General features: G+C 44.9%; 1 protein-coding gene and 1 pseudogene across 1 annotated transcript; one reads left to right on the forward strand and one right to left on the reverse strand.

Annotated features, from left to right (window-relative positions):
* The first annotated feature begins 3,013 nt into the window (after nucleotides 1-3,013).
* On the forward strand, nucleotides 3,014-3,131 carry LOC124607823 (annotated as a pseudogene).
* A 3,368-nt stretch (nucleotides 3,132-6,499) lies between these two features.
* LOC124605180 (carboxypeptidase N subunit 2-like) lies at nucleotides 6,500-116,531 on the reverse strand. The gene is made up of 5 exons (XM_047136694.1): nucleotides 116,226-116,531; nucleotides 57,579-57,941; nucleotides 38,901-39,314; nucleotides 16,101-16,487; nucleotides 6,500-9,784 (listed from the first exon to the last, which is right to left on the reverse strand). Exons 2-5 carry the CDS (start codon nucleotides 57,888-57,890, stop codon nucleotides 9,425-9,427), a joined length of 1,473 nt encoding a protein of 490 aa, XP_046992650.1. The 5' UTR covers nucleotides 57,891-57,941; nucleotides 116,226-116,531; the 3' UTR covers nucleotides 6,500-9,424.
* Nucleotides 116,532-144,179: the final 27,648 nt, after the last annotated feature.

Below are 144,179 nucleotides of genomic sequence, written 5' to 3' on the forward strand. Positions count from 1 at the left end.
AATATGGGAGGAATGTTGTGTGGTTGCTGCAGCACTTACCCGTAGCACCACTACGATTGTAATTAAATACACAAGCAATAAAATATAATACGCCGCAACTCTCCAAATCGTTAACTTGCCGCCAGCCGAAGTGGCCGTGCGGTTAAAGGCGCAGCAGTCTGTAACCGCAAGACCGCTACGGTCGCAGGTTCGATTCCTGCCTCGGACATGGATGTTTGTGATGTCCTTAGGTTAGTTAGGTTTAACTAGTTCTAAGTTCTAGGGGACTAATGACCTCAGCAGTTGAGTCCCATAGTGCTCAGAGCCGAGCCGTTAACTTGCCGACATTCACGGCAGTCTATCATGCGTCTGAAAATCACACGTGGGATTAGTTACTAAACACGTAGAGTTAGTTCCCGTATTACGAGGGGACTGATGACCTCAGATGTTAAGTCCCATAGTGCTCAGAGCCATTTTTTCTTCCACATTGGCAAACGACTCATCAGAGATGCAGATGCCCGTAACAGGAAAACGTGATGCCGAAGCCATAAAGCCTGGGCTTTTGAGAATGGAAGTAAGTAATTTGATCGGAAGAATCTTTCTTCACACTTTTTTCAACTTCTGGACGAATTTACGTTCCAGGGGTGAATCATAGCTTGGAATCGCTGATGATACGGACAGTCATATCATCGCATTCCATGGCACCCGTGATTACTCTCCGAGGTCCATTACTGCGAAGGATTGTGTGCCGATTTTGGCTAATCATGTCATTCCCATGATATAATGTTTTTTTCTGTATGGTGATGCTGTGTTCCAAGACGGCAGGACTCCTGTTCACACGGTCCCCATCGCCCAGAGGTGGTTTTCTGAGAACGCGTATGAACTGTCGCATCTCCCCTGGACACCACTTTCACCAGATTTTAACATTATTAAGCCTTTGTTGTCTACTTTGGAGAGAAGAGTAGGTGATAGATATCCACCACCATCGTTACCAGGACTTGCCACTATCTTGCAAAGAAAATGGCATAAAATCCCCTTGGAAAGGATACAGAACTCGTATTTATCCATTCCGAGGCGACTGTTTCAAAAATGGCTCAAATGGCTCTGTGCACTATTGGACTTAACATCTGAGGTCATCAGTCCCCTGGAACTTAGAACTACTTAAACCTAACTGACCTAAGGACATCACACACATCCATGCCCGACGCAAGATTCGAACCTGTGACCGTAGGGGTCGCGCCGGTCCAGACTGAAGCGCCTAGAACCGCTCGGCCACACCGGCCGGCGGAGCAACTGGAAGTTGTTTTGAATTCTGATGGGTTTCCTTCACCGCATTAAGCATGTTTCTATATTTTTGTCAAACTCCTGTATAAGACAGCGATTCATCGGTTTCTCCTGGTGTATCAATTGATCGAACACTCCACGGGTGTACTGCTCGTTGGACACTGAACTGGCAGTACACCGGTGGACTGTTCGAGTATATATTTAGGTAAAGAAGTTCGCAAGAGTTTACCATGTATGGGCAAAGAATTCTCAGTATCTAGACGAGCGTTTCTGTTTAGTGATTGCATACATGCTCGGTTATTTGTGGAGTCCGTTGCTAGCAGGAGGTGGTGTTGAGGAAAAGTAGCGGATTTGGTGAGGTATAATTGAAGACAACAAATCACATTTGTTTCCATGGAAACTCGAAGAGTGATGTTTTTGAGTAATTTTTTACTTGGTGCTGAAAGCTTCTGAGTCGTCTGACAGCGTCGTATTTTTCATCAGACTCCTTCACTGCTCGAGGTTCCGATACCTCTGCTGGGATCTTCTTTGGGATTCTACTGGAGTCCCTGGATGGCTGAACGCTGTCGAAAGACAGTGCCTTGTTTACTTATAAAAGCCTGTTTCCCGCACTTTTTCGGAGAAGTAGAGTTACTGAGTGAAAACCTTATGGCCGCTGTTGGTGGGCTGGTGTCGTTGGTAAAAACTGAAATTAGACATGGACTGACGGAGGCATTCCAAAATATTATTGGTGTTATTCTAGGAACATAAACAGTACCAGCAAACAACCCGTTCAGTTGCTGGATATTGGAATCCCTCTGGATGTACTTGTAGTTAGATTTCTGCAGGGCATATATTAGTAACTTAGGAGTTGTGTTGAATGTAGCCTTATACAACGCCGGTCAAACTGAGGTTGGCGATCATTACTATAAAGACGGGATCTCCAATAAAATTTCAGAGCAAGTTTGGAGAGCAACATGTAGCGTTCGGGCCATGAGAGTGAGTGGATTCTTAAATGAAATTGTATGGTTCCAGGCACCTTTTCAAGTTTCAAACATCTGTGACGTTTATATACAGACGGTAGCGACGAATGAAAATTTGCACGGAGGCTGGGATTCGAACCTGGATTTCCTGCTCAGTATGCTTATGCGCTAACCACTATGCCACCCTGGCACAGGGACTTTGTACAACTGCACGGACTACCCTAGCACGCCTCCCTTCTCAATTCAAATTCCCATTCACGCCTCAGCCTACTTGGTTCTACTCCTAATTTCGAGCAGCAATGCAGAGACTCTCCAACTGGTATTGGAATAGCACCTCGGCAGGATCCTGCCTGAAACCCAGGCACAGATATCTTAATTAAATGAAACTATATGCTTTCAGAGGCCTTTTTAATTCTGAAACATCTACGATGTGTATATGCAGACTGAAGCACCGAACGAAAATTTGTGGATTCTGGCCACGCCTACGAGTGGCTCGACGCCACGGAAGCTTTGCATGAAGGAAGATCAGGGTTTAACGCTCCATCGACATATAGGTAATTAGAGACGGAGCACAATCTCTGTATGATTCAAATTCCTTTCTAGGAACCATTCCCACATTTGCCTGTAGCGAGTTAGGGAAATGACGGAAAACCTAAATCTGGATGGCTGGAGACGGATTTGAACCGTAGTCCTCGCGAATCCAGTGTGCTAACCACTGTGTTGCCTCGCTCGGTACTGAATCTCAAAGGACGTGACGAAAGAAACGTTTCAAGTGTACTTTCCACAAAGCCAACGGTCTTGCCGCAGTGGTAACACCGGTTCCCGTCAGATCACCGAAGTTAAGCGCTGTCGGGCTGGGCTAGCACTTGGATGGGTGACCATCCGGTCTGCCGAGCGCTGTTGGCGAGCGGGGTGCACTCAGCCCTTGCGAGGCAAACTGAGGAGCTACTTGACTGAGAAGTAGCGGCTCCGGTCTCGAAAACTGACATATGGTAGGGAGAGCGGAGTGCTTCTCCATCTCCGCATCCAGTGACGCTTATGGTCTGAGGATGAGGCGGCGGCTGGTCGGTACTGTTGGGCCTTCATGGTCTGTTCGGGAGGAGTTCAGTTCAGTTCACTTTCCACTAACGAATTCTACTCGTACATTAAAAATTATGGATGTTAGAGAAAAATATCTCCGGATGTTTGTTCTCTTAGAAGAACGAGATACATGTGATGTAGGATTTAGTAGTGAAAACTTAGACAACAGACATAAAGGGTTAAAGAAATTGTCAGTCAGTAGAATCTTGATCTGTTTCTTGCTTCTCCAGCAGCCATCGGCGCTGAAGCAAATCCGAATCGTTTCTGACGTATTCTTTTGAAGTTGCAGAAATGTGTTCGGTTGGTGCGCAAGTTTGTAGCATTTTTCCATAAGTTTAATACGTGCAACTGTCATAACAGAGACTTAATTCATCAATAATATATTCTCCTTCACCATTTACAATAGTCTGCCAACGCTGTGGTAACTTTTCCATTCCGCGACTGTAGAAATTGTGGGCTTTTGAGGAGAATTCGCCGAGCCATGTTCGTAGCACATTTTCATCCAGAAAGGAAGCTTGTTAAAGGCTGTTCGACAGAGAGCGGAAATGGAGAAAAATCTGAGTGCACAAGACCAGGTGAATAAGGTGTGTGCAGAATGACTTCCCAACTCAGCCGCTATAATAGTGTTTGTTGTCAGTCTAGCAGAGTATGAGCGGGCTTTATCGTGGAGTAGCATCACTTCACGCCGTCTTGCTGGTCGTTGTTCTTGGATTGCGTCTTCGAAACGTCTCCGTTGTTGGTTGGCTGATTCAGGGGAGGAGACCAAATAGTGAGGTCATCGGTCCCATCGGGTTAGGAAAGGACTGGGGAGGAAGTCGGCCATACCGTATCAGAGGAACAATCACGGCATTTGCCTGAAGCGATTTAGAGAAATCACGGAAAACCTAAATCAGGATGGTCGGACGTGGGTTTGAACCGTCGTCCTTCCGAACGCGAGTCCAGTGTGCTAACTGCTGCGCCACCTCGTTCGGGTCTCAGTTGTTGACAGCAAATGTCAGCAATGACGGGTACATCTCGGGGAAGCAATTCGTCGTACAAGACACCGTCGCTGTTCCACCAGAGCTATAACATGATATTTTGCGTATGCAGGCAGGTCTTTGCACGGGGAGTTGCTGCTTTGTTTGGGCTCAACCATTTCTTTCTTTTCATTATGTTAGCATAAAGACACCATTTCTCGTCATCAGTAGCGATACAGGATAGGAATGGTCGGTGTAGCTCACGAGCCAGTTGACGTGCAAGCAGAGATGCACATACGGCCACCCTCTGGTTTTTGTGATTTTGGCATAGAGCATGAGGTACTCATACACCCGATTTTCTATCCTTCCCCACTGCATGCAAGTGTCGGATGATGATGGAATGATCACAGTTCTACATCCACATCCACACTCCGCAAGCCACCTGACGGTGTGTGGCGGTGGGTACCTTGAGTACCTCTATCGGTTCTCCCTTCTATTCCAGTCTCGTATTGTTCGTGGAAAGAAAGATTGTATGTATGCCTCTGTGTGGGCTCTAATCTCTCCGATTTTATCCTCATGGCCTCTTCGCGAGATATACTTAGGAGGGAGCAATATGCTGCGTGACTCCTCGGTGAAGGTATGTTCTCGAAACTTCAACAAAAGCCCGTACTGAGGTACTGAGCGTCTCTCTTGCAGAGTCTTCCACTGGAGTTTATCTATCATCTCCGTAACGCTTTCGCGATTACTAAATGATCCTGTAACGAAGCGCGCTGCTCTCCGTTGGATCTTCTCTATCTCTTCTATCAACGCTATCTGATACGGATCCCACACCGGTGAGCAGTATTCAAGCAGTGGGCGAACAAGTGTACTGTAACCTACTTCCTTTGTTTTCGGGCTGCATTTCCTTAGGATTCTTCCAATGAACCTCAGTCTGGCATTTGCTTTACGGACGATTAATTTTATGGTCATTCCATTTTAAATCACTCCTAATGCCTACTCCCAGATAATTTATGGAATTAAGTGCTTCCAGTTACTGACCTGCTATATTGTAGCTAAATGATAAAGGATCTTTCTACGTATTTGCAGCGCATTACACTTGTCTACATTGAGATTGAATTGCCATTCCCTGCACCATGCATCAATTCGTTCCAGATCCTCCTGCATTTCAGTACAATTTTCTATTGTTACAACCTCTCGATATACTACAGCACCACCCGCAAAAAGCCTCAGTGAGCTTCCGATGTTATCCACAAGGTCATTTATGTGTATTGTGAATAGCAACGGTCCTACGACACTCCCCTGCGGCACACCTGAAATCAGTCTTACTTCGGAAGACTTCTCTCCATTGAGAATGACATTTGTCAGTTCTCGAGTACACTGACGCCGGCCAGGGTGGCCGAGCGGTTCTAGGCGCTCAGTCCGGAGCCGCGCGACTGCTACGGTCGCAGGTTCGAATCGTGCCTTGGGCATGGACGTGTGTGATGTCCTTAGGTTAGTTAGGTTTAAGTAGTTCTAAGTTCTAGGGGACTGATGACCACAGATGTTAAGTCCCATAGTGCTCAGAGCCATTTGAACCAGTACACTGACGTGAATAATTGTGAAGTAATGCGTTCAAACGACCTTCATCCCGAGGGCCTTTCTGATCGTGGAGAGTCAATAATGTCAAAACGATGGTCCTTAAAACAGGAAGACCATTTTCTTGCCTTGTTCTGTCCAATGGCATTATCCCCACACACGGCGAAGTTGTTCCTGGCTGCTTCCGCTGCTGTTACCCCGCTACTCAACTCAAACAGAAGAATGTTTTGGAAATGCTACGATTTCTCCACCTGGCACTCCATTTTTAGCTTCCACATCTCCACTCACTGTCTCCAAACGACAAAATGACAATACGCATACTCAAATTGCAACAGTGATCTACAAATAAAAAGTGACAGTCGATAAAGAAACGTATAGCAACCGGGATACCAATATGCAAAACAAAACCGTTACGAACTTATGTACCAAGCTATAAATAGCACAAGATATGCACTCACTGTTTTTGCCCTTTTTCCAAGAAGCATAACACTCTGCTTTGTACAAATACTACAATTTCATATTTTCTGGAAAGTTTACACTGTTAACTACTGATTCTGGATACCTGTCCTTAGAACAGCAATTTCCCTTAATTAAACCCCAGCTGCAAGAGAGTTGTGAATGTTAGTTGAAGAGGGGTTTCAAGTGAATAAAAAATGCAACCAATGGAAACGAATAACAGTTTATTTTGTATTATTTACTGCAAATAAATAAATGTTGAACTGTAAGAATAATGTACAGGCCCATGAATACCTGAAAATAATTTGGGCAATTAGGTGCTTGTGAATCAAGTGAAGAGACATTTTTTTTTCAGGAATGATTAAATGTAATTTCGATAGAGATACATTGGACGTAATTAAAGAAAAATTGATAGGAACATATTTATATAGCAATATTCAGTGGAGCACTTCATTAATGAAAACCTGCGGATGTAACTGCCAATTATTATAATACTTTTCTAATGAATGCAACATTGTATGAGCTCTTGAACAGATGTCAGAAGAAAATGAGATTTTCAATTGTTAAGACACTTCTATTCTGTGACTCTTTCTCTTTAAGATGGGTAGCGTTGACTCAATGTAGCTATATTTAATTTTCCTTGTTGCTTGTGCATAGTTAACAAGAAAGTATAAGGAAAATATTTTGCAGGAAAATTATGTCTTTGCATGGATAAGATGTTGGATTATTAAACAATCAATCTGTTTCTATAATTAAGTGTTTAACAATAATATTTTAATTTAAATCGAGTGAAAAATAAAACTGTACCTTGTTTCATTTTAAGCAGTTTTAACTTAGTATTTGAATAAGTATTACATATAACAAAATACATGCGCTTTATAAATCTTTTTTACAAGAACGTAGTCAACAAAGCTGAACACTGCCAACTGGAATGTAATGGAAAATAATAATAACTAGGAATGAATCCGGTCGAAGAACTCGAACGTATAGGAACTCAGTTTAATTGTCTTCGGTTATTTCGTCATTTGATTCCTTGTACGAGTATTTAGCATCACTGGGAATTATAAGGGACGCTGAAGGTTGAATCGAGTATCGTGCTTCACTTTTTACCCTGAACTTCTTCACAAATCCCTTTTCGGCTCTTCCGTTCAATATTCAGTATGCAGAATCGCCGACAAATGACTGGGAATCAGGATACACACACAACGTCATAGTAAGTAACACTAGGGTGGTAGAGTATTGTAGTCTTTCATGCACTAACGTGAACCAAAATGCTGGATTACAAACTTTTTGCAATGGCTGTTTTACACATTAACCCTGCTACGCTTACATTTTTTCTCAGCTTCATTGACCCAAGAACAGTTGATAGACATTTGTCGCATCTGGTACAGTGAAGCGTGGGAAGCGCTCCCATCCCAAGTACGTAATGCTATCACTGTTTTTTCTTTCTTTTCTTTTTTTTTACACTGAACTTATGATATGTGCTTCTTATAACAGTTCGTGGCCGGCGAATATTCCGTAGGTTTTGGCGAAGACGTCCTTGTTTATCAGCAACAATATCACCACTTCATACACAAAGAGTCGTGAAAATTAAGCTCGCATTTATCACTGGCGACTTGCGTAAAATATTCCGTCTTACATGTTGACAGTAGAAACAGAGGTCAAAGTGAAACGCCCATTTATAAATGGTGACTTCTGTAAAATATTTAGTCCTTCATGTTGACAGCATTCCAGATCGCATGGATCACTGTTCGAGTCGTTCTGTCTATACAGGTTCCTGAATCATTAAGCTGCAATGACCATTAAAAATTCGGGAACTGTGCGATATTAGCGTTGTCAGTGTTTATCAAGACAATCCAAACGCCTTAGGGTTCGAGATTTAACGATGGAGAGTTTACACCACTGAATATGATGATGTTATCCAGTTGAGTGCGAATCTAGAACTGTAAATCCTCCTGCATTTAGACCCACTTCTTTGCAGTTTTGGCTCCTCAAACAGTCGGAAACGTTTACACAATTATTTACGAAACCGAGTAGGTGCGGTATCGGCCGTTATCTGGTCGACCGCACTTTCAAATAAACGCGCCGCCAGTTACGCCGCCGCAGTTCCTACAGGCGCCACCGCGGCACGAGGGCGCTGGCCACGAACGATTACGTCATTGCCAATGAGATGCAAGCATCCCTTCTCCGCAGCTCCAGCGACGTGTGTACTTAAGTTCGAACATTCATGCACTGAGTCCATTTTGCGTGTGCACCAGTTGATTACAGTTACAAACTTTCATAGTGGCCAGGGCGCGACATCTTCTGAATAGACGTTGTACTGAAGAGTAACAGTTTTATAAATCTTTTGTATCTGTATATATTTCTGTATTCAGATCTACTGTTAGCGACTGACGCTGCAAATACAGCAACGAAGTTATGTATTATTTTTACTATTTGATATTAGTTGTAGAATAAATTAATGTCGGAGTTCTCCGTTCATGAACGTCATCTGATCCTTTCTCCTGTACCCACTAAAGAACCACGCAGCGTGCAAAGGAAGCCATAACGCAGGATGTGATAACCTCGCTTCAGTAGCAACAGTTCTGAAACGTTTCCAACGCAATGCGCAATCTATTGGTATAGGAAAACTACGACATTAAGGCGATATTTTGTTCGTCTCTGTATGCCTGCACTACTACACCTCCCAAATGACGGATGAGGCAATGTTCCATTTGACATAGTGCAGAAAGAGTTTGATGGGTAAATCATCACACGTGTTCAATGATTCTTGAATGGCACAGAGGATTCTCGGATCACTTTGGTGTCGTCCCTTCCGTTCTGACCGTGTAGCTCTTAGAACTCACGGAGCGGCGTTGGGGATTTTAAGGATGGTGACACGCACGAGTACTGTCTTTTGTCGCTGTGCATGTATCCAGAGAGCGCGAGACAGCGACTGAGGGGAAGGAAACAGACGAGCTCACTGAAGGCGGTACGTGGTTCGATTAAGTCACTGGAAACATGTGCCGCCGGAGGTAATGTTGCCCCATCTCAGTCAGTGGCACTGTCGCCGTCAGGAACTGGCATCTGGGGTGGCGTCTACCGAGAAGTCACCCCCGAATCAGGATCCCGTCAACAGAGGCGCAGCGCAGGTCACTGTCGGAGCCAGGGGGCGACGCCGCCTTCGTGGGGCTGGCCGATGTCCGGCAGTCCGATGGGGACGTCGTCTGTGGCGTTGGTGTGGTTGCGCTCGAGGGGTAGGACGTCGTTGCCCCCGGAGGCAGCGGCGCGCGCCTCCGGGCTGAAGTAGCGCGCCAGCACTTCGTGCCGGTAGACGAAAAGTAGCGCGCCGCCCACCGCGGCCAGCACCGCCAGCAGAGACAGCGACGCCCACAGCGCCGCCGCCCCCGCCTCGCTGCCGCCCGTGCTGGCGCCGGCAGTGGCGCCACTACTGGTGCCAATAGTAGTGGCACCAGTGACGCTCGACACCGTACTCGCCGTCTGCCCTGGCGTCTGTGAGCAGAATAATGGAAGATTAGTACCTACGCTTAACATTGTACTGCTAACTTCCTTACTTTTCTTTTACCATTAATGCTAATCTCCATTTAACATTGTAACATTTAACATTAAATGATGAGCCAAAACATTATGACCACAGGTCACCGCGAGGTTGTATGCTTCCTGGAGGCGCTGAGGCACATGGTGCGATAAGACAACAATATAAGCGGAGCGGAGACAAATGGGCTACGATAAGTGGGGCAATTGCGGAATCCTCCGGCTAAAGCAAAAAGATGGGAATTTAAGGAGATGGGACATGGATAAACTGACTAAACCAGAGGTTGTACAGCGTTTCAGGGAGAGAATAAGGGAACAATTTACAGGAATGGGGGAAAGAAACACAGTAGTAGAATAATGGGTAGCTCTGAGGGATGAAGTAGTGAAGGCAGCAGAGCATCAAGTAGGTAAAAAGACGAGGGCTAGTAGAAATCCTTGGGTGACAGAAGAAATACTGAATTTAATTGATGAAAGAAGAAAATATAAAAATGCAGTAAATGAAGCAGGCAAAAAGGAATACAAACGTCTCAAAAATGAGATCGACAGGAAGTGCAAAATGGCTAACCAGTCATGGCTAGAGGAGAAATGTAAGGATGTAGAGGGTTATCTCACTAGGGGTAAGACAGATACTGCCTACAGGAAAATTAAAGAGATCGTTGGAGAAAAGAGAACCACTTGTAAGAATATCAAGAGCTCAGATGGAAACCCAGTTCTAAGCAAAGAAGGGAAAGCAGAAAGGTGGAAGGAGTATATAGAGGGTCTGTACAAGGGCGATGATCTTGAGGACAATATTATAGAAATGGAAGAGAATGTAGATGAACATGAAATGGGAGATATGATACTGCGTGAAGAGTTTCACAGAGCACTGAAAGATATAAGTCGAAACAAGGCCCCGTAAGTAGACAACATTCCATTAGAACTACTGATAGCCATCTGGTGAGCAAAATGTATGAGACAGACTTCAAGAAGAATATAATAATTCCAATCCCAAAGAAAGCAGGCGTTGACAGATGTGAAAATTAAAGAACTATTAGTTTAATAAGTCACGGCTGCCAAATACTAACGCGAATTCTTTACAGACGAATGGGAAAACTAGTAGAAGCCGACCTCGGGGCAGATCAGTTTGTGTTACGTAGATGTGTTGGAACACGTGAGGCAATACTGACCCTACGACTTATCTTAGAAGGTAGATTAAGGAAAGGCAAACCTACGTTTCTAGCATTTGTAGACTTAGAGTAAGCTTTTGACAATGTTGACTGGAACACTCTGTTTCAAATTCTGAAGGTGGCAGCGATAAAATACTGGGGACGAAAGGCTATTTACAATTTGTGCAGAAACCAGATGGCAGTTATAAGAGTCGAGGGGCACGAAAGGGAAGCAGTGGCTGGGAAGGGAATGAGACAGGGTTGTAGCCTATCCCCGATGTTATTCAATCTGTATATTGAGCAAGCAGTAAAGGAAACAAAAGAAAAATTCGGAGTAGGAATTAAAATCCATGGAGAAGAAATAAAAACTTTGAGGGTCGCCGATGACATTGTAATTCTGTCAGAGACAGCAAAGAACCTGGAAGAGCAGCTGAACGGAATGGACAGTGTCTTGAAAGGAGGATAAAAGATGAACATCAACAAAAGCAAAACAAGGATAATGGAATGTAGTCGAATTAAGTCGGGTGATGCTGAGGGAATTAGATTAGGAAATGAGACACTTAAAGTAGTAAAGGAGTTTTGCTATTTGGGGAGCAAAATAACTGATGATGGTCGAAGCAGAGAGGATATAAAATGTAGACTGGTAATGGCAAGGAAATCGTTTCTGAAGAAGAGAAATTTGTTAAAATCGAGTATAGATTTAAGTGTCAGGAAGTCGTTTCTGAAAGTATTTGTATGGAGTGTAGCCATGTATGTAAGTGAAACGTGGACGATAAACAGTTTATACAAAAAGAGAGTATAAGCTTTCAAAATGTGGTGCTACAGAAGAATGCTGAAGGTTAGATGGGTAGATCACATAACTAATGAGGAGGTATTGAATAGAATTGGGGAGAGGAGAAATTTGTGGCACAACGTGACTAGAAGAAGAGATCGGTTGGTAGGACATATTCTGAGGCATCAAGGGATCACCAGTTTAGTACTGGAGGGCAGCGCGGAGGGTAAAAATCGTACAGGGAGACCAAGAGATGAATACACTAAACAGATTCAGGAGGATGTAAGTTGCAGTAGGTACTGGGAGGTGAAGAAGCTTGCACAGGATAGAGCAGGATAGGGTAGCATGGAGAGCTGCATCAAACCAGTCTCTGGACTGAAGACCACAACAACAACAACACACTACCGCAGTACGATGGTCAACACTGCTGCACGAACTACCTAAGCTGAGTGCACTCCTCAACATAAACTTCAATTCATTTTTACCTTACATATTGCCACTACTGCCAGGGCCCTACGATATTGGCAAGCACCCCAGCATTGGTCGTAATGCGACGTCCTTCTACCATTGGTGATCTTGCCAATGTCGGAGAGCTCTAGCTGTAGTGACAATATGCAAGGGAAAAATGAAGTTTATGTTGTGGAGGGCGCTCAGCTTACGTAATCTGTGCAGCAATGTTTACCGTTATACTGCGGAGGTGTAAGGGGTAGCAATCTTGCTAGCAAGCAAGAAGACCCGTGTTCGAGTCCCGGCCGCAGTAAAAATTTTAATTAATGTCGTCTGCTTCCATCATTACCGTAGATAATAAAATGAGACTTAAATGACTCACGGAACCAATTAATTATAAAAATGAGGAATCATTCTAGCTACGGTAAGTGGGGCAATTGCGGAAATCCGCCGGCTTAAGCGACTTTCACAAAAGCCAGATTGTTGTGGCCCAGTGTCTGGGAGCTGGTCGGTTGTTCGTGTGCTACTGTCGTGAGTATCTGTGGAAAGGGGCTGAAGAATGATCAACATACCTAGGGAATGGAGGCTAGCAGGATAGGTGGCGATCTGGCGCTGGCTGACACAAGTGTTTTAAAACACACCATACAGCGCATGATGTTGAGCATGGTGTTCCGTAGGAGAGGACTCCTGCGTGTTCCCATGTTGAGCCAAAAATATCATCAATTATGATTGCAGTGGGCACCGGATCATCGAGACTGGAACGCGAGTCAATGGAATCGCGACACCTGGTCGGATGAATCCCTTTTATTGTTAAACCAGGTTGATGGTCGTGTCCAGATACGGCTGCTCGAAACATGCAGCTCTCCACGGACGCAGGCCGTTGGGAGCAGTTTTATGCTACGGGGGACATTCTCCTGTGCTTCCATGGGACCGGCGGTAGTAATCTAAGACATCGTGACAGCTGCGGACTACGTGAGCACTACTAGGGACCAGTTGTAACCCCTTGTGCTTGATGTCTTTCTCAACAGCGATGGCATCTTCAGTAGGGTAACTGTCCGTGTCACAAGGCCAGAATCGTGCTGCAATGGTCTGAGGGGTATGATAGTATACTCACGTTGACATCTTGGATGCCAGATTCGGCTTATCTGTATCCGATGAAACCCTGCTGGGAGGCTATCGGGCAACAGTTCTGCGCCCAACAAACCACCCGTCCGTAAATTACGGGAAGTATGTGACGTGTGCGGAAGGATGTGGTGTCACAAACCTCTGGAACCTATGAAGTGCTTATCGAATCCATGGCACGCAGAATCACTGCCGAATTGCGTTCCAGAAATGGACCAACACGCTTTTAAGTAGCTGGTCATAACGGTTTGGCTTATCAGTGTACTTTTTTCGCTACTGTAAATAATTAATCTTTATTGTACTTGTATGAAGATGAATGAGATCACTGTGTCAGTATTGAATGAGATCCTTGACTTTGTTTTCAGTTTTATGTGTTGACTTCTTAGTCAGGTAGTTATGCAGCGGTGGAGTACTCTTATCTGAGGCATAGTAGCGAGCAGTGATTTACCACCAGAAGGAGGCTCCTGCTCATACAGCATTTTGGTCTGAAGGTGGCGTGGTCGAAACCGGTTACCAGAATAAATAAATTTGTGATCAAGTCTGATTTTAATAGTAACTAATAGCAGCGAGCATTTCAGTTTTTCAGAGAAAGAAATCTGTTATTTGTGAATCTGGGAAAAGCTGTCTGGAATACTTTATTACGAAGATGAAAACTCATTTATAATACTTTCTGGTTCTTTATACTGATGGAGAAAATTTTGGAGGAATTTTAAATGTATGTTTATAGTTTGATAGTAATGAGAGAATTTTGTAATTTTTAGAGTCTTATTATGTTCTGCAGTCTTCTTGTCAATAATCATAGTACGATTTCTCAAAAACGATTTTCTTTACAGTAAAACCTACCTGCATGATTTATAGTTAAGTTATGAATACTTTGTCGTGTGTGCATTGTACCTCACGCCATACAAGATCATAGATTGCTTCTGACAAGCAGAAGGAAATAAATTTGTAGTGAGTACTTTATTTTTCTTTAGTTTCTGCATCTGCTGATTTGTATTTGCTTTCGAAAACGCCTGTACATCATACAAAAAACGGCATGCTGAGTAAGAGGTAAGTCAAATGGTTCAAATGGCTCTGAGCACTATGGGACTCAACTTCCGAGGTCATTAGTCCCCTAGAACTTAGAACTAGTTAAACCTAACTAACCTAAGGACATTACACACATCCATGCCCGTGGCAGGATTCGAACCTGCGACCGTAGCGGTCTCGCGGTTCCAGACTGCAGCACCTAGAACCGCACGGCCACTTCGGCCGGCTGAGGTAAGTCACCTTACATTCTTGTGCAAACAGGGTGTAGTAGGGACTGTTCAGGCGTCGTGCTAGCAAGCAGACTGATTTTCATTGAACAGTATTGATGATGTCAAATGGTTATTTTCTTACGAGCAGAGCAGCTATTTATTTTTGTGAATATTCCAAGTGAAACACTGCACTTCATATCACGCAGCCTTCCTAATATACTTCTGTACTGAGTTTAGGTCATATAGTTTTCATTGAGGACACAATTGACTTCTTTTGGTATTTAATTCGATTCATTTTCTTTATTTCCAACTTCAAAACTTTAAAGTTTTATTTCACGACACTGTTCACATGCGAAACACAGGGTCATCCAACCGTCAGTTTTGTTCACCAAATAAATAACGTACTTGAAATACATGTTACACGAGGAGAAAGTTTTTCTCATATACAGATAATTTCTTTTATAAAAAGCTTACAACATTACGTTTTTAACCAAAAAGAAAATAGTATTTCTCAGACGCATAGTTCTCGGGGGAGGGGATACAGTGTGTTACTGTTCCCAACTGCTCCCCCAATATTAATTAAAATAACAATATATAAAATAATTTAATGTAATAATTATACTTTTTATGTAAGACGTTTAGCATAACATCCAAGAAACTGCAGTTCAGATAAATATGCCGTTTTAAAGGGATTGGGACCATCCGACCACCGCGTCATCCTCAGCTGAGGATGCGGGTAGGAGGGGCGTGGGGTTAGCGCTCCGCTCTCCCGGTCATTATGATGGTTTTCATTGACCGGGCCGGCCGCAGTGGCCGTGCGGTTCTAGGAGCTACAGTCTGGAGCCGAGCGACCGCTACGGTCGCAGGTTCGAATCCTGCCTTGGGCATGGATGTTTGTGGTGTCCTTAGGTTAGTTAGGTTTAATTAGTTCTAAGTTCTAGGCGACTGATGACCTCAGAAGTTAAGTCGCATAGTGCTCAGAGCCATTTGAACCATTTCTTTGACCGGAGCCGCTACTATTCGGTCGAGTAGCTTCTCAATTGGCATCAAGGCGCAGAGTGCAGCCCGAAAAATGGCAACAGCGCATGGCAGCCGGGATGGTCACCCATCCAAGTGCCGGCAACACCCGACAGCGCTTAACTTTGGTGATCTAACTGGTGTATCCACTGCGGCAAGGCCGTTGCCTTTCCAACATGCAGCCACTTTCTTATTAAGTGCCAGATCTCTGCACAAATTCTGGTAGCGCCTATGAATATTTGGGATGCTCTGGTTTTCTGCCAGAAGAAACTCAATGACAGCTCCCTGCTTGGAACATATTTCCATTACACACGCACATTTTGAAGGCGATCTACAGCTCGGCCACCTATCGGAACGCGATTAAACTACAGGGGCTGAAGCAGGAGTATTGCACGATGTGCCACAACAAACTCCGCATTTTTTTCGACCAAAATCGCCCAAGAGTAAAATGTGTTACATTACTTATCGAACGCCTCTGGTACGAACGCTTCTACTGAAATGTGTCTCGAGAGGGGAGTCACGAGCGCCGTTACCTTGTCACAGTCGAGCTTGTGGAGCTGCACGTCCTGCCAGGGCCGCGGCGGCTCCCCGCAGTAGACGTTGGACTCGTCCACGTGCTCCTCGGCCCAGTTCCAGGTGTCGCGCAGCGCGCAGTCGCACTCCAGTGGGTTGCGCTCCACGTCGAGCAGCACGAGGTGCGCCTCGGCCGACTCGTTGGCCAGCCAGAGCGTGCGCAGACGGTTGGCCTGCAGGTCCAGGTAGCGCAGCTCCGGCGCCGCCGCCAGCAGGTTGGGCTGCACCGACTGCAGCGCGCAGTCCGCCGCCGACAGCCGCTGCAGCTTGGGCGCCTGCAGCGGGCCCAGGGGGCCCTGCATCAGTCTGTTCCCGTCCAGCCGCAGCTCCAGCAGCTGAGGCAGGTTCTGTAACGAGGTAGCACCGCATTCAGTCGAAATACGTGCTTTCACAGTGCTGGAACAAGTGACCCACTGAGCTGCACCATTCTGCCAAACAGTTAAACACTACTAGACATTAAAATTGCTACACCAAGAAGAAATACAGATGATAAACGGGAATTCATTGGACAAATATATTATACCTGAACTGACATGTAATTACATTTTCACGCAATTTGGATGCGTAGATCCTGAGAAATCAGTACCCAGAACAACCACCTCTGGCCGTAAAACGGCCTTGATACTCCTGGGCACTAACTCAGAGCTTGGATGGCGTGTACAGGTACAGCTGACCACGCAGCTTCAACACAATACCACAGTTCATCAAGAGTAGTGACTGGCGTAATATGACGAGCCAGTTGCTCGGCCACCATTGACCAGACGTTTTCATTTGGTGAGAGATCTGGAGAATGTACTGGCCAGGGCAGCAGTCGAACATTTTCTGTATCCAGAAAGGCCCATGCAGGACCTGGAACTTGCGGTCGTGCATTATCCTGCTGAAATGTAGGGTTTCGGAGTGATCGAATGAAGGGTGGAGCCACGGGTCGTAACACATCTGAAATGTAACGTCCACTGTTCAAAGTGCAGTCAGTGCGAACAAGAGGTGACCGAGACGTGTAACCAAAGGCACCCCATACCATCACGCCGGGTGATACGCCAGTATGGCGATGACGAATAAGCGCTTCCAATGCGAGTTCACCGCGATGTCGCCAAACACGGATGCGACCATCATGATGCTGTAAACAGAACCTGTATTCATCCGAAAAAATGACGTTTTGCCACTCGTGCACCCAGGTTCGTCGTTCAGTACACCATCGCCGGCGCACCTGTCTGTGATGCAGCGTCAAGGGTAACCGCAGCCATAGTCTCCGAGCTGATAGTCCATGCTGCTGCAAACGTCGTCGAACTGTTCGTGCACATGTTTGTTGTCTTGCAAACGTCCCCATCTGTTGATTCAGGGATCGAGACGTGGGTGCACGACCCGCTACAGCCATGACGATATGATGCCTGTCATCTCGACTGCTAGTGATACGAGGCCGTTGGAATCCAGCAAGGCGTTCCGTATTACCCTCCTGAACCCACCGATTCCATATTCTGCCAACAGTCATTGGATCTCGACCAACGCGAGCAGCAATGTCGCGATACGATAAACCGCAATCGCGGTGATCTAACGCAACGTCCTATCCTGTGGCCTGGACGTGGCCCTGGTGCTCAGTAGCCTCCTTAGATGGAGTGAAGGTAACACGGGATGGGCCGGCCATGCATGACATTAAAAGGCTAGCCCTTAACTGAGTCCAATCCTGACTGGTCCGCACTGGCCCACCGTGAACTGTCAAAAGCGGTGGGTGAGACATGATTGGTCATGATCCCCCAGTACGTTGGAGATCCTCTGGGGAACGTACCACGGGTTTGAGTGCCGCACCGTCTTGTTGATGTCAAACTCCACAACATTAGATGCGGGCTAATATCCTACATCTCTGGGCTGCGTTGAACGGTGAGGGTTGTCATATCAAGGAAGGCCGTGAAACGCCCCCATCCCGAGGCGAAAGCAAAGGGCGTGTGCCGCAGGGGAAGCTGCGCTACGACAGACACACCATCTGTCTCTCCTGAATTGAGCCACGGCGGCTGGGCGAGGAGGTGAGGGCAAGTCTGACGACGAGCCTGGGCTCCTGCTGTCTGGGCGCTGCCGCTCCTCACATCCTGGACAAGTCTCCCAATCCAAGGCGAAAGCAAAGGGTGCGTGGCGCAGGGGAAGCTGCGCCATAACAGACACACCATCTGTCTCTCCTGAATTGAGCCGCGGCAGCTGGGCGAGGAGGTGAGGGCAAGTCTGACGACGAGCCTGGGCTCCTGCTGTCTGGGCGCCGCCGCTCCTCACATCCTGGACAAGTCTCCCAATCCAAGGCGAAAGCAAAGGGCGCGTGGCGCAGGGGAAGCTGCGCTATGACTGACACACCATCTGTCTCTCCTGAATTGAGCCGCGGCGGCTGGGCGAGGAGGTGAGGGCAAGTCTGACGACGAGCCTGGGCTCCTGCTGTCTGGGCGCTGCCGCTCCTCACATCCTGGACAAGTCTCCCAATCCAAGGCGAAAGCAAAGGGCGCGTGGCGCAGGGGAAGCTGCGCTACGACAGACACACCATCTGTCTCTCCTGAATTGAGCCGCAGCGGCTGGGCGAGGAGGTGAGGGCAAGTCTGACGACGAGCCTGGGCTCCTGCTGTCTGGGCGCTGCCGCTCCTCACATCCTGGACAAGTCTCCCAATCCAAGCAAAAGCAAAGGGCGCGTGGCACAGGGGAGCTGCGCTACGACAGACACACCATCTGTCTCTCCTGAATTGAACTGCAGCGGCTGGGCGAGGAGGTGAGGGCAAGTCTGACGACGAGCCTGGGCTCCTGCTGTCTGGGCGCTGCCGCTCCTCACATCCTGGACAAGTCTCCCAATCCAAGGCGAAAGCAAAGGGCGCTTGGCGCAGGGGAAGCTGCGCTACGACAGACACACCATCTGTCTCTCCTGAATTGAGCCGCAGCGGCTGGGCGAGGAGGTGAGGGCAAGTCTGACGACGAGCCTGGGCTCCTGCTGTCTGGGCGCTGCCGCTCCTCACATCCTGGACAAGTCTCCCAATCCAAGGCGAAAGCAAAGGGCGCATGGCGCAGGGGAAGCTGCGCTACGACAGACACACCATCTGTCTCTCCTGAATTGAGCCGCGGCGGCTGGGCGAGGAGGTGAGGGCAAGTCTGACGACGAGCCTGGGCTCCTGCTGTCTGGGCGCTGCCGCTCCTCACATCCTGGACAAGTCTCCCAATCCAAGGCGAAAGCAAAGGGCGCGTGGCACAGGGGAAGCTGCGCTACGACAGACACACCATCTGTCTCTCCTGAATTGAGCCACGGCGGCTGGGCGAGGAGGTGAGGGCAAGTCTGACGACGAGCCTGGGCTCCTGCTGTCTGGGCGCTGCCGCTCCTCACATCCTGGACAAGTCTCCCAATCCAAGGCGAAAGCAAAGGGCGCGTGGCGCAGGGGAAGCTGCACTACGACTGACACACCATCTGTCTCTCCTGAATTGAGCCGCGGCGACTGGGCGAGGAGGTGAGGGTAAGTCTGACGACGAGCCTGGGCTCCTGCTGTCTGGGCGCTGCCGCTCCTCACATCCTGGACAAGTCTCCCAATCCAAGCGAAAGCAAAGGGCGCGTGGCGTAGGGGAAGCTGCGCTACGACAGACACACCATCTGTCTCTGCTGAATTGAGCCGCGGCAGCTGAGCGAGGAGGTGAGGGCAAGTCTGACGACGAGCCTGGGCTCCTGCTGTCTGGGCGCCGCCGCTCCTCACATCCTGGACAAGTCTCCCAATCCAAGGCGAAAGCAAAGGGCGCGTGGCACAGGGGAAGCTGCGCTACGACAGACACACCATCTGTCTCTCCTGAATTTAGCCGCAGCGGCTGGGTGAGGAGGTGAGGGCAAGTCTGACGACGAGCCTGGGCTCCTGCTGTCTGGGCGCTGCCGCTCCTCACACCCTGGACAAGTCTCCCAATCCAAGCGAAAGCAAAGGGCGCGTGGCGCAGGGGAAGCTGCGCTACGACAGACACACCATCTGTCGCTCCTGGATTGAGCCGCGGCGGCTGGGCGAGAAGGTGAGGGAAAGGTCTGACGACGAGCCTGGGCTCCAGCTGTCTGGGCGCTGCCGCTCCTCACATCCTGGACAAGCCTTCCAATCGAAGGCGAAAGAAAAGGGCGCGTGGCGCAGGGGAAGCTGCGCTACGACAGACACACCATCTGTCTCTCCTGAATTGAGCCGCGGCGGGCTGGGCGAGAAGGTGAGGGCAAGTCTGACGACGAGCCTGGGCTCCTGCTGTCTGGGCGCCGCCGCTCCTCACATCCTGGACAAGTCTCCCAATCGAAGGCGAAAGCAAAGGGCGCGTGGCGCAGGTGAAGCTGCGCTACGACAGACACACCATCTGTCTCTCCTGAATTGAGCCGCGGCGGCTGGGCGAGGAGGTGAGGGCAAGTCTGACGACGAGCCTGGGCTCCTGCTGTCTGGGCGCTGCCGAACCTCACATCCTGGACAAGTCTCCCAATCCAAGGCGAAAGCAAAGGGCGCGTGGCGCAGGGGAAGCTGCGCTACGACAGACACACCATCTGTCTCTCCTGAATTGAGCCGCGGCGGCTGGGCGAGAAGGTGAGGGCAAGTCTGACGATGAGCCTGGGCTCCTGCTGTCTGGGCGCTGCCCCTCTTCACATCCTGGACAAGTCTCCCAATCGAAGGCGAAAGCAAAGGGCGCGTGGCGCAGGGGAAGCTGCGCTACGACAGACACACCATCTGTCTCTCCTGAATTGAGCCGCAGCGGCTGGGCGAGGAGGTGAGGGCAAGTCTGACGACGAGCCTGGGCTCCTGCTGTCTGGGCGCTGCCGCTCCTCACATCCTGGACAAGTCTCCCAATCGAAGGCGAAAGCAAAGGGCGCGTGGCGCAGGGGAAGCTGCGCTACGACAGACACACCATCTGTCTCTCCTGAATTGAGCCGCGGCGGCTGGGCGAGAAGGTGAGGGCAAGTCTGACGACGAGCCTGGGCTCCTGCTGTCTGGGCGCTGCCGCTCCTCACATCCTGGACAAGTCTCCCAATCGAACGCGAAAGCAAAGGGCGCGTGGCGCAGGGGAAGCTGCGCTACGACAGACACACCATCTGTCTCTCCTGAATTGAGCCGCGGAGGCTGGGCGAGGAGGTGAGGGCAAGTCTGACGACGAGCCTGGGCTCCTGCTGTCTGGGCGCTGCCGCTCCTCACATCCTGGACAAGTCTCCCAATCCAAGGCGAAAGCAAAGGGCGCGTGGCACAGGGGAAGCTGCGCTACGACAGACACACCATCTGTCTCTCCTGAATTGAGCCGCGGCGGCTGGGCGAGAAGGTGAGGGCAAGTCTGACGACGAGCCTGGGCTCCTGCTGTCTGGGCGCTGCCGCTCCTCACATCCTGGACAAGTCTCCCAATCCAAGGCGAAAGCAAAGGGCGCGTGGCGCAGGGGAAGCTGCGCTACGACAGACACACCATCTGTCTCTCCTGAATTGAGCCGCGGCGGCTGGGCGAGAAGGTGAGGGCAAGTCGGACGATGAGCCTGGGCTCCTGCTGTCTGGGCGCTGCCCCTCCTCACATCCTGGACAAGTCTCCCAATCGAAGGCGAAAGCAAAGGGCGCGTGGCGCAGGGGAAGCTGCGCTACGACAGACACACCATCTGTCTCTGCTGAATTGAGCCGCAGCGGCTGGGCGAGGAGGTGAGGGCAAGTCTGACGACGAGCCTGGGCTCCTGCTGTCTGGGCGCTGCCGCTCCTCACATCCTGGACAAGTCTCCCAATCCAAGGCGAAAGCAAAGGGCGCGTGGCGCAGGGGAAGCTGCGCTACGACAGACACACCACCTGTCTCTCCTGAATTGAGCCGCGGCGGCTGGGCGAGAAGGTGAGGGCAAGTCTGACGACGAGCCTGGGCTCCTGCTGTCTGGGCGCTGCCGCTCCTCACATCCTGGACAAGTCTCCCAATCGAACGCGAAAGCAAAGGGCGCGTGGCGCAGGGGAAGCTGCGCTACGACAGACACACCATCTGTCTCTCCTGAATTGAGCCGCGGAGGCTGGGCGAGGAGGTGAGGGCAAGTCTGACGACGAGCCTGGGCTCCTGCTGTCTGGGCGCCGCCGCTCCTCACACCCTGGACAAGTCTCCCAATCCAAGGCGAAAGCAAAGGGCGCGTGGCGCAGGGGAAGCTGCGCTACGACAGACACACCATCTGTCTCTCCTGAATTGAGCCGCGGCGGCTGGGCGAGGAGGTGAGGGCAAGTCTGACGACGAGCCTGGGCTCCTGCTGTCTGGGCGCTGCCGCTCCTCACATCCTGGACAAGTCTCCCAATCCAAGGCGAAAGCAAAGGGTGCGTGGCGCAGGGGAAGCTGTGCTATAACAGACACACCATCTGTCTCTCCTGAATTGAGCCGCGGCAGCTGGGCGAGGAGGTGAGGGCAAGTCTGACGACGAGCCTGGGCTCCTGCTGTCTGGGCGCCGCCGCTCCTCACATCCTGGACAAGTCTCCCAATCCAAGGCGAAAGCAAAGGGCGCGTGGCGCAGGGGAAGCTGCGCTACGACTGACACACCATCTGTCTCTCCTGAATTGAGCCGCGGCGGCTGGGCGAGGAGGTGAGGGCAAGTCTGACGACGAGCCTGGGCTCCTGCTGTCTGGGCGCTGCCGCTCCTCACATCCTGGACAAGTCTCCCAATCCAAGGCGAAAGCAAAGGGCGCGTGGCGCAGGGGAAGCTGCGCTACGACAGACACACCATCTGTCTCTCCTGAATTGAGCCGCAGCGGCTGGGCGAGGAGGTGAGGGCAAGTCTGACGACGAGCCTGGGCTCCTGCTGTCTGGGCGCTGCCGCTCCTCACATCCTGGACAAGTCTCCCAATCCAAGCAAAAGCAAAGGGCGCGTGGCACAGGGGAGCTGCGCTACGACAGACACACCATCTGTCTCTCCTGAATTGAACTGCAGCGGCTGGGCGAGGAGGTGAGGGCAAGTCTGACGACGAGCCTGGGCTCCTGCTGTCTGGGCGCTGCCGCTCCTCACATCCTGGACAAGTCTCCCAATCCAAGGCGAAAGCAAAGGGCGCGTGGCACAGGGGAAGCTGCGCTACGACAGACACACCATCTGTCTCTCCTGAATTGAGCCCCGGCGGCTGGGCGAGGAGGTGAGGGCAAGTCTGACGACGAGCCTGGGCTCCTGCTGTCTGGGCGCTGCCGCTCCTCACATCCTGGACAAGTCTCCCAATCCAAGGCGAAAGCAAAGGGCGCGTGGCGCAGGGGAAGCTGCACTACGACTGACACACCATCTGTCTCTCCTGAATTGAGCCGCGGCGGCTGGGCGAGGAGGTGAGGGTAAGTCTGACGACGAGCCTGGGCTCCTGCTGTCTGGGCGCTGCCGCTCCTCACATCCTGGACAAGTCTCCCAATCCAAGCGAAAGCAAAGGGCGCGTGGCGTAGGGGAAGCTGCGCTACGACAGACACACCATCTGTCTCTGCTGAATTGAGCCGCGGCAGCTGAGCGAGGAGGTGAGGGCAAGTCTGACGACGAGCCTGGGCTCCTGCTGTCTGGGCGCCGCCGCTCCTCACATCCTGGACAAGTCTCCCAATCCAAGGCGAAAGCAAAGGGCACGTGGCGCAGGGGAAGCTGCGCTACGACAGACACACCATCTGTCTCTCCTGAATTGAGCCGCGGCGGCTGGGGGAGAAGGTGAGGGCAAGTCTGACGACGAGCCTGGGCTCCTGCTGTCTGGGCGCTGCTGCTCCTCACATCCTGGACAAGTCTCCCAATCCAAGGCGAAAGCAAAGGGCGCGTGGCACAGGGGAAGCTGCGCTACGACAGACACACCATCTGTCTCTCCTGAATTGAGCCGCAGCGGCTGGGTGAGGAGGTGAGGGCAAGTCTGACGACGAGCCTGGGCTCCTGCTGTCTGGGCGCTGCCGCTCCTCACACCCTGGACAAGTCTCCCAATCCAAGCGAAAGCAAAGGGCGCGTGGCGCAGGGGAAGCTGCGCTACGACAGACACACCATCTGTCGCTCCTGGATTGAGCCGCGGCGGCTGGGCGAGAAGGTGAGGGAAAGGTCTGACGACGAGCCTGGGCTCCAGCTGTCTGGGCGCTGCCGCTCCTCACATCCTGGACAAGCCTTCCAATCCAAGGCGAAAGAAAAGGGCGCGTGGCGCAGGGGAAGCTGCGCTACGACAGACACACCATCTGTCTCTCCTGAATTGAGCCGCGGCGGGCTGGGCGAGAAGGTGAGGGCAAGTCTGACGACGAGCCTGGGCTCCTGCTGTCTGGGCGCTGCCGCTCCTCACATCCTGGACAAGTCTCCCAATCGAAGGCGAAAGCAAAGGGCGCGTGGCGCAGGTGAAGCTGCGCTACGACAGACACACCATCTGTCTCTCCTGAATTGAGCCGCGGCGGCTGGGCGAGGAGGTGAGGGCAAGTCTGACGACGAGCCTGGGCTCCTGCTGTCTGGGCGCTGCCGAACCTCACATCCTGGACAAGTCTCCCAATCCAAGGCGAAAGCAAAGGGCGCGTGGCGCAGGGGAAGCTGCGCTACGACAGACACACCATCTGTCTCTCCTGAATTGAGCCGCGGCGGCTGGGCGAGAAGGTGAGGGCAAGTCTGACGATGAGCCTGGGCTCCTGCTGTCTGGGCGCTGCCCCTCCTCACATCCTGGACAAGTCTCCCAATCGAAGGCGAAAGCAAAGGGCGCGTGGCGCAGGGGAAGCTGCGCTACGACAGACACACCATCTGTCTCTCCTGAATTGAGCCGCAGCGGCTGGGCGAGGAGGTGAGGGCAAGTCTGACGACGAGCCTGGGCTCCTGCTGTCTGGGCGCTGCCGCTCCTCACATCCTGGACAAGTCTCCCAATCCAAGGCGAAAGCAAAGGGCGCGTGGCGCAGGGGAAGCTGCGCTACGACAGACACACCACCTGTCTCTCCTGAATTGAGCCGCGGCGGCTGGGCGAGAAGGTGAGGGCAAGTCTGACGACGAGCCAGGGCTCCTGCTGTCTGGGCGCTGCCGCTCCTCACATCCTGGACAAGTCTCCCAATCGAACGCGAAAGCAAAGGGCGCGTGGCGCAGGGGAAGCTGCGCTACGACAGACACACCATCTGTCTCTCCTGAATTGAGCCGCGGAGGCTGGGCGAGGAGGTGAGGGCAAGTCTGACGACGAGCCTGGGCTCCTGCTGTCTGGGCGCTGCCGCTCCTCACATCCTGGACAAGTCTCCCAATCCAAGGCGAAAGCAAAGGGCGCGTGGCACAGGGGAAGCTGCGCTACGACAGACACACCATCTGTCTCTCCTGAATTGAGCCGCGGCGGCTGGGCGAGAAGGTGAGGGCAAGTCTGACGACGAGCCTGGGCTCCTGCTGTCTGGGCGCTGCCGCTCCTCACATCCTGGACAAGTCTCCCAATCCAAGGCGAAAGCAAAGGGCGCGTGGCGCAGGGGAAGCTGCGCTACGACAGACACACCATCTGTCTCTCCTGAATTGAGCCGCGGCGGCTGGGCGAGAAGGTGAGGGCAAGTCTGACGATGAGCCTGGGCTCCTGCTGTCTGGGCGCTGCCCCTCCTCACATCCTGGACAAGTCTCCCAATCGAAGGCGAAAGCAAAGGGCGCGTGGCGCAGGGGAAGCTGCGCTACGACAGACACACCATCTGTCTCTCCTGAATTGAGCCGCAGCGGCTGGGCGAGGAGGTGAGGGCAAGTCTGACGACGAGCCTGGGCTCCTGCTGTCTGGGCGCTGCCGCTCCTCACATCCTGGACAAGTCTCCCAATCCAAGGCGAAAGCAAAGGGCGCGTGGCGCAGGGGAAGCTGCGCTACGACAGACACACCACCTGTCTCTCCTGAATTGAGCCGCGGCGGCTGGGCGAGAAGGTGAGGGCAAGTCTGACGACGAGCCTGGGCTCCTGCTGTCTGGGCGCTGCCGCTCCTCACATCCTGGACAAGTCTCCCAATCGAACGCGAAAGCAAAGGGCGCGTGGCGCAGGGGAAGCTGCGCTACGACAGACACACCATCTGTCTCTCCTGAATTGAGCCGCGGAGGCTGGGCGAGGAGGTGAGGGCAAGTCTGACGACGAGCCTGGGCTCCTGCTGTCTGGGCGCCGCCGCTCCTCACACCCTGGACAAGTCTCCCAATCCAAGGCGAAAGCAAAGGGCGCGTGGCGCAGGGGAAGCTGCGCTACGACAGACACACCATCTGTCTCTCCTGAATTGTGCTGTGGCGGCTGGGCGAGGAGGTGAGGGCAAGTCTGACGACTAACCTGGGCTCCTGCTGTCTGGGCGCTGCCGCACCTCACATCCTGGACAAGTCTCCCAATCCAAGGCGAAAGCAAAGGGCGCGTGGCGCAGGGGAAGCTGCGCTACGACAGACACACCATCTGTCTCTCCTGAATTGAGCTACGGCGGCTGGGCGAGGAGGTGAGGGCAAGTCTGACGACGAGCCTGGGCTCCTGCTGTCTGGGCGCTGCCGATCCTCACATCCTGGACAAGTCTCCCAATCCAAGGCGAAAGCAAAGGGCGCGTGGCGCAGGGGAAGCTGCGCTACGACAGACACACCATCTGTCTCTCCTGAATTGTGCTGTGGCGGCTGGGCGAGGAGGTGAGGGCAAGTCTGACGACTAGCCTGGGCTCCTGCTGTCTGGGCGCTGCCGCTCCTCACATCCTGGACAAGTCTCCCAATCCAAGGCGAAAGCAAAGGGCGCGTGGCCCAGGGGAAGCTGCGCTACGACAGACACACCCGCTGTCTCTCCTGAATTGTGCTGTGGCGGCTGGGCGAGGAGGTGAGGGCAAGTCTGACGACTAGCCTGGGCTCCTGCTGTCTGGGCGCTGCCGCTCCTCACATCCTGGAAAAGTCTCCCAATCCAAGGCGAAAGCAAAGGGTGCGTGGCGCAGGGGAAGCCGCGCTACGACAGACACACCATCTGTCTCTCCTGAATTGTGCTGTGGCGGCTGGGCGAGGAGGTGAGGGCAAGTCTGACGACTAGCCTGGGCTCCTGCCGTCTGGGCGCTGCCGCACCTCACATCCTGGAAAAGTCTCCCAATCCAAGGCGAAAGCAAAGGGTGCGTGGCGCAGGGGAAGCTGCGCTACGACAGACACACCATCTGTCTCTCCTGAATTGAGCTGTGGCGGCTGGGCGAGGAGGTGAGGGCAAGTCTGACGACTAGCCTGGGCTCCTGCCGTCTGGGCGCTGCCGCTCCTCACATCCTGGACAAGTCTCCCAATCCAAGGCGAAAGCAAAGGGCGCGTGGCGCAGGGGAAGCTGCGCTACGACAGACACACCATCTGTCTCTCCTGAATTGTGCTGCGGCGGCTGGGCGAGGAGGTGAGGGCAAGTCTGACGACGAGCCTGGGCTCCTGCTGTCTGGGCGCCGCCGCTCCTCACATCCTGGACAAGTCTCCCAATCCAAGGCGAAAGCAAAGGGCGCGTGGCGCAGGGGAAGCTGCGCTACGACAGACACACCATCTGTCTCTCCTGAATTGAGCCACGGCGGCTGGGCGAGGAGGTGAGGGCAAGTCTGACGACGAGCCTGGGCTCCTGCTGTCTGGGCGCCGCCGCTCCTCACATCCTGGAAAAGTCTCCCAATCCAAGGCGAAAGCAAAGGGTGCGTGGCGCAGGGGAAGCTGCGCTACGACAGACACACCATCTGTCTCTCCTGAATTGAGCTGCGGCGGCTGCGCGAGGAGGTGAGGGCAAGTCTGACGACGAGCCTGGGCTCCTGCTGTCTGGGCGCCGCCGCTCCTCACATCCTGGACAAGTCTCCCAATCCAAGGCGAAAGCAAAGGGCGCGTGGCGCAGGGGAAGCTGCGCTACGACAGACACACCATCTGTCTCTCCTGAATTGAGCCACGGCGGCTGGGCGAGGAGGTGAGGGCAAGTCTGACGACGAGCCTGGGCTCCTGCTGTCTGGGCGCCGCCGCTCCTCACATCCTGGAAAAGTCTCCCAATCCAAGGCGAAAGCAAAGGGCGCGTGGCGCAGGGGAAGCTGCGCTACGACAGACACACCATCTGTCTCTCCTGAATTGAGCCACGGCGGCTGGGCGAGGAGGTGAGGGCAAGTCTGACGACGAGCCTGGGCTCCTGCTGTCTGGGCGCCGCCGCTCCTCACATCCTGGACAAGTCTCCCAATCCAAGGCGAAAGCAAAGGGCGCGTGGCGCAGGGGAAGCTGCGCTACGACAGACACACCATCTGTCTCTCCTGAATTGAGCCACGGCGGCTGGGCGAGGAGGTGAGGGCAAGTCTGACGACGAGCCTGGGCTCGTGCTGTCTGGGCGCCGCCGCTCCTCACATCCTGGACAAGTCTCCCAATCCAAGGCGAAAGCAAAGGGTGCGTGGCGCAGGGGAAGCTGCGCTACGACAGACACACCATCTGTCTCTCCTGAATTGAGCCACGGCGGCTGGGCGAGGAGGTGAGGGCAAGTCTGACGACGAGCCTGGGCTCCTGCTGTCTGGGCGCCGCCGCTCCTCACATCCTGGAAAAGTCTCCCAATCCAAGGCGAAAGCAAAGGGCGCGTGGCGCAGGGGAAGCTGCGCTACGACAGACACACCATCTGTCTCTCCTGAATTGAGCCACGGCGGCTGGGCGAGGAGGTGAGGGCAAGTCTGACGACGAGCCTGGGCTCCTGCTGTCTGGGCGCCGCCGCTCCTCACATCCTGGACAAGTCTCCCAATCCAAGGCGAAAGCAAAGGGCGCGTGGCGCAGGGGAAGCTGCGCTACGACAGACACACCATCTGTCTCTCCTGAATTGAGCCACGGCGGCTGGGCGAGGAGGTGAGGGCAAGTCTGACGACGAGCCTGGGCTCCTGCTGTCTGGGCGCCGCCGCTCCTCACATCCTGGACAAGTCTCCCAATCCAAGGCGAAAGCAAAGGGTGCGTGGCGCAGGGGAAGCTGCGCTACGACAGACACACCATCTGTCTCTCCTGAATTGAGCTGCGGCGGCTGGGCGAGGAGGTGAGGGCAAGTCTGACGACGAGCCTGGGCTCCTGCTGTCTGGGCGCCGCCGCTCCTCACATCCTGGACAAGTCTCCCAATCCAAGGCGAAAGCAAAGGGCGCGTGGCGCAGGGGAAGCTGCGCTACGACAGACACACCATCTGTCTCTCCTGAATTGAGCCACGGCGGCTGGGCGAGGAGGTGAGGGCAAGTCTGACGACGAGCCTGGGCTCCTGCTGTCTGGGCGCCGCCGCTCCTCACATCCTGGAAAAGTCTCCCAATCCAAGGCGAAAGCAAAGGGCGCGTGGCGCAGGGGAAGCTGCGCTACGACAGACACACCATCTGTCTCTCCTGAATTGAGCTGCGGCGGCTGGGCGAGGAGGTGAGGGCAAGTCTGACGACGAGCCTGGGCTCCTGCTGTCTGGGCGCCGCCGCTCCTCACATCCTGGACAAGTCTCCCAATCCAAGGCGAAAGCAAAGGGCGCGTGGCGCAGGGGAAGCTGCGCTACGACAGACACACCATCTGTCTCTCCTGAATTGAGCCACGGCGGCTGGGCGAGGAGGTGAGGGCAAGTCTGACGACTAGCCTGGGCTCCTGCCGTCTGGGCGCTGCCGCTCCTCACATCCTGGAAAAGTCTCCCAATCCAAGGCGAAAGCAAAGGGTGCGTGGCGCAGGGGAAGCTGCGCTACGACAGACACACCATCTGTCTCTCCTGAATTGTGCTGTGGCGGCTGGGCGAGCAGGTGAGGGGAAGTCTGACGACTAGCCTGGGCTCCTGCCGTCTGGGCGCTGCCGCTCCTCACATCCTGGACAAGTCTCCCAATGCAAGGCGAAAGCAAAGGGCGCATGGCGCAGGGGAAGCTGCGCTACGACAGACACACCATCTGTCTCTCCTGAATTGAGCTGCGGCGGCTGGGCGAGGAGGTGAGGGCAAGTCTGACGACGAGCCTGGGCTCCTGCTGTCTGGGCGCCGCCGCTCCTCACATCCTGGACAAGTCTCCCAATCCAAGGCGAAAGCAAAGGGCGCGTGGCGCAGGGGAAGCTGCGCTACGACAGACACACCATCTGTCTCTCCTGAATTGAGCCACGGCGGCTGGGCGAGGAGGTGAGGGCAAGTCTGACGACGAGCCTGGGCTCCTGCTGTCTGGGCGCCGCCGCTCCTCACATCCTGGACAAGTCTCCCAATCCAAGGCGAAAGCAAAGGGTTCATGGCGCAGGGGGAGCTGCGCGAAATGGACGTAACATCAGTCCCTCCTGGTCGGAGCGGCGAACGTAGGGCGGGTGCGGCGTGTTGCTGGCCACAGCTGCTTTGTGCTGCGCTTGCCTGGCGCTGCTGCTCCCCAGAATGCAGGGGCACGGCTCAATCTGTGTCTCTGCTGCCGGTGGCCTGCTTACTAGGCGGGTGCTCTGACCACGAAGCTATCGAAACACAGTGGCCATTGCAAGTCCACGGACTACCCTAGCACGCCTCCTGTCAGACCCAAATTGTCAACTTATTCACACACTTCTGATGTAATGCTACTTCCCCATTGTCTTCACTATTCGTGGCATTTGGTCGATTGTCATCGCCTTAATTACATATATATGGTGTCTTAATTCATATTGGCTATTGGACCAAAATTGTGTATGTTCTTTTGGACTTATACATGTAATAAACGCGAAGACGTCCACCGATCTCTTAGTGAGGACTCACACCAGGCTCCAACTCTTACAGGAATCGGCGAAATGTCGCGAGTAATGAGGATAATGGACAAGGGGCACTACATTAGTAGTGTGTGGGTAAGTTGAAGATTTAGGTCTGAAGAGAGGCATGCTTGGGTAGTGCGTGCAGTTGTTTTGACAACTGTGTTTGGATGAGTTAGTAGTCAGAGCATTTGCCTAGTAAGCAGGACATCCGTGTTCGAATCCCGATCTGGGACAAATTTCAAACTTTCCCTACTTATTTCAATAAATGTATGTCTACTCGCAGCCACTGTCAATAATTCCTTTGAGTTTTTTTCCCCTAACAGTTTCCAATAGAAATGGAAGAAGGTTTACAAATATTCCTCGCAGACGCGACTGTTTGCTCTGCACAGCACCCCCCCCCCCCCCCCCCCCCTCCACACACACACACAGTAGTTACTAGTCTTTCGTTGCAGTACACTTCTCAAAGCTCAGCACATTCTCCAGATCTCTCACCAACTGAAAACGTCTGGTCAATGGTGGCCGAGCAACTGGCTCGTCACAATACGCCAGTCACTACTCTTGATGAACTGTGGTGTCGTGTTGGAGCTGCATGGGCAGCTGTACCTGTACACACCATCCAAGCTCTGTTTCACTCAATGCCCAGGCGTATCAAGGCCATTATTAGGGCCAGAGGTTGTTGTTCTGGGTAGTGATTTCTCAGGATCTATGCACCCAAATTTCGTGAAAATGTAATCACATGTCAGTTCTATTATAATATATTTGTCCAATGAATACCCGTTTATCATCTGCATTTCTTCTTGGTGTGGCAATTTTTAAGGCCAGTAGTGTACAAGATGACGGGATAAACGTTCTGTTACATAATCGAGGTAACTCGTGGTCACTTTGAAAAGCAAGATTAAAAACACTGTTTCAAATGGCTCTGAGTACTATGCGACTTAACTTCTGAGGTCATCAGTCCCCTAGAACTTAGAACTACTTAAACCTAACTAACCTAAGGACACCACACACATCCATGCCCGAGGCAGGATTCGAACCTGCGACCGTAACGGTCGCGCGGCTCCGGACTGTAGCGCCTAGAACCGCTCGGCCACTCCGGCCGGCAACACTGTTTCGCTGTTTTTATTTAAATTTCTGCAGAAATACGTCAGTGAGCCTTCATTGACTGTCATTCACTGTAAGCGTGAAAGACATGCGTGAAGCTTAGCATAAGATATTCTGGACACCTAAAGCATTGAGGAGTGGAAGTGCACACCGTACACTACATTTGCAAACCACTTCACGTAACAGGTTCACCACCCTACTGGCATAAAAACGCCAGTAAACAGTATTAATAATTTGTAAACAGCTAATGTTAAACTACCACAACGCAAAAAAGATCCAGTACAGGAACTATGGGCATAAAATACGCCACCCGTCTAACACGAATAAATTATTTTTTGAAATTACAATCGCATGGCGTTAGGTCTGGTGAATGTGGAGGCCATGCAAACTAAGCCCTGTCATTGGGCCCCTTGCAGCCTATCCAGCGCTTGGGTACAGTGAAGTTCAACCAATAGCATACTTTGCTATGCCAGTGAGGTGGCGCACCATCTTGCTGGTTAATGAAGTTCTCTGGCTCATCTTGTTCCAACTGAGGGAAGAGCGATTGCTCTAGTGTATCAAGGTAAGAAGTGCCAGTTACAGTAGGTTCACCAAAAAAGAAAGACCCATAAACTTTCCGCCGGGATACGGCACAAAGCCGACCTAACACCATGCGATTTTTTCCTTTGGGGCTTCATCAAGGATCGTGTGTACGTGCCTCCGCTACCAGCAGACCTCCCTGAATTAAGAAACCGGATTGAAACAGCTGTTGCTACAATCAACGGTTGGGAAGAACTCGGCTATAGACTTGATGTGTACTGTGTGACAAATACAGGGTTATTACAAATGATTGAGGCGATTTCACAGCTCTTCAATAACTTAATTATTTGAGATATTTTCACAATGCTTTGCACACACATTCAAAAACTCAAAAAGTTTTTTTAGGCATTCACAAATGTTCGATATGTGCCCCTTTAGTGATTCGGAAGACATCAAGCCGATAATCAAGTTCCTCCCACACTCGGCGCAGCATGTCCCCATCAATGAGTTCGAAAGCATCGTTGATGCGAGCTCGCAGTTCTGGCACGTTTCTTGGTAGAGGAGGTTTAAACACTGAATCTTTCACATAACCCCACAGAAAGAAATCGCATGGGGTTAAGTCGGGAGAGCGTGGAGGCCATGACATGAATTGCTGATCATGATCTCCACCACGACCGATCCATCGGTTTTCCAATCTCCTGTTTAAGAAATGCCGAACATCATGATGGAAGTGCGGTGGAGCACCATCCTGTTGAAAGATGAAGTCGGCGCTGTCGGTCACCAGTTGTGGCATGAGCCAATTTTCCAGCATGTCCAGATACACGTATCCTGTAACATTTTTTTCGCAGAAGAAAAAGGGGCCGTAAACTTTAAACCGTGAGATTGTACAAAACACGTTAACTTTTGGTGAATTGCGAATTTGCTGCACGAATGTGTGATGATTCTCTACCGCCCAGATTCGCACAATGTGTCTGTTCACTTCACTATTAAGAAAAAATGTTGCTTCATCACTGAAAACAAGTTTCGCACTGAACGCATCCTCTTCCATGAGCTGTTGCAACCGCGCCGAAAATTCAAAGCGTTTGACTTTGTCATCGGGTGTCAGGGCTTGTAGCAATTGTAAACGGTAAGGCTTCTGCTTTAGCCTTTTCCGTAAGATTTTCCAAACCGTCGGCTGTGGTACGTTTAGCTCCCTGCTTGCTTTATTCGTCGACTTCCGCGGGCTACGCGTGAAACTTGCCCGCACGCGTTCAACCGTTTCTTCGCTCACTGCAGGCCGACCCGTTTATTTCCCCTTACAGAGGCATCCAGAAGCTTTAAACAGCTCATACCATCGCCGAATGGAGTTAGCAGTTGGTGGATCTTTGTTGAACTTCGTCCTGAAGTGTCGCTTCAATCATTTGTAATAAGCCAATATTTACATTATAAGGTTCTTGGTAAACTGTTTGCGTTGCTCTTTCATTTGACATACTATTTATAACTGTAAGTTTAATATAATAAATACTACAAAGCGTTAAAACCCCGATATTCATTTATAAACACGCTGTACATTTATTTACTATTAGTTTTGATCATGGACCATCTTCACAGTGGAAAAATATCTGTTGCGACAACTTCACGACTTACATGCTGCTTAACTAGGAAACTATACGCCGTTGCTGCCTTGAAAAAGTAAGAAAATTAATATTTAACGCCATAATACAGGCTTAACGAGGCGGAAAATAACCTTAAAAACAACCTGCCTTACCGAATAGTACACCACGTGCAACGCAACCTTACTACTGGTCTGGAGGCGTCTGCATTTTCACAAGGCTCTCCCCCTTACGGTTTACTTCATGTAACAGTACATCTGTCTTAGTTTCGTCTGCCTCAGCATCGTCTCTGCTTCCGCGCCTTGGAGCGCCTGTCCTGCTTTCTCACAGGAATAATCAATATATTACACTGTACCGGGATTTATTGAAAAAATATGAAATGTGACTGTAAGATCTGTTTCAGTGTCAGAGCTTCATCATGCAAGCTAACTTTCACCACTCCCTGACAGTCCAGTGCGCCACCTTGCCTACTTACGGTGAACTTCACTCCGTGTGGGATGGGCTTTAGAATTCTCAAAAATTGCCAGCCTGGTGCTAACATCATTGGACAGCAATCATGCTTCTGACGCACTGTATGAATCTGTATGCACACCAGGCAAACATACCAAAAATACGGACTCAACTAAACATGCTCTGTGCGGTGGACAGATGTTATCGTAGGAGTGGCCAGGAGACCTGAGGAACTCATTCGGTAATATGGCAAATCTCTGCATGGGAAATATTCTTCTGGAGGAGCTCATATTCCTAGCGACAACAGGATGCCTTAAGTGATGTCCCGGAGGCAATCTGAGTTGTTGGTGTGCCGCAAAAGAAACGCCATAGGTTGCCGGTCATTATAATCTATGGCTCCTCGCTTTACGTTGCTCATATCTGGTCCTATTGCTTGGTACTCTCCACAGTCGTCGTTCCCTCATTAGAAGCAGTACTCGAAAACGTCCATTTCTAATGCCGAGGCTCTCATCATGAAACATAACTTTGCACCAGTCAAATCTAGAGTAGCGTCTTTCTCTCCTGATGTAATTTACAACAATGAATACCCTCTTTTACAGTTACGGTATTTACTAACCATCAAATATTAATACAACTACATAGTAATACAAATGTAATGTATTGCGAATACATAGAAAGAAGGATCCTTTATTGTATGATTATATGATAGCGGAACAAACACTGGTAGCAGTTACTTCTGTAAAATATCTGGGAGTATGCGTGCGGAACGATTTGAAGTGGAATGATCATATAAAATTAATTGTTGGTAAGGCGGGTACCAGGTTGACATTCATTGGGAGAGTGCTTAGAATATGTAGTCCATCAACAAAGGAGGTGGCTTACAAAACTCTCGTTCGACCTATACTTGAGTATTGCTCATCAGTGTGGGATCCGTACCAGATCGGTTTGACGGAGGAGATAGAGAAGATCCAAAGAAGAGTGGCGCGTTTCGTCACAGGGTTATTTGGTAACCGTGATAGCGTTACGGAGATGTTTAATAAACTCAAGTGGCAGACTCTGCAAGAGAGGCGCTCTGCATCGCGGTGTAGATTGCTCGCCAGGTTTCGAGAGGGTGCGTTTCTGGATGAGGTATCGAATATATTGCTTCCCCCTACTTATACCTCCCGAGGAGATCACGAATGTAAAATTAGAGAGATTAGAGCGCGCACGGAGGCTTTCAGACAGTCGTTCTTCCCGCGAACCGTACGCGACTGGAACAGGAAAGGGAGGTAATGACAGTGGCACGTAAAATGCCCTCCGCCACATACCTTTGGGTGGCTTGCGGAGTATAAATGTAGATGTAGATGTAGCTGGAACCTCGCATATGAGAAAATTTAAAGCCCACAAATCAAGCAGTCATTTGAAATTCCAGAAGTTCAGCGTCTATATCAGGATGCAGTCAGTGACCCTTGATAATGTGAGCAAGTAGAGAGTGTTACACAAACATAGACCAAGGTAACAATGATACCTAGAGGAACCTGTTGTCAAGCTGACGAAGTTCCGCAGTAGTACAGCACGGCGTCCGCCCCAGGTAGCTGAGTGGTCAGCGCGACAGAATGTCAATTCTAAGGATCCGGGCTCGATTCCCGGCTGGGTTGGGGATTTTCTCCACTCAGGGACTGAGTGTTGTGTTGTCCTAATCATCATCATTTCATCCCCATCGACACGCAAGTCGCCGAAGTGGCGTCAAATCGAAAGACTTGCACCCGGCGAACGGGCTACCCGACGGGAGGCCGTAGTCACACGACATTTACAATTTCTGATTCCAGCAGGTTGGAATTATCGTCCAGCGGCAATGACAGGAAAATGATGGTGCACTCAGCGTAGCTGGTGACGACCTGCTTGCGGTGGCTGCCCAAAGAGAACACTAACCTCCCCGCTCTGAAGCCGGCTATTTGGCCATTTTCCTAGTTCCCATGGCCTCAGACTTGCGGCCGGCAGTAATGTGGCATTAACTACCGTAGCTTGGAGCTGAGCTGTTAAAGCTGCTAAGATATTCATGGTCGCTGCCATAAGTATCTCTCCGTCCAACGAAGGCAAAGATATAAAGGCTACACGATCCAATGGTGGGCTTCATGGTAACAAACTTTCAGAGAAAACCTGAGAAGTGGCACTCTCATTTTAGAATAATTTTGTTTTTTTTTCTTTAACTTTATTGATACAGTACAATACAATGAGAACTATACAAAATAACACACGACCTAAACTAATTAGCGGGCCTTTAATTATTACAATGACAAATGCAGCTTATACTTTAGTTGGTGGCTAACACTATTGCTATGGACAAGGTTGCAAATCTGTTCATCTACTACAAATACTAGTCTATTCTGCAGCGTTAGAAGTGTGCCAGTAGTACTACAGACCTACTATTCATGACCTGCCCACCGAGCTAATCCCAGTGAGCGTGCCCCTGGCACTGGTCTGGCCCAAATTGCTTTGAGTCATTTTCCTTCTCCAACTCCTCAATTCGACCTTCTAGCTTGGCATTGGCAGCTGGCCATGCCACCAGCACATTTTTGATGATGGCCTGGACTGCGACCTGACTAAGTTTCCCATTTTTTATGCTTTGATCAAGGATCTGAGTGATCCTTGTATGCCTGCTCATAATGTTATCCTCCATTGCCTGATCCAGGCCACCTTGTGGCGAGGGATCAGTTAGCATCGAAGCCCTTATGGGAGGACCGGAATCGCTTGTCTCTTCTGTAGCCATCAAGTATTTTACAAGCGAAACAAGATTGGGAGCCACGTTTCTCACCCCAGACCGGTTCCTCTGGCATGGGGGAGGGACTGACTGCAGTTCGCCCACCCCTAGACCAAGGACCCCGCAGAGCTGCCCGGTTCGACACACCGATCCAGCGCATTTTTCCTCTTCAGTATCTGGTCACAGCCGATTTCACTCGTCCCGCATCGGCAAGTGCACCCTGCACTCCGGAGAAGCAGATGCACGTCTCGCCCTTGGCCCTCTACTAGCCCGAGCTTCCACCTAGCGGCCAAGGACCCACTCCTACTCAGGTGGCGGGCCGGTCACCCAGTCGTTCGGGGGTCTGGGCCCATCTAACCTAACCTGGGCTACGTTACTACCTCCCAGGCTTAGCGGAACACGCCTAGGAAGACCAGAGGCGCGGCGAGGCACACATGCACCTGCAACATGCGGTCGTGCATTATCCTGCTGAAATGTAGAGTTTCACAGGGATCGAATGAAGGATAGAGCCACGGGTCGTAACACATCTGAAATGTAACGTCCACTGTTCAAAGTGCCGTCAATGCGAACAAGAGATGACCGAGACGTGTAACCAATGGCACCCCATACCATCACGCCGGGTGATACGCCAATATGGCGATGACGAATACACGCTTCTAATGTGCGTTCACCGCGATGTCGCCAAACACAGATGCGACCATCACGATGCTGTAAACAGAACCTGGATTCATCCGAAAAAATGACGTTTTGCCATTCGTGCTCCCAGGTTCATCGTTGAGTACACCATCGCAGGCGCTCCTGTCTGTGATGCAGCGTCAAGGGTAACCACAGCCACGGTCTCCGAGCTGATAGTTCATGCTGCTGCAAATGTCGTCGTTCTGTTCGTGCAGATGGTTGTTGTCTTGCAAACGTCCCAATCTGTTGACTCAGGGATCGAGACGTGCCTGCACGATCCGTTACAGCCATGCAGATAAGATGCCTGTCACATCGACTGCTAGTGATACGAGACCGTTGGGATCCAGCACGGCGTTCCGTATTACCCTCCTGAACCCACCGATTCCATATTCTGCTAACAGTCATTGGATCTCGACTAACGCGAGCAGCAATGTCGCGATACGATAAACCGCTATCGCGTTAGGCTACAATCCGACCTTTATCAAAGTTGGAAACGTGATGGTACGCATTTCTCCTCCTTACACGAGGCATCACACCGACGTTTCACCAGGCAACGCCGGTCAACTGCTGTTTGTGTATGGGAAATCGGTTGGAAACTTTCCTCATGTCAGCACGTTGTAGGCGTCGCCACCGGCGCCAACCTTGTGTGAATGCTCTGAAAAGCTAATCATTTGCATATCACAGCATCTTCTTGCTGCCGGTTAAATTTCGCGTCTGTAGCACGTCATCATCGTGGTGTAGCAATTTTAATGGTCAGTAGTGTATATTAGTAAAAATTGTCTGCTAACTCCGTTAAATGATAACAGAATGTACAGTATTACTTTTCAGAGCAAAAGCCGCAATGCAGTGCTCGCCTCCTAGCAGTGAGGTTAAAATCTAACCTACTTCATACATAGAATAGATTCTAACCTATCTTAACCTAACCTAACAACACCACCTTGATTCCGCCAAAAATTGATGCTAGAGACCGGTCGTACTGTGACCACGCTGTCGGCCGATGCTATATGACGACCTCTGACGACGGCGTCTGACGACTGATGTCGGTGCCACTGTGAATGTAGCCTAAGTTGTTCGAGTGTTTCGTATGGCTGGAGAAACTCGAGTTTTGCACAGTGCAGTATATAAGGACATATGACACTCACCTTGATGGCATCGCCGGGAAAGAAGAGCAAATTATTGCGCTGCAGGAAAAGGCGGACGAGCTGCGGCATCGGGGCCGTAGATGCAGCTGGCAGAACCCTCAGCAAGTTGCCCTCGAGGTGCAGCTGGCGGAGTTTGCGCAGCGGGCGGAAGGTGGCGTCGTACACGGCGTCGATGCCGCACTCGGACACGTCCAGCACCTCCAGGCTGCTGGCGCCCACCAGTGGCTCTCCCGGATGGACCGTGAGCATGTTTCTCCGCAGCGACAGGTAGTGCAGTCGCCGGTTCCGCACGAAAACGAAGGGCGGCACCGATGACAGGTGGTTGCGCTCCAGGCTCACCGACCACAAGTCCGGCAGCTGGTCGAAGGCGTTGGTCGTTATGGACGCCAGGCCCACCCCGTTCATGTGCATAACCTGCAGGCGTTAATACAAAGTGTGGAATTATTCCGTAGATCTCTCTGTCCTACTAAATACTTTTGTTTGAAACTTCCTGCCGGCCGGCCGCTGTGGCCGAGCGGTTCTAGGCGCTTCAGTCCGCAACCACACGGCTGCTACGGTTGCAGGTTCGAATCCTGCCTCGGGCATGATTGTGTGTGATGTGTGTGATGTCACTAGGTTAGTTAGGTTTAAGTCTAGGGGACTAATGACCTCAGATGGCTTAGAGCCATTTGAACCATTTTGAAACTTCCTGCCAGATTGGACAGGGACTCGAAACCGGAATCTTCCGTTCTGCCGGTGATCCCCTCAACTAATGAGCTGCATGGGCAAACCTCACGAGTCATCTTCACATCTTCAGTTCTAGCAGCAACTGCCTCTTACTTTCCAAAGTTCATACGAGCTCTCCAGCACAGCTGCTGGAATGGCATTCCTGGAGGAATTGGGAAAGTAGGAGAAAAGGATGAGGAGAAACTTCTCCAGCAGTAGAGGTGAGAAATTACATGCACTCTATAGCAGAAAGGAGGTGAGTCGAACGACTATCTAGGAATACATACAGGGCTATTACAAGTGATTGAAGCGATTTCATAAATTCACTGTAGCTCCATTCATTGACTATGGTCACGACACACTACAGATACGTAGAAAAACTCATAAAGTTTTGTTCGGCTGAAGCCGCACTTCAGGTTTCTGCCGCCAGAGCGCTCGAGAGCACAGTGAGACAAAATGGTGACAGGAGCCGAGAAAGCGTATGTCGTGCTTGAAATGCACTCACATCAGTCAGTCATAACAGTGCAACGACACTTCAGGACGAAGTTCAACAAAGATCCACCAACTGCTAACTCCATTCGGCGATGGTATGCGCAGTTTAAAGCTTCTGGATGCCTCTGTAAGGGGAAATCAAGGGATCGGCCTGCAGTGAGCGAAGAAACGGTTGAACGCGTGCGGGCAAGTTTCACGCGTAGCCCGCGGAAGTCGACGAATAAAGCAAGCAGGGAGCTAAACGTACCACAGCCGACGGTTTGGAAAATCTTACGGAAAAGGCTAAAGCAGAAGCCTTACCGTTTACAATAGCTACAAGCCCTGACACCCGATGACAAAGTCAAACGCTTTGAATTTTCGGCGCGGTTGCAGCAGCTCATGGAAGAGGATGCGTTCAGTGCGAAACTTGTTTTCAGTGATGAAGCAACATTTTTTTCTTAATGGTGAAGTGAACAGACACAATGTGCGAATCTGGGCGGTAGAGAATCCTCACGCTTTCGTGCAGCAAATTCGCAATTCACCAAAAGTTAACGTGTTTTGTGCAATCTCACGGTTTAAAGTTTACGGCCCCTTTTTCTTCTGCGAAAAAAACGTTACAGGACACGTGTATCTGGACATGCTGGAAAATTGGCTCATGCCACAACTGGAGACCGACAGCGCCGACTTCATCTTTCAACAGGATGGTGCTCCACCGCACTTCCATCATGATGTTCGGCATTTCTTAAACAGGAGATTGAAAAACCGATGGATCGGTCGTGGTGGAGATCATGATCAGCAATTCATGTCATGGCCTCCACGCTCTCCCGACTTAACCCCATGCGATTTCTTTCTGTGGGGTTATTTGAAAGATTCAGTGTTTAAACCTCCTCTACCAAGAAACGTGCCAGAACTGCGAGCTCGCATCAACGATGCTTTCGAGCTCATTGATGGGGACATGCTGCGCCGAGTGTGGGAGGAACTTGATTATCGGCTTGACGTCTGCCGAATCACTAAAGGGGCACATATCGAACATTTGTGAATGCCTAAAAAACTTTTTGAGTTTTTGTATGTGTTTGCAAAGCATTGTGAAAATATCTCAAATAATAAAATTATTGTAGAGCTGTGAAATCGCTTCAATCTTTTGTAATAACCCTGTACATATTATAAAGGTAGTTGTACGTATGTGTGTATGTTCCGCGTCTTCTCCTAAACCACTGGGTCGATTTCAACCAAACTTGGTACACGTGTACCTTACTGTCAGGCAACGAGCCTTGTGGTGCTAAGAACCACCTACCTATCTTAATGCAGGAGATATGACGTCATAAAAATTGAAATGTGTGCAAAAACTGCTGCATCGTGTATGAAGTTGAAATTTATTGCTTCCGTGCTTACTAGTTCTATTCGTAATAAATTTTGCAGACAGTATCCACATATGCCGCTAAATGCACCTGAAAAATTATATTGCGCTACCACACATTGTTCAGGAGCTATGAGGTCATAAACAATGAAATGCGTGAAAAAATGCCGCATCAAGAATTTTATTCTTTATTACTAAGCACTCCTGCAGTGGAGTCAACTTAAGAAATCCTTGACACCTGCCAGCTCTTTCGACAGCTATCAACTGATAAGCACAAACGCTATAGACGAAGAAAATAGTAGTCTATAGAATTATGAAGAGGCATTGCCGTAGGAACATTTTCTAAATCACGTTGTTGACACGCTTAGCAACTATGTCCAACGTACAACCTCTGCTCCGGATATTGTATTTACACATTTTTAATGCGTATTTCTTTGTACGACTGTTTCATGATTTCAAAGGTGTTTCAAGGATACATGGAAATGATTTTTTTAGCTATCACACTACAAACATAGTTCATCTTTTTCGTTTGTAATAAAACTGGGAAAATGAATACCCTGGCAATTGTAGATTCGTCTGCTAGTAATATATATTCTCTAACGTACTGTTTGACTATCTTTTCCCAATATTCAGAATGAGAGACTGACTCATACTGATGTGGATTACTTCAAGGGAAATCTTCACTCTAAGACAGATTTCAGAACAAACGGACGAATTTATTATTGGCATGCATCATGTCTTCATTGGCCACAAAACAGCATTTGACAGTATTAACATTGCAACTGTAATTTTAAGTTACTTTGATTGAACTACGAACCCCTGAAAATTTGTTAAGGCTTGTGAGAATGACAGTGAAAGAAACACAGGGTAGCATAATAATGGGAGGAATATTGTCCTATCCATTAGATAGACCAGATGGTGTTGAAGCGCATTAGGCTGGTATCAGACTGTTGTTTCCTTCTGATTTTCATTAATTATTCAGCCATCATGTGACAGACTTTTTCTCAATTAATTTAAACTTTGATATCAAAGCGGATGACACAGATGATTGCAGAGGTCAAGCCAACCATCTGCAAAATAAATCTAATTAACTCTGAGTATTTTGTTTGCATTCGCATATAGTATTTGGTTGGAGAATTTGGTGAAGTCTTGGGTGCTATCCGAAGAGGGGCAGCTTGCTAGCCACGGGCCGGGTAAGTGCTGTCAAGGGACATCTTAAGCTGAGACCTGATGACCATCGCCGCACAGCTGAAGCAGTACATCTCATCTGCATGTGAAGCCATTCCGCCAGACACGTTGTCAAAGGTTTCGGGTAATTTCATTCAGAGACTACGCCATATTATTGCTACGCATGGTGGATATGTGGAAAATATCGTACTATAGAGTTTCCCAGACCGCAGCGCCATCTGTTGTTGAAAATTGTAACTACTGTAATTTCGAAAGTTTGTCTGCCTGAAAATGTACTGTTGTCCCAAGCATATTGCAACAAACGGTGTATTTCTATCGCTACTCGTTTAGTTTTTATTGCCGTTTCAAATATACCGGTCATTTTTGAAACACCCTGTATAACCACCATGCAAGTATGGGCGTTGAGGGGCTCCACATAACATCTGCAACAAATTGGTGTATAGGCTTCAGCTTAGAATGGCACTTCGTCTCCAGTGCTCGGCATTTCCCCGACGGCGACTGACTGCATCGCACACTACTAAACGCTCTCCCCATGTGTGCCCTGCAACCTGCGCATCCACCGTCCACAGTATGCTGTGGCTTCTCCGTCCACTACGCTAACTCTCTGGATCAAACAAGCGCAAGAACAGATTCAATTGCTCCGAGACAGCATCTATACCCGTGCCATTACAACATTCATTAGCGCCCTGTTTTTAGGCCTCTGACAAAACCCAACGAGCAGTGGAATGTCACTTAGGCCACTGTTATCGAAGGTATTGAGGCGTCTACACAACGTTTTTAGAATATTTTGTGAGATGTGAATACTTCAAAAATATTTGGATGTTTCCAACACATACAGTAACAACGTCACAGCAGCATGAGCGAAATACACTGAGCAGCCAAAACATTATGATCACCTGTTTAACAGCGTGTTGGTCCACCTTTTGAACTCAGTACTACAGAGATTTTCGCCACGTAAATTCGACAAGTGTTTAGTAGATTTTCGAGGGTATGTAGCACCTGATGTCTAAGCACAGGTGACGCAGTTCCCTTTAATTAGGGACCTGTCGTTTGTAGGCGCGCAACAGGCGCCTAATAGCGTCCAAGATGGATTTCATCAGCTTCAGATGGAGCGTATTTTGTAGCCAATATCAATATGCGTTACTATTATGTTCCTCAAACCACTCTAGCATTGTTTTGGCCTTGTGATACACACCGTTGTCCTGCTAGAAGATGCCACCACCGTCAGGAAGGCATCACGCACCAAGGGATGCAGGTGGTCTCCTGTAGCATGACTCTAATTTCTGGCGTGAACTGTTATCCTACCGTCGGGGAAGACATCGAGCATGAAGCGTTGCAGGTGGTCTACAGTAATGTTCTCTTAGTCCACAGGTGTCATAGTACCTTCGATTACCACCACGGCTGCAACAGAAACCTACGTGAACGTCCCCCAATACATAATACTACTCCCACTGATCTGCTGCCGTGATGCTGCACGAGATTCGAGCAGCTTGGGTGACGGCTTGTCCACACACGACGCTCTGCTTGATCTAACAAGAAATCTGATTCATCCGATTAGGCGACAAGTTTCCATTCATCCACAGTGTAATCTCGACTATTCAGTGCCCAATGTAATCTTAATTGACGACGACGTTGAGTCAACGTGGAAACACGTGCGAGTCTTGTGCTGCAGAGCCCCATGTTCAGCAGGGTGCGCTGAACCATGTCCTGTGAAACACTTGAGCCTGCACCAGCAGATCCACCACAGAACACCACAGAACACCACCTATCCTACTTTAGAGTGTAGGTAACCCTCTCGTAAGAGGAGGGAGAATCAGGAACAATCAATGGCATGGGAATGCAGAAAGCAATAGAAACCACTGAATTAAAGACACATAATGGGTTTTCACAGGACATGTGGCCTGTAATTGAACAGGTGTCATGGTGATCTCTCCATTGGCAATAGATTCTGGAATAGTCTCCGGGAGGGGATTGCCAATGGGGAGGGGACCATGAGAAACAGACTGAATAACAAACGAAACAGTAACATCCTACATGTCGGGGCGTGGAATGTTAGTAGTTTGAAAGTGGTAGAGAGTCTAGAAAATCTGGAGAAGGATATGCAGAAGATCAATCTAGATGTATTTGAGTTAGTGAAGTGAAATGGAAATAAGACAATGATTTCTGGTCAGATGAGTTTAGTGTAATATCAACAGCACCAGCGGTAGGGAGTAGGATTCGTTACGAATAGGAAAGTAGGACAGATTTTGAGCTACTATCAACAGTTTAGTCATAGGTTTTTCTCATCAGAATTGACAGCAAACCAACACCGACAACGATAGTTAGTATCTACATGGCAATATTGCAAACTGACGATGAAGAAATAGGGAAAGTGTAGGAGGATGTTGAATGGGTTATTCAGTACGTAAAGAGAAATGAAAATCTAATAGTCAAGGGCGACTAGAATGCGGTTGTGGGGGAGAGAGTAGAAGAAAAGGTTACAGAAGAGTAGGGGCTTGGTACTAGGAATGAGAGAGGTAAAAGACTGATTGAGTTCTGCAAGGTTCGGTCTTGGGCCCTCTGCTGTTCTTAATATATATTAATGACTTGCCATTCTATATTCACGAAGATGCAAAGCTGGTACTTTTTGCCGATGGTACAAGTACAGCTATCACACCCGACAGACAAGAATTAACTGGTGAAATTGTAAACGATGTTTTTCAGAAAATCATTAAGTGGTTCTCTGCAAATGGGCTCTCATTAAACTTTCACAAAACACAGTATATACAGTTCCAAACAGTAAATGGAATGACCCCATTAATAAATATAGACTTTGATCAGAAATCGGTAGCTAAGGTAGACTATTCAAAATTTCTAGGTGTATGCATTGATGAGGCGTTGAACTGGAAAAAAACACTGAGGATCTGCTGAAACGTTTGAGTTCAGCTACTTATGCTATTAGGGTCATTGCAAATTTTGGCGATATACATCTGAGTAAATTAGCTTACCACGTCTATTTTCATTCCCTGGTTTCGTATGGCATCATATTCTGGGGTAACTCATCATTGAGTAAAAGAGTGTTCATTGCACAAAAGCGTGTAATCAGAATAATTGCTGGAGCTCATCCAAGATCATCCTGCAGACACTTATTTAAAGAGCTAGAAAACTTCACTGTAGTCTCACAATATATATATCTATTCACTTATGAAATTTGTTATTAACAATCCGAACGAATTCAAAAGTAATATCAGTGTACATGGCTACAACACTAGGAGAAAGGGTGATCTTCACTACTCAAGGTTAAATCTAACTTTGGCTCAGAATGGGGTAAATTATGCTGCCACAAAAGTCTTTGGTCACTTACCTAATAGCATCAAAAGTCTGACAGATAGCCACATAGCATTTAAAAGGAAATTAAAAGAATTTCTTAATGGCAACTCCTTCTACTCATTAGATGAATTTTTGGATATAGTAAGTGGGTAATTTCCCAACCTCCACAAAAAAAAAAAAAAAAAAAATATTGAGTGTCATGTAATATTTTGTCTAATGTAATATCTTGTATAGACACCTTTTATTAACCTGACACGTTTCACACCATTACGAAGTGTCGTCGTATTCATGATCTATGGAACAAGTACTAATCTAATCTAATCAATAAATTTCACCTAGGAATAGAGAATACTCCGTTCAAGAATCACAAGAGGAAAAGGTATACTTGGAAAAGCTCAGGAAATATAGGAAGATTTCAGTTGGATTATATCATTGTCAGGCAGAGATTCCGAAGTCAGATATTGGATTGCAAGGCGTACCCAAGAGCAGATATAGACTCAGATCACAATTTAGTAGTTATGAAGGGTAGGCTGGTGTTAAAGAGATACATTAGGAAGAATCAATGCGCAACGAAGTGGGATACGGAAGTACACATGAATGAAGAGATACACTAGAATTTCTCGGAGGAAATAAGGCACAGCTCTGTAGGAACTACAGTTGAAGCGGAACAGACAGTTCTGAAGAAGGCAAAGATAGAATCTGGAAGGAAAAACGTAAGGACAGAGAAAATAACTACGAAGAATCCGTGGGTAACAGGAGAAATACTTCAGTTGATCGATGATGGAAGTACAAAAACGTTCAGGGAAATTCAGAAATACGAGTCCCTTAGGAATGAAATAAATCGGAATTGCAGGGAAGCTAAGATGAAATGGCTGAGTGAAAAATGTGAAAAATCGGAAAAGAAATGGTTGTCGGAAGGACTGACTCAGCGAACAGAAAAGTCAAAACAAACTTCAGTGAGTTTCAAAGCAAGGGTGGTAACATTACGAATGCAACGGGAAAACCACTGTTAAATGTAGAGGAGGGAGCAGATAGGGAAGAGTACATTGAGGGGGAATCCTTGTCTGATGACGTGATAAAGAAGAAACAGAAGTCGCTGTAGAAGAGATAGGGGATCCAGTATGACACTCAGAACGTAAAAGAGCTTTGGAGAAGATCTAATAAGGCAGAAGGGATAGATTATATTCCATCAGAATTTCTGAAATTATCAAATGGCAACAAGACGTTGGTGTGCAGAATGTGTGACTCTAGCGTAAAACCATGTGAATTTCGAAATAACATCATTCGCACAGTTACGAAGACGGGAACAGTCGACAAATGCGAGAATCATCGCACAATCAGTTTAACAGTTCATGCATCCATGTTGCTGACAAGAATAATATACAGAAGAATGTAAAACAAAAGTGAGGATCTGTTAAATGATCGTCTGTTTGGCTTTAGGAAAGTTAAAGGCATCAGAGAGGCAAGTCTGACCCTGCGGTTGATAATGGAAGCAAGACTGAAGAAAAATAAAGACACATTCATACGAATTGTCGGCCTGGAAAAAGCATTCGACAATGCCAAATGGTGAAAAATATTCGAAATTGTGAGAAAAATAGGGGTAAGCTATAGGAAAAATACGGGTAATACACAATACATACAAGAGCCAAGAGGGAACAACAAGACTGGAAGACCAAGAACGAAGTGCTCGGATTAAAAGAGGTGTAAGGCAGGAATGTTGCCTTTCGCTTCTATTACTCAATTTATACATGGAAAAGCAATGACGGAAATAAAAGAAAGGTTCAAAAGGGGAATTACAATTGAAGGTGAAAGGATACCAATGATTAGTTTCGCTAATGACATTGCTATCATCAGTGAAAGTGAAGACGAATTACAGGATCTGCTGAATGGGATAACAGTCTAATGAGTACGAAATATGGACTGAGAGCAAATCTAAGAAAGACGAAAGCAATGAAAAGTGGCAGAAACGAGAACAACTAGCCGGCCACTGTGGCCGAACAGTTCTAGGCACTTCAGTCCGGAACCGCGCTGATGCTATGGTCGCAAGTTTGAATCCTGTCCTTAGGTTTGTTAGGATCAAGTAGTTCTAAGTCTAGGGGACTGATGACCTCAGATGTTAAGTCCTATAGTGCTTAGAGCCATTTGAACCATTTTTGAGAACAACCAGAAATTTACCATCAAGACTGATGGGCACGAAGTAGGTGAAGTTAAGAAAACTTACTACTTTCTTCTACAATCTTGACTTTAATAAAAATGACAAAGGCAATGTTAATCAGAACACAGGGAGGAGTTGTGATCTAAATGACAATAGATTTATTCATCCTTAACATCGCAAGACAAAAAAGATGACTTAAGGAACGACACACAAACATTTTCATTTGACAAACGCTTTCAATAATATGGGGTCTATGGTGGACAAAGCGATCTGGGGATCGACAAACGACACTAACCAGAAGACTAATCTCTCTATCTGACTTCATACACGTGAATCCGGGGTAGGGCACAAAAACTACCCCACAATCAAGCATCTATATACTCTACTATCCCAAAAAGAAAAATATGGTTCGAAAGAACAGGGTGCTGAGAGGCATGTATCGGAGCCCTACGCCGTAGCACCGGTCAGGGCCGCACACCATGACGCTTTTGGCGACTGAAATCATGGACGGCAGCAATCTGTTATTGATGGCGCGCGCCCGAAGAATGCAAGTACTCGGTCTCGTGTTCGGCTAATTTGGAACGCAGGTACTTCCCTGTGAGCCTCTGAAGCCCCGCTGGATTCCAGGGTGCAGGTGGACCCCTTTGCTGGTCTGTCAAACCAATTTGACTCCGTCCCACGATTATGCGTGACGGAATATGTCAAATGTTTAGAAGGCCGACTCAAGACAAATAAGTACACCGACGCATTACTCGTTGTGTGCGTGATGCTAGAAGCAGTACCTCTGACGGTTCATTAGGTGACTGGCACAGGCTCCAAGTGGCACACTAGCAAAGGACACAAGTCTCAACGTTTAGGTAGAGACCTTCAGTTCTTCACTATCGAAGCGCCAGTACAAGAGTGGCCACTTCTCTTTCTTTCCACTTTCCTTGTCAGCTCGGTTGCCAAACACATATACATCGTAGACTTCTCCCACTTTCGCACAAGCCAATCACGAGGTGGAGCGCGGCATTCGAAGTGGGAGAGCGCCCCTAGCTTTGCATACACCGATTTGACCAATCAGAGACTTTAAAGCTACTTGGGAGAAAAGGAAAAAAGATCGAGCTTCGAGGCCTCTTTCCCACGCGATTATGCTGTGCCTTTTGCTAACAACATGACCAGGATGGAACCACAGCCCTCCATAAAAAGACCATTATCTCCCCTGTTGCGTCCATTTCGAAGTTTCCAAAAAACGGTCATAAACTTGCTGATAGCCTTCACAAATACACTCCTGGAAATTGAAATAAGAACACCGTGAATTCATTGTACCAGGAAGGGGAAACTTTATTGACACATTCCTGGGGTCAGATACATCACATGATCACACTGACAGAACCACAGGCACATAGACACAGGCAACAGAGCATGCACAATGTCGGCACTAGTACAGTGTATATCCACCTTTCGCAGCAATGCAGGCTGCTATTCTCCCATGGAGACGATCGTAGAGATGCTGGATGTAGTCCTGTGGAACGGCGTGCCATGCCATTTCCTCCTGCCGCCTCAGTTGGACCAGCGTTCGTGCTGGACGTGCAGACCGCATGAGACGACGCTTCATCCAGTCCCAAACATGCTCAATGGGGGACAGATCCGGAGATCTTGCTGGCCAGGGTAGTTGACTTACACCTTCTAGAGCACATTGGGTGGCACGGGATACATGCGGACGTGCATTGTCCTGTTGGAACAGCAAGTTCCCTTGCCGGTGTAGGAATGGTAGAACGATGGGTTCGATGACGGTTTGGACGTACCGTGCGCTATTCAGTGTCCTCTCGACGATTACCAGTGGTGTACGGCCAGTGTAGGAGATCGCTCCCCACACCAAGATGCCGGGTGTTGGCCCTGTGTGCCTCGGTCGTATGCAGTCCTGATTGTGGCACTCACCTGCACGGCGCCAAACACGCATACGACCATCATTGGCACCAAGGCAGACATCGCTGAAGACGACACGTCTCCATTCGTCCCTCCATTCACGCCTGTCGCGACACCACTGGAGGCGGGCTGCACGATGTTGGGGCGTGAGCGGAAGACGGCCTAACGGTGTGCGGGACCGTAGCCCAGCTTCATGGAGACGGTTGCGAATGGTCCTCGCCGATACCCCAGGAGCAACAGTGTCCCTAATTTGCTGGGAAGTGGCGGTGCGGTCCCCTACGGCACTGCGTAGGATCCTACGGTCTTGGCGTGCACCCGTGCGTCGCTGCGGTCCGGTACCAGGTCGACGGGCACGTGCACCTTCCGCCGACCACTGGCGACAACATCGATGTACTGTGGAGACCTCACGCCCCACGTGTTGAGCAATTCGGCGGTACGTCCACCCGTCCTCCCGCATGCCCACTATACGCCCTCGCTCAAAGTCCGTCAACTGCACATACGGTTCACGTCCATGCTGTCGCGGCATGCTACCAGTGTTAAAGACTGCGATGGAGCTCCGTATGCCACGGCAAACACTGGCTGACACTGACGGCGGCGGTGCACAAATGCTGCGCAGCTAGCGCCATTCGACGGCCAACACCGCGGTTCCTGGTGTGTCCGCTGTGCCGTGCGTGTGATCATTGCTTGTACAGCCCTCTCGCAGTGTCCGGAGCAAGTATGGTGGGTCTGACACACCGGTGTCAATGTGTTCTTTTTTCCATTTCCAGGAGTGTATGTTTCGTAACAGAGTCTGCACGTCTGGGCGCCAGTGACCTGTCCCACGGAAATTCGCAGAACGCTCACAGTTGTCTCGTCGGCCTCTCTGCCTAACAAGGGCCTATCCTCTGCTTTATTTCCGGTCCACAATGCGCTGCACATTGCAGTGGCGACTTCTCAGCGCTAGTCAGCCTTCCTGGACACGGCCGGCGACCGACAGGCGCCATCCAAACCTGTCTGCACAATGGGGCCGCAAAACTCGGCCGTCCGGAAATGTTTTCCCCCAGGTTCTGCAGAAAAACCGTGCTCCCCTCGGCCCACAGTCGCTGTACGCTTTTACTGCAGTCGTTTAAATAGGCACCCTATTCCTTTGAATGCAGGTAAATCTTACCGCTATTGCTTCACTAGAGCACACAAGCAAGAGCCTTAATTAGTGCCCACCATTTCATCATGATGTAGGAAGTCAGATCGTAATAAAGATCATCTTCCCCAAGAACATTAAGCGGCATGACACCGAATCAGAAGTGAGAGTGCCCTGCAATCTCTCAAACTCATGACAGATGGACCAAGGAGGACATAAAACCAGACTAACACTGGTCAAGAGAAGTCTACTAGTATCAAACACAGGGCTTAATTTGGGGAAGAAATATGTGAGAATGTATGTTCGGAGCACAGCATTGTACGGCAGTGAATCTTGCACTGTACGAAAACCATAACAGAAGAGAACCGAAGCATTTCAGATGTGGTGGTACAGAAGAATGTTGAAAATCAGGTGGTCTGGTAAGATAATGAATGAAGAGGTTCTCCGCAGAATAGGGGAGGAAAGGAATATATAGTAAAAAGTGACAAGAATGAGGGACAGGATGGTAGGACATTTATTATGACATCAGGGAATAACTTCCGTGGTATTAGAGGAAGCTGTACAAGGGTAGAACTATATAGAAAAACAAAAATTAGAATACATCCAGCAAATAATTGCGGGTGCAGGTTGCAAGTGCTTCTTTGAGATGAATAGGTTGGCATGGGACAGGAATTCATGGCCGACCGCATCAGTCCTGTGAGAAGACTAATAAGTAAAAAATCCTATTGGTCACATGCTCACAACATTACCAGGGGGCATTCAGTTTGACGGTGGGAGGTGGTCAGAATGGTTTGGCCCATCGGTGTCAGTACACTGCACATGTAAAGCAAACCATGAGACTTACTCTATACAAAGATATAAAAATACTCTCTGTCAGATACCGAGGTACCAAATGCTTTGTCTGGGAATTACATAAGAAATGGTTTCCATCTCTCGGTTCTTACCAGGTTACTGGGAGGTTTCCTTAGTTGTAACGCAAACGACAGAACTGGAGATCCCCTCCCAAATGTTCCCAACTGGGACTCTCTCTGTTCCCCTAGTACCTCGCCTGGTATTCGTCTGAAAAGTCCCTGGTTCTACCATGGGTCATTTCACGAACAACCTGATCAACGTAAACAATGACAAAAGTTTAAAAAACCTGTTAAATATTTTGTTGAATGATTTGTGTAAAATAAAATGGGTTAGAGAACCATTTGACACACCTTCCAGTGGCGCTCAAAGTCATGTACAGCAGCCGAGAAACTTATACGTTAGTGACATGAGACCACTGAATAAAAGTACATCCAGAAAATATCCTCTAGTACTCTTTATAATTCTCAGATTTTAAGTTAAACATTGAACTTTCAATTCCAAATCGGCACCTCATTTCTATACATGATTTCGAACTTCATTCAAAGACACATTAAATGTTTGTCTAATCTGTCCTGTTTCTTACCTTTAAATAAAGTATTTGACAAAAAATTTTGCCTTGTTTTTGAATTTTTTATTTTCATGTTTTGTTCAGAATGCATTAAATATAATACATTGAAAGATCAATCGGTGTTCCTCTATTATTAAGAGTATATACGGGTGATTATAACTAAAGTTTACCTACTTGAGAGCACCCTCATGAAAAGCGACTGACCGTAGGACACTGAAACTTTGTGGAGATAATTGTGAGGAACTGCGGCAGAGAAATAACGAATAAGCAATTGAAAGGAACACGTTTTAATTTCCGCATGAGGTAGCAACATTTGTTAAATGCGTACCATGTTTATGTTCCAGGTTACAAACGTTGTTCGTTGTGAGGACCATCCGCATCCACGAGCCTGAAACCGCACTAGGTGTCGCTCTACTGCCACCGGAAACATCTCAGGTGGATATTGTCTATCTCACTCGCTATTGTCATCCTCAACCTAAAACGCGTGTTAGTGTCCCGTTGATAAACCCCGTCCTTGAGGTAAGCCCACTGCCAGAAATCGTACTGTTCAAATCTGAAGATGTTTGTGATTGTGCACTTTCGAACGACTAATCAGTACTTCGGTTTTCTCCATATGTGTTACGGAGTAACCGAGTGATCTCAAGAGCAATGTGATATGGAGTTCATCGTGCATCAAAACAGTCGAGTCCAAAGCAGGTATCGCATATTGGCGATGCAGAAGACAGTAACGTGCACCGCTCACACTGCCCGTCCTTGACCTCGCGGACCGAGAACCTCAAAGAAAAATTGACCAGCCATGAACTGTGCGAGAAGCCACAACACACACTGACGCGTTAACTATGCAGGGGATTTCAGAAACGTTTATTGGCGGTGACGATCGCCAAATGCAGCTATTGTTACTGTTCGCTGCACAGTGAGCGTAAAGTATGCTTCGTCACTCCACAAAATGTTCCAAGGCCAAAGGTCGTCAACTTCAGTTCTTGGAAGAAACTTAAGAGCAAAGTCTACTCGAATGTTTGCGCCAAGTGGCAAAAGTTGATGAATAATGTGAAGTTTGAGCGGATGCTATTTCAAAATTATTGTCAGCACTTTTTGAACCGTGTATCATGGGATGTTCAGCTGTCACGACACAAATTTTTGGACAACATGGTTGTGGAGAGAAGCAGTGATTAGCATGATTAATCAATAATTCAAGAACAGTCTTAATCGCATTTATTTTTGTTATAATACCGCCAACCGGTTTCAACCCGACGTAGGGGTCATCTTCTGGGCGTTTACACTATTGGTCGACTGCTGGTGGTGTCATTCCTGTCTACATGCAAAGTAATTTTTATGTAATTTACGTCATTATAAAATACATTTTAATTACCGGTCGTGGACGCTGAATAGAATACGAAAAGAACCATAAGTCCATAATTCAAGAAAGGTTTGAAACAGATGTAGAATGGGCGTGCGCAGCGAACTATACGAACAACTCGATACTGAACTAACTATGAGCAGTCAGCAATGGAACCGCGACGAGTGGCCACGCGAAGAAGGACGAGTCCGGTCGAGGGAGACCGAGACCTAGATAGACGGGAACGGGACCGAGGCTGGAACGAGACCGACCGACGTACCTTTGCCGGAACGAGACCGACCGATTCCCGTTCCCAATAACTACAAGTAGAAGGCAGTGACCGAAGTGAACTATGAAAGATCGTTAGAATTCGTTCCTCGCCCCTTCCGTTCATATTGGTGAACCGTTCCTTTGGACCTGTTCGATCGCGAACGACCCATCTCTACCAAGAAGCTGTTGCAGAATGTCCCGGAGAGGCGGTGCCCAGGTGTTTTATTAGCTGATCGGCACATCACACCAGTGTCCCTAGGGCAGAAAAAGTAGTTCTGGTGGTGAAACGGACAGCTGTCGCCTTCTGGGGCACAGTAGTCACTTCCTTCTTGCCCCGGAGTTTCCTATCCTGGCGCAGTCTCATAAGATGGAACGACGGTGTTTTCTGTATTCGTGCTCAGCTCCAAGACCAAGAAGACACTCCGTTCAAAACCGAATCGTTTTAGCGGCCACCGCCATATTGAATAAGTTATTAATTCCTCTCCAAATGACTGCAGCCGAAATCTGCTTGCAGATCTCGGTTCCTGTGCGTGTGGGGAAACTGCTGATATGAGGATTCGTTTCCTTTCTGTGATTAGTCTATTTAGATGCTTTAATTAGCGGTTGCATTTTTATATAAGTCGAAATAAAATAGATACTAAATTATGGATAGAGCAGTCGTTTGTTCGTCATCAAAACGTCCCTAATCTGTATCCTGCTCCCATATTCATTAATTACTTCTCTACTTATCCTTTGTTTCTGGCCTTGCGCAGCCACCTACTACTCGTCAAGGCATGTGACGTGGCACGGTCCGTAAGATGAAGTGTGACAAGTTCATTTACATAGCCAGCATCATCTGTTCGTGAAATACTTCAATTTTACTTCAGTCTACTTGAGCCGCGCGTGGCTCGCGTTCGTGCTGTTATTGCTTGACATCTTGTCTTGGTGGTGCTGCCGTCTCGTTTCTTATTCGATTTACTGGCGTCACTAAGTTGTTGGCTTGCCTGCCCATGAGTGGCAGCAGCATCGCTTATCGATAAGAGCACTGTCATACCATCTTTGAGCGACCACTAGTATTTCCGGGTCGTCGTGTGTCGGGAGTTCAGTGTCGACGGAGCAGCAGTGAGGTTTGGACAGCCATGACTCCCCTGACCGTTGAAGACACACATGGCTTCAGTGGGGACGACCTTGGTTGGTCGTTTGGTCGGTTGTCTCATCGGACGACGTGTATTTGGTCGCCGACCACTTCCGGGTTCTCTGTGTGTGTCGACTTGTGATTCCTCCTAGTTGTTCCACAGTGACTGGTTTTAGTATTGTTTGTGGAAGTGTTTTCCAGGAACCGTGTGTAGCTTGTGTGGTTTGGACTGAGCAGTTATTTTAATGCTGTCTGCGTGCTGGATGTAGTCAGTTGGTTGGGACGGAGCAGCGAGGAAGTCTCCGCGGCATGAGGCCAGACTGCGACCGCCCTGCTGGCAGCGTGCCTTTGCTGTCGGATAGTGAGGCGCTGGCTGCGAGAGCGACAAAGTTCGTTGCCCACCGAACCTGGATGCTGAAGTTGAGTGATCAGATAACCTGTTGTGAAAACTCAACCATTGTGACATCTCTTCATTCATTTGTGGGTTGTTGCTCCCTGGGCCGTTTGGGCTAACAGCAACGGCAAAATCTTGCAGCCGTCTTCCTATATTGTGATTAGTTTTTAAATTGACTGTTACTTGGCATTGAAATGCACCAGCGGTATCTTTCGCCCTGTGGTCGTTAATGCCCCAGTTACCTGCCCTGGTCGTTAGTGTAGTTTTTCGGCAGTGTACCTGCTGTCTGGCATGGCATGTAGTTTGACGGTGTTTTAAGTTGTTTGGTTCATATTTTGCTTTGAATGGTTATTGTTCCCTTGGCTGTTTTTAGACGCCAATTTCTGAAGATGTAGTGCGGTTCATATCCTCGTCCTCGGCTGACATTTTCCATCGTTCTGTCATTGGTCGGACGGAAGGGAATTGGTTAAATTGTTGGTTGGTCCTTGGGCTGTCCCTAGTTTGGGTTGCCATTCGATTATTTAACTTCAACTCTTAGCTGCCTGTCTCACCTCACCTTACGTTTGAGCTACCTTCTCAGGCCGACCCTTGGAACACTTCTGAGCACCACTTGTTCTGTTCATTTTAGTTTGAAGTATTGTGCGAGGCCTTTGGTCATGTATTAATTCAGTTCTATCTAAATTTTACTTAAGGGCCTTCAGCTTGTGTCGAATTAAAATTTGAAGATTGATTTTATTAAAAAACAATTTCCTTAAAATTTGTTCTATCTGAAATTGGTTGTAATCCAGGCCCTAAGCTGCTAGTTGTTCGATATGTTACGTGTGGCCTTCAGCTGAGGATTTACGTGAACCCATTTTAATAAGGCCTTCAGCCATGTGTATTCTTTAAAGGAAAATTTTTATATGAAGGTAGGGGTTTATTTTAAATTGTTTTCTGTCTTGTTGTTCAGGCCTTCAGCCATTGTTTCCAATTTGTCTGTGGCCTTCAGCCGTGGAGTAAGTTAATATTTCTTTAATTAGGCGTTTTGCCATTCTGTTGTAAGCTTAAAAGAAATTTCTTGGTTGGAAAAATTGTTTATTAATGTGTTTTAGTTATGTTGTCCTTCAGACGTGTAGTGTAGGCATTCAGCCGCTAATTGCTTTGCATTGAATTTTTTTTTTAAATTCACCTTCTATTTTTGGTTGCTTTTGATTTCTAAGCTGGGCCTTCAGCCGTTCTTGTTTTTGGTGTGGTTTTGGGCCTTCAGTCCAGAAAGCTTCTCAAGTTTTCTGTGACTAGGCCTTCAGCCATTGTTTAGTTGTGATCTTTGAAAGGAATGTGTAAATAAGAGGTTCTTTGAAAAATAAAGTCGCGTGTTAGATTTTGCAACTCACTGTAACTGTTTACGGCCCCATCCACAATTTTAACCTTATCCTGTGCGTTCTCTACCTACCAACCTGGTTTCACCACTAATTAAGTTATTCTTAGTTGCCCTGATTACAGAAGCTTTTTTTCCCAAAACTAGACCTGACGCTGGTCAGTTTGGTACGCTATTTGTCCAGTTTCCGATCTTCCTTTATCTATGAGAACTCAGACTAAACTCCACTGGGGGAGGTGGCGCAGTGGTTAGCACTCTCGACTAGCGTTCGGGAGGACGACGGATCAAATCCACGTACGATAGTTCTGATTTAGGTTTTCGGTGATTTCCCTAAATCCCTTCAGGCAAATACCGGGATGGTTCCTTCGAAAGGGCACGGCCGATTTCCTTCCCCATCCTTCCCTAATCCGATGAGACCGATGACCTCGCAGTTTGGTCTCTTCCCCCAAACACTCCAACCAACCCAACCCAACCCTAATCCGATGGTACTGATGACGTCGCTGTTTGGTCCTCTGCCCAAACCAATCAACCGACCACACAAAACTCCAGACACGTGTGAGCCTCGTGAAGCACCTACCTTAACACGCTCCAGGCCTTCTAGGTGCACGGCGTATAATTTGTGGATCCTGCTGCGAGCGAAGTCGACCTCGTCGACGGAGGCGTCCAGCTGGAAGGGGGGGTGGGGGCGGCGGTCGCTGTCCCAGACGACGAGGCAGTGGGCGCGCATGCGCGGCGTCCAGCGGCTGAGCCGCAGGCAGCGGCACGGCAGGTGGCACGCCTCCTCGGGCCGCACCGTCGTCGTCGAGGGCGTCGTGGGCCGCCAGTAGGAGAACGCCTCCGCCCCCGCCAACGCCGCCGCCACGGCCAGCGCCGCCGCCAGCGCACGCATCGCGCCGCGGGACTTCCCCTTCGCCTCCAGGCGAGCTCCGTTCGCTGGCAGCTGGAAACCATTCGAAGCGAATTTAGTGAGAACGTTTCCGCAACAACTGTAACATATCGTTTCAATGTTTGACCTATGACATCATCAAAATCATACGAGGGGCGTTTGAAAAGTCCGTGCAAACTCCGAGACATGACACCAGCGGCGAGTATCAAGGTCATGTTTAGTTAGTAGCATCCTTGGAAAGAACTCACACCAAGTTTCAGCCGTACTGGTCTATTTCTTTGTGTTTTGCATTCGTGTGAATCAAGGAAGTCGAGTGACGGCGAAAAAATGAAATTTCGTGTGGTGATTAAACCGGCTAAATGCCTCAGGAGACTAAAGAGAAGCCTGACAAACACACTACTGGCCATTAAAATTTCTACACCAAGAAGAAATGCAGATGATAAATGGGTATTCATTGGACAAATATATTATTCTAGAACTGATATGTGATTATATTTTCACGCAATTTGGATGCATAGATCCTGAGAAATCACTACCCAGAACAATCACCTCTGGCAATAATAACGGCCTTGACACGCCTGGGCATTGAGTCAAACAGAGCTTGGATGGTGTGTACAGGTACAGCTGCCCATGCAGCTTCAACACGATACCACAGTTCATCAAGAGTAGTGACTGGCGTATTGTGACGAGCCAGTTGCTCGGCCACCATTGACCAGACGTTTTCGATTGGTGAGAGATCTGGAGAATGTGCTGACCAGGGCAAAAGTCGAACATTTTCTGTTTCCAGGAAGGACCGTACAGGACCTGCAACATGCGGTCGTGCATTATACTGCTGAAATGTAGGGTTTCGCAGGGATCGAATGAAGGGTAGAACCACGGGTCGTAACACGTCTGTAATGTAACGTCCAGTGTCCAAAGTGCCGTCAACGCGAACAAGAGTTGACCGAGACGTGTAACCAATGGCACCCCATACCATAACGCCGGCTGATACACAAGTATGGCGATGACGAATACACGCTTCCAACTTGCGTTCACTGCAATGTCGCCAAAAACGAATGCGACCATCATGATGCTGTAAACAGAACCTGGGTTCATCCGAAAAAATGACGTTTTGCCATTTGTGCACCCACGTTCGTCGTTGAGTACACCATCGCAGGCGCTCCTGTCTGTGATGCAGCGTCGAGGGTAACCGCAGCCATGGTCTCCAAGCTGATAGTCCTTGCTGCTGCAAACGTCGTCGAACTGTTCGTGCAGATGGTTGTTGTCTTGCAAACGCCCCAATCTGTTGACTCAGGGATCGAGACGTGGCTGCACGATCCGTTACAGCCATGCGGATAAGATGCCTGTCATCTCGACTGCTAGTGATACGAGGCCGTTGGGATTCAGCACGGCGTTCCGTATTACCCTCCTGAACCCAGCGATTCCATATTCTGCTAACAGTCATTGGATCTCGACCAACGCGAGCAGCAATGTCGCGATACGATAAACCGCAATCGCGATAGGCTACAATCCGACCTTTATCAAAGTCGGAAACGTGATGGTACGCATTTCTCCTCCTTACACGAGGCATCACAACAACGTTTCACCAGGCAACGCCGGTCAACTGCTGTTTGTGCATGAGGCATCGGTTGGAAACTTTCGTCATGTCAGCACGTAGTCGGTGTCGCCACCGGCGCCAACCTTGTGTGAATTCTCTGAAAAGCTAATCATTGGCATATCACATCATCTTCATCCTGTCGGTTAAATTTCGCGTCTGTAGCACGTCATCTTCGTGGTGTAGCAATTTTAATGGATAGTAGTGTATTACAGAGACTCTGCACCTTCGATTAGAAGACTTTATAAGTGGTTTCAAAATTTTCGGAGTGGCCATATGGGCACAAGTGATGCTGGACGTTGTGGACACCCTGTGGATGTTATGACTCCAGAAATCATTGATAAAATCCATGATATGGTGATGGATGACAGAACAGTTAAGGCGCATGAGGTTGATAATGCTGTGGGCATCTCGAATGAACGGGTACATAATATTTTGCATAAACATTTGGGACATGTGAAAGCTATCCGCAAGATGGGTTCCGCGATTGCACACGCTTGACCAAAAACGGAATCGTGTGAAGTGTTGCAAGGATGATTTGCAGCTGTTCAGGAAGAATCCGCAGGACTTTAAGCGTCGTTTCGTCAGTGTGGATGAAACATGGATACATTACTATACTCCTGAGACCAAACAACAATCTAAACAATGGGTTACCAAGGGAGAATCAGTACCAAAAAAGGCGAAGACCATTTCTTCGGCCGGAAAGGTTATGGCGACTGTCTTTTGTGATTCGCAAGGGATAATCCTCATCGACTGAGAAAAACTATTACAGGTGAATATTATTCATCGTTATTGGACCGTTTGAAAACCGAGTTGCAAGAAAAACGCCGGCGATTGGACCGCAAAAAGGTCATTTTCCATCATCACAATGCATCAGCACACACCTCAGCAGTTGTGGTAGCAAAATTAATGGAAATATGATTCCAACTCGTTTCACATCTCCCCTATTCTCCAGACTTGGGTCTCTCGGACTACTATTTGTTCTCCAATTTGAAGAAATGGTTGGCGGGACAAAGATTTTATTCAAACGAGGAGGTGATTGCGGAAACTAATAGCTATTTTGCAGACTTGGAAAATTCCTATTATTTGGAAGGGATCAACAAATTAGAACAACGTTGGACGAAGTGTATAAGTCTAAAAGGAGACTATGTCGAAAAATTAAAAAGGTTTACCCGAAACACGTAAGCAGTTTTTATTTTTGCACAGACTTTTCAAACGCCCTTCGTATATCCCAACTAAGATATAATACACGTTACGCTAACAAACACAAAACAACAGTAACTTCCAAGTAACGAAATTTTTCGAAGCCAGCTGACCCAACAGACACTATCCTCTCCAAGTTTCAATAAATTTATCATTTTCCTCTCTTCCGTCCTTCCCTAGTTGCTTCAAAATCATGGAGGTATATTCCGTCTATGCCACTAACAGAAGGCACGACCACTGACATGGGTAATCTGCTGGAAATCGTAACACCGAACGATAATTTCAAGTCACCAAATTTCTGCTACAAAAGTTGTTCCTAAGTGTTTTTTTTAAAGGAGAATAACATGACGAAATATATAATGGTGACATATTGTAACTACCACGTAATAGACCTATTATATATATAAAAAGAAACATGTATTGCAGGTCACTGAAGATGCTTCACAAATAAAAGAAGCGAAACGCGTATGGCATTAAACAAACTGCCTTCAGTTAGTTGCACAGACGAAATATACCTCCACGATTCAATAAATTTGTTTGTGATTGTTCTGCAAACTAAAGAAAAACTATAGGAAATGTGTAAACGAAATAAAAATGATAAAAAACGAATTTTTGAGCGATCATTGCGTCTATTAATGATTGTGACCATGCATTTTCAATTCGAAGAGGAGTACATTCAGAATTACGCCAATGGGAAATTTTATACGCGAGATGAACTCTATCCGCATTACAACTCTGAAATGCTGGAAATGTTTGACGTGTCTGGAATGTGATCGACTTGTAACCGGGCGGCTTTGTTCCAGAATTTAAGTCTTACTTGAATTAAGTCGGAATTTAATGTGAACCAAACGATATGTTCGCTTCCATTAAACTTGAAATCACAATGAATCTCAAGGTGTTTTATTTATATTTCGATTTCGTTTGCGAGATCGATGTTGAAGTACACCGTCAAAAAAAAAAAAAAAAAAAAAAAAAAACTTGTTTTCGAAGAGTTTACTGCAACATCACATTTCCTTCATTGCAGTGCTTTATGCTACACGCATTTTTTGTTTAGTTGTCTGGCGCGCAGACAATCAAAGCTAATGGTTTTCCGACACGGCAATGTGCGACATACAACTGAAGATACTGTAAGTAGGCTGTTTATGTTTCCTTATTGGCAACGTTACGTAGCGGTCTGTGTGAGAATCACTGGCTGTGCTGTGTGCAGTCTGTGGCTGGTTTGCATTGCTGTCTGCCATTGTAGTGTTGAGCAGCGGCAGCTGGATGTGAACAGCGCGTAGCGTTGCGCAGTTGGAGGTGAGCCACCAGCAGTGGTGGATGTGGGGAGAGAGATGGCGGAGTTTTGTAATTTGTCATGAACTGCTATATATATTATGACTATCAAGGTAAATACATTGTTTGTTCTCTATTAATATCTTTCATTTGCTAACTATCCCTATCAGTAGTTAGTGCCTTCCGTAGTTTGAATCTTTTATTTAGCTGGCAGTAGTGGCGCTCGCTGTACTGCAGTAGTTCGAGTAATGAAGATTTTTGTGAGGTAAGTGATTTCTGAAAGGTATAGTTTAATGTTACTCAGGGCCATTCTTTTGCAGGGATTTTCGAAAGTCAGATTGCGTTGCGCTAAAAATATTGTATGTCAGTTTAAGCACAGTCATGTATAAATTTTTCTAACGGGTCGTTTCATATGTCGACCCTTAGCCGAGGATACCTCACTGGAATCTTCTGATTTTTTCCTTGTAGTTTGTGTAATTAGCGTAGATTTTGTTTATTGCTAGCGCGTAATTGTAGAGAGAATCTCCTTTGTAGTTGCAGTCTTTCATTGTTGTACAGCAAAACAGTTGTGACATGCATGTAGATTTGCACCAAGTATTTAAGTAGACATTATTTCCATTTCTATGTTAATGTGTTATCGTATTTTGCTCTTCAAATTGTGCTTTTCTGTGTTGTCGTGTGAAATGTTGTGACAATAATGGCGTGTGAAAAACGTAACACTAGGCTCCAAAGTAAACTGAGAAATAATAGTGACGACGAGTGTAGCTTACCAGCACCGCTGTGTAATGAAGTAACAGACATTCAAAGTAGTAATTTGGTAACTGTGCACAGGGAAATGGAGCGGGCGTCAAATAATGGTGTAGACAGTGAAACAGGTAGTGAACAGGGAAGCGTTATCGATCGATCGGTCGGCAACAGCTCGTCTCAGGAATCGGGAAGGACAGAACACAATATTGCAAATACTGCAGACTCAGGTTTTGGGTTCTCACCGTTTTCTCAAATGAGTCAAGACACATTTTCCGCTTGTCAAAATGTGAATGTTGCCGGTGCAACTTCACTGCCGAAAAGCACTGAGGAACATGTTTCAGACACCAGTGCATTGTTATTACAGTTAATGCAACAAATGGGACAAAGGCTACAAAAATTAGACACAATGGAACAAAATCTTCAAAAATTAGACACAATGGAACAAAATCTTCAAAGGTTAGACACAATGGAACAAAATCTTCAAAAGTTAGACACAATGGAACAAAATCAGAGACAAACACAGCAACGGTTAGACACAATGGAACAAAATCAGAGACAAACACAGCAACAGTTAGACACAATGGAACAAAATCAGAGACAAACGCAGCAACAGCTTCAAAAGTTAGACTCATTGGAACAAACTCTTGAACAAATGCGTGAAGATTTAACTACTGAGTTACATAACATTGAATCGAAATGTCAAAAAGTCTGTAATGACGTAAAAACTCAAATTTGTGAGCATTTTCAACCCATTTTTTCGCGGCATGAAAATGCATTACAGAATCACGAAGCAGCCATAAAAGAACTGCAAACTATTGTTCATGAAAATCATGAGACCTTGCAAGCTAAATTTGACTCAGTTGCATCTACTGATTCGGTTATGCAACTTGCAAAAACTCAGGAAAACTTAAAGGACACAGTAGATACTCTGAAACTTGGTTCAGAAAAACGCACTGAGGAAATAAGTACACTATCGGAGAAAGTAGCCGAACTTTCGGATCAGTTCACTAACTTATCTGCAAAGGTAGATGATGATCTGAATGACACGAGACCTGTAGCTATCACTGACACAAAAGAGTATGAACAAATTAAGAAATTCAAACAAAATCAGAATCAAATTAATACGCAACACCAAAGGGAAATCCGCGAAGTACAAGATCAGCTGACACAGGTAGTACAAGAATTACGTATTTCAGAGGACACTCGCGCCCCAATACGGGAAGAGGGACGTAGAAATACGGAACAGCCACAAAATAATAACACAGCGCATTTCGGAAATTATGAAAGAAATTGGCAAGGTGCATCGAATTTTGAAATGGAACCGCCGAAACGACGTAACAATGACCGATATGCGACTCGCCGACATGATGATTTTGACTATAAGCTGTTCATTACTACACGTAAATTCAAAACGTTTAAGTATTCTGCCAACGACATTCATCCACAAGCATGGCTCCATCAATTCTCTCATTGTTTTCATGTATAAATTTTTCTAAGGGGTCGTTTCATAATACGAGAAGCAAAGATTTTCAAGCTCAATGTCGCAAAAACTCAATGAGTGCCTTTGTGATTTGTTTATAATCGTTGCGAATGCAAGCCGCTCAGGATACACAATCACAATTGTGAAAATAAACAACTGGATCAATTTTTCGTCAATATGTAACCGAGTGGCTAGATTCACAATTTGACAATCAGCTGCCAAACATCATCTACGGACGTAGTAGCTAAATAAACGCGAACAGAAATGAAATAAGTACGTTTATTGGACAGATCTTGAAAAGCAAAAGGAAATGTAATATTTTTTTTAAAATTTAGGGTCGAATTCCTTTTTCCAGATTCTTTTTCAGAGCTATCCGATTTTCAATCAGCCAAATATTCCGTTCTTATCTTCATTCAGAATCGAGAGTGCATACAAAAATTATGATTTTTGTTGTATGTCCGCATTTTTCGACTTTCTTCTGTAACTGTCCCTATTTTTTTCCTTAAAAGGATTTTCGAAGACCCTAACGAGAAAAACAAAAAAACAAAAAGAAAGAAGAAAAAGAAAAGAAAGAATTAGTCTTTTCCATCGCTCTAATCGTGATCTTTGGTCATACAAAAATCCTATAGAAAACATTTTCAAATTTTCCCAAATTTGCCAATTTTCTGGGCAGCTTTCCGAATTTCCCCCCCCCCCCCCCCCCTTAAAAGCCTTATTCGGACTATCAAGAACATTTTCTAAAACAAAGTTAGTCAAATCAGTCCAGCTGTTCCCCACTGATACGCTTCCCAACAAACAGCATTTAATCTTTACTTATACAGGTAATTTAAAAATCAGTATCTAAGTAACGGAACACCTGCTGTATGTTGGGGTTTTGGGCGCGTATGATTCAAATGGTTCAAGCGGTTCAGATGGCTCTGAGTGCTGTGTGACTTAACATCTGAGGTCATCAGTCCCTTAGACTTAGAACCACTTAAACCTAGCTAACCTAAGGATAGCACACACATCCATGCCCGAGGCAGGATTCGAACCTGCGACTGTAGCAGCAGCGCGGTTCCGGACTGTAGCGCCTAGAACCGCTCGGCCACGACGGCCGGCTACTTGGGCGCGGAAAAGCGATGATATACCCACCAATCAAGTACTATAAACACCCGTGAATTAACAATAGATGAAATAAAGCGTCCAAAGTAGCCCATAAAACTGGTGTCGCTACGATGCCCACGAACAACATAACGTCAATAAACGCAAAAATCTATCAGTAATAACAAGCCAGCTTCGACGTAGGATTGATATCACTGGCTTTACTTACCTACATATCCTGTGATACCCACAAATCTTAAACAATGATACCGCAAAAAAACATTAGGATATAAAACTGGTATTATTATCTACAACTAAGATATGTAGTTAAGTTAAACCCTTCAGTAACTACCAACCACATAACAGGGTAGCTGCAAAAAAGCCACTTACGAAGTAAAATTGGTGCTACAGAGCCGTATGAACGTAATGAACGTAATTGATCGGAAATGTACAGGTGTGAAGTTTGAAGAGGAGAATGGAATGCTATGTTCAGTCGTAGGATTTTTCGTAGTAAAGCTGGATTTTCGTTTAGTAATCTGATACCGTAGAGGATGTACAGGAGTTAGTCGTTAGAAGAGAAGTTAGTACAGCACCCACATTGGTTAATAGGCTAGAGTAGATGCTAATTCACTGATGCGTTGGTAGAGCTGATTCTAGGATGGAGCTAAACGCCATAGTTAAATTGGTGAGTCAATAGGAAAAAGTATTATTGACAGGTTTGCTGAATTTAAGACTAATAGGATTTTAGAGGATTTTCAGAGCTTAGGATAATAACCTGTGTGGAGTATAATTCTATGTTTTAATCCAGGAAGTGTTACATACAACAACACATTTCAAAAAGAATGATTTCGACAATTTATATTAATTGATGCTCACGTCTCAGAAAAAAGGGAAAACTGTAATACACTCACAAAACATATGTTTTTTCTGTGGAAAATCCTGGACGAAATAGTGACAGTATTTCGAAAAGCACAGATTGCTACTGACCATATAGCGGACAGGCAGACAGGCACAACAAAAAGACTGCTATACACCTGAGATTTCGGGTACAGGTCTTTATTGAAATTATATATGAAGAATAGTAACTGTTCTCGAAAGAACAAGGTACCACTGATGACCGTGAAGCTTCTCTAGAATAAACGATAATTAATTGAAACTCTCAGCTGCCGACAGGTGTTGTTGACATACCTTGATGGGGACAGCTGAAAATGTGTGCCCCGACCGGGACTCGAACGCGGGATCTGCTGCTTACACGACAGACGTTCTATCCATCTGAGCCACCGAGGGCACAGACAAATAGCGCGACTTCAGGGACTTATCCCTTGCACGCATCCCGCTTTCTTGTAAAGTAGAAAACCCACACACATTCACACAAGTACAGCTCACACACATATAACTTCTGTCTCTGGCCGTCTAGGCTTTTGTGAATGTTTGTGTGTCTTGTACTCTAGAAGAAGGCCTTGCAACCGAAAGTTCAAATTTTTGGTAGTTTTTTTTTTTTTTTTTTTTGGTTGTGCAAATCAACATCACCTGTATATGGTGAACAGCAATCTATCCGTTCCCAAAAGTTTCCTGTGTTATATTTTGCTTCCTTTTCTTATGATCCGATTACAAAATACTCCGAGATGTGACGCAAGAGTAATTCAAGGAAAGAAATATGTTGTGATACAATAGGCATGGCCTGTAGGGTAAAAGATGGCCTTCATAAAAAAGGTCGGTAGATGCAAATCCGCAGATTGATCGTGTTCATAACATTAGTATGAAACAAAATGGCGTTCGCACAACAGAAGACTTTCTGTATGCTGCAGTGGAACAACTGTGAGTCCGTGATTCCCATCCTGAGTGTATTTGGAAGAGATACGACGTCTACGCAAAAATAAAGTGGAGCGCGCGGAAAGCCTTCAGCGGAGCTCACTGTAGTGTAGTAGGCGCACAAGCAGAGTATTTTCGTTATGTTAGTTAAAATTTCACTCTTACGCGAGCTTATTTTCAACACGCAAAGAACATTTGCTACACATGAAGAACGGTGGGAGTACATGATGGTTAATGGGTGATACTAACGGTAATTAAACTTTTCAGGCGCACATCGCAACACAGCACGCCAAGAGGACGTGTGTTTAGTTTATCGCTGTCTTTCGGTCTCGGAGAAAGATCAAATAATTGGCTTGACGGACATGGGAACATCATTCAGACAGATCGCACAGACAGTTGGCTGTAGAGCAATGACTGCACAACGAGTAGTGGCGAGGTGGTCTCCGGGCAACAGTCTGGCAAGGAAAGTATTCTTCGAGAAGGACGACACCGCGAGGAGATCGTAAGATCGTTCGACCGGCTCTGACGAGTGGACAAAAAGCTGAAATCCAGGCAGAGATTATAAGCAGTATGACATCACGAACCGTCGGAAACAGATTACTGGTAGCAGGATTGAGATCTGTAATTTCCATACCAAGACAACATAGACTTTCACCGCGTGGAGTAGGTAGACCGGGACATTGAGTGTCAATCTGTGGTGTTCATAGTTTGTTTGTGGCGGTTAATCAGACCGACGCCAAAGTGTCCATAGACGATCTGGAGAAAGACTATGAGGGGGGGGTGGGGTGGTAGAGTTCTAGGATATGAGACTACAACTGATTTTTTAATTGTTGTGGCAGTAATGGTGAATCCTGTTGCCATATCTTTCATGTCCAGGGTACCGAAGGGGATATTCCAGCTTGATAATGCAAGACACTCCACACTGCAATTCACATCACAAACGTGTCAAATGTACAGGTCCTTGACTGGCCTGTCCGGTCCCCTGATTCGTCATCCACAGAGCCTATCTTAGATGCGACTGGAAGATGGATACTTTCACACCAGTCTCCTGCCAGCAGTCTTCATGAACTGGCAACATGTGCTTCGAGCATGGCAAGACGTTCCGGAAAACGACGTTCTGAACGGATAAAAGACTATATTAGTGCCTGTGGAGGTCGCTCCAGCTACTGATCTTTTTGCTGTTATCAGTTTAATTAAATGACCTATTAAGTGATGAACGACTCCACGAAGTTTGTTAAATATTATGTTAGTGGTTTATGCACTTTTAATTTTCGTCAGTGTATGAGAAAAATACCAACGTGAAAACAAAGACGGAGCGAAGTTAGTACGCAAAATACACTCCTGGAAATGGAAAAAAGAACACATTGACACCGGTGTGTCAGATCCACCATACTTGCTCCGGACACTGCGAGAGGGCTGTACAAGCAATGATCACACGCACGGCACAGCGGACACACCAGGAACCGCGGTGTTGGCCGTCGAATGGCGCTAGCTGCGCAGCATTTGTGCACCGCCGCCGTCAGTGTCAGCCAGTTTGCCGTGGCATACGGAGCTCCATCGCAGTCTTTAACACTGGTAGCATGCCGCGACAGCGTGGACGTGAACCGTATGTGCAGTTGACGGACTTTGAGCGAGGGCGTATAGTGGGCATGCGGGAGGCCGGGTGGACGTACCGCCGAATTGCTCAACACGTGGGGCGTGAGGTCTCCACAGTACGTCGATGTTGTCGCCAGTGGTCGGCGGAAGGTGCACGTGCCCGTCGACCTGGGACCGGACCGCAGCGACGCACGGATGCACGCCAAGACCGTAGGATCCTACGCAGTGCCGTAGGGGACCGCACCGCCACTTCCCAGCAAATTAGGGACACTGTTGCTCCTGGGGTATCGGCGAGGACCATTCGCAACCGTCTCCATGAAGCTGGGCTACGGTCCCGCACACCGTTAGGCCGTCTTCCGCTGACGCCCCAACATCGTGCAGCCCGCCTCCAGTGGTGTCGCGACAGGCGTGAATGGAGGGACGAATGGAGACGTGTCGTCTTCAGCGATGAGAGTCGCTTCTGCCTTGGTGCCAATGATGGTCGTATGCGTGTTTGGCGCCGTGCAGGTGAGCGCCACAATCAGGACTGCATACGACCGAGGCACACAGGGCCAACACCCGGCATCATGGTGTGGGGAGCGATCTCCTACACTGGCCGTACACCACTGGTGATCGTCGAGGGGACACTGAATAGTGCACGGTACATCCAAATCGTCATCGAACCCATCGTTCTACCATTCCTAGACCGGCAAGGGAACTTGCTGTTCCAACAGGACAATGCACGTCCGCATGTATCCCGTGCCACCCAACGTGCTCTAGAAGGTGTAAGTCAACTACCCTGGCCAGCAAGATCTCCGGATCTGTCCCCCATTGAGCATGTTTGGGACTGGACGAAGCGTCGTCTCACGCGGTCTGCACGTCCAGCACGAACGCTGGTCCAACTGAGGCGCCAGGTGGAAATGGCATGGCAAGCCGTTCCACAGGACTACATCCAGCATCTCTACGATCGTCTCCATGGGAGAATAGCAGCCTGCATTGCTGCGAAAGGTGGATATACACTGTACTAGTGCCGACATTGTGCATGCTCTGTTGCCTGTGTCTATGTGCCTGTGGTTCTGTTAGTGTGATCATGTGATGTACCTGACCCCAGGAATGTGTCAATAAAGTTTCCCCTTCCTGGGACAATGAATTCACGGTGTTCTTATTTCAATTTCCAGGAGTGTATGTCGCAGGAAATAAATCGTCTGATGGTGAAAAACATGCAGTTGATACGAAATCAAACGAAGCCCAAAATTCTAGAATAACGCCGCCATTTCGAGTAATCTGACAATGTCCCGTGAATGGAATATGTTGTTTCAAAACTGAATTAACCAAAGCTCAAATAGGGATAATTAATACTTCACGAAACGTGTTGTAAACTGACATACGACTGTGGTCGAATATTACAAAAATCCACCGTGTGCTTTGAAATACGGTAGAATTGTGTTGATGACGATCGTGTCGGCCACTCCAGATAAAGAATCAGATGTAAATGGTGTGTAAACTGCGATATGGCTTATTAAAGTGGTTTACAGCCGAGGAACGGGTAACCTCTGGGGGTTAAAATACAGTTGTGTGAGACGAAAAAACAAAAAGTGATCGATTGTATTTCAAATACTAAACAAGATTATTTTATGAGTCATTTCTACTAATGCTATTTCGCTTAACTCTAATACTATTTACCTAACATTTTGAAATAAGAGCGTTTAACTAAGATATGAAGATCGGGGAGCGCTGCTTGTGGAACGATTCAATGAATTCTAATGAATCATCCCGGGCCGCGACAATCGGCGAGTGTCCGACGCTATTGTGAGTGACAATGCCTGTATCGGTGGGACTGCGGCTATTCTGCAGTCTCGAGATAAACGATGGGCTTCTCTTAATCCGGCTAAAGGCTGCCGGCCTGGCCAGACTGTGCAGTCTGCCAAGCTCCTCTGTTTCCCATAGAACAGTGTGCGTTCTCTTGCACCCTTTGGGAAAAAACTACTGAAATCGTCCGGAAGCAGCAGCACTTCACAGTGCTACTTGAGTGTTAGCAGGAAATGGCCATTCGCAGTGCTATTTTCTGTTCTGGAGCTTAACTGGCCGAAACGTCTACATGCGAACAGGGTGTCTTGGAGCTGTGGGCAGCTCACGAAATAGAGGAGTCGGCCGGCGCACTTTTATGTCCAGGACGCTTGTTGAACCCTTCGGAGCGCAGGTGGTGTGGAGGCGTAGTGCGGAAGTTAGTAGTCAGCGAGCAGTAGTAAGGTTCTTCTGTAGATGTGGAAAGTTTAGAAGTGTTCTGAAAAGCGTCCCCTTTCGCTCGATTGGGAATGGTCCTAATCTAGTGCTGGTTTTCAAGATGGGTTTCGATGTTAGCGAGCGTACACGGACCGCTTAACAGAGTGTGGAACAACTGCCTGGCTGGAGGCGTTCTGTGATGAACGAAGTGGACTTGGCGAGGGTTATTGCAAGATGAATAAAATGAGTTTTGTTGCAATAGAAGTTTGAAGCGTGAAGTTATTGTCTTTGTCCTCTTTGACATTCGACTGGGAGAAAGTCTACGGAACATTAACTCACGTGATTAGTGTCGGCACAGCACGACGTTAAAGAGTTTGTGGACTGTGGCCGGGGCCACGATAGGACTTGTCCAGACGCAAGAGGAGTTCCAGTACGACGGACGGGGAGGAAAGCTTCACGGTGACATCATCTGAAGTAAGCTTATTTGTCATAATGGGAGCTGCTTGTCGCGGCACATCCAGTATTCCTATCGAGTTACCGATCCGCTTGTCGTTCCGTGTTTTGTTTGTCAATTTTTCACTCGGAGACCGAGCCAAAATAACAGGGAATGTATTTATTTCCAAACTGGATTTTTTATGAGAAATAAATCTGTTTGTTTGGGGTGTGGTGAATATTTTAAAAGCATAAACTGAGATTGTCAGTTTTCTAACAAAACCGAGGCTTTACTAAGGCACGGCCGAAGTTGATCGTGTTTCAATGTTCCCTGAACTGACAATGCTACCCGACGCAAGCAAAGTACGGGGTGTTCAAAAAGTCTCTCCGCAGTGCCGTATGATTGTTAGCCGCTCGTGCCGTACGATTGTTTGCCTGCCTGGTTACTTCCCTTCAATTGGACTCTCCCAACGTTCCACTGTTTCATTTATTTCAGCCAGCGTGAGTAGTATCGTTGGTGTCTGTCGTTACGTGTTGAAGTTAACGTTTAGGTTTAGTTCCTTTGTTCCTTTGTTTCGTTTTTTCAGGTGTTAAAATGCTAATCATTGAAGAACGTGTGTTTTTGGTCGAACAAGTGTTCAAAGCTGGCGGTGAAGACAAAGTTTCAGTCCGTCAAACATTTAATTCAGTTTTCCCGGAGGCAACACTCCCACATCGCGATACAGTGCGAGATTTGATTAAGAAATTTCGAAGTACAGGTTCAGTGACAGATGCACCGAGAAGTGGTCATTCTAGCGTTTCGTCTGAGGATAAACTACTCGACATTTCCGATAAAATGTCCATGAGTCAGAACAAGTCAGTAAGATAACTCGCTCAGTAAAGAAAAAGCCCACACAGCTGTAAGGAAAAAATTAGAACTTTTCCCATACAAAGTGACAGTCGTGCAAGAACTGAAAAATACTGATCATGGCAAGAAACTCCATTATTGTCAATGGTAAAAAAATTTCTTCAACAAAATCGAAGGGATATTCTTAATAAAACGTTTTTCATTGATGAGGCGTGGTTTCATTTATCCGAGTACATGGACTTGCAAAAATCTCGTATGTGCAGTACTGCAAATGCATTGTGTATTCATGAGAAACCACTTCATTCTGTGAAAATAGGAATTTCGATTGCAATTTCTAGACGTCAGATTGTGCGTCCCATATTTTTCGACGAAACAAACGCACAACGATTTCGGTATATTCACTGTGGCATAACGGCACGCGCGGCTAACAATCATACGGCACTGCGGAGAGACTTTCTGAACACCCCGTACCATGCTCATTCAATTATTAGATCGTTGAAATAAATAAGCAATTGTCATCAGTAATAAGTTCCGCTAGCGGCTAGCTTCATGACATGGATAATCGATACATAAACGTCTGTGTTCTAATATGATTTTAAAGAGTGAAGTAGTACTTTGAGATAATGAAATTTGAGCCAAAGTACAATTTCATAAACTCTGCGAAGAGAACACAATGAAAGTGGATTCCTTAATACAGCCCGCCGGAGTGGCCGAGCGGTTCTAGGCGCTACAGTCTAGAAACGCGCGACCGCTACGGTCGCAGGTTCGAATCCTGCCTCGGGAATGGATGTGTGTGATGTTCTTAGGTTAGTTAGGTTTAAGTAGTTCTAAGTTCTAGGGGACTGATGACCTCAGAAGTTAAGTCCCATAGTGCTCAGAGCCATTTGAACCATTTGAACCTTAATACAAAACTGGCAACATTTTGGTGAAAGGACAGTGGCGAGTATCCATTATTACTGGAAAGGCTTAAGAACATTGATTTCATTGCCAAAAAATAACAGGGTGAACGTAGATTTTCGACTAATGTCCACACAATTTAAAGAAGAATGTTGGAAATAAGCAGTCGAACACGTCCCAAAGAACAGACACCTCGCAGAATCCGTAGCTGTGAAACATATGTAAATTGAACGGGCTCACTGCTGTCAGCTGCAGAGGGACATTATGCGGAATCAGTGGGGACGAGTGAATATGTGTACCATACCCCTATTGGAACTCGGGATCTCTTGCTTGCTAGGCAGGTGCATTAACCACTGTGCCATCTGGGTCACAGCGGTATCGCGACTGCACGGACTACGAGGGGCGTTTGAAAAGTCCGTCCAAAGTCCGAAAGATGGCACCAACGGCGCGTCTCGAGGTCATGTTTAGTTAGTAGCAAAAAAAATGGTTCAAATGGCTCTGAGCGCTATGGGACTTAACATCTATGGTCATCAGTCCACTAGAACTTAGAACTAGTTAAACCTAACTAACCTAAGGACAGCACACATCACCCAGTCATCACGAGGCAGAGAAAATCCCTGACCCCGCCGGGAATCAAACCCGGGAACCCGGGCGCGGGAGTTAGTAGCAACTTTGGAAAGAACGCACACCAATTTCAGCCATATTGGTCTATTTCTTTGTTTTTGACATTCGTTTGAATCAAGGAAGTAGAGTGATTGTCAAAAAATGGACGAAAAAGAATTTCGTATGGTGATTAAACATTACTTTATGAAAGGCAAAACGCCTCAAGAGACTGAAGAGAAGCTTGGTAAACATTACGGTGACTTTGCACCTTCGATTAGAACGATTTATAAATGGCTTCAAAATTTTCGCAGTGGCCATATGGGCACAAGTGATGCTGAACTTTCTGGACGCCCTGTGGAGGTTACGACTCCAGAAATCATTGATAAAATCCATAAATGGTGATGGATGACAGAAGAGTTAAGGTGCATGAGATTGCTAATGCTGTGGGCATCTCGAATGAACGGGTACATAATATTCTGCATAAACATTTGGACATGAGAAAGCTATCCACAAGATGGGTTCCGCGATTACTCACGATTCACCAAAAACGGAATCGTGTGAAGTGTTGCTAGGATCGTTTGCAGCTGTTCAGGAAGAATGCGCAGGACTTTAAGCGTCGTTTCGTCACTGTAGATAAAACATGGATACATTATCATACTCCTGAGACCAAACAACAATCTAAACAATGGGTTACCAAGGGAAATCTGCACCAAAAAAAGGCGAAGACCAGTCCTTCCGCCGGAAAGGTTATGGCGACTGTCTTTAGGGATTCGCAAGGGAAAGGCTAAAAATATTGCTGTTGAATATTATTCATCGTTATTGGACCGTTTGAAAACCGAGCTGCAAGAAAAACGCCGGCGATTAGACCGCAAAAAAGTCCTTTTCCATCACTACAAAGCATCAGCACACACCTCAGCAGTTGTGGTCACAAAATTAATGAAAATAGGATTCCAACTCGTTTCACACACACCCCCCTCCCTCCACCCTGTTCTCCAGACATGGCTCCCTCGGACTACTATTTGTTCCACAATTTGAAGAAATGGCTGGCGGGACAAAGATTTTATTCAAACGAGGAGGTGATTGCAGCAACTAATAGTTATTTTGCATACTTGGACAATTCCTATTATTTGGAGGGGATCAAAAAATTAGAACAGCGTTGGACGAAGTGTATAACTCTAAAAGGAGTCTATGTCGAAATACAAAAAAAAAATAAAATAAAATTCGCCGAACACCTTTTTGTTTTTGCACGGACTTTTCAAACGCCCGTCGAATCTCGGTACTCCTCACGGCCGATCAACACTCACACCGAGCGCCACGTATTCGCAGTCCCTGTCTACTGACTTCATGTTCGCATTCAGCATGATCGAATCCCAGTCCGGTACATATTTTCGCTCCACGGTTATGCTAGCAATGATATGTTTCTGCACAGTGAAATGGAAGCTCACAAGTTACTTACTTTTCGTTTAATGGAAGCTGATTACGGGACAGAATGTAAACTTTTCAGTCCGTCCTGATGTAGAATCAAAGTTATCATTCTCTCCTGCCTTGTCAGAAGTTGTGTACAGAGCGTAGGTATCTCACGCTTTTTGCTGCTTTGGAGTTCGATCTGGTCTTTCTAAATCAGTTGCATTTTTTGTTGTTGAGAGCAACGTATATTTTTCAAACAACGTAGGAGTATCAACAACGTAGGAAAAGATAGATTGCTTTTTACCGTAAAGAAGGGGCGTTAAACCGCAGGCAGGCACAAGTTAACCTTCGTGCACTCGCTTGGGCGGCATTTACACCGCCTCCTGAACGTGTAACTATTCACGCGCTTGATTCTCAGGTAATCCCCGGTTATCTATCGACTCACCTTATGGCGCGTGACCTTGACACTGACTGATCTGACTATATAGTCCGATGTAATAATGTGTGGGCAATTGGAAACAAAAACCAGTTCGTGGCTGTGTAAATACCGCCGCGCGAGTGCTGACGTTGCTTCAACCAGCCAGCGCCTGAAAGTTAAAAGACACTTACAGAACTTCCGGTCACACCCTTCTTCAGCAAAAGAGAAACACACATTTTCATACACACAAGCAAGTACACATCATGCACACGTGACTGCCAACTCCATCATCTCAACAATTTTGGACAGTTCCTTGTGGAAAATTATTGATTGTTTAATGTCTGAACAGTTAGCTATGCTACATTAATGTCCGTTGCGCCGGCATAATGTAAGCACGTGTGTCTGTGACTGTACCGTTAAATATCTGTGATCGGATAGCGATTCCAACTTGTTTTCTAGAGCATAGATGTTGATATTCTGCAATGTAATAAATCATGTCTTTAGTTAACTGTTCATGGCAGTAGTTCAGTTTTTACCACACCACACAACACACGCACACACACACACACACACACACACACACACACACACACACACATACACATACACACACACACACACACGCATGCACACCTTGCAGTCACACGGAACAGGACTTCAAGGCGAGCAAGGAAACTGAGGAAAACTGGTCTGTCTACGGGATTTGTTTGATGGGTGTCAGAATAAACGATTCATCGTGTGCAAACCAGACCACATAGCTTAAAAATTCATACTACATTAGATTTTTACGAAAAATGTAAAGCACCAGAAGCAAAAAGACCAGTGGTTTATTCAGATGAAACATCTATTCCTACACATTATGGCGTGATTAAACGTTGTCACAACCATAGTGTGTGAGAAACATTGTCAAACAAAAGTGCTGATGAATTTTTAATTGCTGTTCTCAGTATAACATCGGCATATAAACGTTTAGCGGTATCAGTGGATTGATCATTACTTCATTCAAGAAACCTTCATGTGTAAAAGATACGCACAATATCTTACCGAAGTGCTACCGGTTTTCCTTGAGCAAGGACCGCTTGAAGTATATAAATGTATGCGGTACAAGCTTAATGGTTGTCCTGCTCACTTCTCGTTTGCAGCAAGGAAAGTTCTCACCCATCTGTTTCCTGACCGTTGGAAAGGAAGTCAAGGGGTTATAACTTGACCTACTCGTTCGGCTGATTTAGCGACATTGCGTGTTTTTCTCCGGTGTAAACTTAAAGACGAACTTCTGACAACCCAAGACAATAATTTAAAACACCGCGTTGCTACATCACAAACAACGATATCGCAGGGATCTCTTAAAGTCCATCCACAAGTTCTTGCACCAGCGACTGCAAACGTGTATTGCAATAAATGGTGAGAAATTCGAACGCTTGATGACGCAAATGGAATGTGAAGGAAATGTTTATGACCACATTCTTTTGTGATTTCCTTTATGTTGCTGTTGCTGACGTAATTGCGCAATGTAGGTATGTACCTTGAGATTAAACTCATGAACCGAAGATATTATTTAAAATATATACTTCAGTTCTATGTTTCACAAATCCATTCAAACTTTGACGTGCATCTTTCTTTCAAGGCTCTGGCAGAAACAGAACTAGAACTGATACACTAGTTAACTGGAGAGCCATTCGTAGATGCAGCGTCGTTTCCATTCCAGTTAGTAAGTCTGTTCAGCCACATCTAGGGGAACTTTAATTAGTATCAGTTTTAACTAAACTTTTCTCCATTATTTCACTTTTGTTGGTAGACTGTCTTAGTTGGGCCAAGCTGGAGTGCCCTATCAGACCGACGCTGATAACAACACAAACTTCCCCACAAGACTACACTCGGTTCCATGTTCAGAACAGATAATTTCTAAGTTCTAAATATTGTAATTTCTTCAAAACCAGTAATCGGATTTCAGAAGAGAAATGTCGTTGAATTTATCTCTTTTAGAGCTACGATACTATCATAAGAAATTATTGTAATTCTGTTTGTAATAGCGAAGCTGATGTCAACATCTCTGTAATTAACACTAGAACACTAAAGGCGGAAAATATTACATTGCTACTACACCACCTTGAAGTTTATTACTCCACATTTTTTCAAAGGAAGTTCTAATTTATAGTTTACCCGTTAATTAATTAGCTTTATCAGTTCCCCAGCGTTGTGTTACATACACTATGTGATCAAAAGTATCCGGACACCTGGCTGAAAATGACTTAAAAATTCGTGGCACTCTCCATTGGTAATGCTGGACTTCAGTATTGTGTTGGCCCACCCTTAGCCTTGATGACAGCTTCCACTCTCGCAGGCATACGTTCAATCAGGTGCTGAAAGGTTTCTTGGGGAATGGCAGCCCATTCTTCACGGAGTGCTGCACTGAAGAGCGGTATCGATGTCACTCGGTAAGGCCTGGCACGAAGTCGCAGTTCCAAAACAACCCAAAGGTGTTCTGTAGGATTCAGGTCAGTCTATTACAGGGAGTTATTGTCGTGTAACCACTCCGCCACTGGCGGTGGATTATGAACAGGTGCTCGATCGTGTTGAAAGATATATGTATTGTTCTTCAACAGTGGGAAGCAATAAGGTGCTTAAAACATCAGTGTAAGCCTGTACTGTGATATTTGCACGCAAAACAACAAGGGGTGCAAGCCCCCTCCATGAAAAACACGGCCACACCGTAACACCACGGCTTCCGAATTTTACTGTTGGCGCTATACACGCTGGCAGACGACATTCACCGGGCATTCACCATACCCACACCCTGCCATCGGCTCACCACATTGTGTAAAGTGATTCGGCACTCCACACAACGTTTTTCCACTGTTCAATCGTCCAGTGTACAGATAGACCATTAGGTTTCCGTACAAGTACTAGACAGTTCATATGCCCTGGGAATCGAGAATCTCGACGTCTTTTGCCTGGTTATCGACATTGATAATGGCAAGATATCAGTCCTGGGGAATCCAACACTTCCGTCACTGTTTTAATTTTAAGTTTGAAGCCGGACAACAAACAAGAAAATAAATAATTTTTTGTGTGATGTAATTAGAAATCAACAAATTTCGGATTTTTTACTTTAGTTTCACTACGGAACCTCGCTTTCCGCCAGATTCAATGATTCCAAGCCAGCGAGAAAGGAATCCCGAGTCGATGGTAAAATTATTCGTGTCACTTTATCGCTTCTTTCGATACTGGCATCAATTTCTATACGTGAAAAATAGTTAGCTGCACCATCATTCGAAGGGCACACTATACTGTAGGATGCCTATGACATGGTGGGTAAATCAGTTCAAAGATCGGAGGAGGAAAAGGGCAGATAACGTGACCATGGCTTCATGCCGAAAAGGTTTTTGAGGTTCCGTGCCTTACTCGGAAAAAAGGAATCCAGAATCACTTCGTTTCCGTCTGTCTGTTCGACTGTTGAAAATCATTTTCTCTCAGGAACTATCAAGTTGAAATTCATGCTACATCTACGGTCCCTTGACGTGTAAAAAATTTAAGCTTGTAAGTAAGTGAAATCGAAGGATACGGCCATTTATGTCACATATTTACATAATCTCAAACTCACCAAAACTTTTAGGGTATTTCTCTTCGGTTTTGTAGCCTATCGCTTATTGATGTAATTTCAGAGATGTAAGTTCGTGAAGAGGCACACGTAAATGTAATAAGCGTCATTTCCTCATCCATTAGAAAGCGTTTTTGAAATAATTTACTTTCAAGTGAGGTATTAAGCTCTGACGGCGTGCATAGACACACTAATCACTGGTTTCGCCAGCTAAGAATGCCACAACTTATGGCTGCACAGTGAAGATACATCTTTACGCTGTATTTTAGAGGAATAGCTGTCTGACGAATCTGATTTCAGCGCATCAGATTTTTGTACAGCGCGCTTGTGTAGACTGTCCGACATTGCACCCCCGTGGTTTCGGGACCGTTGGGACTAGATGCATCACGAGGTCACTGGCTGCACTAATCTAATGACGTTGCCTGATGCTTCATTTCGATGCCCATTTCAGTGCTGCAACGTACAAGAATTTATAGTGAAATCGTTGCCTGTAAACGCGCATTGGCGTAATATTTCATTTACAGAGTTTTCAGCTTTATTGCTTTATTGATGCAATGACTTTGTGACTAAGGTTAAAACCGTTGTTCTGTGGCTTCGTTCCATATATTTAATTTATTCATCCATGAATGTAGGCCATGTCATCATGTCATAAGTCACTATGCCAGTTATTTAACATTACTGCTGGAATTTTAGATTATATGGGATCTCTTTTTCTCCTGATTTAAATGCTTTGTGGAACTGTTCTCCACGCGTTTTGGCAGAAGACACATGTATCCTCGCTACCGCAATTTCTCATTTGTTTATAGAATAATAATACAAAGCTTTTCTGAATTTCTCTTTCATGATTTCGATCTCACAGTCAATTTCTGAAAGTTATTCTCCTGGGCTGTTTCGATCTGTTTATGTGTAGGTAGTTGATAAGATCGCAAGTTTTTACTAAACACACTCTGGCTTACCAACAATCGATTTTCAGATAAGATACCATCAGCAAAAACATTTTCAATTCTCTGCATGCATTTTACCACAGGTCTAAGGTAAGTTCGTGTTGCTGATAATTTCGTGAATTTCTGCTCATCTTGATTTAATTCTGATTATTGTGATTCATGTTCATTACGATCAGGTGTTAGACCATACAAAGTCACTTTTTACACCCTCATTTCACGTATTACCTGTATAAAGTAGGATGCAGATACACTTTCAAAAAAAATGGCTCTGAGCACTATGGGACTTAACTTCTAAGGTCATCAGTCCCCTAGAACTTAGAACTACTTAAACCTAACTAACCTAGGGACATCACACACATCCATGCCCGAGGCAGGATTCGAACCTGCGACCGTAGCGGCCGCGCGGTTCCAGACTGTAGCGCCTTTAATCGCTCGGCCACTCCGGCCGGCTACACTTTCAAATCATATCAACAGGTTAGGGTGTGTTGCCCGTAATGCTGCATTCACTGAAATGCATGCTCCCCCCTTTAATTTCTCGTTTCGCTACCAATGTCTTTACTTCTGAGTATATCAATCACATAGCAGTCAGATTGCGTTATTCTTCATTCATGGGTGACAATTTTGTGTAAATTGGGGAATATTTTAGGACTTTTCACTGAAGTCATGCCAATTTTGTACGATGCTTGCAGTGTGACCTACCTACTTACATTGAAAGCTATGCGAATAACCCTGAAGCAGTTCCTGGTACTGCCACGGATAATTTATTTGGGAGAAGAAGCTGAAACGGCGTGCACTCGTCTCACGAGGCAAACTGAAGAATTATTTGGATGAAAAGTAGTAGCTTAAAGGTTTGAAAAGGGGTAAACGGCTAGAAGATCGGTGTGCTAACAGTATGGATGATTATCCTTCCACCAGATGAGGACACTACGTTCGACGACTACATTCATTATTGTTCACTTACGCTCTTCACTTGGATGATCCTTGTTTGCAGGAATGTAATATGAGATCTGTGGATCAGTCTTGGCGCTAACACTTTGTTGATTATTCTTAAAGTAGTTTTAGTGTCTTTTTTCTGAAAGACTTGAAATGTTGATTGTCACAATGTGAAATTACAGTTGTTTTGTAATTTTGTGGTCAGTTCTTGCTTATGTTCAACGCATAACCTTTCTCCTTATCTATTCTCTACATTTCACAACATCAGTAACGTGTTGTGTGTTCTGGTACAGCGTGTCGTCTGCGATATGAGCGCTACATGTTACAGAAATTTTCTTATGACCATAAAGTAACTCTGATGTATTAAACTGCTAATGTACGATGATATAACAATTAGGCAATCATTAACCCTTTTCGTACCAGTTGTTGCCGTGGGAAGGCAACTATTTAAGGCCGACTACTAAGCTTACCAGTTGTGTGATATCATTTACTAATTAAGCGGTTGCTGCTGAACTCACCCTCAGTATCCTTTATTGAGCAACATACGTTTCTCTTTTTTTCTGGTTTTGAGATAACGCCTGTACCTCGTGCTTCTTGGGTGATCCACTGTTAGTAATTATACAATTCAGAGACTACATTTTTTGTTGAACGTACGTGGTGCTGCTCTTTAAAATTTTGTGTCGAAAGTCATCATTACGAGTCAGCTTTCGTACTAAACAAGATTATTATGTATAGTTTAAGTCTGTAGACACTGGCAAATAAAGACAGAGTCAGCTTCTCTTATCAGCCATAGAATTATGAAATATGAGTACTGCTGACCTGACCAGTGACATGCTGTGTCAGCTACTGGATGGTTTGTGAAATGATCATCAGTCAGTAACCTGGAACCCCATATTGTGGCATTTTCTTAATGTGGACGTCGTCAATTTTCAGGAAAATTAATGTAGACATTAGAATGTGTTTGAAGGAGCTTAAAGTTTTTTCCATTGCAGGACTTGTGGTGACACCAATTTGTTTGCCAAGAACAACAGCGAATAAAGCGCTATGAATCAGCTTCTATTATCTATACGTTGAATAAGGTAAACGGCTTGTAAAGGGACATTCCCGTGTAGCATTACTTTTCCTCAACAGTAGTTGTCGATACTAGTATTAGTTTTCGAATTTTGAACACGTCAGTATTATCTCAGCTGCTTTTCTGAAAATTTTCATATACTTTTATACACAATATGTTATATTTAAAGCTAAAATTTATGAAAAGGAATTACTTTATTTTCGATGTTACAATCAATAAGTACTAGCTCTGAATGTACAGTTGCATTATTTTGTAGAAACATTTGAAATTACGAATTATTTGGCACACTTAAAGTTTCTGTTATTAATTACGCAACCTAGTACTGTTTACTTACTTCTGGATTGATTTATGAAATAATAATAGAAATTAACAGAAATCAATTTGTCAAGAACAATTGTAAACCCTTTAGAATATGGTTATTACCGCAGAGTGAAGGAGTAGTAAGCATGCCTCTGATGTGATCGGACGTATTATTGTATTTGTGGCGAACAGTCTAATTTCGGCTTTGCTAATTTGAAAATTCAAAAGACTGTATAATATACCAAAATTTGACAAAATATATTAACGTAACAACAAAAATTCTGCATTAACAATCTTCAAATTTATTTAGATCAATTCAATCATGGGGACATAAAATGTGAGAATTTCAGCTTCAACAATCAGACCCGTAGACGAGAACTGGAGTCAACTTTACACGAAAAGCTAAGTAAACTAGAAAGTTTATTGTAATCTTCGATCCTCTCAAATTTTCCATAAAACACTTTGCTTATTGTGGACAATAGCTGGAATTGGGAAGGAGGGGGGAGATTACAGGCTAAATGAAATGAGTCAGCACGTACGCCTGAAGACGGAACACCGAGAAGGTGTGCACGGAGTGGCACACTTAGACATCCCTGTACTTTCAAACCGAAATGCCAGATACATGATGTTGGACATTCCACCACTAATAATAAGAGCTGTTTTGCACGGTACCACGGAAAGTGAAAATAATTGAAATTATGCCTTTCTTTTTTTTTTCGTGTCTACAGATCAAAGTTTTTCAGCCCAAAACTGGGCTACGTTCAATGCTTCCTTGCTTCCCTGCCATAGTTCATCGAGGATACATTCACTGGGCCAGTTAAAACCAACATTATCAAAAACTTTCTCAAAGTATACAAAAAACTGTGAAGGTAGTTTACCTTTCTTTAACCAATCTTCCAAGGTAAGTAGTAGGATCAGTCGACTTGAACTAACAGGTGTAAATAATTGACGTGCGTACGACCAGCGAGTTGTGAGCAGGCAGTATTAAACAGTGGACATGGAACCGTAGAGCGTCAACTTCTTTTGCCACAAAACTTTGAATCATGTGTCAAAGACCTTCTCCAAAGTGAAGGAGAGAAAAATGAGTGCAAAGTTTTTGCCGCATTCCTTGACAAATGGCTTAATTGGTTCTGAGCACTATGGGACTTAACTTCTAAGGTCATCAGTCCCCTAGAACTTAGAACTACTTAAACCTAACTAACACATTCATGCCCGAGGCAGGATTCGAACCTGCGACCGTAGCGGTCGCGCGGCTCCAGACTGTAGTGCCTAGGACCGCTACGCCATCTCGCCCGGCATTCCGAGACACCTGAACAAAACAACATCATGTAGACGTGCCGACTTTACTGAAATTCAAAAACGCCAACAACTCTTTTCTGGAAAATATCATCTCCGGTGCCGGCCGCTGTGGCCGAGCGGTTCTAGGCGCTTCAATCTGGAATGACGCGTCCACTACGGTCGCAGGTTCGAATCCTGCCTTGGGCATGGATGTGTGTGATGTCTTTATGTTAGTTAGCTTTAAGTAGTTCTAAGTTCTAGGGGACTGATGACCTCAGATGTTAAGTCCCATAGGGCTCAGAGCCATCATCTCGGGTGATTAGACTTGGTGCTATCACTATGAATCTACCACAAAACAAAAAAGTACAGAAATTCACATGAGTGGTCAACGCTTGGATGGCATAACCGACAGTCAAGCCAATGTGACGCATGATTTAAACATCATCCCAAAGACGTACTTTACTGACAGTTTAACATGACTCTGTGACTTTTGTATGCATTGCACTCAGGTGGAAAGTGTGAAGCATTAAAACCACCAGTTTAATTTTGTCAATTTTTTACTAATCCAGTCTCGAAACTTTTTGGACTGGTTGTGTATGTTAAGAAAATAGTATTTCTAATAAACATTTATTGCTGACAGACAAAGGATTAAGAAGTACATGCAAACTCATGTTGAATTCATCAATGCAGCCGAATAGCAGAGCACAAAGGTATACCCATAAACCCCTCATTTTGAGTTCTTCATATTACTGAGTATACTTAGGATATGTAATTGTACTGGGTTTCACCCATTTCTTTTTCGTAATCATGCATGACAACACGACACTTCTCTAAACAAGCTCCTAACATTTATCCACACAACGCATCTTGGAAGCATGACGAAGAAAGAAAATGAACCTCTCCGTTAGTAATATTTGTTTTGTAAATAATTACTGTTTTACATAAAAAATCGTGACGTGAACTCTTTAATAATCTAAAAATAACAAAATTGTTTCGTTATAGATCCCACTGATGATGCCTTAGAACAAGAAAAAGGCGAAACGCGTCTGGGATAGATAAATTAAGTGGCAGCAGGAAAACGCGGTTTTATTTACAAAAAAAGTATTTCTGTGGTCGCTGCGGAGGATGGCCACGCAAACAAACTTGTTGCTCATCATTAGTATTCAATGTGTCCCAAGATGCCCAACGGAAATGATTCACGGCGTCTGTGTTGGAAGTAATGACAAGCCGCCTTATCCGATATTAGGGAACACTCTATTCCTTCAGAATTAATACCCGGGACTCGTCTGGCGTTACTGAGTGCTGCTGCAGAATAAGCTCTAGCGCTGAACACCGGCTAAGCAAAGGTCCCGAGCCAGCAGCGACCGCAGTGGAACTAAACCGCTTGTTCCGCAACTACAGCGCAGAGGATTTCCCAACAACTGCTGCGCTGAGCCTAATCGCAGGTGCCACAGGACTGTGCTGAAATAAGAAGTTCGCTATCAGCAGAAGAGAGGATTTGCCTTCGGTTCCGGGTAAGTACCATCCAGAAAAAACTGCCGCAAGCGTGATTCTGCAGAAGTGAAGGTCAGCAGGGTTATGTAAGCACGGCTAGTGTTGTGCGCTAGTCTTCAGAGTACCTGCGGTATTAGTGCAAGAGAAAATTTCACGAGCTGGAACCGAGTTGGCGTTCGTATATATGACTTATTAATAGTAGTACATGTGCAATCAAAATACTGATACGTATTACTTACTGATGAATGGAAATATCTGGTAGAGATCGACTTTGTGGAGGATGTATTTTTTTCAGGAGAAATATAGTAATACGTGAGGCAAAATTGAATCTGGGACTTATCTTGGAACGGAGGTTAAGAAAGGCAAACCTACGTTTATAGAATTTGTAGACTTAGAAAATGTTTTTGACAACGTTGACTAGAATACACTCTTTGGAAGTCTGAAGGCAACTGGAATAAAATACAGGGAGCTAAAGATTATCTACATCTGCTATAGAAAGCAGACTGCAGTTATAAGAAGCGAAGGAAATGAAAGTGAAAGTAGTTGGGAAGGGCGTGAGACAGTTGCCAGATGGTATTCCGTCTGTACACTGAGCAAGCTGTAAAGGAAACAAAGGACAAATTTGGAAGGGGAATTAAAGTTCGTGGAAAAGAAATAAAAGCTTTCCTGTTTGATATAAACTTTTAAAAATTTGCTAATGACTTTGTAATTCTGTCAAAAAGGCAAATAACTTAGAAGAGTAATTGAATCGAATAGATAGCGTCTTTAAAAGAGAATGTAAGACGAACGCCAACGGAGATAAAACAACGGTAATGGAATTTAGACGAATTACCAGGCGATGCTGTTAGAATCAGATTAACGAATGAGATACTAAAATTAATACACGAGGTTTGCTATTTAGACAGCAAAATACTGATGATGCTCGAAGCAGAGAGGAGTAAAATTCAATCTGGCAGTGATAAGAAAATCATATCTGAAAAAAGGAAATTTGTTAAGACAGAATATAAATTTGAGCTTCAGGAAGTCTCTTCTGAAGGATCGTGTCTGGAATGTGGCCTTGTACGGAAGGGAAACGTGGGTGCTAAACCGTTCACACAAGAAGAGACCACAAGCTTTTGAAATATGACCCTACAGAAGGATGCGGGAGAAATGGTGGCTAGATCGTATAACTAATGAAGGGATACAGAATCTGCCGTTAAGAAACTATAATTTTAATGTTACGAATTTAATGAATTCAACACATTTCCATTGGGAGTGATTTGATCCTTGATACAAAAATGAAAAAGAAAACTGTTACAAGTCTCTCAATTTTTATATTCATGATCCTTGCCTATTTGTGTAATTTGCAGCTAGAGGTTCGTTGTGGCTGGGTGTTCCTGGGAAGTTGGCCGTTTTAGACGGATACCTCGTTCGTCTGACTGCTGCAGCTTCCTTTCCAGGTCTTAAGAGGCTGTGTTGCTGGATTTTGATGTTGATAGGAGCCTGTCGGTTTGTTGTTGTTGTTATGTCGTTACTTTGTTGGCCAGCCTGATTGCTGATATTCACTAATGTTTTTTTAAGGTTGTGTCTAATGTAGTGATTAAGAAATTAATAAAGATTTGTTTATATTTTCATTTTTTCCCTCTTTTTCTCATTTTAGTCCCACAGAGAAGTTAGAAATAGCCATTCCTCAGTATGTTAGAAGTGGAAGATAGAGTGCACCGTGTGAGCAACTACCTGTGTGGTGGCTGATCTTATAAATGCAGAAAATGAATTAAACTCTGGTGCCGTGATTGTCGTTGCGTCAAAATGTTTGGACGCAGTTCTGTTGATCAGGCTGGCTATTTGTTTACTGGTTTGCCGAACGTATGCAGCTGTTCGACACTAAATCCTATGTTACAGAGTGTCTGGTGCGCTACACGTGTCACAAGCGTCTGTCCGCATCAGGTATATGCCTGCTAGTGGTCAGTATCGTTCTGTTAATAACCTTGTACAATATGCTGCGGACTTCTGGATGAGAAAAATCGCACCAAGGTGCTTGCGTATTATGTTCCACCGGTACTGAGACATTGGTATTCTTAAGTAGGTTGCTTCTGACAGTGTCACATAGTTTCGAATTGAAGAAAAAAGTATGGCACAACCTGTCTAATAGGAGGGATCGGTTGATAAGACACATTCTGAGCCGTCAGAGAGATGTGGGGCTTAGAAACTGTAGAGGTATACCATACCTCGAAAACAGCAGGCAGGTTCAAATACGTATAGGTTTCAGTAGTCATTCAGAGACGAAGAGCCTTGTACAGGCTGGAGTCGTGTGGAGAGCTGCATCAATCCATTCTTCGGACTGAAAACCACAACAACAGCACAGGAACAATAACTTATGTCAGATCTGCGCGTATACCAAAACGCGGAGCGCCTCAGCTTGCGAGTCAGGGAGATGAGAGAGACCCGGATTGACTCGACACCACTTAGAATAGAGGGCTCTGACTCCGGGAACAGGATTAACGACTCTTATTGGTCTGGCACACTGACCAACCTCTGTGTGCATTTTAGGGGTCTTATCGCCCGCTTGTGCAAATTCTGGACTGGTTTCTGATCTCCTCAGAAAATACTACAGACCAGAGGTCACCTAAATTTAACTGCGTACCAGATAACTGACAAAATGCCGAACGCGAGCCGCATCATCTTTCTGTACAAGATCTAGGCCAAAAATTTGAAACTGAACATAGTAGACATAAGGCGCATAGCAGTCAGAAGGTCTCCGCACCTGTGAAGATTACCTGGTATTCTAAACATAAAATTTAAATTTAAATTGTATCACGAAGTGTCGTATTCCATACGTTTTATCAGGCATACGCAAGAACCACCGACAGGTCGCATGAACTGACTTGGCGGGCCGGATCCGGGTCGCAGGTCCTAGTTTGGCGACCCTTGCTACAGACAAACAGTTAAAATACAACAAACAGAGAAAAGTTTACACGATTCACAATTGGCCCACACGAATTCCGCCCTTAGGTTAACTGTTCAATGAGGTTGCTGGAAGGACTTCCGGCCGCAAAGTTAAAAAAAAAGAAAAAAAGAATTTTCCAAATTATGGAAAGTGGTGGACCGCTCGAAGGGGTAAAAACTAGGAAAGAGAGGGACGGTAATAACGTAAGTCAAAGGTAAACTTATCTGCGAATAGGTTTGTTTATATACTACTTTTTAATGGTCGTGTTCCGTATGTTTCATTCAGAGGGTAAGTCGGAATAATCTGCTACGAAACTGTTTTTGACAGTTTAATGCCAATGGAAAATCGTAGATACTTGTTCTCACCAGTCAAGAAATAAAGTTGATTATGCTTCTCTGTAAGACGTTCCAATTACAACCTACAGGTGCAAGCATCTAGAATATACACAGTGTGGTACTGGACGATAGACGATTAAAGGTGTGTGGAATACCACACGCCACAGATAACTGTGCGTCAGAAGAAAGAGTACGGCGCATTCTACTCAAGGAATAACTATTTGGAAACTTCGGATAACATGGCTAGCACAAGTTCAAATGTGTGTGAAATCTTATAGGACTTAACTGCGAAGGTCATGAGTCCCTAAGCTTACATAGTACTTAACCTAAATTATCCTAAGGACAAACACACACACACCCATGCCCGAGGGAGGACTCGAACCTCCGCCGGGACCAGCCGCACAGTCCATTACTGCAGCTCCTGAGACCGCTCGGCTAATCCCACACGGCCTAGCACAAGTGTCAAGAAATGGAGAACGTTAAAAAGAAAGTAAGAGTTACAAGTAAACAGTAATGGGATCATGTTCGAATATATTGTAGAGAGCAAGAGAAAGCTGCATAAAAATTTGATAGGAGAAACAATATAAAACAAGCAGAATATGAAGAAAACCACAAATTTACAGGAGTAGACATACGATTTCATCAGTTAGTATCGAAGATGACACACTTAATTACAAAAGAGACCAAAGTGTACAAGTATTTGAATAACTCTTGAAATATTTGTACAATTCAAAAGATGAATGAAAACACCGATAATTAATAATAAAATCAATGAAGTTCGTGGAAAAATGCCAGATGTATAAATCTAGTTGACCTAGGAAGAAAGACACTAGAAAATGGCCATATTTCAGTAGAAATGGTTGATGGAAAAATAATACAAAAGGAACATATTCATAGAATGTGTTCTGAGAACGGCAGTCTCCCCAAAATCGGAAAAAACGCTACTTCCCAAGAAATGAGACAGAGAAGAAGTGAAAAAGCGTAGCCGGCCTGTGTGGTCGAGCGGTTCTAGGCGCTTCAGTCTAGAACCGCGCGACCGCAACGGTCGCAGGTTCGAATCCTGCCTCGGGCATGGATGTGTGTGATGTCCTTAGGTTAGCTAGGTTTATGAAGTTCTAAGTTCTAGGTTCTAGGGGACTGATGACCTCAGATGTTAAGTCCCATAGCGCTCAGAGCCATTTGAACCATTTTTTGAAAAGGCGTAGAACTGTTAGATCCGTCACCGTAATGTATGGGATGGCGACTAAAATTCTCTCCAACCATACTGAAGAAATACTGGATCTCAATCCAGCGAAAGAACAATAATTTAATAAAGTTACTGAGTTGTTAACTAGAGAAACTGAATCAGAACAAAATAATCAACGGAAAACCAAAAGCAGAAACAAAACTACTGCACACCATCTACCAAACATTTTCCAGTCTTTGGCTACCTCGAAAGTAAGGCAACGGAAATAAAAATCCTACCAACAGGGTAAAACTTTAATTTCCTTTTTCGAAGATGGAAACAACAACCGAACTGTTTCATCAGTCAAAATATATAACAGGGAAAGGAACGTGCCTGTATTTTCATACGAATCAGATGTCATGAAATTATGGGAAAGTAACACGCTGCAACTCTGTCGGGATTCCATGACAGAAGAACGTTCTCATGTCGTCTTGAGAAACAGGAAGCAGGCAGCATAATGTCTGATAAGAGCTGTGCGCAGTATCGTAGTGCATGTGGAACAGCAACGAAAAGAGTCAAGGACAGTTATCGACAGAGCCTCACAAGAATCGTCAGTACAATTTGTGATAACCCCGTTGTGAAGGTTCAGGGCCGCTAAGTGACTGCATCAAACCTGTAATAATGTTTGGTGTGCGTCAGAAAACCTTCCAAAATTTGTGTCCGGTAAAATTGCGAACTTATTTATGTCACATTTGCAAGCTATCGATTTCAGAGCCAAATGATTGCATTGTAGATGGATGAAGGAATATAAAACGCGATCTATGCTATCTATACGATTTTCTGATAGACAGCATGACAAAACAGTTCTTTGTGTGTCGATAAGCTCGAATACATCCTAAATAACCGATATAAGTGGAAAGTGCTGAATCGACTGCTCAGAATTTTCAGCACTTTGTGTCTAGTGACACTTGTGGTCTCCTTAGTCTAGAACAGGATTTCCAAATGTAGTTTTCAAGTTTCCCGTGAAAGGCATGGTTCTGGTTTTGAGTCTCGGTCCGGCACACGGCTTTGAACTGCCAGGCAAGTCAGGGGCAACTATTACTTGTAAGAATTTTGTACCTAAAATTTAATTTAACTTTTAATGGAAGATGTCTCACCTAACTTTTTTCAGGTATATTTAATGGCCTGCAAGAGAAATTATTATTAAATACGTGCTTAACAAAAATTATTTTATGCATAACGAAGGGGGAGGGGAGAGAAAGGAAAGAAACTAATTCCTTCAGCTGCTCTGGGACTGAGTACGGAACCAGCAGCGGCGCAGCGACTAGTGACAATGTGTGCTGAACCGGGATTGGAACTCGGGATCTCTTGTTTACTGGAATTGCGTTATCTACTGCATCACCCAAACGCAGTGTTTATTGGAAATGCGTGGACTGTCTCATCACGATCTCCTGCCAAATCAAATTCGCACCAAACACCAACTATCCGCAGTCCTCGTCCATGTATCCCATGATAGCTAATTTTAGGTTGCCAAGGAGGTCGAACTTTTATGTGTTTCGGCACTGAAGATGGTGGATTTTCATTGCCCATTGAGGCGAATCAATTATATTAATGTGTGGTGTCTGTTCTTTTGGGCAGGTCATAATGCACATAATGCAGCTGATGCCATTAGTTCCTTCCTTTTCCTTTCCTTTCTCCGCCCTCCCTCTTCAATTTACATAATATGTATGACAGCTGTTGATCCTGTTTGGTGTATGTTCTTTCAGTCATGTTCAAAGTAAAAGACACAACGCTTTAATATAAATATATTTTGTTTTGAATCGTTTGTATTTCCATATGCAATGTTTGAAAGCATCTACTTTACATTCACGCTGTGTTACATGACAGTTTCTTTCCAAAATTGTCCTATAACCTGTCTACTATTCCAATATGCAAATCCAACTAGTAAAATTAATCAAATCACTAGCGCTGCATTGACGCTGCAAGCAATGCCAATAATTGCAGTTCCAACTGATTTTTTTTTTTTTTCCTTTGGGTAATGTGAAGGAATCTTGAATGTGATACAGCCTTGGGCTTTTAGCTGGCTAGCAAAAGGTAAGAGTCACTAGGGAACAACATGGGTTGTGAAAACGTTTTCTGCTGAAAGACAAAGTCTCAGACTGGTAAAAGCAGAGAAGAGTGGTTAGCCAACTGAACGCAATAGGAGCGACTAGCGAGTATGACCAGCCCATAATAAAGCTTCATTGTGCGGGAAGCGAAAAAGATCCCTTTTAGTAAATATAAGATCTGAAGGGCAGAGAAAACATGATACTGCTAGCATGGGACCCAGCCATTGTGCCTAAAGGAGACCAGCTGGAATGTTTGTCCAAATTTAAGTAAGACGATCTCTGACTAGCTCATAGCGATTATTTTGGTAGCAGGGGAAGATTTCCTGCATGTGTGTGTGTGTGAATGTGCGTGCATGTGTCTGTATGTGTGTGTGGGGGGGGGGCGAGGGTGGGCGGGTGTGTGGGTGTGTGGGTGTGTGTGGGTTTGTGTGTGTGCATGCATTCTCACTGGCCTTAACTAGAAATATGTTATACAGTAGGTGATGTTTTCTGCCCTCTACCGCACTCCAAGTGAGAAGTATACTTTATTAGTTAATCATAGCAGAATATGGAAGTACAGGGAATTTGTTGGCATGTTTATTTAATTATCATTGGTCGGAACTCACAAGGTCTGTTGCAATTGTCCACCAAGATTCCGAGGCTGGCAGAACCAGCTAATTTCTGGAGGTTATCAAGTTAGCAGGTTTTAAATTGACCCCACATTTAATGTGTCTTTTAGTGCTATTTCTGATAGCTATTAATTGGCATATTACTTTCTGACAGCATAGACTTTAGGGTTTTGCTACTTTCCCTGTTAATCAGTAACGAGAGCTTGTAAATAGGAGTGGCGCCTATGTAATTTTTTTTAAACTGATGACTGTGGTGCGTTGTTCCACGTTGCCACTTATATAACCACACTAAATTTGAAACTTGCTTGCCACTCTGGTAAAAGAAAAGTTTCATTGCGCTTTTCGGTTTATATAATACGCTTATATCGCAGCTTCCACTCAGTTTTACCACAGTTCTGTACCGACCTGATCAATACGTACCTTTACTACGCATAATGCACTTTTAACTAATTTCGTGTATTTTTATGTATTTTTTGTTTTTTCTTCATTATAAATGTAAACCACTAATTCAAATTGTGAACGGCCAGGCTAGTGGCCCCGCGTTCTTCTCTACGTCAATAGATGGCAGCACTTTTGCCACTCTGGTCTACCTATTTGCTTCCTCGTTCGCATCCGCTATTCCCTCTTCTGCGCTCATAGATAGCACACCGCGCCTAATACACGCTCTACCACTGCGCTCGGGGGCTACAGCACAGTGTAAGTGTCCTGCTATTATTTGTATACAGTATTTCCCTGCCCAGGCAGTCGTCCATAGTACTGCCTGGTGTCACTTTCGCATTGGCATAGGTTCCACAGCACCTAGCCCGACCGGCGGTTTCAAAACTTTTTTAAAAGTTTTTTTAAACTTTCTTTATGAAATTTTATGTTTTTCATATGTGTTGCGGCGTGTAAAAACTATCTCCCGCCTCTTGCTATTTTCCGTGCGACACCTGAGGATGAGCTTATGAGAGCCCGAAACCGGTCGTGATGATAAAAGAAATTTATAGCTAAAGCGGTATTTTCAACCTCTACTATATTGCTCAGTTGCGTATGTTCGTCCAACAGGATTGTTTGCAGCTAAGTCCTGTAGTTCGGTGGCAGGAGGAACAAGACTTCTGGTCAGGTGACTACAGGGTTATAAATACAAAATCAAATAGGGGCAATGCAGGAGTAGGTTTAATAATGAATAGGAAAATAGGAATGCGGGTAAGCTACTACAAACAGCATAGTGAACGCATTATTGTGGCCAAGATAGATACGAAGCCCACACCTACTACAGTAGTACAAGTTTATATGCCAACTAGCTCTGCCGATGACGAAGAAATTGAAGAAATGTATGATGAAATAAAAGAAATTATTCAGATAGTGAAGGGAGACGAAAATTTAATAGTCATGGGTGACTGGAATTCGAGTGTAGGAAAAGGGAGAGAAGGAAACGTAGTAGGTGAATATGGATTGGGGGTAAGAAATGGAAGAGGAAGCCGCCTCGTAGAATTTTGCACAAATCACAACTTAATCATAGCTAACACTTGGTTTAAGAATCATGAAAGAAGGTTGTATACATGGAAGAACGCTGGAGATACTAAAAGGTATCAGATAGATTATATAATGGAAACACAGAGATTTAGGAACCAGGTTTTAAATTGTAAGACATTTCCAGGGGCAGATGTGGACTCTGACCACAATCTATAGGTTATGAGATGTAGATTAAAACTGAAGAAACTGCAAAAAGGTGGGAATTTAAGGAGATGGGACCTGGATAAACTGAAAGAAACAGGGGTTGTACAGAGTTTCAGGCAGAGCATAAGGGAACAATTGACAGGAATGGGGGAAAGAAATACAGTAGAAGAAGGATGGGTAGCTTTGAGGGATGAAGTAGTGAAGGCAGCAGAGGATCAAGTAGGTAAAAAGACGGGGGCTAGTAGAAATCCTTGGGTAACAGAAGAAATATTGAATTTAATTAATGAAAGGAGAAAATATAAATGTTGTGACTTGGCAAGACAGCCAAGTCACAATGAGAGGAAGCCGAAAGGCACGCGCTTAAACTCACGCAGGCTGGCGTGAGGTCTGGGAAATGCCGAGCACTGGAGACGAAGTGCCATTCTAAGCTGAAGCCTACACTCCAATTTGTTGCAGATGTTATGTGGAGCCCCTCAACGCCCATACTTGCATGGTGGTTATACAGGGTGTTTCAAAAATGACCGGTATATTTGAAACGGCAATAAAAACTAAACGAGCAGCGATAGAAATACACCGTTTGTTGCAATATGCTTGGGACAACAGTACATTTTCAGGCGGACAAACTTTCGAAATTACAGTAGTTACAATTTTCAACAACAGATGGCGCTGCAAGTGATGTGAAAGATATAGAAGACAACGCAGTCTGTGGGTGCGCCATTCTGTACGTCGTCCTTCTGCTGTAAGCGTGTGCTGTTCACAACGTGCAAGTGTGCTGTAGACAACATGGTTTATTCCTTAGAACAGAGGATTTTTCTGGTGTTGGAATTCCACCGCCTAGAACACAGTGTTGTTGCAACAAGACGAAGTTTTCAACGGAGGTTTAATGTAACCAAAGGACCGAAAAGCGATACAATAAAGGATCTGTTTGAAAAATTTCAACGGACTGGGAACGTGACGGATGAACGTGCTGGAAAGGTAGGGCGACCGCGCACGGCAACCACAGAGGGCAATGCGCAGCTAGTGCAGCAGGTGATCCAACAGCGGCCTCGGGTTTCCGTTCGCCGTGTTGCAGCTGCGGTCCAAATGACGCCAACGTCCACGTATCGTCTCATGCGCCAGAGTTTACACCTCTATCCATACAAAATTCAAACGCGGCAACCCCTCAGCGCCGCTACCATTGCTGCACAAGAGACATTCGCTAACGATATAGTGCACAGGATTGATGACGGCGATATGCATGTGGGCAGCATTTGGTTTACTGACGAAGCTTATTTTTACCTGGACGGCTTCGTCAATAAACAGAACTGGCGCATATGGGGAACCGAAAAGCCCCATGTTGCAGTCCCATCGTCCCTGCATCCTCACGGCTTCGTCAATAAACAGAACTGGCGCATATGGGGAACCGAAAAGCCCCATGTTGCAGTCCCATCGTCCCTGCATCCTCAAAAAGTACTGGTCTGGGCCGCCATTTCTTCCAAAGGAATCATTGGCCCATTTTTCACATCCGAAACGATTACTGCATCACGCTATCTGGACATTCTTCGTGAATTTGTGGCGGTACAAACTGCCTTAGACGACACTGCGAACACCTTGTGGTTTATGCAAGATGGTGCCCAGCCACATCGCACGGCCGACGTCTTTAATTTCCTGAATGAATATTTCGATGATCGTGTGATTGCTTTGGGCTATCCGAAACATACAGGAGGCGGCGTGGATTGGCCTCCCTATTCGCCAGACATGAACCCCTGATACTTCTTTCTGTGGGGACACTTGAAAGACCAGGTGTACCGCCAGAATCCAGAAACAATTGAACAGCTGAAGCAGTACATCTCATCAAAGGTTTCGGGTAATTTCATTCAGAGACTACGCCATATTATTGCTACGCATGGTGGATATGTGGAAAATATCGTACTATAGAGTTTCCCAGACCGCAGCGCCATCTGTTGTTGAAAATTGTAACTACTGTAATTTAGAAAGTTTGTCTGCCTGAAAATGTACTGTTGTCCCAAGCATATTGCCGTTTCAAATATACCGGTCATTTTTGAAACACCCTGTATGAACATCAATAGCGCAGATGGAAACCCACTTCTAAGCAAAGAAGGGAAAGCAGAAAGGTGGAAGGAGTACATAGAGGCTCTATACAAGGGCGATGTACTTGAGGACAATATTATGGAAATGGAAGAGGATGTAGATGAACATGAAATGGGAGATACGATACTGCGTGAAGAGTTTGACAGAGCACTGAAAGACCTGAGTCAAAACAAGGCCCCCGGAGTAGACAACATTCCATTGGAACTATTGACGGCCTTGGGAGAGCCAGTCCTGACAAAACTCTACCATCTGGTGAGCAAGATATATGAAACAGGTGAAATACCCTCAGACTTCAAGAAGAATATAATAATTCCAATCCCAAAGAAAGCAGGTGTTGACAGAAGTGAAAATTACCGAACAGTCAGTTTAATAAGCCACAGCTGCAAAATAATAACACGAATTCTTTACAGACGAATGGAAAAACTAGTAGAAGCCGACCTCGGGGAAGATCAGTTTGGATTTCGTAGAAATGTTGGAACACGTGAGGCAATACTGACCCTACGACTTACCTTAGAAGAAAGATTAAGGAAAGGCAAACGTACGTTTCTAGCATTTGTAGACTTAGAGAAAGCTTTTGACAATGTTGACTGGAATACTCTCTTTCAAATTCTAAAGGTGGCAGGGGTAAAATACAGGGAATGAGAGGCTATTTACAATTTGTACAGAAACCAGATGGCAGTTATAATAGTCGAGGGACATGAAAGGGAAGCAGTGGTTGGGAAGGGAGTAAGACAGGGTTGTAGCCTCTCCCCGATGTTATTCAATCTGTATACTGAGCAAGCAGTGAAGGAAACAAAAGAAAAATTCGGAGTAGGTATTAAAATCCAGTTGAATGGAATGGACAGTGTCTTGAAAGGAGGATATAAGATGAACATCAACAAAAGCAAAACGAGGATAATATAATGTTGTCGAATTAAGTCGGGTGATGCTGAGGGAACTAGATTAGGAAATGAGACACTGAAAGTAGTAAAGGAGTTTTGCTATTTGGGGAGCAAAATAACTGATGATGGTCGAAGTAGAGAGGATATAAAATGTAGATTGGCAGTGGCAAGGAAAGAGTTTCTGAAGAAGAGAAATTTGTTAACATCGAGTATAGATTTAAGTGTCCGGAAGTCGTTTCTGAAAGTATTTGTATGGAGTGTAGCCATGTATGGAAGTGAAACATGGACGATAAATAGTTTGGACAAGAAGAGAATAGAAGCTTTCGAAATGTGGTGCTACAGAAGAATGCTGAAGATTAGATGGGTAGATCACATAACTAATGAGGAAGTATTGAATAGGATTGGGGAGAAGAGAAGTTTGTGGCACAACTTGACCAGAAGAAGAGATCGGTTGGTAGGACATGTTCTGAGGCATCAAGGGATCACCAATTTAGTATTGGAGGGCAGCGTGGAGGGTAAAAATCGTAGAGGGAGACCGAGAGATGAATACACTAAGCAGATTCAGAAGGATGTAGGTTGCAGTAGGTACTGGGAGATGAAGAAGCTTGCACAGGATAGAGTAGCATGGAGAGCTGCATCAAACCAGTCCAAGGACTGAAGACCACAACAACAACAACAATGAGTCCTGTAGACGAGAATGAGAACACACATCTCACAGCATTGTAGAGCGCACTTGCTCAAGGGACATGGTAGAAGATACTTTACCAGAGGACTTGATACCAAACTCGCCATCTTAGAGCTGCAGAGAGAGATGTCCCCAACTTACAGCCGAGCTCAGATTCCAGGGTTGAACAGAATTCTTAGCCGTTACTGCAGCCATCTTCTGGTCTTGTACACCAATAAGGTGCATTCACTGAGACGAGGGAGGTGCGCAGTTATTTATCTTGAATCAAAGTTTCGCTTCTGTGATGTAATTTTCGCGGCCAGCTAACTGCACCAACTATGCACTAAGGCATTAGGCTCTTAGGAGCACTGGCATTTATTAAACTTTTTTTAAACCTTTTTCCACAAAAATTAGAATACACTTCCGAATTGCCCTGTTTTCTGTCGGGGTTTACCATCTAAGCCAGAACACCTCCGTTGCAAGCTTCCATATTATCTGTTAACTGCAGTTCTGCATTCTGTATCAGTGACTACCTCGTGAAGGTGTTTGTGGGAGTGATCTAATACTGTTAAGGAAGTGCTGAGACGTCTTCACACGGTTATTAGAACACATTTATTTGACGTAAGAATTTCCTCGAAACCATATACGCCACGAAAAATCAACAGCCCACGAAATATTGCCAACTGCGTGTGAAATAACACTCTGACAAAACCCTGAGAATCATAGCGCAACATAACAGCGTGATCTACTTTTGTTTATTTGAAATGTTGTTAATATTAGCGCCCACTAGTAATGTTGATTGCCAGATACACAACTCCTGTGGACATATTTATCCTGAGATTGTTCGCTGTCCAGGAAACTATTTTTTGTTTGAGGTGATTTTTAGCTTTACAAATAACAAACAAAAACTTTGTGTGGATTGTTTGTTTGTTTGGCTTCCAGACATAAAAACATAATAAATGGGATACATTAAACTATCTCGACGGATCAATGATTCAGCGCCATCTTGAAAAATTAAATAGCCGTAGCTATCAAAACGACTGCTTGCTACACACGTCCAAATTGTGCCAAGACTCGCCACAACTGCCCACTTTCAGTTCAGACTGGCTTTTTTTATTCTAGCAGATTGTGACGTCATTCTTATGGCGTCAAAAACCCGTATGCCAGAATTGCGGTATTTGGTATGAATCAAATAAAGTTTTATATAATTTTAGGCTATGCCGATAGCCAGTCATATGGACAATTCTCAAATTGCTGGAAGTGTTCCCATGGAAATAGTCTTCATAATTTACAGACTGATCCGTGTTGAAATAAGGTGGGAGGGATGATAATATAAATATTTTAAGTAAAATTAGTCATCAGAATCGAGATATTTTGACCTTGGACTTAGACTGAAATATCTCAGATGCTTCAAAAGCGTTTTCTGGAAAAAATGTCAAAGTTAAGATAGACAGTGGTCTCATATCTAGTTTGGTGCAATGGTTCGTGAAGTTATCTCCCACAAAGCTGATTAATAGATTGTCAATAGAATGTGGTTCTAACTTTGAACGGATGTTGGTAAGGCTGTGGGTAATTTGTAAAAGAGAAATCAAATACCAAAACTTGAGCCACACGAAGAAACCTGACATAGTAAACGTAAGTAAAACGATCGATATGGAACGGGACGAATAGTTTCAAGCAATTTTGTGTAGTGGCCTAAGGTGTCTATTATGTTACATTATAATCAGATTTTACTACGTAAAATTTTACGTTATATTTTAGGGAAAAGTTTTCAGCTGAAGCAGTCTATTAGATGTAGGTCGATTGGTCACCGTCAATCTCGGATTTATGGAAGAGCTGTGACTTCAGTAGAATTATATCCGGACCTCACCATGCAGTGTACTGGGGTGTGACTCTTATGAACAACTTGACAAATGTATGTCTATTACTACCGCATAGCGTCTGAAAACGGGCGTTGTTTAATGTAAGACAAAGACAGTTCGACATAACGCGAAATTTGTAAAAGACCTTTGCGCCATGAGTACTCCCAGGTGAATGGGACGTAGAGTGTTTGTCTATTGCTGGTTCGGCTGCCAACTCACTGGCTTGTGCCGCGCGTAAACTGGGAGGTTTCGTAGGTGACAATGGCTACTTGTTTCAGAACAATTCGGCGCAGTAGTGAGTTTGTTATTTGAGGATTCATTTTATGGCTCGCCATAAAATGAATTCTTGAGGGTCGCTACGCTATTTGAAGTGGGCACTAATACAGGTGTGTTTGGCTTCAGGAGTGTTGATGAGAAAACTTATTTTTTTCCAAATAACACCACGTTACCCTTTTTCTTAAAATACGAATTTAGGGTTAATGAACAGATTTACATTGATCATTCGTTCCGTTTCCCAACATGTGTAATTAAGAAAAACTAAGGAGCGCTGTCCAGAGATGCTCGTGTGTTGTATCCGCCGAACTGCAGTATTCACAGAAGTACACTGACAGACTCGGCAAATTTTAAGTGACAGTTATTACTGGCAGAATATTCACCGTTATCATCGACAGCTGGTTCCGTAGTTCATGTAGTGATGTAGCACCAATGACATTGGATTGATGACTGTAAATCGGTCTCGTCCTCCGAGTCTGTGAATGATTTGAACACTTGTTTTGTGGCTCCCTTATCTTTTTTTTTTTTTTTAATTACAGCTTTCAATGACGACGATTACGTCTAACGCAACTCACAGGTCAAGTGGAAGGCTGCACTTGCACACACGAGTTCTGATAACAGAGCTTCACTCAGTGTTATTTCCAACCGATGCCGTGACTACGATATTGTAGTGTCTGTGTTGATAAGAAGTACGATGAAATGTTCCTTTGGATATACATGCATGCCCGAAGGAAACTGCATTGTACTTCATCACAACATGGGTAATGCAATATCGTATTTACCCGCTCATACCCGGCAGCGATTTTCAATTAAAATGTCCTCCCCTTGTGCGGGAACTACATAATGTGTTCGACTGCAGGCTGTACACACATAGTTGACAACACATGGAAGTCTGGGTCTAGCTACGCGGCGTGCTCGGATAGCTTAGTAATAAGGCTACCGCTCGCGATTAGAGGGAAAGTCCGGCAGAAATTTTCATTGTCGCCATTTCATTATATAGCTGATGGTTGTCCGTATTCGCAACTGCGAATATGTTTCCTGTATATTTACCGTGACTGGCGTTAACAGAACGGTTGACGTCGGGACAGAACATTAAATTCAGAAATTTCAGCTTCAGTGTCCGTTACAACAATCGTTTGTCTCCTGTTGTCACCCTTGACAAGTGTGCGTTGTCGGGCACAGTATGAAATACAGCAGCCAGTAATTTTACTAGACGTACCACTGCCAGCAGGTCCTGGCCAACTACAACGCCAACTACAGATGGAATAGCTATTACTGTGACATTAGTATGTTTTACCATTACTGATGCATATCACGTCTCCCATGCATTTACATGATAATAGCACCGCACAATTACACCGTTCGAAATAAATTTCGAATTACTTATTTTTCATTTTTCTTTTGCTTTTTGATCCCCTGATATTTTCTATGAAAGTTTTATGATCAGTAAGAAAGGTGAAACTACTGACTGGCTGAAGAGCAACAGAAGAAACAGGTTGGGCTAAGATTATGTAATGCATTGACAGGTTTACCCCTTTTGGTTTTGAAATCAAGGAACTAATTTCAGAACAGCGGCAACACTGCAGACAAAAGCGCTAGATAATAACTGTTACAGCAGCGAACCATAACGGTGCACTGACAAGTTTACCTCCTTTATTTTTTTGTATCAAGAAAGTAGCTGGAAGAAACTAATATCAGCATTACATATAGAAGCGGTTTGTAATAATGTGTACAGCGCACCACACGTGTGACAGCAGATAATGCTGAAAGTTGAAGTGTTTAAGGAATCTTAAGTTGTCTTATTAAGGTGCTGTGATAAATATGTAAAGAGACTGCTCCCTGAGCTCCGACAAGCCAGTAACCCTTCTTCCATATCGAGGTCTTTCACGGGCAGAACATGAGCTCAACTGCAGGACGATGGGAACAGAAATTCTGCGAGATATTACGAAGAAAAAGATCCCAGTATTCATCTAGAGTGACTTTAGAACTAAAACTGGGAAGGTAATAATGCTTCTTAAGATATTCAGATGTGTAATATACCGTATATCGAAATAACCAGCAACCAGTTGCATTAAATTTTTATTTCCTTAACCGGCTTCAGGCACTTAGTGCCGTTCTTCAGAAGATTATAACTATCGCATATTTATCAACCAAGTAGCAAAATTGTGATGAGCAATTTACTCACACTGTATGCTATTAAGCATGTCAAATAGCATGTAATTTATGTAATAAATTTGAATTATTTCATTCCTTCTGTTACACGAACGATAATAACGTGATCTTTGCTTCTTTCACACATCCTAGAACCACAAATCACAATGTGTCATTTGAATATTGAGTTACAGCCGCAGACAGCTGACATTATTTGAATCATAAAGGAAAATGTGGACGTTTTTTCCTTCGACGCAGAAGACGAAAATTTCATGGCACTTCAAGATAATTATTAACAATACTTAATATATTTCGTTTCTCTCGGTCTGAGATGTTTCTTCGGGTAAAACTAACAACTATGTCGTTACTTTACTTCATTTACTGTTAACTGATAACATGAGGCAGAAGTAATGCATAGAAACGTCAAACTAATGCTCGAAAATTGAATTTTACCTCCGCGTTGGACTAAAATGAGATTATAGTACTGTGACCAAAGATAACGTATTATTAATAAAAATATTCCTAATCTACAGATCGACCTTCATGAAATGACTGTTAATAACGAAACGGAATTTCGTCGAGGCAACCAGAGAGCAGACGATGATATGAAACTCGTGCTGTATTCAAGGCCTTTGGTTTAACCCGAGTAGCATCTCATTCCATTGCACTGAGCTCAAACAGTGGAAGCCTTTCTGATAACGAAGAAGATATCATAATTATGTGACGAAATACAACGATACATTCAATGTTTACATGAAGGCGACTAAAACAATGGTCACTTTGGGTCTGTAAGGTAATGACAAAGTTAAAAATTTATTTCCTAAATCGACTTGTCAGTGTTTTTATTCTCTTCTAGGTTTTCCCGTTGACATACGGCGAATATCTCTTGATAATGGCCTATAAAGGTCAAACTAGCCTGTCGTTATGTACGAGTACAAATAAATTTTAATTTTTGGTAGATGCTTACAACCTTTAAGAAGTTGATAGTGGCTGTAGAATAGGAAAGAAAGAAGTTGATTTAAGATAAATTTCTGCGACTGACTGTTGCCCAGACTCCTGACGCCAATTACTGTTTATCGGTGGTGTTTACCAGATCGGATCATTCAGAGTTTAGCCCGTCTTGAACTTGACAATACATTGATGAGACCCTCAATTTTTATTCTGAAGGAGAAGCTATTCACAACTATTTGTCACAGATTTTCTAAAATTAATCACATTTTACGCCATTTTTTGGACTGTTCCTGTAACATCTCTTATCCACGTGTAGACACAAAAACTTCCCCGCTACCAATAACTGTACTGCCTAATGGATGCTAAGCCCAAAATAAACTACTATAATCCGTCGATCTCCTGAGCTAAAGCAAAAAATGTTTCGCACGCCAATATTGTTGATTTTGAGGTCGCTTTGACCTTTGACTGGGGATCTTGATAACTGAATAAATCGTAGAATTCGCAGAATTGGTCACATGACATTAAACTTGAACAGATAAATTGTTTCAGTTGTACAGACAAATTATCAGACGCAAAATTAATTAAACAGAAGTTATTACAAACTGCTGGATGAGAAAGCCATAACTTCTGAAGGTAACAAAGGAACGATTTCGTTGTTGTTCACAATGTGGTTTACATTTCCAAAATGGGTCATTTGTGTTAAGGCCAATGATATTAAAAAAAATACCACGGATCCTACGCGATGGTACAGTTAGTTGCAGCATGAAGTAGCCAACTGTGATATCTCGTTCGGCTCCCGAAGCTAACTGCCAGTCAGACCTGAATGTTGAAAACGTTTCGAGGGGAGCAGTTTGTAGATAGTGAAATCGAGTAGCCTACTTGTCTATAGAAGGATGCCTTTTGTTATCTGAGCCACGGAAAGTGTTTCGAATTGTGTTTCCAAAGTCGGTAGTCACTAACCCTTTGTCAGCAACATAGCTATTCAGCAAATACAGAACACCTGCAAGGAATAGAAAGTGCGTGTCCACTTGCGGAAACGACAATCAGATTGAGGCATTAGCGGTTTTCTGGATGAGTGTTGCATGCAGGTAGCATATGTTCTCCCTAGGCACATCATCGAGACAGCATTTGGGCGAAGGATATAAAGAAATCAGTCAGTGACACGACTTTACTTTTAGTATACAATTCGATACATTCAATAAAGTCACCATACGCTCCAATAAAATTTTTCACAAAACAATTTTTTTTTATTTTTATCTACCTTATAACAGATAGTAAAATATAATGGTTATATTCAAGTGTCAAAAATATTTTGGAATTTTGAAAAACATGCATAACGATTTTTACTATTATCGTCTCTAAAATTTTGTGTGGTCGTTTATAAATTTACAATGTCAGTTATCAAAAGTATTAATTGCGCACAATGCCTTTGCTCGCGAGGTAAGAGTTTAAACAATCTCTTTCACTCTTTGGTGCGTTTACTCAGGACGTTAACCTAATTATCTCTATAGATTTAATATAAGAAAATTCGACAGATGAGTTTGTGGAGAAACTGCGACACCCGAACATGTGCCAGGGTGCCTCGATGTGAGACTTACAAAAATGTGAGAGGTTGCAGTTTGTATGATATTGTACGTGATACAGAAGCACGTGCTATTGTGAATAGATTATCAAACTCGTATCCCAGGAGACGACGACAAAAATATGTTAGTCTTCAGAGTGGGAGCGAACACGAAACTCAGTGCGTCTAACACCACTACATCATCATCAGAGGAAATAATACAAAAGGTATGATGACCGTCATCAGCACATGGCGCGTAGATTAACACATTCGCAAGATGAACCGAGAACCTCCAACTCCTGAGTGCGTGCTGAGTATTAGGAGTTCTGGCTTGATACGCTCTCCTGCAGAGGAAGGCATGTCAGCACGTCGCTTCAAAGAGGTCTTCCTGTAATGCCGGACAATGCAGAGGACTTCAGTCGCCTGTGGTGGATAACGTCCCACATGCCGAACATGTGAAGACCAATGTGGAAATCTGCCAGAATGACACAGGCACGTTTTCTGAATACGAGTGCCGGGAGTACCGCAGAGCTCCAGATACTGGTTGGTTGCCCATCGTTGTGTGCAGGTAAACTGATAACAGAATAACAGCTACTTACACCTAGCATTATTTCGCTGATTTCTTCGTCGTTTTTTACTATTAATGGCAACCCCTCCACCTCCTCTAGATTAGTTTTTTCCCATTATTTTTCTTTTCTTTAAATGTTTAAGTATTTCAACATGATGTTTGGTTTCGGAGCTGTACAGATAGCTATTTATAGAAGAAAGAAACAAGTTTAATAATTCGCTGTGTAGCTTGATAACAATAACAATGGCATGAAACGTTACCTGCTAGACCGTCCATGGGTCAAACCACATGTTAAAAAAGAGCCTAATGTGTGTTAAAAAGCTTGAGATGCGATGCAGCTGTTCAAGTGTTATAATTGGGAATTGCGTGGTTTTGCTGTGGGATAAAGGATGCAGGGTGACCCCCACCGAAGACACCGTACTCAGTTTTTTTCACCAGTTATTGTCGAGGAAGATTTGTTGATAGTCTCCCAGTAATCAATCTTCTACTGAGCGGGATGTCAAGGCGGTTGAGCTGCTACACTCTAATTGAGGAGGAGCAAGTTTCGAATCCTTGTCTGGTCGTCTTCATTTAGATTTTCTGTGGTCTGCCTTAAACAGTTCAGGTGTGCGCCAGGACGGGTACTTCAACAAAATGATTTGTAATTTCCTTATATTTTTGTTTTTTCCTACCGAGTAGTTTACAGTTCCTTAGGCCGTTTCTTGCAACTTCAAATCCAAGATTCTCGATCCTTGTATAAATCTTTCAAATCTGTTCGTTGTATATCCTCCTCCACTTGATTTTTCCACTCTGCACGGGGTCTTCTTCTTTTCCTCTTGTGTGGGGGTTATCAATTTAGTACTTTACTTAGCCATTCCCTGATCTCGTCACAAGCCCATACCGTTTATAAGACCGTTTTTTACCTTTTCGATGATGCACGTGAGAATTTTCATTTGATTCATGTTTTCTCTATTTGGGATTTTCTTTCGCCTTATGACTCTACCTCTTCTCAAGAAATCTTTAAGTCTTCTTTTGTCCTGTTTTGTCATTTCGCAGGATGCTGCTCCATATAAACAAATGCTTTGGTGATTCCTATAACTCTTTTTTGTAAACACGACATTCCGTTTTAAGAGGCGGTGACTGACTAATTATAAGAGACTATTTTTTAATTTTGATGAAATAACTTTTTTCTGATACAGTCACAGCTGGTTTCAGTCTACAATAGTCATCTTAGCTGACAGCGCATGATCAGTGGTTAATCAAATGGCACCCATAGTATTCGAAGAGGGCCGTTGCAGGCCGAAACCGGTTCTACTTGTATCATCAAAACTATTGGGTCAAAAATAAAAAAGTATTACCCTTTCTTTATTTTCTTAATTTTATCTAACCAAAGGATGGATTCAGCTTATTGATTGCTTGTTTAGCTTGCGTTTTCCTTTGCCTTATTTCTTGTTTACTGGAACTGTGATCTGAGATTATAACTCTCAGATTAATTCTCTTGACACGCTTCAATAATTTTTTCCATCTATAATAATGTGACGTTGTTTACTTCCTACAGAGAGATGTTGTCTTTAGAAAATAATTTTCTTAGTCATCTACTCTATATCATGATCTGCAGCCAATATTGTTGGTCATTGTCGAATAGTAACTCGATAGGTAATCTCCATCTATGTCTAGGCCCATTCCTGTACACTTTTTCGTCCACTCTTTCAGATCTTCGTTTAAAAAATGTTTACCCAGTGTAGGTGGTATATAGCACCCTTGTCTAAGGTCTCTGATTGGTCTTGTTACTCGTGAGATCTCTCTATTTATTGCAATTCTTGTCTATAATCACTTGCAAAGTTTTTAACTCCAGAAACATGTACCTTATTTGTTGACCTCTCTTCTAGATGTCGATATAGATTCTTAACTGGTACCGTGTCTTGCGCTTTTTGTAAATGTGTGGAAATCGTATTTAATCCTTTAACCCCGGCTCTTCCTTTTTTCGAGTGTCAGGTTTTTAGTAAATGTATTATCTACGCAGGATCGGCCTGCGATAAAGCCACTAAGTTCTTCTATAATAATTTCGTAATGCAGTCTCCTCACTGATGCCTATGTAGTTTTTAAAATCTTTTTTTAATCATTTCCTATGAAACAGTATCAAGTATGGTTTTTCTATTTCTTTGGTAGGGGTCCAGGAGTGTTTTCTGGTTCTATCAAACAGTTTTTAATGGTAAATCGAGATATTTTTAGAATGTCTTATACAGCATTTTTATCAGCCCAATGGAAATTCCTCTCGAATCTGGAGATTTTCCTTTGTTCATTCTTTTACTGGTTTTTGTAATTGTTTCAGCGACTATCTACTTTTGTAATTCTTTCAGCGGCTATCTACTTCTTGATCGTACATTATTTTTATCTGTAGGGACTCTTCTGTCTTCTAATTTCTAGTTTAGTTTCTATAACGACGTGATTTGGACATGCCAAGCTCTACCGTATTTCAGAGGCCACATTAAACTGTAGGTCTCCACTTTCATGGCTTTGGGAAGTCTCTTCTGTGGAGGGAAGAATGAAGAGTAATGTTCAGCGTCCTTTAACGACGTTAACCGAACGAAGTGGCACGGTTGTAAGGCACTGGACTCCTATTCGTGTGGACGACGGTTCAAATCCCCCTGGTCATCGAGATTTAGGTTTTCTGTGATTTTCTTAAAAGGCTTAAGGCAATTGAATGGGCGCAGCTGATTTCTTTCTACCTTCATCCCCAAATCGAGTTTGTCTTCCGTCTCTAACAGCCTCAGTTGGTTCATTTTCCCTGGAACATTTGCATGATAAATCGTAATGATGTGGAACGAGTCATGTAACATTCATATCACAAATTACTTTGTAAACATTCATTTACAATATTTATTTACTTATTTAAAAAGAAAATATACACGGTTGAGTGAGTAATTCTACATATTACAATAATAGAAATTGTTTTGCGAAATTTCTCAAGGAGAAACATACTCAGTTTAGTTTCAAATTTTACTTTGCTGCCGGTCAGAGATCTTATATTATAGTGGACGTGATCAAAAATTCTAGTTGAAGCATTGTGCACCCCTTTTTGTGCTAAAAGCAACCTCAGTGTTCCCCAATGAATGATACTCTAATTGTTTGTGTCATTGTTCCTTCTGAACTCCAGTGAATTATTTACAAGATTCATGAAGGAGTAAATATACTGCGAAGGAGTAGTCAAACTGCCCAACTCATCAAGCAGACGTCTACGAGATGATCGACGGTGAGAACTACATATTATTTTAAAGCACTTTTTTGAGCAATGAAGACTTCCTTTCTTAAAGATGAGTTACCGATGAAAATTATTCCATATGACATTATTGAATGAAAATGGGCAACCTATGTCAATTTATGATTTGTCTTTCCGCAAGATTTACAATGATTCTAAGTGCCGCTACGGTCGCAGGTTCGAATCCTGCCTCCGGCATGGATGTGTGTGATGTCCTTAGGTTAGTTAGGTTTAAGTAGTTCTAAGTTCTAGGGGACTGATGACCTCAGCAGTTGTGTCCCATAGCGCTCAGTCATTTCTAAGTGTAAATGTCGCTGAACTAAGCTGTTTTAGGAGCTCCAAAATATTTTTTTTCCAGTTTGAATTCCCAGGATTTTGAAGTTTCCATCCTATTTATTTCAAGTCACGTATAACCGGTGTAGAAGTGCAGAACTGAATTTGTTGCGTCTTTTTAAAATTGAGGATGAGACCACTCACAGGAAAACGTTCAAAGATATTTTTAAGAACATTGTTTACCATGTATTCTGTTGCTGTATATTTGCTTGAGTTGACTACAATATTAGTGTCGTTCGCAAAAAGACCAAATTCTGCTTGTTGTACATTAGACAGAACATCGTTCACATATAAGAGAAACAGTAGCGGACCTAAAACTGAGCCTTGGGGAACCCCATTCGTGATTTCTCCGTAGTCAGAATAATGTTCCCGGACTGCATTGGTCGAATTACCACGTACAACTCTCCGTGTTATTTAGATTAGATTTGACATTATCCATTGGTTAACTATACCATCAATCCCATATAACCTCATTTTATACAGGAGAACATTGTAATTCATACATACCACGAGGTCAAGGCAGGGCACAACTTAATATTGGGAAAGGACGGGGAATGCCCTTCTCGAAGGAGTCACGAGTCACGACAGTAACGTGCCTTAAGTGATTTAAGGAAACACCAAAAAACCTAAGTCTGGATAGCTGGACGGGGATTTAAATCGCGGTTGTTCAGAATACGAAACCACAGCCTTGCGGCTGCGGCATCTCTCTAGGTCGGAGGAGGGCAAGTGCGTACCGCCTCCAGTTGCATCTCACCTAGCAAAGTACTGTGGTGTTCAGACCAACCATCGCGTCACAGGCGGAGGACAGATTTATCCTTTTAAATCAATCTATATCTTCGGGCGTTCGCAAAATATGTCCGAGAGCGGATATTATTCTGAATTTGCCATTTTTGTATACAACATATTCGAAAAGTTGTGCCACAATTGCTAAATCTGACGCTGTATAAAGTGATTCTATCTCCAATGATTCACCGTTATACACATAGGACATTTTAGGCAGATTAATGTAATATCTAAACGGTAAGCACATATCAGTAGTGTATGCAGTTTTTTGTACTATTAATACGAATAATGAATGTGTACGCCAAATTTTGATTGAACGATCTGAAATTATACCCTCATATGATTAAATCGTCCGTCTCTGTTGCTGAGTGGTCAGCATAGATATCTGCCTTGAGGAGGACCCGGGTTCGATTCCTGGTAATGTCAAGGATTTTTCATTGGAGATGGACGGGAACGATGTGCACTCAGCCTCGTGACTTGACCGAGTGGTAGCGGCTCCACAGTCTGGAAATTCCGTAAAACGGCCGGGAGGGCGGTGTGCTCAGCACATGCCCTTCAAAGCGCATCCGCATGACATCGCATAGCAGAGAATGACACGGGTCTTGGACCTTCACGGTCTTGTGGAGGAGCCCTTTATATAATTAAATCCCGGGTATCCAAATAGTTAAGTAAAGGTGCTAAAAATATTAACAAATCAATTTTATTCATATTGCAATAATATTAGGCTGCTATTGAAAATTAATATTAAAAATTCAGACTCAATGAGAAACTCCCGATGTATATTAACAAAAATAATTAACAAAAAATGCTACAATAATATGCCTGGAACTGGAGAATCAGTGACTAAACTTTACTAAAATACGATTCGACTTCGATTAAATTTACACTGACGGGAAAAAATCGCAACACCAAAAACTAATTAAGGTAGAGTATTGAAATTTCGGTAGTAAATTTGTCTAGGTAACACATTTAAGTTATTAACATTGCGAGATCACAGGATAACTTAAGCGCGAGAGAAGCCATTGCAAATGTGCAATGCTGATACATTAATAAACGATGTAACTGAAGGAATGTTGAATGCGAGCATGAAAACGGGCATCATTGTACAGAGCTCTGATGTCAGTTTTTGGGGTCGAGCTCCATGCCTGTTACATACGATCGATTAATGCGCTGTTTGTGGATGACGCTGGAGTTGTCGTCCGATGATGTCCCATAACTGCTCGATTGGAGACAGACCTGATGATCGGCAGGCCAAAGCAACACGTTGACACTCTGTAGAGCATGCTGGGTTCCAACAGCGATGTGTGGACGACCGTTATCCTGTTGCTAAACACCGCCTGGAAAGCTGTTCATGAATGGCAGCACAACAGGTCTAATCATCAGCATGTATAATTTTGCAGTCAGGGTACATGGGATAAACACGAGAGCACTACTGTTGTGCGAAATCCCACCCAAGGTCATAACTCTAAGTGTAGGTCCAGAGTGTATAACATGCAGACAGGTTGGTTGCAGGCCCCCAACTGCCCACCGTGTAAACAACACACGGCCATCACTCTCAACCGAGGGATGAGAAAACACAGCAGACCTCCATCCTGCCTTTCAATGAATTCTCGCTTGACACTAATGAAGACGCAAATGACGGTGGTTTGGGATCAGTGAATTGCGCGCTACAGTGCTTCTGGCTCGGAGTTGTCCTTGAAGTAACCGATTTGTAACAGTTCGCTGTGCCATTGTGGTGCCATCTGCAGCACAAATTGCTGCTGCAGAAGGCGTACGATGCGCCAGATCCATACGCCGAACGTGGTCGTCTTCCCTCTCGGTAGTGTTACGTGGTCGTTCGGAGCCATGTCTTCTTGCGATCGTACGTTTTCGAGAACACTGTCGCCAGCAACGATGTACAGTGGCTACATTCCGGTCAAGTCTTTCTGCAGTATCGCAGAAGGAGCATCCAACTTGAGGTAACTCTATTGCAAGACCTCGATCAAACTTACTGAGATATTGGAAAGGTACTCTTAACATCAACTCACCAAGTGATATCTCAAAAGTAAATAATGCTCACGTCTATTACATCGCGTATTTAAAGCAAACATGATTTGCACCCAGATAGTGACGCTGCCAGCGGCACTCTTATGCGATAGTCGCAAAATCTGAATACATATCATCTTTCCGATCTAGAAACACATCTACCAGCTTTCGTTTGCATTGCAAACCTCCTATTTGGTGTTGCGATTTTGTCTCCGTCAGTGTTTAACACTTTACTTCCTTTCAAAACTTCACATATGCTCCATTACTGTAATTGTTGTATTACTTTAATGCTCTCTATTTTTTAATGCTGATTGGCGTAGCTAAACTTGAACCAAGTGTGATTTGAAACCTGAATTTGTTGTTAATCTTGTTTGTAAACGGGTCCACAGCTTCTGTACATTTTTTCAAAAGCAAACATTGTCAATTATAGGATGTAAAACGTTTCCGTTTACTTGCTATTAGCCAATTTCGACAGTATGGTCATTATGAAGCCACATGCAGAATACCTCTATCCACCATGCCGCAACAAAGGTGACATATAAATTAATCCATCTATACACTTGTGGAAACACACTTAACCTTCTACAAGGTAGTGTTTATGTGCCGCTCCAAGCTGATATTTTATTTTAAGAAATAAATTTATTGGGTTGGTTGGGTGAAGTGTAACCCACGACCAGTATATGACTAGACGAAAGAAATCTCCCAAATGCACCTTCAAATTGGGGGCAGAATGGAACTAGCAATCTGGGACTAACCAAGCCAGTCCTTATCTCCTCAGTTCATTTTTCTTTTCAGGCACGCCATGTTGTTTTGCCATATTGTCAGGTATATAATTGCATGTGGCACTCTATTTCACCCCACAGGGAATGGGAAGGTTCCAATTTCCGCTGAGGGCATCTTGAAATTCCTCACCTTTCCCCCTCTTTTCTAGCGCATCTTGGCGTATTTAGCTTCACGGACTAAGCATAGATGTACACACGTACAGCACAGAGGTGTTCTCGAGACTACGACAGATCTGCAGTGTAAAACAAAGTTATCACGGGTCTTCCTTTTATACATGCAGACAGTAAACTACTGTTGTGATACCGTTGCGCCGCAAAGGAACTGGGCGCCGGAATCAAAAATGGTTCAAATGGCTCTGAGCACTATGGGACTTTACTCCTGAGGTCATCAGTCCCCTAGAACTTAGAACGACTTAAACCGAACTAGCCTAAGGACATCACACACATCCATGCCCGAGGTAGGATTCGAACCTGCGACCGTGGCAGCAGCGCGGTTCCGGCCTGAAGTGCCTAGAACCGCCCAGCCACAACGGCCGGCGCGCCGGAATCAACCAGTTCCTTTATTCAGCTCTTGTGTGGGCTGTACCAGTAAGTGTCAGAGAAGACTGAGGAAACTATCTCATAACGGTTCTGTAAACGTTCTAATCCATCTCGGCTGCGGAACAGTGACGAAACCGCCGTCGCATGAGGGAACTGACGTAACTACCTCTAAAGAGTGTGACAAAAAATAGAACAAGATATATGGTGACACGAAGCCATCACCTACCAAATTACTAAATGCTGATTTTCCAACTAGCTCCGCAGATGAAGAGGCTGAAAGAATGTATGATGAGGTAAAAGAAATTATTCAAGTAGTTAAAGGAGACGAAAATTTCACTTTATAATCATTTAAGAAGGTTGTATACGTGAAGAAATCTAGAGACAATGGGAGTTTTCAGATTGATTATACTGGGTGCCCACGACGAACGGTCAGTATTCACGGAAATGACAGGAATTATCATAAGAAGCAAAACGGCCTGCTAAACATGGGGGCTTTAAGATGCATATCTTAAGACCTACGAACACTTGTTCATTTTCGCTACAATTAAATACATTTATTCTACTGAACAAGTGCTCATAGCTTTTAAGGATGCGCTTTAGAACCCATGTTTACTGGTCCTTTTTCCTTGGTTTGGTCCATACTACTACTACTTCTCAAAATATGGAAGTCAAAGAGGTTACAGTAGGTTTGTTTCACAGTATCGAAGATGAAAAAGTGCTCATAGTTCTTAAGGTATGAAATTCAAAACCTCTGTTTACTACACCTTTTAGCTTCGAATGATGATTCCTGTCATATCCCTGAATACTGACGATTCATCCTGGGACATCATGTATAATAGTAAGAAAGAGATTTTGAAAACAGATTTTAAACTGTAAGACATTTCCTAGGAGAGATGTATACTCTGATTATGAACTGCAGATTAAAACTGAAAAGTTAAGGAGATGGCACCTGCATAAATTGAAAGAACTAGAGGCATTTGGGAGGAGCAACGATTGACTGAAACAGGGGAAAGGAAGAGAGTAGAAGACGAATGGCTAGCTTTGAAAGATGAAATATTGAAGGCAGCAGAGGATCAGACAGGCAAAAATACAGGGGCAAGTAGACATTTTTGCATAACAGAAAGTGCAAACTGGATGAACAGGAATGGCTAGGAAACAAATGCAAGGCCGTAGAAGCCTATATAACTAGGGAAATAATAGACGCTGCCTATAGGATATTAAATAGACCTTTGGTCAAAAGAGGCAGCTGTAGGAATATCAAGAGGTCAGATGGCAAACCAGTACTAAGAAGAGGAGGAAAAGCTGAAAGGTGGAAAGAACATGAAGGCCTATAAAAGAGAAATCATCTTGAAGGTAATATTTTAGAAACAGAAGTGAAAGTAAATGAAGAAGAGAGGGGAGATTTGATGATGCTAAAAGTATTTCGCCGACCACTGAAAGACAATGGCCTTGGCATAGACGACATTCTCTTAAAAATTACTGTGCTCTTGGGAGAGCCAGCCATAACAAAACTATTCCACCTTGTGTCTAAGATATATGAAAGAAACGAAATACCATCAGACTTAAACGAGTGTAGGAGTCCATTTCCAAAGAAGACTAGTGCTGAAAGGTGTGAATGCTATCGAATCATGAATTTAATATCGTGGCTGCAAAACACTGGCACGAGTTATCTGTAGAAGAATGGGAAAGCTTGTAAAAGCCGATCTCTGGGTTGCAGGAAAGAGTAGGAACGCGCGAGGCCATACGGTCCCTATGATTTAGCTTGGAAAATGGGTCAAAAATAAAGGCTAACGTAAGTTTATAGCGTTTGTAGGGAAAGCTTTGGACAGTGTTGAGTGGAACACAAACTTTGAAATACTAAAGGAAGCATGTATAAAATAAAGGGAGGGGAATCTTATTTGCAACTCGTACTGAAGCCAGACCGCAGTTGTGAGAGTCGAAGGACGTGAAAGGCTAACACTGTTTGGGAAGGGAGTGAGATCGGGTTGTAGACTATCGTCGTTGTTATTCAGTCCGTACAGTGAACAAGCGGTAAAGGAAATCAAGGTCAAGGTCCTGCAGAAAGTGTCATCACTTCTGTCTCTATGCTGTTCATTTTTGGAACGCAACCTACGACCAGCTTAGAAGTGATGACACTTTCGTCAGGACCTGGCCATCATTTTGTAGGACAATGCTCAAGCACGTACAGTGCAAGCTGTTACTCCTTTGTTTCACTGATGGGGCTGCTAAGTGCTATGCTACCTACTGCACTCCCCTGACTTAAGCCCTCGTGAGTTCAACTCGATTTCTAAACTGAAGGGAACACTACACGACACTCGCTTCAGAACTGCAACAAATTCGTCGGGCAATAGAACGTGCCGCTCGAACTGTCAACACAACTGGCACTGCTAAGAGTATCCTACGGCCTCCACATCGATGACAACGGATTATACACAATGCTGGTGATTACTCTGAAGGTCAGTAAAACTTTGAAATACGCATCTATTTTGTACGAGCTGTAAAGAAACAGTTGCCACTATTATAGTTCCAAACCCCGTATATATATATATATATATATATATATATATATATATATATATATATATATATATATATATATATATATATATATATCGCTTGATAACTTGTGTAAGGATGTAGATTCATTCAGAGACGAAGGGCGTCCACACAATAGACTTAAAAACTTAGTTTTAGATGATTCATCACTGAAGTGGACGTGAGACTATGGCTGGTCTTATACTCTTAGAAATTCGGAATACCGACAGTCCTACGTTTTGTAAATTATTTTAATTACGCGACCAGTTCCGAACACTACATTAATGTTGTCTTTAGGCACCTATGCAGTCTGAACGGTGACAGTCAACTATCGTCGCATTACGACAGATACATGTGTATTTAGTGATCTCGTAGATTTCTATTTTCACTGATAGTTGTTAGGCGGCCGTAGTGCACACATTATGCAAATAGAAATCCTTGAGGCCAGACATGGTACCTGTCCTACTTCACCGATGGTTGGATATCACCATTCAGCTTGCGTAGGGGCTTGAAGATGACACTAATGCAGTATGACGCTAGTCGTTTTATTACTATATTTTATAAAAAGTACAGCTACTGGCATTCGTTTTTCTGCAAATGAGAACTTAGTAACTGCATCAAACACGTTTCCGTTTTACAGAGTTACAATGCTTTCCGTCGTGCTCGGGAATGTCAGATTCGCAGTTTCATAGAGTTACATACAATGACTGTCCGCCCCCGGTAGCTGAATGGTCAGCGTGACGGATTGTCGATCCTCTGGGCCCGGGTTCGATTCTGGGCTGATTGGGGAATTTTCTCCGCCCAGGGACTGGGTGTTGTGCTGTCATCATCATCATCTTATCATCCTCATCGACTGCAGGTCGCCGAAATGGCGAACGGTTTGCTACGTGGGGGGCCCAAGCCATACTTTTAAATAAAAAGGTACAATGACTGCTAGAAATTAGTGATAATTCTATAATGAATACAAATCTTGTGCCAAGATTCCAGGATAGCGCAAATGATCTCTCTTGCTTCCTCTGCGGACTCCTACGCTGACGTTCTGTCTGCTTATCCACCTGAAAATGATTAGCATTTGCTTTACCACACTCACCTGGACGTCTGCTGTGTTGACTGACTGGAGTCGTCGCAGATACAGGTTTCACCGACGTAACAGACTCGACGAGGCACTCTTAGGAACTGACACGATTCACTAAAAGGCGGTGAAAGTCTCTCTACAATCAACACACGTGAAGGGAGTCTCAAGATGTAGCACGTTAAAGTCAAGCTGAGAAGGAGAGAAGTGGCCTAAGAGAGCAAGCAGCAGAGTTACGCGTACAGCGTACAGTGTCGCCGGTTGCTAGGATGCGGTGACCGCGAGCGGCCGCCACTGCTCGACTGAAGGCTGCCCGGGAGATCTCGGCGTACGGCGGCTGGCGCGGAGTGGACCTTCACCCGGGGCCGCCCCACCAGCGCAGCAGCCAGACCTGCCTCCAGCAGACGCACCGCGCCGGCCGCTGCCGCTGCCGCCTTCCTTCCTGCTGCGTCCCGACACTTGCGTCAGCGCTGACCCCAGAGTACGCCGTTCCTCGAACACGGGCAGCCTGTCGGGATTCGATTAGGGAGGAGGAGAAGGACGTGGTACATTTTATCTTTACAGTGGTCACGATTCGCGAGACATTGGAGATCTGAATGGATTTCCCGAGGGGAAAGCAAAGACCAATGGCCAAAGCAACAGGAAACAAGATTATACAGTACAGCTCAAGCAAGTAAGATCTAAAACATATGTGTACCATAGGCTGAGACAGAAGTCCTGGAATATCTCCTAATATCCAGTCTGACCTCCTTTCCTCCGGCAGCTGTCGGACGTGGCACGGACTCAACAAGTCTTTGGAAGTCACTTGCAGAAATACTGAGCCACTGTGCCTCTATAGCCGTCCATCATTGCGGAAGTATTGCCTGTGCAGGACTTTCCGCACGAAGTGACCTCTCGATTATGTCCCATAAATATTCGATGGGATTCATGTCGGGAGATCTGGATGGACAGACCATTATCCAGAATGTTCTTCAAATCAGTCCTGAACAACTGTGGCCCAGTGCCATGTTGGGCAACATGAAGTCCCTGAATGGCTACAAATAGTCTCCAAATAGCCGAACATAACCATTTCCAGACAATTATCGCTTCAGTTGGACCAGAAGATGCAGTTTATTCCAAGTAAACACAGTCCACGGCACTGCTACAGAGCCAACACCTGCTTGCACAGTGCCTTGTTGACAACTTGGGCCCATGGGTTCGTGGGGTCTGAGCTACAATCGAACCCTGCCATCAGCTCTTACCAACTGAAATAAAGATTCATCTGACCAGGCCACAGTTTTCCAGTCGTCGTTGGAAGTCCCCTGCAGAAATACTGGGCCAGGGTGCCTCTACAGCCGTCCATAATTGCGGAAGTATTGCCGGTGCAGGACTTTGCACACGAACTGACCTCTCGATTATGTCCCATAAATATTCGATGGGATTCATGTCGGGAGATCTGGATGGGCCAACAATTCGCTCCAATTCTCCAGAATGTTCTTCAAATCACTCGTGAACAACTGTGGCCCGGTGGCGAGTAACATGAATCTTTGAATGGTTACAAGTAGTCTCCAAGTTGCCGAACATAGCCATTTCCAGACAATGATCGGTTCAGTTGGACCAGAAGATCCAGTCCATTCCATGTAAACAGAGTCCACGCCACTGTTACGGAGCCAACACCTGCTTGCACAGTGCCTTGTTGACAACTTGGGCCCATGGGTTCGTGGGGTCTGCGCTACAATCGAACCCTACCATCAGCTCTTACCAACTGAAATCAGGATTTGTCTGACCAGGGCCCGCATCTAGTGGTCGTGCGGTAGCGTTCTCGCTTCCCACGCCCGGGTTCCCGGGTTCGATTTCCGGCGGGGTCAGGGATTTTCTCTGCCTCGTGATGGCTGGGTGTTGTGTGATGTCCTTAGGTTAGTTAGGTTTAAGTAGTTCTAAGATCTAGAGGACTGATGACCATTGATGTTAAGTCCCATAGTGCTCAGAGCCATTTTTTTTTGTCTGACGAGGCCACAGTTTTACAGTCGTCGTTGGTCCAACTGATATGGTCACGAGTCCAGAAAAGGCAATGCAGGCGATGTCGTGCTGTTAGCAAAGGCACTCCTGTCGGTCGTCTACTGCCATAGCCCAGTAACATCAGATTTCGCCGCCCTGCCTAAACGAATGAGTTCGTAGTACGGCCCACATTGATTTCTGCCGTTATGTCACTCAGTGTTGCCCTGACAACTCTACCCAATGCTGGTACTCTCGGTCGTTAAGTGCAGGCCGTCGACCAAAGCGTTGTTCATGGCGAGAGGCAATGACTGAAATTCGGCTCTCTCGATACCCTCCTAACCCTGCGCATCTCGGAATATTGAATTCTCAAACGGTTCTCGAAATGGAATGTCCCATGTGTCTGACTCCAACTACCATTCCGCGTTCAGACTCTGTTAATTCTCGTCGTGCAGCCATAATCACGTCGCAAACCTTTTCATACGAATCACCTGAATACAAATGGCCGGCCGGAGTGGCCGTGCGGTTCTAGGCGCTACAGTCTGGAGCCTAGCGACCGCTCCGGTCGCAGGTTCGATTCCTGCCTCGGGCATGGATGTGTATGATGTCCTTAGGTTAGTTAGGTTTAATTAGTTCTAAGTTCTAGGCGACTGATGACCTTAGAAGTTAAGTCGCATAGTGCTCAGAGCCATTTGAATACAAATGACAATGCACTGCACTTTTATATCTTGTGTACGCGATGCTACCACCATCTGTATACGTACATATCACTATCCTATGAGTTTTGTCATCTCAGTATACTGTGTGGTTTTCTTATACGCTGTTGTGGATACGAAGGCCAGTTGTTGATAGCCGGCCGCTGTGGCCGAGCGGTTCTGGGCCCTTCAGTCCGTAACCGCGGTGCTGATTCGGTCGCAGGTTCGAATCTTGCCTCGGGCATGGATGTGTATGATGTCCTTAGGTTAGTTAGGTTTAATTAGTTCTAAGTTCTAGGGGACTGACGACCTCAGATGTTAAGTCCCATAGTGCTTAGAGCCATTTGAGCCATTTGAGTTGTTGATATTTGGGGAACGTGAGTTTTATTTCGGCCTGGTAATATTAGTCTAGTCTTTCCACAACCCTAAATGAGTTGTTATCAAGGACTATGGTGCTGGATTTCGACCTGGTGCCTTGAGACTTTCCTAGGACGGTATGTGTTTTCCGTCACGTGTTGAAAAGGAACTCCAAAAGTTCTAGCAGTAAGCTACCGTTTGTAGAGCAGTTGTATTACTGAGTGCAGGAAATGGCCAATTTAAAGGCCTCAATTCTGCTCCTGAGGCTGAGTGGTCAAAAGGGCTATAATATCTGATCAAAGTACCCATTTACTTATTAGCGGTCAATAATATAGAGTCTGTCCACACTTCGCCTTTATGACTACTTGAAATCTCCTGGAGTGACTTTCAGTGAGGTGTCTCAATGTCTCTGGAGGAATGGTGGACCATTCTTCTTGAAGGACCGAAACCATAGTTGGTAATGGTGTTAGGTGCTAAGGTCTGGAGAGAAGCTGACGTTCAAACTCATCCCAAAAGTGTTCTATTGGGTTACGTCGGGACTCTGGACAGGCCACTCCATTTCAGGAATGTTAGTTTTCACAAACCATTGCGTCAGAGATGCTGCTTTTTGTGCATTTGCGTTGTCGAGCTGATACAATCAGTCATCGTCCTCAAATTGATCCTCTGCTGTAGCGTTTTCTTAAGCGCAATAAGGAAACGATACACCAACGAAGAAAAACACTGCCATACCGTAACACCACCGTCTCTTACTTCACTGTTGGCACTAGACATTGCAGGAAACGTTGTCCAGCCATTCGCCGAACCTAAAACCTTCCACCGGATTGCCACAGGCAGTAGCACAATCCATTACTCCAAATCACTCACTACCAGTAATCCACTATTCAGCGGCGTCGCTCTTTACACCACCTCAAGCATCGTTTAGTACTAACAACAGAAACATGTCGCCTAAGAGTAACTGCTCGACCATTATGCAGCTGTGTTTTCCACATCCTACACAGTCATTGTGCTAGCAGGTCCGCTGGTAGCATTTTGAAACTTACGAGTGATTCCTCCCTCTGATTTCACGCGATTTTTTAGAACGACCCTCCACAATGTTAGATGGACCCTGTCTCTCAGTATACGAGGTCTGTTTGGTCTCGGTTTAGCTTTGGTTTTTCTATCCACCAACAGCTGATACGATCAGTTTTAAAAGGACTGAAATTGGGGTCGTTACTCAGCTGACAATCCAGTGACTGGTCCACATTTGGAGTCACTGAGCTCTCCTGATCGATCCATTCTGCTGCTGTAGCTATTCTGTTGTGATCACAGTAATCTCCTCTTGTACTGACGGGTCACCCCCGGTGACATCTAGTTGGAATTGCGTAGGGATGTCCTGATACTTCTGATGAGATGGGGCAAAGCTTAAAAACAATTTATAGAGCTCTTTTGGAGTCGGCTAGCAGCGATGACGGCCGTAGGAGGCGAGTCTTATGCCTCTAGGGCGGAGGAGGGAGGGAGGAGATTCTGTGCTCCGTCGTGATTCACGAAGTATTTATTTTTAGAATAGTTCGCAAGTACGTTCCCGTGCCCCAACGAAGACTTTGAACTGAGTAATTTCTGAACGTCTGGGCGAGTTCAAAAATGGCTTTAAGCACTATGGGACTTAACATCTGAGGTCATCAGTCTCCTAGAACTTAGAACTACTTAAACCTAACTAACCTAAGGACATCACACACATCCATGTCCGAGGCAGGATTCGAATCTGCGCGGTTCCAGACTGAAGCGTCTAGAACCGGTCGGCCACACCGGCCGGCTCGTCTGGGCAAGTGTCACTGTTTTATAAGCGTGCACACTCTCCCCAGGCAGAGGGCATGCCTCTGATCGCCAGTCCGGGAACAAGATGAAGGTGGCGTTGAAGGAATTCTGAATACAAAAAAATAATTAAAGAATGGAAATGTTAAATTTCAAAACTCACGTTTGTCAGGATGATCAAAAAAAGAATATCTCTTTTTCGAATAAATTATATGTATCCAAAAAACTGAAAATGTATTATGATACCACGGAACTACGTTGTTCGCGTGATTACCGCAAAAAATATAAATTTTAAAATAAATAATTTATTTCGAACGTTCTAGCCGCATATCAGGCAACTGACTTATTCTAAGTGCCAGTAAGAAGTTTTCGTTTCAGGTGCCATTAATAGTGACGCACTACGTATTAATTGTAATGAAACCAGTAAAATACTACAGAAATAATGTTTCAGTTGGTAAACCTGTCAACAAAAACCATTTGCCACAAATTTAAAATTTTTTAAAATTAGAATAACGAATTAAATTCAAGAAAATATGTTCAGTATTGGCTTCTGTTTCTTACACAGCCTCATTCTTGACAGCAGGTGTTGGAAAGTTTACTAAAGAACTCCCTGCTCTGCTGAGAAAGAAATGGCTACGTCGTCATGTGACGCCTCCTATTGCTGCCCACTGGCACGGCCACGATCAGCCAAAGTGTAATGTCCTTTTTCTATGCTCTGCTAATATCCTTCACCTCGTTGAGATAGGTGAAAGCGAGGCGACACAACACTGTCATTGGAATCAATATTTGTTGGTCAATAAGTTTAGATTCAAATTATTACCATCTGCTAGGTGCGTTGTTTAGCAGTTGCCGCTAAGGATGCTCAATAACAGTTACTAGGGGACCGATTCGCCTTTCAGAATGTATTAATATCTTTGATTTGCCTAGCACAAGTATACCGAATTAATTCCTTCAAAAGTCACAGGGTTCATTTAACACAGCACGATGTTTTATCCGTTGAAAGTTATTCTCTTCAATATCAATATGGAATAAACTATATTATTATTATTATTATTATTATTATTGTCCAGAGAGAATCCAATATACGGTTAAGTTCTCGTCATACTCTAATCGAAATCGCACGCCACTGTAGTCTTTTCTTAACTCGGTTTTTATTAACACATTTTCTTTGATGTGATTCACTACGATGAGTGGTCATACTTAAGGCCGATAACAAATGTGCAAACAGCGTCTATAATTGAAAGTCAAAGAAATTTAGTTTTAATGAGCCCGGCTTATGAGGTTAACTATTTCACGCAGTCGCGCATGAATTTAAGAGACGCGAATACTCAAGACTCAAACGCTAAAAGCTCGGACACTAAAATCTCGAACACAAAGACTCCCAGATGTTAAAGACTCACAGACGCTAGAGACGTTAGCAATACTTGCGTTGGGTTTATATCATAGCCATGAAACAAAAGGGACGTTCGTTAGAAACTCTATGAATAAAGCCCCTTGCTACTTTATTTAAATTCTCTATTCCACTGGCCCTTATGAATAAAGCCACTTTCTACTTTGTATATAATGCTCTATTTCATTGGCTCATATTACTCTTTTGATTTTCTGTTTTAAAATTGGAATTCGTAATTTTATACGAAATACGGGAATTGTTCATGGCGAGTTCGAATAAATTTTAGTTTCGAAAAAGACCAGATATGTAACTAGGGGTTACACAGCCCCCCAACGATAACCAGACTACTTCATTTTAACTAAGTTGTCATCGTTTAAAGTAACCGCTAGATATGCTAACATTACGCCTCATCAGATTTTCTCTGAGAGAGTGGGGTTCTTCGTTAACCATGTTTGACTTAGCAGTCTCTTTTTTATGGATCCGGGTCTTGGATCTTTGATTGGAACCTTATTTTTTTCTTTCTGTTTTTTCTTCTTTCCTTTTTATGACTGAGTGGCAGTATGTTACTTATGTATATGAGTGAGTGATATGACATGATTACAGAAATTGTACAGTAGGTATTTTTACATGTTCCTTATTTACTAAATTATTTCAAAGTATTATGTAAATCTTAAATATTTCCATTTTTCCTAACATTAATTAAATATTACATTCATTTCACATCTATACTGAAGAAGTCAGTTAAAATTTAACTATACATTCCATTTTAGATACTAGAGACAACTTAAACATTCACTCTGTCTGTTACTGAATAGGTCAGTTTATACTAATTACACATTCTATGTATAGTCTTAAATATTTCATTAACAATCGTGGGAATCGATTGCAGTCTTGTCTGTTGTTTTGCCCGGCGAAATCTGCAATGTCCATTCATCTCACCTGCCATGTGCGGCTGCACAGAGTGGTCGTTTGGGTTCTGCAGGCCACCTGTGCGTTTGCAACATAGGGAATATGTGTAATCTACGTCATCTTTTGTCGTGCTGCCTCTTCAATGGTTAAACAACACGACTTCTTCATTGTTTGACTCATATTGCCTCTTCTTGTAGCTTTCAATATGATTACATTTGTTGCGCCGCCTCTTCAACAGCTAAGCAGCACAATGTTTTCATTATTTGAGCCATGCTACCTCTTCTTACAGTTTGCACCATGCCCATAGTAACAACGGATATTCTTGCTCCCCACATCGCATAAGCTTCGTAATGCGTTCTTCGGGTTGCCTACAGCCGCCGACCTGCTGCGGGAGGGTCTCCTTTTTCTTCGGATTCTTCATCTGATTTATAACGATGTTGCATGTAGACCTCTACATCTACATCCATACTCCGCAATCCACCATGCGTGGCGGAGGGTACCTCGTACCACAACTAGCATCTTCTCTCCCTGTTGCACTCCAAAACAGAACGAGGGAAAAATGACTGCCTATATGCCTCTGTACGAGCCCTAATCTCTCTTATCTTTGTGGTCTTTCCTCGAAATATAAGTTGGCGGCAGTAAAATTATACTGCAGTCAGCCTCAAATGATGGTTCTCTAAATTTCCTCTGTAGCGATTCACGAAAAGAACGCCTCCTTTCCTCCAGAGACTCCCGCCCGTGTTCCTGAAGCATTTCCGTAACACTCGCGTCTTTATCAAACCTACCAGTAACAAATCTAGCAGCCCGCCTCTGAAATGCTTCTAAGTCCTCCCTCAATCCGACCTGATAGGGACTCCAAAGGCTCGAGCAGTACTCAAGAATATGTCGTACTAGTGTTTTATAAGCGGTCTCCTTTACAGATGAACCACATCTTCCCAAAATTCTACCAATGAAGCGAAGACGACTATCCGCCTTCCCCACAACTGCCTTTACATGCTTGTCCCACTTCATATCGCTCTGCAATGTTACGCCCAAATATTTAATCGACGTGACTCTGTCAAGTGCTAAGAGTATTCAAACATTACGGGATTCTTTTTCCTGTTCATCTGCATTAATTTACATTTATCTGTATTTAGAGTTAGCTGCCATTCTTTACACGATGTTCTTGACTAAACCGACGATCAAATTTTCGGTTGACATCAACGGACAGCTTCTAGTATAGCGTCTTCGAGAGATGAGCCTCAGGCGGATGGTTCTTGTCTTCTTGTTCTGGTTGTAACAAGTCCGATTTATGTATCCCGCTCGATCGGGATCTGAATAGCAGCCCAAATGAATATTAATTAATGTGACCGTGTACCTAATGGGACTGGCAATCGGATTTGACTGCTACGGAGTTGTTACATTCCATTTTGTCCTTCTCAATGCTGTAGTAATGAAATGTCTGGTAACAAGAAGAACAACAACACAGCTTCACTAGTCAAGAACCTATATTCATCTCAAAAAACGCCAAAAAGGAGACAGCCACTGCCTTCGTCATACACAGTTAATAACGGCTAATCTCAGCACAGGCTTCTTCGTTATTCATAATCGTCACACGCTAAATACAATCACTGCAATCCAACACTGCAATCCAAATGATGCCGGCGCTGTAGACGCGAAACCACAAATATCGGCACAGAAATATCACTGATCACTCTCGTAATTATACTTTTTCACTTTCCCGGATTATTCTAACACAAAGGGGTTAAACCGCGGCGATGGCCACTCCCTTTGCCGGTACAGCCTTGGAATATAGCAACAAGCCTCCACACGGCTCGGCCCGCAACCTGGGAACTGACTCAACTCTCACTCGCTCTCGCAACCCGACACTATCGATTGTTTACCCCCTCGACCTGTGCCGAGTGCAAACTTATAGTAATGGCCTACGGACCCCTTACATGGTTCCGCGTCTAGGTTGCAAGGCGAGAGAACTCCTGACGTCGACGCCCTTCGCCTACGTCATGCGACGTCTCCTAGATCATAGTTACCGTTTCTGGAGCCGTGCAGCCTAAAGATGACTCATCCCATCAAATAACAGCAGAAATCCCTCAGACTCTTTGGGCTGCGGCTTCAGCGACGGGTAAGATGTCTCCACACATGCTACTGAATGATGAATATAGAACATAGCCTTTCTAATGGTTCAGAGCATTCATTTTGCCACTAGTGTCAGACACTGTTTGCACATGCGATATTTCATTGTTTCACAATTATTCTTAATGCTCAAATCACTTTCATTTCCGCAGGCTATGCCGAGATCCTATCCTATTCAGTTCCGGGTATAATCCTATTGAATTAATGGCTCTGTTACTTCACTTCCATTAAGTTATGCCGACCTTCTGTCCTATTCAGATCTGGGCACAACTCCACTGAAACAATTGACACTTCACTGGGCAACCACCACCGCAACTATTTAACATGCAAACAAATTCGACGACTCATTGTGCTTGTTCTCAAACTGAGGCCTCTGTTCCCTAACAGTTACAAGTGAGATACTCAAAAGATTACGGACCAAGTGTTAAGAAATTGCATTGTCATTAACCACTATACTATTAAAAAAGAATACATTTATATTCACTAAGATCACAACATTATTAAAAAAATGCATTGTAATACTGCCAAACTATAAAAAACTACTTAACTGAAGCTTCTCATTCATTGTTTCATTAACTGTCACTAGAGGTTTCACTCACAAAATTTCTTCAAATCTTTCTGAGGAAACAAGTCCTTGGTTTGCCCCATATTATGTTCCTCAGCTAACGAATAGCTTCCCACATGCGGTATGCGAATCATCTTGTAAGGTCCGGCGTAAACATGTTGTCATTTCTTGTTTAACCTATTAAGAGCCATTGACTTAGGGCGTTTTCTTAATAAGACTTTTGTCCAACAACGCCTTCCTATTTTTTGTCTGGCTCAACCAAGATCGGTAAAGACTTAATCCATTCATAAGATTCTGGCGTGTTGCCTATTATCTCTGCTGTAGTATGCCTGGTGGATGAGTGCGGCATGTTATTGTGAATACCTTCAAAGATCGACACATACTCTATCCACTTATATTGTTGCGTTGCAGCATAAGTGCGAATAAATCTGTTAAAGTCTCTAAATATACGTTCAACTGGCGACGTTTCTGTGTGATATCGTGATATCAACGTATGTTTTATATATAATTTTGACATACACTCCTTCCAATCCTTGCTGGTCGACGGAATGGAGTAAGACGCTTGAAAATAAGTTTGGTGTGGATCGACATCCCTCTCATAAACACATTCCTTGATTAAATCAGGTTTCTGATCGAAGACTTCCAGATATTCCTTTAATAAACCAGCTAATTCATTCCGCTGTACTTCAGTTAAGTGTTCAGATTCGACTACTTTATTCTGGATAACGTTTTCAACGCCCAAAGAGTTGTCTGTTGATAAACTACTTTGTCCACAATTTTCATTTAAATACATTATATTAATACCTAAATAATTAATCTTTATTCTCTGGCAGAATCTGCCGTGCAATTCCAGTTTCCTCACCAGATTCAAAACAATAATTCGCCCGTCATTGACTATCTCTTTAAAGAGGCCAGTTACTACATTTTTGTCCCTCAGAAAATTCCAACCCCAGATGCACGGATTTGATAATGCGGCAGCTAACAAGAAGATGCTTAATAGTCTTTCCTTGCACCTGAGACTTCACAAGAACCGGCCCATCCCGCCGGATGGTTCGAGTCCTCCCTCGGGCATGGATGTGTGTGTTGTTCTAAGCATAAGTTAGTTTCAAGTAGTGTGTAAGTCCAGGAACCTGTGACCTCAGTAGTTTGGTCCCTTAGGAATTCCCACACATTTGAACATTTTTGAACAAGGACGGAATGAGCAGTCAACGCACCTGACAGCGTACAGTTTGAAACTGGCAACACAGGCAATTTTTACTTACTATTCAATTGTTTGAACAAACAAACGCGCACCACACTAATAGTCGCTCCATCATCGGGCAGAATATTTACAGGGTCGTTATTTATTAAAACTTCAACCATTGCCTGTACCATTTCAGTACAACAACAACTACAACAACAATAATCCAATACTGGTCCTTTAGACGTGTGAATTTAGAGATCTGACACTTCTGCATTGACCATGTTTCAGCACCATCTTTAAAATCAAAGAAGTCAGTTGTGTGCATTGGAATTACATGGAACTGGTTCATAGCTTTAGCTGACTCATCAGTCTTGTGTTAATCTTGCGGAACAACGCATTTTTTTAACTTTCTTCTTTTGTCTATAATTGCTAAATGTAGTAGTTCAAAAAGCTGTACCCTACTCATCCAGAACTTGTGTATTACCTGGTAAAATCACTCAGGGCTACCAGGGCCCATTAAAAACACATGAACTAAATGGAGGAGAGTTTAAAAACGCACTCCTAAGTCCAGAGCGAAGCACTGTTTGGCACTGCGACCTTGTGCCATCTAGTAATGATTGTTCGATTGGATCTCGGAATCTCCCTGAAGGGGCTCAGTCATTGAATTTGGACAAGCGAGAATTTTAACCTCGCCTCGCGGGGTCAAACTGAAGCTGACGAGCACTATTTAAACTGATGGTTCAAGTATAGCATTGCAGAGAAATAATCCTGGCTGGCCAATAAAAGTTTCGGATCAAAGCGCAGCCGTACGTCGCATAATTTAACACGTATGCCGTACAGCGGTAAGTGGGCAGGATTCCGGTCTCTGGCACGAGTGATACTCTTCGAGCGATGACACAGAAGCGCAGAGGGCGTGCGAAGGGAGGGATTCAGACTGTCACAAGTGAAGAAAGCTTTCTTCAACACAAAATCCTTACTGGTATCATATATTGATTTATAAATAAGGTTGAAGTTCCTGAAACAGTACGTCTGGAGCACAGCACTGCACGGAAGTGAGTGTTAACCATCGGAAATGCAGACAAGAAGAAACTGCCAGTATTTGAAATCTTGTACTATCGAAGAGTGCAATGATAGTCATGGGCTGTAAAATAATAGAGAACAATAAAGGTCATGACAGTATTTCGAAATAACATTCACTTCAATTTAGGTGTGCGATCAAGGGATGTAGAAGATATTAAACCTTTCAAATATCTGGGAAGATTCGCAGAAAGTGACGTTTTAGTCAGTGAAATTCCATATCGAATTGCCATAGCCAAAGAGACACGAAATAGAAGCACACGACGAAATTGCCCAACGATGGATTTTAATATAGGAGCTACACGAGCAATTTTCTATGCATTCATCAACTCCTCAAGCTTCTGTCGGATCGCCACGTAATATACCGTGATGCATACAGGACCACATGATAATTCCGCAGCGATGAATTTTGCTCTAGGCATCACACAGTATTAGTGGCTTACGGAGATAATAGCGGATGTGCAGGTATGAGCGCCACTGACTTCAGTACAAAATATTGTCCACGTTTGTGCGAGTGTTTTTGAAATGTGATCTTTTCGATTTAATCCCCATCTAAATGGGCTAAAATTTCACCCATGACTCATGGTTGCGGGGATTAGAATATGCATGACGGACACCGTCATATTTTTCTGCTGATTTACAGGAACCTGGACATCATGGCCTGTAGTTTTTACTAGTACTTTGAAATTCAATAACTCAAAAACGTTAATAGATACTGGAATAAAATTTCAACCAAATAATTAGTATATTGTGATCTACATGCGACAATTTTTTAAAATAAATGTGGAATACATAGTTAAGTGAATACTGATTTTTATCTTACGTGATGAGTCATGTGTAATTTTTATTTTGGGTACGCTGTATTTCCGCATTATTGAAAGAAAAAGGAGAAACAAATTTTATTCTTTCAATTATTAACTTGTTGAAACAGTAAACCAGGAATATTTACCAGTTTATTGTTTTGAGTATTTTATAAAAACTATTTTACAAGTCAATTTTTTTCTCCCCATAATTTAAGAACATAAGACATGCTTAAAATATTTAATACGTTGTTGAATAATTGGTTCACTGTGAATCCACAACACTATTGAAGTCTTTACGGTCACCAAGGCAATGAGTATATCACACACTATATCTAGTGACTAATCTACTAAAAATGGACTGCTTCCTTTTTCTGAGTACCATCATTGTAGCCTTCAAAGTTTTTGTCACCTTTTTTGTTCATTTAGCTTACTGGCACAACCATAGAAGTGTTTTATCAGACATTCATAGTCCAGCACCTTCCCTGTATCTGCAAAGGTAACCGTGAAATATCCATTAGGCGATGTGTGTCCTATCTTCTGCCAGGAATCGTCTAATGCAGCAACAGTGTCAGAAGTTAGACAAATATCTACAGTTTCTTTCGCTGCCCTCTGCATGGATGCTTCACTGACTTCCGTTAGGGCATGATGCAAACTTTTATAATACCTCTCAAATTTGACAGGTGGCAGTGGGAGATCCATCCACTTTCCAGTATACCTCATGGTGAAAGAAAGGCAAATATTCACTTCACTATATTTTGTGCATGTTATTGGAGATGTCATTTTCATTTCGTTGTTTTACACACTTGACAATCCACTTCAATTTTGGTGGGTAAGCCTGTTGTCTGACTTACGTCCTTACGAAACGTAAGGGAATTTTCTCTATTACAATATTTACAGTTAGCAATTGACAAAAGCAATTATGGAAGCTTGCACTTAGTAGTTAAAATCTTCATTTTTGCTAAGATATTTCAACTTGCGTCTTGAAGCACTGCTGGCGAATTTTTAGGCCTAATCTCTGCTCACGGCAGCGTAACAGTTAGCTCATTTTTATGGTTTTCAACAACATGCTTACGTTGATTATCGTAAAATCTATGACTGCAATTAAATTTCATCGTTTTTGGCATTTCAACTTGTAAAATGGTTGAAATATGCAGCCACGATAAGTTTACATCACATAAGTAAACTCGAATAATCTACTTGTATGGAAAGTTCGATTGCAATAAATCCATGGCCATAGTACAATCGATATGTTCTTCAAGGATATTACACAAATAAGTTGCTGTGGAAATAACAGTGCCAAAACTAAATAACGAGACACTGTAGGCAAGGTTTTGTCTGACAGTGGTGTGACAGCTAGGCATTCACGCGCCCTATCTGCTTTAGAAAGGACTTAAACACGAAAATAGTGAGCCGCTGTATATAAAATATACGTTTTTAGAATCAGCAAGGATCATAGAATTTTATTTAAAAAATTCAATTTCTTGGGTTCTCAAGACGTCCAGGTCTCCTTTAAGACGATATCTAATGCACCAGTATGGTGACAACTCGAGCATTAGAAGGAACTTAGTCTTCAATATCACTTGCTTGCAATGTTCTCTATGGTTCTATCTGGGGTATCTCAAAAGTAAAGCGTACAGCAGTTCCACCGAGAAAATTGAAGTGGAGCGGAATTGTACAGCCGTGTCAAGATCTATCAGATAATCTGCAGATGTTTTAAAGAATTCGTAACTCCATGCAGAGACGAATCCCTATTGCATCCCAGTGTGCGGACGGCATGTGGAACATTCTTTAAGAGAGGTGAGTGTACAGTAGATTTTACCACGTAACGTGCTGAACTAGCATTGCATCACCAGGTTAAGGTAGATCGTGGGTTAAGTTTTACTCCAATTAGATGTGTACTTAATCCAAAATTAAACATTTCGAATACAGTTGCAATCTGCTGTTTGAGTCTGTGATTATAGCTGATATTTTATGAATAAATTTGTATAGATCACTTAATATATTTCTTTATTTGTAACGTTGTTTCAGCTGCTGCCATCATCAGATCTTACAAGGGAACGTCCCCATCGCACCCCCCTCAGATTTAGTTATAAGTTGGCATAGTGGATAGGCCTTGAAAAACTGAACACAAATCAATCGAGAAAACAGGAAGAAATTATGTGGAACTATGAAAAAATAAGTAAAATATACAAACTGAGTAGTCCACGTCCAACATGTGCAACATCATGCACAATATGAGTTCAGGAGCGCCGTGGTCCTGTGGTTAGCGTGAGCAGCTGCGGCAGGAGAGGTCCTTTGTTCAACTCTTCCTTCGAGTGAAAAATTTTAATTTTTATTTTCAGACAAATTCAGTGTTCAGATACTCACACATAATCAACTTCGCTCTCCAAAATTCCAGGACATGTTCAGATTTGCTTGGAGATATGCAGGATTTGACGGTCTACACACGGAAAAATTTGAAAACATTAAAAACATATGTTTTGACAGAGCACAGAGAAAACTGTGCGACTGTGAAACTGTTGCATTCATTTATTGCAGTTTATGTAACACACACTTATGTTTTCATTTTTTTTTGGGGAGTGATTATCAGATACACAAGAAAACCTAAATCGGGCAAGGTAGAAGAATCTTTTCACCCATTCGCCAAGTGTGCAAGTTAGGTGGGTCGACAACATATTCCTGTCATGTGACGAACATGCCGTCACCAGTGTCGTATAGAATATATCAGACGTGTTTTCCTGGATCAAATGTTTTCGGTTCCCATTGAAGAGGCACGTCCTTTCGTCTACTAATCGCACGGTTTTGCGGTACGGTCGAAAAACACAGACACTAAACTTATCACAGTGAACAGAGACGTCAATGAACGAACGGCAAATCACAACTTTGCAAAAATAAAATAAGTAAACTTTTCGCACGAGGGAGGACTTGAACCAAGGACCTCTCGCTCCGCAGCTGCTCAGGCTAACCACGGGACCACGGCGATCCTGTGCTCGCGTCATCCTCGAAGTTGCTTATGTTGCCTATGGACTACTCAGTTTGTATATTTTGCTTATTTTTTCATAGTTCCACACAACTTCTTCCTGTTTTCTCGATTTATCTGTGTTCAGTTTTTCAAGGCCTATCCACTGTGCCGAATTATAACTAAATCTGAGGGGGGTGCGATGGGGAGGTTCCCTTGTTAGAACAATGTTCAGTATTAGTTGCGATAACATCTATGCCTAAGCGGTGTTTTATTACAAAACATGTGTATTAAATAAGGAAATATTTCATGCTGAAGTCAATGGCGCCTCGTAATCATGTAGTTCATCATGAAATAAATTACGGAAATTTCATACGCCAGAGAATATACAGGATGGTTAGAAACAGTCTGAAAGTTTGTAAGGGCGAGCTATGCAAAGAAATAATAGTTAAGTAAAAAGTTAGATTCGTTGTGTCGTTTCAGACTTAATTAGTATTGAAGTTAAAGAATCGTGCGAAAATTCAAGCAGTCCGCCATAGACGGTGTCACCAAACGTCTTCTTCGTTTGGCTTCTTAAAACTGAACAAAAGAGTGATATAAAAATTTGACATGGGACGGTAGTAAGGGTCGAAACCGAGCCAAAGAGTGAGCAGTTTCGAGCGCTATCATCTACGTAGTGAGAACAACCGACACTAAAGCCCACCCCGTTAGCAGCTCGGTCTAACGCGCTGCTTCCCGATCGGGAAGGCGTGCCGGTTACCAGCACGAATCCGCCCGGCGGATTAATGTCGAGGTCCGCCGTGCCGCACTGCCTTTTGATGGTTTGTAACGCGGTTTTCCATCTGCCTCGGCGAATGCCAGCTGGTTCCCCTTATTCCGCCTTAGTTGCACTATGTCGGCGATTGCTGCGCAAACACTGTCTCCACGAATGCGTACACCATAATTACTCTGCCATGTAAACATTTGGGGTTACAATCGTTTGGCCTGTGACGTTCCCGGGAGGAATACACTGGGGGCCGAACCGCATCATAACTCTGGGTTCGGTGTGGGGTGGCGGTGGGGTGGGTAGACTGCTGTGGCCTCTTGTGGGGTTGTGGACACACACACACACACACACACACACACACACACACACACACACACACACAACACTAACTACGTGGGTCACTCCAAAAGAAATGCACACTATTTTGGTAGAAATACAGTTTTCATTCTGCAAGTGTGAAAGTTTTACAGTATGTAGATACATCCTTCCCGTTTGTTTTCAATCGTAGTTCAACCTGTTCCCGTGAGTGGCGCCGTCACAGCATGTCTTCAAGATGGCTGCTACACTTGACATTCGTCAGAAGCAACGTGCTGTCATAGAATTCCTGTGCTGTGTAAACGACACAGTGGGAAACATCCACAAAAAGTGAAAAAGGTGTATGGAGATGCTGCTGTCGATCGCAGTACAGTTAGTCGGTTGGCAAGCAGGTTACGTGATGAAAGCGGGCACGGCAATATTGAGGATTGTCCTCGCAGCGGCAGGCCTCGTACTGCACACACTCCAGACAATGTGCAGAGAGACAGAATTGGTGACTGCTGACAGACGCATCACAGTGAACGAATTGTCACGCTACGTTGGGATAGGGGAAGGAAGTGTTTGCAGAATACTGAAAGTGTTGGCGTTAAAAAAGGTTTGTGCCAGGTGGGTTCCCAGGATGTTGACAGTGGCTCACAAAGAAACAAGAAAAACGGTATGCAGCGAACTTTTGGAACAGTACGAGAATGGTGGAGATGAATTTCTTGGAAGAACTGTGACAGGTGATGAAACATGGATCCATCATTTTTCACCATAGACGAAGAGGCAATCAATGGAGAGGCATCATGCAAATTCACCCAAGGAAAAAAAATCGAAACCACACCTTCTGCTGGAAAAATTATGGCTATGGTGTTTTTCGATTCCGAAAGACTCTTGCTTGTGGACATCATGTCAAGTGGAACCACCATAAATTCTGATGCATATGTGACGACACTGAAGAAACTTCAAGCTCGACTGAGTCGTGTTCGACCACATCGGCAAAAGCAGGAATGCACGGCCACATGAGTCAAAAAACCATGGAAGCGATCACAAAACTCGGCTGGACAACACTGAAACACCCGCCTTACAGTCCTGACCTGGTTCCATGTGACTATCATCTCTTTGGGAAACTGAAAGACTCTCTTCGTGGAACGAGGGTTGACGATGATGACTCCCTTGTGCACCCTGCCAAACAGTGGTTCCAACAGGTTGGTCCACAATTTTACCGTACGGGTATACAGGTACTGGTTCCAAGATGGCGTAAGGCAGTTGAGAGAGATGGAAAAATTAAAATATTGTTCCTAAAGGATGTATCTACATACTGTAAAACTTTCAAAAACGTAGAATAAAAGATGGATTTAAAAAAATAGTGTGCATGTCTTTTGGAATAACCCTCGTATATCTGGTGGACCGCTTGGATCTGCACGCGCAGATTAGCTACCTTCAATGCTAACAGACTTCGAAATAGCGCAACGTGTCGACTTCTCTTTATTAACAATTATTTCTCATCTCAAACTACCATGTTTTTTTCGCCTCCAGTCCGTTGTTAGATGTCCGACGTGGAACGAAGGAGTTCCTATTGACATATGACAGTATGAAGAATAATGAAACGTCTACCTCGTACTCTGTGAGACAATTTAACGTATTTTCGGTCTTCCGAGTTTTATACTAAGCACCGAAACATCTCCTATAATGGATTTTAGTAATTACTGGTGGTTCGTGGTCACTCGTTACAGAATCTGCATTCGGAGACAATCTGGTTGATCAACCTAACTAACTTCGAGATCACATTCAGACTCACTATTCTCTGTACAGTGCAGAGCGCATTGTAATGAGCTACTGATTACTAATAACGAAAATACCATGTATTTAACTTCCAGTTATATTTAAAATATTATGGTGAATAATTTACTTGCTGTATTGAAAGGAATTACTTATCGATTCATGAAAATATCCCAAGAACAAGTTATAGTAGTTGTTATTAAACAGACTAGACTGGCTACCGTACTATACGACTATTAGTTAAAATAGTGTTATTACTTAAAATATTATATTTTAATCACAAGTTCACAGTTATTTCGAAAACGGCTTGTTTACGAACCATGTTTAATGTAACATTTTTGCTTCTACTATCGTATATCTTCAACCTGCGTAACTGACCTAGATGGTATGTATTGGATAGGTCTTGTGCGTTTAGTGTTTAACGTCACTATCTACTACATAGCATGTGTTAATATGTAAAAAAGCATCTTGAACAGCCCAATGAATGAACCGTTCGCAGGCTAATTAAGAAATTCAGAGGAACTAGTTCTGCGTCGAACACCCGTGATCAACGTAAAACTTCTACGGTAACCACAGTGCTGCGTCTTTTGATAATTTATCCACACTTACAGGGGCAGAAAGTTAAGTTAAATCGGTATTATTCAACAACGAGGAACTGTAATTGTTGCATACGACTGCGACGCAAACGCTAGTAATCTTCCCATACCAAGAAACCCTAGAGATGTGCAGAAATTCAGAGAACACGTTTAACCAAGATACACTCTATTTGCTCCATTTAAAGGGAAGTTTGTGTTTTCCTACGTCCACTGCTGGTAGAGGTCGACAGTTCAAAATAATAAAGAAGAAGGAAATATGAGTTAGGAGGGCAACTGTGCTCTGAGAAGTTGGACGTTGTGACATCAGAGAAACTGCTAACGGCGGGAGGTTATCTATGTCACTGACAAACAGCTGACTCGAGATAGCTGTGAAGGAAGGATGCCGATTCCACCGAACTGCTAAATGGTTTCAAGTAATTTTCGCTGTAGAACTCGTGGAATATTTCATATCATTGTTCTAAATGTTAGAAAATAATTTCTTGGGTACTACTTAATTCTGAAACAAACTAATAATTATATTTCTTCATCACGGCTTATTTGCCTCGCTCTATTATATATTAATTGATGGCTACGTACCTGATCACTTGATTGGATGTACACGAAGGTTTCGAGAAATAATCCTTTGAAAAAAGGCAATTATCAAACAGTTTATATCAACCGACTGATAACGTTGATACCGAGGATTTGATAGAGAATTAAGAACAAGGATGCATATTTTGAGCGGAAAAGTTGAAGAGAATGTCACGGGATAGGACAGGTAAGTAAAATATTGAGGAAAAGTGGAACTATACAAGAACCAGTGGAATTTGGGGGCCGAGACATGACTTCGGGAATTCTAACTTTCACACCAGAATCGCAGGTAGTTCCATTTTGACATTTGGTGAAAGAGGCATGGGACGCTCGACTACATCTACGTACATACTCGGAAAGACAGCATATGGTGTATGGTGGAGGATTCCTTGTGCAACTTCAAGTCATTCTCCTTTGTGTTGCCCTCGCAAATAGACCAAGGGAAAACAACTGTCTATATGCCTGTGTACTCGTGGCCATAACGGGGAAATGTACGTTGGTGTCAGTAGACTGCTGGTTCTCTAACCTTTGTCAAGAGTATTTTGCGAAGCGAACGTCGTCTTCTCTCCAAGGATTCCCATTTCAGTTCACCGAGCATTTCTGTAATTTTCACGTGTTTGTCGAACCTAACGCTAACAACAAATCTAGAAGAACGCCTCCGAATTACTTCGATCTCTCTTATTCCAAATAGAAATTGATGAGCTAAAAATTTCAGTCGAGATAAAGATTGTCGTAATGGCTTAAAAGAAAAACCATTGAAAAACTATGCACGGTGAAACACACACACACACACACACACACACACACACACACACACACACACACACACACACAGAGAGAGAGAGAGAGAGAGAGAGAGAGAGAGAGAGAGAGGGGGGGGGGAGTGAAAGAGAAAAACAGAAAGAGAAAGGGGGAGATAGACCTTTGTACCTTTTTAACAATATTTTTAGATGTAATGCTGTGGTGCATTACAGCGATCAAAAAACAACGAAGCATTTTATTACAATGAGTTTTTCTGTCCTCAACGGTTAGTAAGTTGTTTTGGAACTTCAAACTGAAATTTCCAAGTACATGTTAACCAGCTGTTAATTACTCGTCCAGTTTATCTTCACAAGTCTCTCGATCATAACCAAGGGAGATGACGCCGTTTTAAGAAGCTATAATGGCACTCGGGGGACGGTGGTCCACATCTCTATCCAGCTATCCAAGTTTAGCAGTTGATTTCCTCTAAATCGCTGAAGGAAAGCACCAGGACGGTTCCCTTGAAACGGGCATAGCCGGTTTCCTTCCGTATCCGAGTTCGTGCTTCATTGCTAATTGTCTATAGTGGACTGGATGTAAATCTGAAATCTTCCTCTTCCGTATCATAGACACCAACTTTTATGCAAAGTACTCTCAACCATCAGTCGCAATCCCGTTGGATTTTTTATTATTGCTGCGTATCCAGATTTCAGCTATAAACAGCCGTCTTCAGTGCATTTGAGTGAGTTATAATCCAACAGACTCCTGGAGGTATATGTCACCATACGATTTTACTGGTGTGCAAGCCAGTAAGAATAATAAAAACCAATTGCGACTGATTGCTGCATTGCTCTAATTTCTTGTAAGATTGATAGACAGTGAGTGCTTCTCAACTTCTTTTATTGCTTCTGGAAGCATAGCAAATTTTATGTTCTTGTCCAGATTATGTAGCTCAGTTGGACTTTATCTTTTCTTCCCAGGTCTATATTAACAAAGCATGTCATATGAAACACAGGACGGCGTTTGTATTGAATCACTGCCTATGACAGGATCTCAAAACTATGGCTGTAAGTAACACTGAGCTGTCATTGCGGCTGACTGCCATGGAATTGCCGGTACTGGCAAAACTTTTTCCTTGGTGGGCGTGCACTCAGCCTCTTCAGGCCATTTGGGAGCTACCTGAATGAAACGTAGCGGCAGCAACGGCCGGAAGAGCAGACGCTATTGGCAGAGGATGACACGGTCGTCGGTCAGGACCCATAAGCCCCATCTGTGTCTGAACGGCGGTGCTTTCCTTTTTCCATTCCATGTATTCGGTTGAAAAAGCTGGCTTACGCCCCATTTGTATCGAAGATTATCGCTCCATGATACCAACGACATTCCATCTGAAACACGGGTCGTTTACGCGGCACATTGAGTTGTACATTCGGGAATTAGGCATCCGTTTGAACATCTCGTTTAAATGAACATTCCGCCGTCAAAACAACCATCTGAACACAATTACGTACAACGTGTTTCACTCACCCCTAAAACTTTCAATATTCCAAGCTCCCAGATTTGATTTGCACTCAGTTGATTTAAACACTGGACTACTACAAATGATTCAGTCTTTTTCAGAGTTCAATATTTTCCAAAGTTCTGCATGTACAAAAATGATTAATACTCAAATAGAACCGTAAATTGACCAAGTTTGAACTGTGCTCACTAGTTGGCGTTAGGAGAGCGGTGTCTTGACAGAGTGACGACAAAGCAAGAAAATAGACATGTGTTAGAAAATGATGTTGATCTGTTGCAACAGTGAAGCGTGCTTTCCGAAGGAATTGTTTAAAAGAACCGCTGTTGGTATCGATAATTTAGGGATAGTGGTTGTTCCTGTAAACAGATCGACGAAATGTGCCACATGACTGTCAGGGTACCTCTCACCTTGATAAGTTGCAGTTGCGGTTGTTTCCGCAACCGATGGCTCATTAAGAGGCTTTATCTTCCGGTAAAACGTGGCTATCTAAACGGTGAACTCCGGTGTCGCTGGATTGGGCGTTGTGGTGAAGACGACGTGGCTCTGTTCCATTGGCCCCCAGGTCGGATTACTCAATACATTGCGACTTTTTTCTTTGGCGGTACATCAAGGTCTCTGTTTTACCCCAACTGCCAGGTGTTGTGGATTGGCAAGACAGCCAACCCACTATGAGGAGGAAGCCGAAAGGCACGCGTTTAAGCTCACGCAGGCTGGCGTGAGATCTGGAACAGGACAAGGAATTTAGACTTCAGAAAAAAGGAGGCAACTGGTAAAATACTTAACTTTAATCCATAATTGGTGAACATCGCTCTGGACGGTACATGTTTTACAGCATCAATAGTAACTGGTAATGGCGCCTTGCTAGGTCGTAGCAAATGACGTAGCTGAAGGCTATGCTAACTATCGTCTCGGCAAATGAGAGCGTAATTTGTCAGTGAACCATCGCTAGCAAAGTCGGCTGTACAACTGGGGCGAGTGCTAGGAAGTGTCTCTAGACCTGCCGTGTGGCGGCGCTCGGTCTGCAATCACTAATAGTGGCGACACGCGGGTCCGACGTATACAAACGGACCGCGGCCGATTTAAAGGCTACCACCCAGCAAGTGTGGTGTCTGGCGGTGACACCACACCAGGAAGAGTGGAACAGCTCAGAGAACGGATCAGAGCTGTTGCGAAGAGCACTGGCAGGATGTTGCTGCCTAATGTATGGAACGAACTTAACTACAGGTTGGATCTGTGTCGTGTGACCAGACGGGCACTCACAGAACATTTGTAGAGTGCAAAATGTTAACTTGATGAGTTTACCGTTCCAGTCAGGCAGCAATCACATTTGTAAATGTGATACATTGCAAAATATAGAGCTCTGAAAACGAATGAATCATTTATAGTAGCCCTGTAGATAAACTACATGACAAGACTATGTTCTATTTAAAAGATTATGGCTCTTTGTTGCGACTCGCTGGAAAATAACAATGTTCATTACTTTGTAGGAAAAGTAACTTTTGTTACGTTTAATTGTCTACATATGGACTTCAGGAAGTAAGTTACGCACGCCGTCCCTCGCTAAGACCATTATGCAATGAGAGTGCCACATTGTGAATAGAGAGCACTTGTCATTCGTTTCCTGCAGATAAAGTTCTATTGTGGTATGGATAACAGCCGCATTACAGTGCACCATTGGAGCGGTGTGGCAACTGGAAACGAACTCCAGAATTGAGGGACGCAGCGCAATACTATTTTTGCACACAAATCATCGCGAAATTGTCGCGGTATGTGGGCCAAATGCAGTGTCGTGTCCAGCCGTAGCGAAATGATGGCAACAATTTGGGCGAGACCATACAGAACTGAGTGATGCTGATGGGTAGGGAAGAATATCAACGACGACCAAAGAGGACAATGTCCAGGCAATCGAAGGAAAACCTCTGGGCATTAAGTGAGGGGGACAGATTTTCCAAAACTGAGGACGTTCACACACTGCTTCTCGAAAGACGCCGTGACGAGGGACCGGATTTCTATCGTCGAGGAACTGAACGATTGGTAGAAGATTCTGACCGTTGTTTACGGAAACCTGGTGACCGTGTTCAAAAACAGCGTAATGTATCTGTGTCACTTTGAAGTGTACTGCAGCGCTCAATAAAAGTTTGCTTGTCCTGCCATAATCATGAGTAACTCACTTTTTGAAGTCCCCTCCACATCTACATCTACAAGACTACTCTGCAATTTACAATTAAGTGCCTGGCAGAGGGTACACTAGACTACCTTCAACCTATTTCTTTACCGAACCACTCGCAAGCAGCGCGCGGGAAAAACTATTAAATCTTACCGTGCGAGCTCAGATTTCTCTCATTTTACTACAGTGATCATTCCTCCTTATGAACGTGTGCGGCAACAAAATATTTTTGCGCGTGCAGAAGAAAGTTGGTTATTGAAATTTCGTGAAAAGATCCTACTCCAACGAGAAATGCCACACCAACTTGGGTGTCGTATCCGCGACATTGTCCCCGCTGTTTCACAATAATACAAAACGAGCAGCCCTTCCTTGAACTTTTTTGACGTTCTCCGTCAATCCAAACTGATGCGGACCGCGCAGCAGTACTCCAACAGAAGTAGAACAAGCACAATATAGGCAGTCTCTTTAGTAGGCCTGTTGCATCTTCAAAGTATTCTGCGAATAAATCGATGTCTTTGGTCAGCTTTTCCCACAACATTATCTACACTCCTGGAAATTGAAATAAGAACACCGTGAATTCATTGTCCCAGGAAGGGGAAACTTTATTGACACATTCCTGGGGTCAGATACATCACATGATCACACTGACAGAACCACAGGCACATAGACACAGGCAACAGAGCATGCACAATGTCGGCACTAGTACAGTGTATATCCACCTTTCGCAGCAATGCAGGCTGCTATTCTCCCATGGAGACGATCGTAGAGATGCTGGATGTAGTCCTGTGGAACGGCTTGCCATGCCATTTCCACCTGGCGCCTCAGTTGGACCAGCGTTCGTGCTGGACGTGCAAACCGCGTGAGACGACGCTTCATCCAGTCCCAAACATGCTCAATGGGGGACAGATCCGGAGATCTTGCTGGCCAGGGTAGTTGACTTACACCTTCTAGAGCACGTTGGGTGGCACGGGATACATGCGGACGTGCATTGTCCTGTTGGAACAGCAAGTTCCCTTGCCGGTCTAGGAATGGTAGAACGATGGGTTCGATGACGGTTTGGATGTACCGTGCACTATTCAGTGTCCCCTCGACGATCACCAGTGGTGTACGGCCAGTGTAGGAGATCGCTCCCCACACCATGATGCCGGGTGTTGGCCCTGTGTGCCTCGGTCGTATGCAGTCCTGATTGTGGCGCTCACCTGCACGGCGCCAAACACGCATACGACCATCATTGGCACCAAGGCAGATGCGACTCTCATCGCTGAAGACGACACGTCTCCATTCGTCCCTCCATTCACGCCTGTAGCGACACCACTGGAGGCGGGCTGCACGATGGTGGGGCGTGAGCGGAAGACGGCCTAACGGTGTGCGGGACCGTAGCCCAGCTTCATGGAGACGGTTGCGAATGGTCCTCGCCGATACCCCAGGAGCAACAATGTCCCTAATTTGCTGGGAAGTGGCGGTGCGGTCCCCTACGGCACTGCGTAGGATCCTACGGTCTTGGTGTGCATCCGTGCGTCGCTGCGGTCCGGTCCCAGGTCGACGGGCACGTGCACCTTCCGCCGACCACTGGCGACAACATCGATGTACTGTGGAGACCTCACGCCCCACGTGTTGAGCAATTCGGCGGTACGTCCACCCGGCCTCCCGCATGCCCACTATACGCCCTCGCTCAAAGTCCGTCAACTGCACATACGGTTCACGTCCACGCTGTCGTGGCATGCTACCGGTGTTAAAGACTGCGATGGAGCTCCATATGCCACGGCAAACTGGCTGACACTGACGGCGGCGGTGCACAAATGCTGCGCAGCTAGCGCCATTCGACGGCCAACACCGCGGTTCCTGGTGTGTCCGCTGTGCCGTGCGTGTGATCATTGCTTGTACAGCCCTCTCGCAGTGTCCGGAGCAAGTATGGTGGGTCTGACACACCGGTGTCAATGTGTTCTTTTTTCCATTTCCAGGAGTGTATGTGATCGTTCCAATTTAAGTTATTTGTAACTGTAATTCGTAAGTATTTATGACAACGTAGTCTTAAATGCTGGACAAACCAACGTTTCGGCCACGGTTACAGTGGCCCAAACAGTGGTTTGTGCAGTATAGTGTTTTTCCTACACTATGATGCGGTATGACACTCAGAAAACTTTTATGTCCTAAGTGTTTAGTTTGTGGTTTATCGTATAACCGAAATATAGCATGTTCCTTTTACTGCTCATGTGGACGACTGACTATTTGACTACTTGCGAAAAGTGGCAATTGAGTGTAAATAAGTAGAGTCAACTGCCATTTATAGCTCCATACAGATGTCTGAATAATTTTTAATTTGGTTTGATCATCTGATGCCTTTAAGGGACGGTAAGTGACAACGCCGCCAGCAGAAAATCTAGGAGGGCTGCTCAGATTATCTCCTAAATTGTTAATGCGGATTTGAAACAGCAGATGGCCTACCACACTCCCTCGGCGACACAGATATCACTTCTGTTTTACTCTTTGATTTTTCATCAGTTACTACGAACTTCGACGGGAAATCACGAATCCAGTCGCACAGCTGAGACGTACTCGCTTGTCACACAATTTGATTAGAAGTAGCTAGTGAGGAACGGTGTCAAAAGTCTTTGGAAATCTAGGAATATAGACTCAGTCTAGATCGCATGTCGATAGCACTCATTATTTCGTGTGAATAAAGAGGTAGCTGTGTTTTACAAGAACGATATTTGTTTGCTAATAGAGCATTGTCTTCGAGGTAGTTCATAATGTTCGAACACAGCATCTGTTCCAAAATCCTATTGCAAAGCGATGTTAGTGATATGGGACTGTAATTAATTGGATTACTCCTATTTTCTTTCTTGAGTATTGGTGTGACCTGTGCAACTTTCCAGTCCTTAGGCACAGATCTTTCGTCGAGCGAGCGGCTGTACGTGATTACTAAGCACGGAGTTATTGTCTCATCATATTCTGAAAGATATCTAATTGGCATACAGTCTCGACCGGAAGACTTGCCTTTATTAAGTGACTGATGCTGCTTCGCTACACCGAGGGTTTCTAAGTTACTCATTCGGCAGCAGTTCTTTAGTATAGGAATTACAGGAAACGGCCCGCTTTAGAGGCCATGCCACAGGTAACATTATCATTGCTGTCGCACAGTTAAGGTATCGATCGTGTCTTGCCATTGGTGTACTTTATACACCACCAAAACTTCCTCGGATTCCATGACAGAGTTCACTTACTATTTTCTAAGTCTCAGAGAAAAACATGTTATCGGAAACACCCTGTATGTAGTGTAAGTAGGCTGCTTAGGATTTTTTGTTGGTAACGCCATGTAGCGCTCGATATGAAAATCACTGACTGCGCTGTGTGCAGTCTGTGGCTGGTTTGCATTGTTGAAATATTCTAGTGTTGGGCAGTTGGATGTGAACAGCGCGTAGCGTTGCGCAGTTGGAGGTGAGCCGCCAGCAGTGATGGATGCGGGGAGAGAAATGGCAGAATTTTGAGATCGGACGATCTGGACGTGTGTCCATCAAAAAAAGTAAATTTGTAATATTGGATATCATGAATGATATATACAGGGTGAGTCACCTAACATTACCGCTGGATATATTTCGTAAACCACATCAAATACTGACGAATCGATTCCACAGACCGAACGTGAGGAGAGGGGCTAGTGTAATTGGCTAATACAAACCATAAAAAAATGCACGGAAGTATGTTTA

This window comes from Schistocerca americana, chromosome 3 (assembly GCF_021461395.2).
Source record: "Schistocerca americana isolate TAMUIC-IGC-003095 chromosome 3, iqSchAmer2.1, whole genome shotgun sequence".
NCBI lineage: Eukaryota > Metazoa > Arthropoda > Insecta > Orthoptera > Acrididae > Schistocerca > Schistocerca americana.

What these genes read in the sequence shown, in the direction of transcription:
- LOC124605180 (XM_047136694.1), bottom strand. Translation starts at nt 57,890, where the DNA reads ATGCGTGCGCTGGCGGCGGCGCTGGCCGTGGCGGCGGCGTTGGCGGGG. An exon ending in AAGGCCTGGAGCGTGTTAAG is followed by an intron (nt 39,315 to 57,578) that starts GTAGGTGCTTCA and finishes TAACGCCTGCAG; the next exon opens with GTTATGCACATGAACGGGGT. An exon ending in TTCCCGGCGATGCCATCAAG is followed by an intron (nt 16,488 to 38,900) that starts GTGAGTGTCATA and finishes ACCTCGTTACAG; the next exon opens with AACCTGCCTCAGCTGCTGGA.